Below are 144,179 nucleotides of genomic sequence, written 5' to 3' on the forward strand. Positions count from 1 at the left end.
ATTTTACCAAAACCCCCAAGTCTCTACTATGTCACCATGGCCTTCCTGTTAGACTCACTAGAGAGCATTGCTAAACCACCCAAGTGGGCTCAACTTCATATATATTGAAGCTTGGATAGATTATTGAATTTTTTTGTCAGACAATGATTTTTTATCTAAATGCTGCAGTGTCTTCATGTTTTCCATTCCCCGTGCACTCTGAACCACAACATGGAAAACTACAGGGTGGGATGTTAACTACAAGGAGCCAATACTCACTTGGGAGCCATATGGATGGGGCGCATAGTCTCCCCCACCATAGGGATCGTGTGAAATCTGCAAGAAAAACGAAAAATAACAATATAATATCTGTCATTTTAGATTCCCCAGGAATCTGTCAACTGAAATGAAATAAATAAATAAATTTAAAAACTTTCCCACAATTGATTTCAAGTACTCCAGCAATGCCAGTGAAACCCAATTGTTTACAAGTTTGCTGATGGAATATTTCTGTACATCTATCTAACATCTCACAAAAAGGGGAAAAAAAAAACTAAATTTGTTGACATTTTTGTTCTTTCTTGGTAGAGCAAGAAACCAGGGGAAAAAAATGTCCACATCACAGAATATTCATTGCCTACTATATCTGCTCCATATCAGATTATGATACGCACACAGCAGAGTAGCTATGCATCACTGTTATAAAATGATAAATTTTGGCAAATATCCCTGACATTAAAAGCAGAGAAATCGAATAAAGTCTACCGGCTTTATTCCCTGTGTACTAAATTCCCTGAAGCAAATACAATTCAGTATGCAGTTTAAAATGTTTGTAATCGAAGAGCTTAGCAAATCCGCAGCTTGCGACTACTGTACTTTCCTTTCATACACAAGGGATGTGATACAGCACCATATTCTGTTAGATCTGAGTAAAATTTAATACACCTGTATTTTTGCAACTGCCACTACATCTCAATGATACCAAAATGGGTGAATATCGGCTGAATATCAATGCCTCACATCTTCGATGATTCGAACTGAATCTTTTTCCTAATCTTATTTAAACCCCATGTAGATGACTATTAACTTATAAAAAAGCACAAATTATGAGACCTACACAACGTATTACAAATAGTTTAATGCCTTGAATAATAGATGAGATGTGTAATATCACAGTGCAATAAGGACAATGTATAATATAATTTGTTTGGTTCGTCCATCAGAATGGATATATCCCAAAGTAGCACATGTCATACAAACTGTGTACATTATAGCAGCAATGACAACAATTCGTGCACAAAAGTACAAAATTACATTACCTGTGAATTACTCCTGTTATAGGGGCTTGAGTAGGCTGAAAAATAAAAGAAAAAAACGTGTAAACACAGATACTATAAATAGCCCAGTAATTCACATACAATGACAAAAACAACAACAAACAAACAAATCAACAAACAAACAGCAAAAGATAAATTGTAAATTGCCTCATATACATTGTGTACATGATAACCTCTCCTAGACAGCTTAAATGGATATGCACATATTAGGTAAAGATTTTTTTTTTCTAGTTTTCCTTGATCCCCTTTTCTGCATCAAATACACAAACACACATTGTACAAATACTTTACCTTGTACACACAAGTATACAATATACTCTCTGATTTCCCATACATACATGCACAAGTGTGTAAAAGGGAACTTTTGTTTCAATTCATTCAAATCTGTTATGGAGTCCTCCTGCTACTTTAATACCTTGTTTCCATACCAGTTCTGAGGTCCTTCTTTGTATTAACAATGTTGTTTAATCACCTATCGATATGCATGCCCATCTTCCCTGATAAATAATGTTATACATAAAATGTACATTGTTATCTTTACTTTGTGGGAACAATATCATCAAAGTACAATGTATATCAAAATCAAATCAAATCAAATCAAATTGATAGTAGGTACTGATAGTAGGTACTCAATTGTGTTTCAAACAGGTATGGGAAAGCTGATAAACGCAGCCAGTGATACTCACGATCGGCGTACTGCAACGATTCCATGTGGGCTGTGTCCTCGAGGTTCCTACCGTTCAATTCACGCCTAGGAGAGAGATGTGGGATACAAGAGACGGAAGGGGGGGGGGGGACCAATAGCAAAGAGAGAGAGGGAGAGATGGGGGGAGGAGGGGGGAGGAGGGAGGGGGAAGAATGGATTGGTAGAAAGTCAGAAAGACAGACAGAAGGAGAGGGGGAGGAAGAACAGTAGATGGATAGAAAGTCATAACGTCAGAAAGAGCGAGATGGAAGGAACGTGGGAGGGTGATGGAAAGTGAGGGAGATAACATGACAGAGATGGTGAGAAAGGAAGAGCAAAGGGGACAGAAGGGAAAGATGGATGAAAGGACAAAGGATGATTGAGGAAAGAACATGGATTTGAGAGAAGGAGAAATGTTAAACAGGGACAAGAGCAATGGAGATGGTGACAGATGGAAATGGAGAGAAAGGCAGGACATGAAGACAGATGTAGACAAAAGCAGACAAGGGTTGGAGACAGACAGAAAGAAAAAATAAATGCAAAGACAACAGTATAAATCAAACTAGTAATTGTCAGGCCGTATCAGAGGAACGAGTGATAACAATCCATAACCACGGCAGACAGACAGAGCGTTCACATCGGTATCAAACTTTCAAATCTACTGTCTAGTGCACCAGGGAAAAGTCTTGGCTCCAAGATATCAATCAAATGCAGGTATACAAACACTCTGACATTTGTGTGCTGTTAGGTGTTAGCCATATCTCCACATGCAAACCACTACCAGACATACAGTAAACTTGTTTACAAGTGAGGGAACACTCTTGCACTAGCACACACCGTAGCTGGTAAAGGTTTTATACAGGCAAGTTCACAATACAGGTACAAGGTTAGCTCACTATTATTTCATGCCAGATAAATGTAAAGATATAGGGCCTACAAATGTACATACAAAAGGAAAAACAAAAAAGGGATTATATTCTAGTGCAATCCATAGTAGCACCAACATTTCCCTTGCGATCGCAAAATATCAGGGTCATGGTTACGTATGAGTTATAATAGATGGATTATGAATGAAAATGGCATAAACTCACACTTAATAGAGATTCCTTTTGATGTAACATAGTGTGTACAGAGGAGGACAGGTCACATGCACATAAAACAATATCCAATGCTTTCAATGACTATGACATTCCACTATATAAGCAAGACCACCAAGAACACACATTCCAAAATGACATGTTCCATGAAATCCCAACCCATAAATGCCACCACCAACAACAACAGTGCAGGAAATATGAAATGGACAATGTACATTCTACACCTGTGAATCACAATAGGGAGAAAAAATTACACTTGGCAGGGACAAAGGTCAGGGAATTTCAAAAGTCTTCCCACGCATTCCACAAATGCATACTTGTACAATGTACATAACCACAAACACACAAAAACAACAACACATGTCCTATTGTCATAAAAGCAACAAGAACAACTCACGTCCAGGAATTTTATTACAAGTTATGTCAAGTGATATTGCCACGAAGGATTTCCACTTGAAATGTTAACAAACCCATCTCGCATCTATGCCAACAATGTCTCACTACAGTTTACAAACACCTGTCTGGGAGGACTTTGGAACATATAAATCTAGTTGATCAAGGCATGGATAAAGGAGATAAAATCAGAAGAAAAAACAACGTAAGGGAAAGAGGGAGAAGCATTTATACACAGGCAGTCATTTTGAGTCAAGAAGAAAAAGACAAAAAAAGTTGGAAAAGAATGTTTAACATTGGAGTGGGTCACTTTCAACAACAACAACAAAAAGATTTGTTTTGCTGACTGAGCTGTACGATTATGTTATAAATGAATGAAGAGCAAAGTTCACCACAGGAAAGCTTCAAATGAGAATTATAGTGCCACTATGAAGAGATTTACATGAATAAACATCACTCTGGTTCACGAGTAACTTGTTCATTGAATAGTTTGCTTGAGCAAACAAGAGCTCAGATCTCACTTCTCCATGCATCCCATTTGGCTTTATATTCAGACATGATGTGATGTGATATGATGTGAACAAAAACGCATCACTCTCACAAGAACTAATAAAATTTATAGACCACACGTACAGCTGTATGACATCACATACAATAGACTGTTATCTTTCACTTCAATTCGGTCTATAGATGCGAAACCTGTCATTGGTCACGATCAATGTCAATGTTTACTCTTCTAGCGCTATTTGCTTTTGTTTGAACTCCATTCCTGCCAGTCAATGTGTTCTCAGAGAATGAAAACACATACACACATATACACCCAGGCACACACACACGCTTTTACATTCGTGGGACTAACATACACCACAAAGCGAAAGGGGAAGAAAACGAACAGTATATGATGTAATATGCTATTAGTATCATTCAAACCACTCTCTTTCAATATTGATGCATTCTGAAATTACGCTTTTGTATCGATGACTACTGCAAACCACAAAAATATTGTCTCCAACAATAAAAACCATGGTGGCTCTGTTCACACTTGTTCAAAATTCCACTGAAAGGAAACATAACAATTGATGACACATAAGGGAGGACAACCAGTTTTAGAATCTTTCTGAAAAAATCATCCGAGATAAACATCATCATTACCAACTTCTATTTTCTTCCTTTTTGTTTACCTCTCTTGTTCTCATTTTAATGGATAAACAGGCGGCTGGGGGGGGGGGGGGAGGTCTAGATTATATTCATGCAATGCAAATTTCAGAAATTGTATCAATGCACTGCAACTACAAAATATTCTGTTATTACAGTTTAAATTAATAGTGCTATAATAACAGAGGATATTAAAGTTTCAACCCGTTGAGGACGAGTCCCGAGCATACTCGGGCAAGCTTATATGCGAAATGCGTGTCGTAGCGAAATGCGTGTTGTAGCAAAATCAAACCGTCCTCAATGGATTAAAAACATAGAAACCACATTTTCTTTGCCACATTTCTTTCTTTGTTTTTTTTTTTTCTTACAAATCCTGAAGATGTACACGTAGAAGGAACAAATGGAATGAAATTTGCAGAAATAGGAATTGCCATCACTCTCCTGTACTTTGCTTTTGACACAGAGTCATAACAATGGCAACACAAGATTTTGTTCAGCCATCTTCTTCTTTATTAAAAGAGAAATTAATAAGGATATTTACTATGAAATGGAAACAAATGGCAGGTATATTTTGGTTCTCTGTTATGCTTTGTTTTGTTTTGGATGGTATCAATGTACAAAATTCACACATCATGAAAATCCAAACTTTCCCTGTAAAATAAATTCCATGCTTCTCCTTCCAGAAGATGTCGCTATTCTGCATTTAGCCATACTACAGTTGTCAACAACTGATACAGTTACTGATCTGAGTAGACCGTGAAAACAGGCTGTATTCAAAAGCCACACAGCCAGAGGGGAACCAGCCATGAGCCATGAGAAGAGATCCCTCACTATATAAAACATCTAAGTGCTTTAAAAAGAAAAAAGAAAATGCTGAAGTACATAAAAGTGTGAACTCAGCCTTGTATCTGTTGACAGAGGATCTAAAAGAGGAGGGACAATAGCGATTTGAATGCCGACAGCATCGCCGGGGACAAACACGGACTGTCAACACGTACACACAATGCAAACAGCTCAGCCAGCATTCTAACGACCATTTGATTATCAAGTGGAAAACACGAAGGGGTCCAAAATACAGGTGGTTTAGTGGGAATGCAGAGGGGAAAGCTAGCTGATGATCAGTCAATGGTGGCATCAATGTCACTCGGGGAAAAATATGAAAACTTTTGAATTCAAGTTTACAGAGTATTGTAATTCTAAAATGTGCAGTATATCATGCCTCCCCCCCCCCCCATATATATTGTACACTATACTGTGTACAATTGTATAAAAAAGTAACGTCTTGAATGTATTGTTTAATGATGTTTCCAATTTGAGATGTACAGTAAGTACTGAACAAGAACATTTCTTTCGTCTCATTTGCTGTTCATAATAATACAGGTCTACTGTAAGTATACAATCCTATTCACTGACAGTAAAACAACAACGGCAAATCATAATTTCTTTTTCAAATATCAGTTTACACAAGTACATGTAGATACATTGTATCCTGATAGTGCCAACAAAATTGCAAATATTTTATGCCTGACTGTCCCTTCATCTATAGAATATTATTAAAAAACAGCTAAATCAGCAAAGTTCAACCATATTTTTTTGTTTTAAGTTGAGACAAAACATAGCAAGGTATCCTTCCAAAAAAAATGAATATATAAAATGGTTTTGAAAATGTTTAACAGTGTCCTAAAATAAGTGTTGGCAGTTCAGCTAAAATGAGTGAACTTTAAATAATAGTGACACCAACATTCCATGATATCATTTAGTCTTTATCTCGTTCCATTTGCTCGGGGGAAATAAAAAACAAACAAAAAACAAAACAATCACTTCAATCCACTCATTTTCACATCAAAAGAATGGCATATAATACAAATATTAATGCACCTCAAAAGTAAACACAGGATTGATCAGGTTGGTCAGTGCTTTTTATGTTTTTTACTTTTGTTGAAGACCAGTGTTGAGTATATTTGGGTAGGTGTCTATGGGGAATGCGTGTTGTAGCAAAATCTGCCTGTTCCTCAACATATTAAAGGTGAACACAAACTCGCACTGTATCAATCACAACAAATCTCCCACACGGTGTAAAATAATTTTGATGTCATGCGATGTTACTCAGCAATATAAAGCAAGCACAAAACATACACTGAAGATGTAACAAATGTTAGCACACAAACAAAAGTGATTAAAATGGACAAATTGCATAGATAACAAATCAGTGTAATTTCAATTAAGGGATATATGCTATACATGCACTACACATGCCACAAATACATTTTGGCCCTACAACTGTAATTCTGAACTATGGATCATGTAGCAAAATATAAAAGCATATGAAACTGATATGGCGGCAGGCAAAACCACAAACAAACACACTGATTTTACTATTCTCAAATGCAATCTTAATGCAATCGTAACAAACATGCAATAGCCCCATGATGTCTTTTGATGGTATATAATACATGCATATATGGATATGATGCAAAACATTTCCCAAATTAATCAGAAGAGGTAACAAGCCAAAAGGGTGGTGTAAATTATATTGTCTACTAGCATCAGGACAAATTCCAAGGCTTCAGACTTTTTGAACACATTTTGTTTTTCATAGAATTTCCAAGATAAGAATTTGTTGTTATTCTTTAATATGTTATGTCAAAAAATGAATATAATTTGTCAAAGACAATATTTTTTTTTTTTGTGAGTGTGGATTGTTTTCTTGTTTTTGTTGTTGTTGTTTATTAAAAGTCTTTCAAACGCAGGCTAAAATCTCCAGCTGGAATCAGAGCCTCTTTTCGGTATAAAGCCACCCTAAAGTTTTCACCTATGTACAGTCCATCACAGGGTGGCAACTTGAGACACAGGGTCCCATGTCGAATCAAACTCTTCTAGTGCAATGCGTTATGCTTTCCCGACACTCATGCAAAAGCAATGACCAAAAAAACAACAACAACAATTTGAGCCTCTCCAACTTGATGTTGTCTTTTAGAGATAAATGTCTATTTTTCTTTGAGATGAAAAAGGGCAATGCTTGTCAAAAAAAACTATACAGAAATGTTCAGTTTGTTCCAGGTACATGTAGTACACCAGACTCTACATCCCCCCCCCCCGACACACCCCCACGTAACTATTCTACAATCAAGTTCCAGACTTCAAATATTGTCGATAAAATGAAAAAAAATTCAATCTTCCTTTAGAATACAAGTCCACTAAATCATATTTTTTCTAAGTTTTTAGTATTATCATATTTGTGGGGTGCAATTATTTGACATACTGCTGTGATGGGTTACTTTAAATTAGATCTCATGGTGAGTGAAATGTGCCAGAGGAATGAAAAAGCGTAGAGTGGAAAGTTTGAGGAGCATTGGGGAGGTTAAGGTGAAGGGGAGGGGCGTGGGACACCGATGGGGTCGGCCACGCCTAACTTACAGGCAGGAGTCGAGCAGGTCTGTGGAGGGGACATCCACCACGAAACTGCTCCCCTCTTCCATGGCGGTATCGGTGGTCGTAGGGGCGGCGGAGCGACGCCAGGAGAAGGAGTCGTTGGTCTCACTGGTGTGGCAAGAGGGTGGGGCAGGGTGGGGTAGAGAGGCAAGACAGGAGAAGGGAGGGGACGGGCGGGGTTGGGTTAAGGTAAGGGTACAGGTGGGGGTAGGGATAAAGGCAAGGATGGGAGTAAGGTAGAGGCAAGGGTGGTATGAGGGTTAAGGGTTGAAGATCAGGGTATCAGCAAGGACCAGCTCTTGACTGAAAGCAACTTATCACATCCAGGAGGAATGCATGCAAGGTTACAAAAAAAAAATGTACAATTTCTTTAAATTTCTCCCTTAAATTTGGTGAACATCATCCCTCGACCCATACTCCTAGGAATCTGAAGTGTGGCCACTTTGCTAGAACTTTTGGTTGCTGGTGGTAGTGGTTCATTTCTTTTTATACATTAATGAACTTGAAGCAGGTTGAGCTACAATTGTACAAAATCAACGTAATCCAATCTTCAAGTAAAATAGTGCTCAAAGAATATTTCAGACAGGAACTAGTATCAGTTAAGAAACATTCCACCTACTCCATTACTATAGAGTATTTAGGACCACCAGGCTGAATACCACCCAAAATAGATTGTAGGGTGACACCATCATTATTAGAAACAAGACTAGACAGGCTTCAATGTAAATACTAGGTCAAACAAGTAGGGTGAAATAAAGGTAAAACTTTTCAAACAGTATGACTGACTTTAATAGTGCTTGAATTTCCATGTGTCCATTCGTCCTTGTTATTCCTTTCTGCAACTAAAACTTTTCTTCTTTCCCCCCCCCCCCCCCCCTCTCATTTGTTCCAATCTTGGTTAAAGGAGTTTGGGCATTAAGGGATAGTATTGGAAGCTTTATTAATGTCTACAAACATGCACTCTTCTTTTCCCCTCACCATCATCATTAAAGGCATGCAGAGATTTACTCCCAATACAAATGTCACATGATGAATACAGAGTTAAGAAAAACCACCACCGAGCTTGAGGCATTACATCCCATAGCTTTGTTACATTGGTCACAGTTATGACTAATTGGCATGTGACACTTGAACACACAAACATATAATATGCAAATCATATATGAATTTTGATTAGAATTCCTTTGAACATGCCCAGCATACATGTAAGTTACCCATGCATGACATACTGAACAAATGCGAAATCAAAATAAAGATATTAGCATTCAAATATAGAAGCAGAGAATTACAATGACTATATATTACCAAAGCATTCCCAACATGTACAAGAGCGATCAAACATTCAGTAAGAAAAACTGCAAGTAAAAATCACATGCGCCTCAAATTCAGTAACATACATGGTGAAAGCCATATCAAGATTAAATACTGATGATAGCAACAGACAAAAACTATTAAGACAGGCAAGCAAAATTCTCAAAAGTTGCAGCCTTTCTCTTCCTTTTTCTCCACCTACATGTAGTCCCCCTGTCTTTACTCTGTTTCAATAGGGCTTGTGGCTTGTGAAATATGTAATGACGACTATCTTTGCTTTAATACATCCTTCTTTTACTTTTATTCTTTAAAGAAAGAGCTATTTAAAATATACATTCAAATTTGGGAAGTTAACTTGAGGACATGTAAGAACATTGCTTTGTTGGCTAGAAACAGATAATCACTAAATTCCATGTTTTTTTTTTGTTTGTTTGTTTGTTGTTGTTTTTTAGAGCAGGTTTCAATATGATGCTTGGAGGAGTGAATGAAAACTACTCTGTAATTGGCTGGAAATGGATATTCACCTCATTTAAATACAAGTTTGCTTGTTTTTGCAAAAAGTACAATTGTAAGTTTCACTTAAACATAAATTTCTAATCGACACATTGCCGGAAAGAGCAAATGAAAGCTCATCTGTTATTGGCTGGAAATGGATAATCACCTGGTTGCATTTTTGTTTCGTAAGCTTCAGAAAAACATGAATTTCTAAATCAATACGTTGCCTGAAGGAGTAAAAGTGAAAGCTCCTCTGTGATTGGCTAGAAATGGATAATAACTTGAAGGAGCAAATGAAAACTCATCAGTGATTGGCTAGAAATGGATAATCACCTGATGCTGTTGAGACTGGCAGTCTCAGAGTCCACCCTGCTACGATTAATCTGAAAGCTCCTCTGTGATTGGCTAGAAATGGATAATCCCCTGAAGGAGCAAATGAAAGCTCCTCCGTGATTGGCTAGAAATAGATAATCACCTGATGCTGTTGAGACTGGCAGTCTCAGAGTCCACCCTGCTACGATTAATCTGAAAGCTCCTCTGTGATTGGCTAGAAATAGATAATAACCTAAAGGAGCAAATGAAAGCTCCTCTGTGATTGGCTAGAAATAGATAATCACCTGATGCTGTTGAGACTGGCTGTCTCAGAGTCCACCCTGCTACGATTAATCTGATTGGCTGCGATAAGTCGGTCAGCCTCAAATTCCCGAGTAAGCTTCTCAAACTGGGCTTCCTAAAGAAACAAAGGGAGGGAAGGACGGACAATGGAGCAGCAACCTTGGGGTAAAAAGCTTGCTGAACAAGGACACAAAATGAATGCACTCTGAAAACAGAACATTTAACAAATCACTCGAGGTAACACCCGATGTTATGGTGGAGTACATGTGTGGCCTATGGGTAAACATGAGCTGCCATTCCTTAATGTTCCTACCAGACTTTTGATTTTAAAAAATAATAATAATAATATGATACTGTACATACATGTACAATGTGTATGGTAATTCTCTTTGAACAAGTATGCATTCAATATGTATGTCAACAGGGTTAAACACATCATAAACTCTATTTAGATGTAAAAACATATTGAGTTGTTTTTCAGTTGTATTTGGAAATAATTAGGCCCTACATGGTAAAGGGGGCAATTTTACAGAAAGTTTTACATATAATGTACAACTTTTAATAGTCTGAGGGCAATTTGAACAATTAAAAAATTGCCATTCAACTTTAAATGGGATCCAAATTCGATTTTTTTTTTTTGACTACTTTTAGTGATTCTCTCTTGATAATCAAATTGACTTTTTTTTCTAATTACCTTTTGGTAAAAATCTATCTTATTATATAATCATTGTTATTCTTTAGTAGTATCTTTGTTGCCTACTGAGAAAAGAAAGCATATAATTGTAGTCTACCTATCAAAACATTGCTGATTACTATTTCCAAAAAATCTTATGTGAGTAATTCCTAAGAAGCAGCCATGACTGTTTTCCTACATATATGTCTATTAAGTCTAGAAATCAGTGAGATTGTACTGTGTTGTGTTGCAAGGCATGTGAACAGCTCAATTCATGTTGATAAATTCATCATTATAATTTGATATCATGTCAAATCAGTCAGAAAATCGGTAGCAACTTCAAATGGTTGGTTATGAAGCAGGCATGGGTCATTGCAAAATAATATGGGATTGATGTGGTTGTATTAAAGTCAAAAAAAAAGGGGGAAAAAAGAGGAACCTGAGGACCATGGAACACTGCACCATCAGCAAATATTGATACATTGAACTATTCAAACATGCCACACACAATTAAGGGAATAGCAAGTTTGAGGTATAGTATGCAATTTTGTCTCGCTACAATCGTATGTTCATGCCATTTTTACGAAACAATGCAAACGTTCCAAGCCCTGCTGATAAATTCAACTCAGAAACACACGATATAACAAAAAGAAATATGCTCTCATAATGTACGTATATAGGCACAGAAGCAGTAGATGTCATGCAAGTTTTACTTCTAAAGGAACTTTCATTTTTCAATTTTTGTTCCATTCTCATGGCGGAGAGTCAATTTACAATTAGAGATTGTAATTTGTCATCACTGACAAATTAAGGTGATCCGATTTTTTTTAATCAATGATTCGAGTCCTGATAGTGCAAAGTCTCAGCTACAACATATTAAAATCTGAGAGAAATTCACCGAAGCATAAGTAAGATAGTGCTCGATAAAGAGAGTCATGTCAATTTTCACGTCTAAAAAATTCCCTCCCATAGAGATAATACGTCATAGCGAAGATAGAAAAGGAAGTACATGTGACCTTTGACCCCACTTTGCACAGACAAGATGGCATCTGAGCAAAAAGTGGTTATTTTATGAAATGATCCCTGTAACATGGTCTTTACGTGTGCAAAATATGGGAAAGATAAGACATGTATTCACCAAGATACAGGATGAAACATCTATGACCTTTGACCCTAATTACATACCCAAGATGGCGTCTGATCAAGTAGTTGTTATTTTATGAAATAATGTTTGTGACATGAACTAAACATGTGCAAAATATGGTGGTGATAGGGTATGTTTTTCTTGAGTTATTGCACCTAAAGTTGTAAAAAGAAAGAAATATTACAATGGGCAAGTCCAAGATAAGGTCCCCTCAGAAGGCAAAATTTCATCTTTGCTCAATATTGACATGTTTGGTATCATTTTGAAGCTTATGAGTTGAAGTTTTGATTTTCATGGAAGAAAAAATTATATTACGTAAATTTATGCAAATTTCAAGGGCTTCATTTGCATAAATGTGAAACACAGCGTTACGTATGGGACATTTATAAATATTCATATTAATTCAAAGGAAAGCAAATGATATTTGATTAATATGTGGACATAAGAAGTTCATCAAATAGTTTAACTTGGTATGAAAATTTAGGGATTATGCAAATGATTATGCAAATTAGCTCGTGTCCTATCATGAGATGTCCCATACGTAACAAATTGAGGTCATTTTTTTAGGTTTTGTCTGAAATTGCTAAGGCTATATTAATGCCCTTTTGGAAAGTTCTAATTTATTGTTTAGAGAAATTAAATACCACAGAAAAAAGAAAAAACAGTAAAAGGAATATTTTTTATAAGGCACTGAAATAATGTTACGTATGGGACAAATGCATTACGTATGGGACATCCTCATACATAATGCATGTGAATGCATGTAGCTAGCTGGGAAGGTCTCTCAGTACACATATGGTCAATCATCCTGAAGAAAGCATCCCAACATTGTCGCTACTTTTTGAGTTATAGACACTTTAAACAATACATTTTTGACTGAACAATTTTCAGAAAGGGGGAAGGGGAAATGGCAAAATACACAATGAAAAAACAGCATTAAAGGGATGGTATAGTTTTTTGTGGAAATGGGGATTCAGTTTTCAACATTTAATGAGATGATTGAAAACCAATTATATGAATTACTAAAGAGCATACAATCCTAAGACTAGAGGAATTCAAAGTTTAGTGATGGAGATCCAATTTGAAATGGTTGTGATATGAATATTTAAAAAGAATATAAAGTAAAATGATTTCTTCTTTATTGCAAGTGATACACAAATTGTCCTTATTCAGGTTTCAATAATAGCCACGACAAAATTCATGGGTATACATACTGAGGTGTGACTCAAATCAATGACCTGACTGCTAGACAGACATCATATATTTAATACTCGATCACTGGGGTTCCACGCAGCAGGTATTGCTTATTTATAAAAATTAATATTTCTTGTGTCAAGTTGTTTTTTATTGAAACGAAATGGCAAACTGCCCTTCATCAATGGAAGTAAACACTTTAAACTATTCAATTTTTCAGTAGTAACTATCCTGATAAAAATAGGGCATACCCCATACTCAGGTTGGTCATGAAAATATAGAATATGATTAAATATGATTATGATGGTAAATATTTGGGGAATATTGTTCCCTTGTCAATCTGGATCAGTATTTGAGTAGTTTCAACTGATTCTATTTCAATAATTATGCAAAAATTTGTTTATGGGTATTTTGCAAAATTATTTTGCAAAATACCCATAAATGTGTCTCTCCACACACTAAACGAATGGGGGACAAAGGGCATGCATACTAAAGTTGGTCATAAAAATATAAAAATATGATTGAATATGATTAGGATGGTGAATATTTGGGGAATATTGTTTCCTTGACAATCTGGATCAGTATTTGAGTAGTTTCAACTGATTTTACTTCAATAATTATGCAAAATACCCATAAACATGGTTCTTCACACACTAAATGAATGGGGGACAAACTGTCCCATACGTAACTGTCCCATACGTAACACGTCATGTCTGTCTTTAATTAGAACCTGTAATTAGAGCTTTTTACCTAATGACACGAAACTTACCTATGATAATCTTGAGTGTTGTGACTTTCATCACAGGGAGTTACAAGTTGTAGAATGAAATACTTTCAGAGAGTTGTGAGGTTGAAAAAAATGTTCAAAAAAACGAAATCTTTCTGGTCCCATACGTAACGGCACATATTTTCTCTTCTAGAATATAATTGTGAAGGTCATTTTTCTCCATTTTTTGCATGATTGTACTTCTCCTAGATATCAATCACCATGATAAAGTTTGATATGATCAAAAGCCATTAACACTATTTTTCAGGTCATAAAAGTCTCTGAATGTCCCATACGTAACGCGCGTGTTATCTTGGACTTGCCCCAATACATCGAAGATAAGCTTTAATTTCAACCAAGTTTTTTCACGTGATCCCGACAACGTATGAAAAAACTAAGGGCACATTTACGATAGCCCTACGTCTCTGCTACAACATATTAAAATCTTAGAGAAATTCACCGAAGCATAAGTGAGCTAGTGCTCGATAAAGATAGTCATGTCAATTTTCATTTCCATAAAAATTGAACTCCCATAGAGATTACACGTAAACTGGTCAAATTTGACAAGGTTACCTTCAATCCATTTTTTCGAGGTGATGTCGTCATCTAATCAAAATTGTGTAATTACATTCATGAAAGAACATTTCATAAGCTACAACATATTGAAATGTAGGTGAAAATTGGCAATGATAAGTGAGATACGCTAGAGTAAACTTGAAATTTGATGACGTCATTTTGAAAATTTACTTTTTTTACTTTATTAAGAAATTTGATATTTTTTGATCATTTTGTCAGCATAGCCAGCCCATGAAATGACATGTACAACTCATCATCTTTCAGAATATGTCAAGAAAATGGGGGGTCACCGTCCATCCTGACGAGTAAAATCCGATTTAAAATTGGCGGTTTTTTGGCATAGTTGCACTGTGTATCCCCATTGACGCACGCGCGGAATTTTGAATTTGACGGGCCCGTATGACGTCATATTGAATCGGATCGACTTGAAACTTGGTAGAAATATTCCTTGACATTTTGGACATCCGATCCGTGTGAAAAAATTGAAAATTTCTATTTCATATTAGCTGTGCGTGCGAATATGTGCGCGCGCGTACGCGTCCGTCCAATTTTTTCAATTTTTCAAAAAATGCTCCAAATGGTCTGAAACGTGTGCAAAAAATTTTTAAGCTCGATTTGAGCATACAAATATTTCAACGCACGCGTACGCGCGCGTTTTGAAATAAAAATGAATTTTGAGAATATGAGTAAAATTCGCTTGACTTGAAATATATGTGACGTAAATTTCATTGAAATATTCCATTCCATTAATGAGATATGCATGAAAATGTGTTTTCATATAATGACGTCATAGTGACGTCACGGTCGACTGATCACTATGATTTTACTTGCGCTGTCGTCTTTGTGACATGATACATATATGGTATAAGTTTGACATTGAGATGCAATGCACTTTCTGAGCTAACCTCTGCACAACTTTTGAGGAGAAATAAAGAAAGAAACAAAGAAAGACTAGAGATTGTAATTTGTCATCACTGACAAATTAAGGTGATCCGATTTTTTTTTAAATCAATGATTCGAGTCCTGATACTGCAAAGTCTCAGCTACAACATATTAAAATCTGAGAGAAATTCACCGAAGCATAAGCAAGATAGTGCTCGATAAAGAGAGTCATGTCAATTTTCACATCTAAAAAATTCCCTCCCGTAGAGATAACACGTCATAGCGAACATAGAAAAAGAAGTACATATGACCTTTGACCCCACTTTGCACAGACAAGATGGCATCTGAGCAAAAAGTGGTTATTTTATGAAATGATCCCTGTAACATGGTCTTTACGTGTGCAAAATATGGGAAAGATAGGACCTGTATTCACCAAGATACAGGATGAAACATCTATGACCTTTGACCCTAATTTACATACCCAAGATGGTGTCTGATCAAGTAGTTGTTATTTTATGAAATAATGTTCGTGACATGAACTAAAGATGTGCAAAATATGGTGGTGATAGGGTATGTTTTTCTTGATTTATTGCACATAAAGTTGCAAAAAGAAAGAAATATTTCAATACATCGAAGATAAACTTTAATTTCAACCAAGTTTTTTCACGTGATCCCGACAATGTATGAAGAAACGAAGGGCACACTTACGATAGCTCTCCGTCTCAGCTACAACATGTTAAAATCTTAGAGAAATTCACCGAAGCATAAGTGAGCTAGTGCTCGATAAAGATAGTCATGTCAATTTTCATTTCCATAAAAATTGCACTCCCGTAGAGATTACACGTAAACTGGTCAAATTTGACAAGGTTACCTTCAAGGACAAGTTCACCTTCATAAACATAAGGATTGAGAGAATGTAGCAATTTTAGTAGAACACATCATTGAAAGTTTGAGGAAAATCAGACAATCCGTTCAAAAGTTATGAATTTTTGAAGTTTCTTTGCAGTACCCGCTGGATGAGAAGACTACTGCAGTGTATGAATAACTTAGATGTCACATGCGTACAACAATATAAGGAAAATATAAAGAGAATTTCACAAAATTCCATCTTTTGAAAAAAGTACACACTCCCCTGACTCGTTACCGATAAATGTTATGGGTAATATTATTCCCCCCTGCCTTTAGAAAGAGGCAAGTCAATTGCTCTTTTATTATGCGAAAAAAGTGAAAATATGTTGAATTTTCTTTTATATTTAGGTGATCCGAGTATCCTCTCGGATCACCTTCTGTATCTGTACGGATTCTTTGTTTTTCTTCTTCTTTATTTCTCCTCAAAAGTTGTGCAGAGGTTAGCTCAGAAAGTCCGCTGCCTGTCAATTTCAAAATTATATCATGTATGCATCATGTCCCAAAGACGGCAAATCTAATGTATCATTGTGATCAGTCGACCGTGACGTCACTATGACGTCATTATATGAAAACACATTCTCAATCATATCTCATTAATGAAATAGAATTTTTCAATGAAATTTACGTCACATATATTTAAAGTTATGCGCATTCTACTCATGTTCTCAAAATTCATATTTTCTCTTAAAACGTGCGCGTACGCGCGCGTTGAAATATTTGTATGCTCCAATCGAGCTCAAAATTTTTTTGCACACGTTTCAGACCATTTGGAGCATTTTTTGAAAAATTGAAAAAATCGGACGGACGCGTACGCGCGCGCGCATATACGCACGCACAGCTCATATGCAATTGAAATTTCCAGTTTTTTCACTTTGATCGCATGTCTGAAATGTCAAGGAATATTTATACCACGTTTCAAGTCAATCCGACTCAATATGACGTCATACGGGGCCGTCAAAGTTGAAATTCCGTGCGCGCGTCAATGGCGATATACAGTGCAACTATGCCAAAAAACTGCCAATTTTAAATCCGATTTTACTCGTCAGGATGGACGGTGACCCCCCATTTTCTTTACATATATTAAAAGCTGATGAGTTGTACATGTCATTTCATGGGTAGGCAATGCTGACAAAATGATTAAAAGATATCAAATTTCTTAATAAAGTAAAAAAAGTAAATTTTCAAAATGACGTCATCAAATTACAAGTTTACTCGAGCGTATCTCACTTATCCTCTGCCAATTTTCTCCCATATTTCAGTATGTTGTAGCTTATGAAATGTTCTTTCATTAATGTAAAAACAACATTTTGATTGGATGACGTCATCGCCTCGTAAAAATGGATTGAATGTATCCTTGTAGAATTTGACCAGTTTACGTGTTATCTCTATGGGAGAGCAGTTTTTCTGGCAGTGAAAATTGACATGACTCTCTTTTTCGAGCACTAGCTCACTTTTGCTTCGGTGAATTTTTCCCAGATTTTAGTATGTTGTAGCTGAGACTTTGGGCTATCGTAAGTGTGCCCTTCATTTTTTCATACGACGTCGGCATCACGTCGAAAAACTTGGTTGAAAATGGCACGTGGCTTCGATGCAGCGTCATTTTGCTTAATACACAGGGCCTATGGAGCATGAAATAGGTCATTGCATAGCGCATCCGACTCGTAATCCTAAGGTCCCTGGTTCGAGGCTCACCCCTGCCAATATTTTTTTTTTCATTTTTTTAAACACTTTTTTTCTTCTTTTTCTTTAGTTAGTCTTAATCTCCCTTCCTAACTTTATCTTTTTCTGATTTTTTTATGCTTCTCCTTCAAATTTCTATAAAATAACATATTTTTTTCTTTATTTTTCTTTCTTTCTACTACTTTCTGTGCAATAGATGAACAACAACAATGGCTATCAATCCCATATTTTGCACATGTTTAGTTCATGTCACGTACATTATTTCATAAAATAACAACTACTTGATCAGACACCATCTTGGGTATGTAAATTAGGGTCAAAGGTCATAAATGTTTCATCCTGTATCTTGGTGAATACATGTCCTATCTTTCCCATATTTTGCACACACAAAGACCATGTAACAAGGATCATTTCACAAAATAACCACTTTTTGCTCAGACGCCATCTTGGGTATGCAAAGTGAGGTCAAAGGTCATATGTACTTCTTTCTGTATTTTCGTTATGACGTGTTATCTCTATGGGAGGGATTTTTTTTAATGTGAAAATCGACATGCTTTTCTTTATCGAGCACTAGCTCTCACTTACCCTTCGGTGAATTTCTCCCAGATTTTATGTTGTACCTAAGACTTTGCATTTTGCATCTTGGTGAATACCTGTCCTATCTTTGCCATATTTTGCACACGAATATAGACGATGTCGCAAGAATCATTTCACAAAATAACCACTTTTTCCTCAGATGCCATCTTGGGAGTGTAAAGGTGGGTCAAAGGTCATATGTATTCGTTGCTGTATCTTCGTTATTCAGTGTATACAGAATTGGTACCAAAGATGGCAGATATGACTCCCTTTTCTAAATGAGAATCCAAACCTCACACGGCCAATGTCTCTAAACACAGATGAAACTTGTATTGTCATGCCTATTACGATCAGGACTCGAATCATTGATTAAAAAAAAAATCGGATCACCTTAATTTGTCAGTGATGACAAATTACAATCTCTAGTTTCTTTATACTGTTGTACGCATATGACTCACAAGCTGTAGTAGTCTCCTCATCCAGCGGTTCCAACACAAAAATTTAAAAAATTCATAACTTTTGCATCGATTGTCCAATTTTCCTCAAACTTTCACTGATGTGTTCTACTAATATTGTTCCATTTTCTCAATCCTTATGTTTATGAAGGTGAACTTGTCCTTTCAATCCATTTTTTCGAGGTAATGTCGTCATCAAATCAAAATTGTGTAATTACATAAATGAAAGATCATTTCATAACCTACAACATATTGAAATTTGGGTGAAAATTGGGAAAGGATAAGTGAGATAGGCTCGAGTAAACTTGAAATTTTATGACGTCATTTTGAAAATTTTCTTTTTTAACTTTATTAAGAAATTTGATATCTTTTAATCATTTTGTTAGCATAGCCAGCCCATGAAATTACATGTACAACTCATCAGCTTTCAGAATATGTAAAGAAAATGGGTGGTCACCGTCCATTCTGACGAGTAAAATCCGATTTAAAATTGGCGGTTTTTTAGCATAGTTGCACTGTGTATCCCCATTGACGCACGCGCGGAATTTTGAATTTGACGGGCCCGTATGACGTCATATTGATTCGGATCGACTTGAAACTTGGTAGAAATATTCCTTGACATTTTGGACATCCGATCCGTGTGAAAAAATTGAAAATTTCTATTTTATATTAGCTGTGCGTGCGAATATGTGCGCGCGCGTACGCGTCCGTCCAATTTTTTCAATTTTTCAAAAAATGCTCCAAATGGTCTGAAACGTGTGCAAAAAAAATTTGAGCTCGATTTGAGCATACAAATATTTCAACGCGCGCGTTTTGAGATAAGAATAAATTTTGAGAATATGAGTAGAATCCACTTGACTTGAAATATATGTGACGTAAATTTCATTGAAATATTCCATTCCATTAATGCGATATTCATGAAAATGTGTTTTCATATAATGACGTCATAGTGACGTCACGGTCGACTGATCACTATGATTTTACTTGCGCTGTCGTCCTTGCGACATGATACATATATGGTATGAGTCTGACATTGAGAGGCAATGCACTTTGTGAGCTAACCTCTGCACAACTTTTGAGGAGTAATAAAGAAGAAGAAAAAAGAATCCGTACAGATACAGAAGGTGATCCGAGAGGATACTCGGATCACCTAAAAAGACTCTGTTGGGGAACTTGTATTTCAATTGAATGGCTCTGGTGAGTATCTATAGTCAATATCTGATTTCCATTCATCTAAGGCAATTTTGAAACACAACAACATGTACCATACAATGTATGATTCAGTATCATGTGTCATATAAATTGTCCCATTTCAAGCTATTTAAGATGCCACAGGTCAAGAGTTACAAGTATAATATGACATTATAGTCTTTCTCTTTTTATAGACACACAATTTATGAGTTTTGAGCGATTTCTCATGATAAATAGCTTGACATTTTTACATCCAAAAAAGAGTTTTGATACTTTTTTTTTCTTTTCCCAAAGAAGGTACAATATCAACATGAATATCTTCTGAAGGCTTTCGGTGGGAGATTTCCCGTCGTCGATAGCGGGAGAGTTGGAGTCTCGAAAGATGTCAATATGAAACATGATTACAAATGAGATGTCCTTGGCCAGTTGAAAGCGGTCAGAGAGACTTGAGCCGCTTTTTGACCCTCTCTCACCTGTTCCTTGACCGATCTCAGAATGCTGGCTGGATAGTCTGAACTGTAGTCCTGGTGTCCTGGAGAAGCGTAACTCAGATTTTGGCCGCTCCCATCGTCCCAGCCAGGCATTATAGAAGATGTATGGAGTGCACACGAGTTGGTCCGTTACCAGAGAGCAGCGAACTGCAGGTGAGGAGAGAGCAGCGAGAGAATGGGATATAATGAGTCTTCATTATGAAACCACTCACACTCTATTGAACTAAAAGAGCAATGCTGGGACAAGAATAATAATCATATACAGCATCTGAATTACACACAAGACTGAACTACCTGGAACTTTGGAAGCACACTTTCTTCCTATGTTTGCGTAATACAAAAGGGATAGGGGTGTGAGAGTGTATGGATAATGTGAGTTCAATTCTATGCCTAGTACATATCATCCCCAGAATTGCTCTTTTTGGCAGATTAAAGTGTCAAAACTATGTCACCACTGTGCACAGATTCATGAATGCAAAATGTATTGTGAAATTTAGGGTCCTACTGATTTCTTTGATGAGCGAAAAATTAACAGTGCCAGAAACCACACCACCTATACACCTTCCTCAGTAGGATCTAGAGGTATGGACGGTCATTTTATAGATCATGCAAATCACAGATTAAAAAGATGTGGCTATAACTTGTGTACTCGGATTGGTTAACATCACACAGATGCATACAACAGAATACACCCCCTTAAATCCACCTTTGGTTGACACTTGATTCAAAGAAAATGAATCAGTAGGCCTACATGATCAGCATTTATCACACAAATGTGTTTTATAAACAGTAAAAGGTATGTAGGCCTATGTTTCACACTTCAATACTGTGCTCAAATAGAGGACTATGAGTGTATGATATTAACATGTTTGTACACAGCATGACGCACACTTGTGCAGAACAACATAAAACACAGACAATGGCCACAACAGTACACTGTGCATCATGCATTTGTATGCAAATTGAAGTAACGCTTCGCTGACTCCATTCCGAAAGAAACACCAGGGAAGAGCAACGAGATGTCTCTGCTCTGTGGGAGGAGCAGCGAAGCATGAGAGAGGCACTGTGGATTGTGAAGGAGAATCCAACTGACTTGTATTCACAGTCGCAGCGGACGACTATAATTAACTCCCCCGAAACCCACGAAACGTTTTGAATTTTCAACCGTCACCGAGGCAGTGCGAATCGGGCGTTCTCATTTTCACCAAAATTTCACCTTCTCATATCTCCGCTATACATTGACCAAAATCGCTCAAACTTTCAGTATCAATGCAAAATCATGATTTCTATCTACATACGAAAAATCACCAGAAACGATCAAGGATTTTTAAAGTTATTCAATATTTCATGTTTCTCTGTCTCGGAAAACTACCGTCCGATTATTTCCAGACACATCTGGACGCACCACTTAATATTCATGAAACTTGACATACATATTCATAAGACATGTGCGGACGTAAATGTAGCCCTGTTCGCTTTGCCGAAGACCTATTTTTGAAGTTACAAGTGAAAATAAATGAGGTATCTTGTCAGAAATCTTGGAGCAGCAAACCAGAATAATGACGTCATATTCTAAGAAAAACTGATTTGCGCTTGCGCAATGAATGAACTTTCCCATGCTGCTTCGATCCAGCGAGCTGATTAGTCGATGCATTGCAGCGTACTGTTACTGTGCGATGCGAGGTGGCTGCTGCGGATGCCTAGTAAACTGCACATGCATGCTATGAGAGTGGGACGCGGTGTGTCGATAAGTACAATGTACAGCAGTGTGCTGGGGACCTCGCTATACCTCAAAGACAAGCACTTACGTTATCAGAACTGTCCTATTAAAAAGAATATAGCAAAAATTTGAATATATATTCGGCTATGATACCATTTATGCAGTTGCAAATTCTTGACATTGGATTATTCGGACTTAACGCAGATTTTACTGCACTATAGTAAGTAACATTACAACTACGAATTCCCGGTACGAGTTACGATCAGAGTACAGCAGTGCCGTATGGCACTGAAGTACAGGTGACGTTAGAGCGACAAAGATGTGGGTACGTGGGACTGTACCCTGTCTTCCCGTATGCGAATGACTATGAAATTTCGTGCTCGGAACGAAGGTATAGAAAGTGCACCACTTTTGATTATTTCCAGACATATCCGGACGCATGACTTCTCGAATGTGATATTTTAGAATTCCGGAAAGAAATACATACTTAGTAACATATTTGAAAGTTTTTTGTTGTTCACGAAGTCAAAATGTGAAATTTTAGCAACGATTTCTGACAATTATTTTCCGTTTTGAAAGTGAAGTTATGCCCCATTTTGGATTATTTTCTCGTCGTTATTTAAAAAAGTTAACATAATGGTAGGTTAAAATGAGGTTTTTACTTTTCATAACCGTTTGAATTATCAAAAAATATGAATAAATAGTAAAGTTACGGCAGTTTTGCTGCGACACTTTCCTAGCGGTTTTCGTGCGAAACGTGTTCATTCAAGAGGAAAGCGAGGTCAGGTCAAAATGAAAACAGTGAGTTAATTGCACCCGTCCGCTGTGACTGTTCAATGTGGTGTGTGTCAGCTGTGCATTGACGATGGACACCACAACCTCCCACCCCTACAGTACGTGTGGTTTGCATGCATGAAGCAAAAAGCCTCCAGTTTGATAGACGCCTTGCCAAAACAAGTTGATTTTATTCATTTTTTTTTTGATACAGAGGAACATGTACATACACAAGGTGTTCAGAAGCAAATAACTTATACTAGAACGGTATATAGCTAGGCCCTATACCAAAACAGTATAGCTATACGATGAATTTTAGTGTCTGAACGCTGACTAACGAAACGGCGTATAACGAAACGACAAATAGCGAAATGACAGTCAGAGCATCAGATTTTCTATTCTACAATAGATTCCTAGTCCAAGCTGTGTGTTTTCTTGTGTGTGTCTCTTCCATGGCAGTTCAATACATTGAAGTGTATTGTAGGCAATGCAGTTTTGACACCTTCTCATTCTTAGATCCCGATTCCTCCACATCTAAAACAGTGCTGCACCTTAAAAAAAAAAAAAATTTACAATCAGACCCCGTAACAGTGCACGAGACAAGCTACAGCTGTAGTCTTTCAACCCCATAATGAGTTCGTTACACCATGTAAAACTGGAGTCTATTGTCTATAAATTCCTGCTAGACCACATGACAGGTGTACATACCACTAGGCTGTCAGACCATTCATCACCACAATTTGGAAGGGAAATCTACAAGAGTCACTCACTTTATGCAGAAATCCCTACCACAGGAAATTAATTACAAACAGATGGAATTTTAAATGGAGCAATTAGTCACACAATCAAAACACACACACACACACACACACACAAACAAACACATTATACACAATGTCAAATTACACGATGTAAATTGACATTTTCCTGGCTCATTACAACACATTTGTCATAGATGCCATTTGCATTCATTCCGAGAAACACTTTACCTTCAGGATTATTACACATGTAAAACTATTTCTATCAAAAACCGGGCAGTGCATAACGCTGTACGTAGTTCCATAAACTTTCTATATTGAAAATTGCATCCCAATAGATTTTATTATTGCAGTCAAAAAAGGAAAACAAATATTTTTTTTTCATTATATTCTACCTAAATATTGCTTATAATAAATTAAATATTATTTCTTGGAAAAGGATTGAATGCATTGATCTGTAATATTCTATCATCACACTTCTAAATGGTGCATTTAAGCACTCAGAAGATTGACTGCGATTTACAGTATTACAATATTATCTTCGCAATATATACAGCGTGCAATAATATGACAGATTTTCACCTCATTAGTTTTTAATTCCACAATATTCACGGATGAGAAAGATGGCCTCTCGGTGGGGTGGAGCACCCCCAATATCACTTCCTGATTGGAGTGCCTGAAATTCTATTACCGTCTGCTCCCCAGACGAACAGATGTGAAATTAATATGGATGACCAGCAAGGATGGAGATGTAGGCTGGTAATCGATTGATTCATCATAATTCAATCTGTATGACAGATGCAGCTCATCACTGGACTCCGATCACCCGGCCTGACGGACCGGGCAGCTAGCCTCCAGGAGACAGCCACTTTACTGTATTTGTTTTAATATTTGTTTGTGCTTTTATCGTTTTTTTTCTTTATTTGTTGGTTCTTTTTGGCTTTGATTTTTCTACCTTATTTTTTGGGGGAGGATGGTGTCACATGTTCACAGCCAATTCTTTTAGAATCTAAATGATTTTAACAGGCACCAAGGTGATGGACATACAGGTTTTAAAGGGACTGTACAGTATTGATTGAGGTGAGGATTCAGCTTGTATTAAAGTTGTAACATTTTGTGATATATTTAGAAACCAATCTATGAAATGTTAAAGAGCATACAATTCCAAGGGGAATCAATAGTTTATTCGATGAAAATAGGTTTTGAAATGTCTGAGATATAAAAAAACAAGGTAAAACAAAGAGATCCTAATAAAAGTCCTGACCTGTCAATTTTATTAGGATCGCTTTTATGGATATCTCAGCCATTTCAAGGCCAATTTTCATCAAATAAATGTTGAATCCATCTTGAAATTACATGCTCTTGATGTTTCTCATTATCTCACCTAAAATGCTCTATTCAAACCTGAACCTCGCCTCAACCAGTAGGCCTACTGAGCAGTTGCTTTAATAAGCCTGAGAATGAGTATCATTTAATACGATGAACTTCAAACATCACTTTGAGTCTTATCAGTTTTGACAGGCTTCACTCTTCAGCTTCATACAATGTAGGTCTTCTGCACACTGTACATACTGTCAGTGGAAATGACTCGGATGGGTTAATTGTTTTTACAGGTCTATCAGTGTAAACTGCTTATCAATATTAAGTAACATCACCTTCCACTCATGGTCTTAACACCCTCAACTGGTCCCAAAAGTCAGACACATGTCTAACAATTATGGTGGCTCTTTTCAAAAGTCTATTGCATACTAGCCACAACACTGGCAGAATGGAACAGATACCATCTATGCCATTTTTCAAATCATAGTTTTTCATATTTTTCAAAGGAGTTTCAAATGCTGAGGGTACATTGTATCTCCTAGTGTTGAATGTCTCTTTATATTGACAAGCAGGGGAAAAAAATCTCTAATAGTTTTATGTAGCCATTTAAAATAAAAACAAAAAGAATATTCATGATATCAAGTGAGTTTAGCATTGTGATTCTGAAAATAAAAACAAAAAATGACCTGTAAAGAATGATGTGATTGTACAGTGTAATTTTCATAATAAAAGTATCAACCAAAAGCAATATTTTTGTACTAATTTCATGTAGGCCTAAAAGCCATTATGTAGTGCCATGCCACTCAGAATTCTGCTATTAAATTATTTGTGTCTGAATAGCCTAGACTACGGGCCTACCACACCAGGTATGCTCATCCGCTTTTACTCATCCCCTTCTTGCTGTTAAGTGGAGATGTTTATTTTGATGGCCTCCATTCACAATTCAGTGGGGTTGAGATTGAACATGACAGGGGAAAATGTCATTAGAGCAATATCGACCAAGTCAAGCACGAGTCGACCTCCTCTCTTTCCCTATTTTCTACTTCTCTCCCTCCCCCCCCCCCCTTCTATCTACCATGATACCTAAAGTCGCACTCGACATGCATCTCTCCTTCTACTTCCATCTCTCCTCAAAGTAATTCCTGCCTATGAATCTCTTTTACACCTGCATGTTCTACTATTAATCAAATTGCGCATATTTGTATGTCTATCCATTCATTCATCGATTGATCAGCCAATCAACCATCCTATTGCTTAATCTTTATAAAGTGTCAATCAATCCAGATATTCATCTCTCCACTTTTGCACCTATTATATAAATTCATCTATTTGTCATTTCTTTTCCAATCAATCTTTTGGCCAGTCTATCTATCCCAAAGGGTTCTCTTTCTACTAGTATCCTGTGTCACGTAAACTTACTGAAAAATACAAACTCCTTTAATAGGCCTACTTGTTTTGCTATTGCAATCTAATTTTTTACAAATTTATCAAAGCATTTATGTTTGCATAGATTTGTCTTAGAAGTATTCCCTATTTTTCTCTCTTGATTCTTCTTATGATTGCACTTCAGTAATACTTGTGCAACTGTTAAGGAAATAGGACCCTACATTTTGTATCTCTGTTATCAATGACTTAAAAAAAAAAAACCTTGCATATCCTTTCTATTCACCCAACCACCTTTAAAAGCCTTTTTTGAGCATATCATTCAATGCAGTCTATTCTAAATCCCTACTGTATGCACTGAACTTGCACTTTTCACAGTCTTGTACGTTATGATGCATTTTGATTGAATGCTAACCTAGGATCGTTGGCATTTCAAAGCACTCTGCATCAGCCCACGTTGCATGGACAGCTGATCTGTGATGTCAGAAATCCATCTCCTATCATCTACCATGCATTATCAACAGCCCCACAGCAGATGGCCACCAAGAGTAGTAGCAGCCTATCCAAACATATCATATCCTATCACAAGTTATGCTGTGTGTCTACCGATAGCAATTGCATTATAAAACATATAATGACATCCCCTTCCTTACCGCAATATTAAAACATCTGTACACTCACTGCATCTGTGCAAATGAGCAAATATGGTGCAGAGGCTGAAAAGATGGGTTAAGTTGCACCAGAAATCATTGGCAGACAAAAGATAAAGGAAAACTCAGCAAGCACAAAAAAAAAATACATATATATTAATAAAGCTGAGACTTATCACTTTCCATTCTCATACAACAGGTGTACGCAGCATTCCATGGAGATCAAATATGAACCTGTACATCAATATCAAATATTCAATAGATCAAATACGACCAGCGTATCAAACTGATGTGTGTCCTCTTTATAAAAGCATCTCCACAATTTGAAGGAAAGGAAAGACCATGTTGTGTTGTCACAACTCAGTCCAACAAGCAGCAAAAAATACTGATTTTTTATATTTCAAACAAACACACAGGCAAGTGCCGTAACTCCCATGTCCAACTTCCTTTAGTAGTAAGTTTCCACATACAGCTGTACAGGTAAATGTTGAAAGAAAAAAAAAATAGGTGCTCACTGCTAGAAACTAGTCTGGTCTCAAGTCATCTGTAAATATCTCCAATTTAAAGCTCATAGACTTTATGGCCCAAATTCATGAAGGTGGTACAATTGAAACCATGGATAGAAACCATACCATTTTTATGGAGCACCAAGTGTCGCATGGCCCATGTCGTTACAAAATGACTGATTTTGTAACAAAATAGGCCATGCGACACTTGGTGCTCCATACAAATTGTCCATGTTTTAAACCATGGTTTTTTGAGAATCCGAGCCCAAAAGTACACATAGTAACAATGAACAGTGTATTGTGCTTCAAATTGCTATTTTTAGAATGCTGATATGAATCAGGAATGCATAATTCACCTTTGGATATTTTACAAATATTTGTATAATTGTAGGAAGGAGCAATCAATGCAGACAAGATGAATGCAAGACAAACACTATTCTCCCCTCTGACATTAAGGGTCTTGTTTACCTTTGAAAGCAGTGATTTAAAAAATGTTCAAGATATCACTTTCGATGCATGTGTGCAGGTAAGGTGTATCACAAAACATCACACAATAGTAAATTTTAGTATTAAATAAAGGCTATTAAAAATATAAGGAGATATTACTATTTTTCTCATTGAATCATAACTGTAGAAGGTTCAGTCTGGAAATATTTTTATTATAACTATTGCTCATATTTTGTGTATTTAACAATACTTAACATCAATTTAATGCTTTTAAATTTTTATGGTGGTTGTTTCTATCCCTAACTCATGTTTTAGAACAATTTTAAAGCACTAATGCTGGGTTTTTGTTTCATCTGTAAATAGTAAAACATGCCTTTAACAATGTTTTGCTTGGGTCTAATATGAAGACCCCCCCACCTTTTTTTTTTTTAACACTACTACGTTGTACTAGTACTACCAGTGACCATCATCACCTATTCTTACACAGAAGTAGTGGGTGTGGTGAGGACAGGGGTGTGTCATAGCTTTGGGTGGAGGAAATTACAGCTAATTTGTACGGCATGTCAGCAATACAATGTAGCACACATTCTCGACTGGCATCAAAACGATGACAACTTCTGTCAATATCGAGTCAAGAGACAGCTCTCGAGTTTGCGTTTTGCTTTTGCTTTGTTTTTCTTTTAGTTTTGGTTTTGACATGTTTTGCAGGCATACAGACTGTGAGGGTGCCTCTCACATCATTCACTGAATATCACTTGCCAGTGCCGCATCATTATAATAGAGGTCTCACAGTATTTACTATTCAAGGTAATTTGCTCAGCCCACTGGCACGCATCATTAGTATTGATCATACAACAAACGTATAGGGTTCTTCCCTCATGATGTACCTTTTGAAACTACATGTATTAATGACGCTCTGCAGTGCTACCTTTGAAACTATTTAAACACTGACACTTTGCAGCGCTGCAACTGAAACTCGGGCCAAACGAGCAACAAAACAGTAGCATGGCATTGACCATTTAAAGTACACACATTTGCAGGTGGATTGTATGCCCCAGGTATAAAATAAATTAATGAATTAATGGCACCCACTACAAAGCAAATTGTTGGCAATACCTTGAAGTCATACTCATATCATAATAGCGTGTAGGTTTGAATACTAAATATTAAACCTCTGAAATAAAACAGAAGTGAACACTCCAGTCATAGGACTACAATCTTTTAAAACAAAACAACAACTACAAAAGAAAGATAACGCCATGACTTATAGATAACGGCATATGTAAGAATGCATGCACAATGTAGGTTTACAGTCTCCGGCTCTATGCCTCTATCAAGGGCTTTTTACACTTGTGTTTCTTAACCCCGGACTTTCTCTGACCCAGGACTATCGTTAGTCCCGTACCAATTTTTTCAGCTTTTTACACTCGCCAATTAGTCCCGTACTACCTGGTATCTCTTGTCCGGGGCTAAGGAGAAAACTGACCTTTTTACACTCGTATTTCTTAGCCCCGGACTTTCCAAACCACATGAATATTCATAATTACGCTGTGTACTGTACACGTACACGCACGCACCGGCAGCACTTGATTACCTCGTTTCTGATTGGTCATTGAGGGTCGGACTTCGTCTCCGTCGCTTAGCCCAGGATTATTTTTTCGTTCTGTTTACACTCACTTGCTTGGCACCGCAATTGCGGTGCTAACCCCTGCTATTTTGCAGGGCCAGATAGTACCGTACTATCGGTGGGGCTAGCCCACTTTGGCAAAAACGAGTGTAAACAGAAAGTGGGCTAAGGATAGTCCCGTACCAACGGTGGGGCTAAGGCCCCCCCTTAGCCCCACCATTGGTCCGGGGCTAAGCAAAATTTTACAAGTGTAAAAAGCCCTTTAGAGCACGTATTCTGAGAAAAACATGTAGCGCCTACACTAATTGTTTATATTGATTGAAATCATGCACACCACTGTTCGACTAGACATGCTGCTGAACGCACAACACAGTTGTTATTCATTCAGCATTTATTTACCTTTATGAGATACACGCACAGGCTTCTAGTTCTAATAATACCCGACATTACCTTTTGCTCCTTGCCAGAAAGGAATATATCACAGATCTGGGTTTTATTTGAGTTTGCTCTTTTGAAGATGAAAAGGTAACAAAAACAATGCTAACAAAACATAACCCTCCGTCACATAGGCAGGTCAATGTACAAGGATGAAGTAATACACACGTCATGCGCATTACAATACACAAATAGAGTGTACAGCAATTTTCATAAGAAAGTCTGTCAGATTTCAATAGACAAGTGTACACTGTATACACATGTGTAAACAACAGCCATCTTCTCACATAATATACTTTTTAAATACGTGCATTCTCCTCATGTTTCTAGAGTCTGCGCAACATATCCTTTCGCAAGGAAAGGGGCATGGATACTCTACAAATAATAATAAAAGGTTTTGCGGGCAAGAAACTCAGTTTCTTTCTGCCAGTAGTCGAATGGGTGGAGTATTAAAGAAAACAACCCCTTCCCCCCCCCACCATCCCCCCAAAAAAGAAGAAAATCCTGATATTTTTCAACTTCTGTCGCTGCCATTGGAAATTCAAACATGCAACTCTTGCAAGCTGTGGAGGAGGAGTATATTTGAGAAAGAGAAAGTATGGGGGGCCCCCGATCTATTTTATCAGGTGATGACTTTTGCTCCCGGCTTGTCTCAGTGTATTTATCCAAAGTGTAGGATACCTCTTTGCTGTGTATTCCATCTCTGCAAGGTACAAAGTGTAGCTCACTCAACATCACCCCTGAGATACACGGTATAGTGTACCCTCCTCCTCCTGTAGAGGGGCCCCCACGTCTTCTTTGATGACAGATGGAATAGGATGATCTTGTGGGCATCTCTGGAGCGATGGGGGCGTGGAGGGGCACCCCAATTTGAAGAATGGGGAAAGGAGGGGGGCGAGGGGGAGGGGGAGGCAAGTCTGATGTGGACTGAGTCTGGTGTGTTTTGTGTGTGTTTGTGTGTGTGTGTGTGTGTACAATTTGTATGTTTCATGGAGCTGACAACATTAACCCATCAAAATCAGACAGGCTTTCACGAGCAATCAAGTATTGTATACTTATGTGCTGTACAAGTCTCATCCGTATAAGGTACATGGAATCTGAGTATTTTGCAAATGGGGGGGGGGAGGCAGTTGTGTCCTCTTGTTCTGAGAACATAAAATAATCTATAAAACAAAAACAAAAACAAAGTACAGATTTTGGTCACCTGGCAGAAAAAAAAAAAACCAAACAAATATTGATAAGATAATTGAATAAGATTACACACAAAAAAAAGAAGAAAAGCTTCAGCTTTGAATCTAAGCTGTAAAGGACTGGATCAAACGTCAACGACAACAGAGACTTCTATCACGGATGATGATACATGATACCAAGTTCCCCTGTGGTACTGCTATGAGGACATACAGTACATCACATCTTCCTTTCTGTGGGTGACGTCAAACAGTATTAAAAAGGAAGACAGGGGAGAAAACAATTCCTGATGGCCTTGGAAGAAGACTAGCTGTTCCAATTTCCTCAGTTTAACCCATTGAAGACGTACCGATTTTGCTACAACACGCATTTCCCATAGACACCTGCCAGAGTATACTCGGGACTCGTCCTCAGTGGGTTAATTATCTCTGTCCTATTCAATTCCTACCATGAAAGTATAATATTCTTTGAAAAGGTAGGATCTATTACCATTACAGTATGTACATTAAATGCAGACATGAATATGAAATAAAATTATGTGAATTATCATATCATTTTAACCAAATTTGCCAATCACTATGTGTTTTCTCTCATTTTATAATTGATATGCAGATTCCAAGACATTATCTCAAGGTGATGGAAGCTATTCCATAAAAGCTGTTTCCATTACCCATCCATCTAGTGCTATTAAAGACACTCAGTCGTGGCGAGTGGTTTGTGCGGCACGGAGACGAACGCAACACGCTGCCTCCCCCATTCTGTATCAAATGTAGTGACCCCCGAATGAGAATAGCGCTGGCTCAATGGGTCAGCGAAAGTACGGTAGGCTACAAGAGAGCTCCCTGTGCTTATCTCCTAACCCAAAATGGCTGTCAAAGCGAGCCACGAGAGCTTCCGAATGGACGCACACTCTCAGTGCGCATGCACATGAAGAGAGGCCGAAAGAGCCACGCGTCTTCTGGCCTCTCTCCTCCAATCACCGTAGCTCGCGGTGACAATATTTGTGTATGATGCGTACACGCACACACACACACACACACGCCGCAGCGTCTTCTCTCCTCTCTCCTCCAATCACCGTAGCTCGCTGTGACAATGTTTGTGTATGATGCCTACACACACACGCACACACACACACTTGTCTCAGTGGTAGCATTGCGCAATTGCATGCACAAACTTCGGTCGTTCGGAGTTTACGTACCATTAGGGATGGCGATCGGCTGCCTTTAACTCCACTACTGAAGGAAAACCCTTTGTCCCATCTACAGTATGTAAAGTGAACTTTGACATGACTAAAATGAGCCAGTGACAAAAGTTAAACACATCTAAAAGTGTTAATCATAAACCCATTAGGGCCCACCAGTGAAAGAGAAGCATTATTATGTAAATGTAAATGATATTACAGCATGCCCATGTTATGAGGGCAAATTGAAAGTGTATAATCCATTGTATGTACAGTATGTGTGTGTAAATGTGTGTGTGTGTGTAGAGACAGTGAGGGAATGTGTTTTCTCATCCACAAACAACTTGCACCTGTCTCTCTAACAGAGTCCTTTCACACTGGTAAAGAACTTGTTTGTAAACATGTTTTGATATAACAACTGTAATACACACCTATTCTATGCAAGTCAAGTAGTCGTGATACTATGAAGCCTTCAAAAAGCAAGATTTTACCCAATTTCTCCCAAACACATTTCTTGGGGGGAAAAAATTCACCATTATTGGTCTAGAGGTATTTTTATTGAGTGTTTCTTGCTATTGAGCTTCAGATAATTGCCTTTGCCATGGTGCATGCATAGAAACAGCGTGTACATTCGTACAGTTAATATTCTGGAATTCGAATTGCTGTATAAGGCATATACTGTACTTAGCGAGTCTAAATTTTCGCAAATCAGAACTTCCCGATGATTTCGCAAGTGGTTAAATTCTGGATCGTGAAGTCCTGTACTGACTGAATGGAGAAATGTATCTATAGGCGTACATCACATTCATGGCTTGATAAGAGTCAATATTTTCATGTGTCTTTAATTTCGCGAATAGCACCTGACTCGCAAAATTTTCGAAAATAAAAACCTCCCGAAATATTTGGCGTAAACAGTACTCAGAGTTGCTTGTTTAATTGATACATTTTGTAAGTCATGGGTTTTGCAGTTCATAATGGTTTGTGAAGAAGACTCCTTCTGTGTTTTAACACTCCATTCCCCTGCCTTTCTATTGAACATAGACGCATCATGAAGTTACTTTTTTTTTTCAACCGAACAAGTTCTTTCATGAGTGTGAAACCCCCCTCACAGCTCCCCCCTCAAACATCCATGTTGAAGGCTCCCGTAGCTCACTGGGGAGTATACCAACCAATCAATTTCTTGTTAGATGAGCTGAATCAGCTATTAGGGAAATGAGCACCAAACAGACAAGATGGGGGCAAGCAAGGGAGAGATGTCCCACAAACCTACTTCCCTAGTTCAGTTTGTCTCCGCATTATCAGTTGGAGGCGAAGCAAAACGGCTCACTTGGAATGATGCAGAAGACTTTATATTAAAATTTAAAAACAGTGATTTAAAATTAAAAAACAGTGATTTAATTATATTGGGGGTTGTGCAATCACATTTCTAAATACCTTTTATTTATCAGTCATGTAAACCTGATGTTTTGTGTATGATGTTTTGTTGCTTTATTGGAGTAGAGGCAAATCAGTCGTCACAGTATTTTTTGTGTAGTTCTGTTTGTTTTGACAAATGCGGAATATGTTCTTATCTTGCATAATGCTCAACTTATTGATTTGTGTAATTATGATATTTTCCCACTCATTTCTATCACACGTATAAATGCTTTATTCTGTAATTGTCTGAATGTTTGAATTTGTATGTACATATTTTATGTTATATTATACGCCATTTAGCCCTTGGGCTACGAGATGTGATATGAACAAATAAACCTTTCAATATTAAAATAAAAATGCTTTTTAGACATGCAATGTACTATCTGAACAGACTGTATCAAAGTATCACAGTAGCACTTGGCTGTATGAACATAAACTTTATCACTTGTTGTTTGTATTCAATAACCCATTGAGGACGAGTCGCGAGTATACACATATACATGTGTACTCGGGCAGGTATCTACGGGAAATGTATATATGTTGTAGCAAAATCAAACCATCCTCAAAAGGTTAAACATGACTTTATCTGCAGGCACTTTTATGGCTGTTACAAGTAAAACTACAAAATAAAAATGTCTCTGTAAAACTGGAAGGCTATAGTACTTGACACAAAAGTTTCAACACAGACCCCATACATGTACGGTACAATTGCACACTTCAGATTTTACCAATTTTTTAATCACATTTCAACAATTCCTTTTCTAAAAGTTTGTTTTGTTTTGTTTGTTTCTAATCCATTCATTTGTTTTTTGTTTGTTTGTTTGTCTGATTGTTTTCGTCTAAGTGAACAGACAGGACTCACTATGTTGAAATTGACAGAAAATGTTCACATCAAGCGGGTAACCTAAAGCCCATAAGTGCGTAAACTTGGACACACAATAACTTTGTTTTTATCCTGCGGCCAGACTAGCCCACACCTTGACTGCAGCTGCTCGCCCATCACCGCTGGGCGGGTGCCACTCCGCCCCCAGCATGAGACCAGAGTCAATCAATACCAGCCCAGCACTGCTGCTGTGGGGGCCCTGGAAATCTTACCCCCTCCCCTTAACCCCTCCAGTATCATTTATCCCACTGCACCATTGAGGTCACATGCAGCACGTCTGTCTGTGGTAGTGAATAGACTTCATTTCAACCATCAAAAAACACACAGCAACAAGTTCCTCAGCCTTTGTAGCACACACACACACAGGCGAGACAAGCGGTGCATTATTATGCACAATGCTGGCCATTCTCCTTCCATATTACATGCCATCTGTGGTTTCTGAAAGGTTCTTGCCCCTCCATTAACATCCATCTCCATATTATTCCAGCAATACTCAAATAGACATGGCACAAAGAACAGCAATACCAAGATATACAGCATGTGGTATCCATTACACATACGTACAGCACAATTCTTATCAACAACATTTTGGTCAGGACAAAAATTGAAAACTACGAAAGTAATAGTTCCTCTACAATCTTGACTCAACTGACAGTTTCAGATTATACTCACGGCTCAAAAGCATCATTTCCATACTTGTTGCCTTGTCGGTAGGTCCTTATATGCAAATTTGTATCACTAGGGGTTTCCATGACAACTTAGATTTTAAAGACAGATCTCTGAGAATGTAGGCACAGCTTTAACCCTGTTCATATCTATGCCAGGTGCCTGCAAGATAAGTGTAACATTTGCAGTCTTTTTGAGGATACAATGTGCTACCGATAGCAGTGGGGTAGCTGTCCTGGTGGTAAATTATCCCAAATAGGGGTAGTTGCTTGAAGATACATGTAGTTGACGAGGAAAATTGTAGTTGTCCCAAAGGAACATTGTAGTTGTCCCAGAGGAACACATGTGCAGCTTTTTGGATAGAAAAAAATCTACTTGCCAAGGGCAACAAAAGTTCATTGTTGGGCAAATAAGAATGTTGAAAGGGCACTTGCCCATAGAAACTACCAGGCTCTTGGCCTGACACCTTTACAGCAAGCATGCAAGGAGTATTATAAAAATGTATTATTACCTCCGCAAAGGGAGGAGGTTATGTTTTCGTTACCGTTGTTTTGTGTGTTCGTTCGTTCAGTTAGTTAGTTTGTCCGTCCGCATGCAAAATAACTCAAAAATTAGTTAACGGATTGGGATGAAACTTGCAGGAAAGGTTGAGAATGACACAAGTACACGTAACAAACGATTAACTTTTGGTAGTGATCCAAGAAGTTTTGGGGAATTTATGAAGGATTTTTGATATTTTAGCAGGTAGGGTCAATGAACTTGGGAGTTCAGGCTGCGCGAATTTGAGGTTTGCATGCGCACACTAAAGTGCGTGCTCTAGTTTCTGCTAGGGCGAGGCGCCCCGTGCAGCTGAGGGTTTATGACGTAACAAAGACGACTTTCAGCACACTAAAAACACTTTCAGCATAGTGCCTATACGTAAATAGGTGGAAATCACTGATATCTCTATGGAAGAACAAGATCAGTGGTGGAAATGAGCTGCATGCTTGGCAGAGGTCTGCACTCTCAGAGTTCTTTTCTAGTTTATTGTAATATTAATGCCATGCACATGAACATTGATAAAAGAACACACTACAGAATAGTCTCTTGCATGAAAACATACACTGCAGATTAATTACTTTGTGTCGCACAAGCTGGTAGCAAGGCTCCTCAATGTATGAATGTACTTAATCGTAGGCCCTACATGATACCAAAAGTAAATCTACAAAGAAAACAGTCTCCCTTCAAATACCCCGGTATTTATAGACACCATGTTCATATCAAATACACACGTGTGACTTCATGTCACGAAAGCAATTTCATTCTAGCACATACCAAGCATGGATGGATGCATGCTTGCATACAGGACGCTCGCCTTGGACGGAATGTCTCAGCGGCAGCAGCAGTGGCGAGGGTGCAGTATCAGATAATCGCATCAGTGGGACCTCTTGCTCATGTGCATGCAGCAACATCAAAGGTCAAGGGTCAAGTCAAAGCCTGAATAATTGCCCTACATTCAGGTCATCTTGCAGTGTTCCATTTCTATCCCAAAAAGAATGTTTAAGGCCTAATCTCATATTTCTCTTTGACTGTTTTTTTCCATATATGGATAATAAAATGACCTATGCCTTGAAATTTATCTTCATTGACATATTGTTTAACCCATTGAGAATGAGTCCCGAGTATACTCGGGCAGGTGTCTACGGGAAATGTGTGTTGTAGCAAAATTAGTCCATTCTCGACAGGTTTATGATATAGAAAGACACTGAACTAAAAGGAAAGAGTGAACTTTACTATTGAAACCTGAACAAAAATGCTCATGCTTCGTGGCACACATTGGGTTGACACCATGACACTATTAAAGCATGAGTATTACAAAAGTACTGCTGCAGATGATACGGCACAAAGTCAGGTGACAGTCTTTAGGCATGGTGGTATGGTATAGCAAAGTGAGCACGGATGGTGTACAGTACTCCTGAGTACAGCATGATCACTACAATGTGACTTCTTTGAGCTTTTTAGGGTCTGAGAAGAGCCCTCAAGGTAAAGAGAGGAGACATTTTCCTTTCCCACAGCCTTCTCTCTGCTCGTTCCCTGGCCTGCCAACCCCCCCCCCCCCCCCCCCCCCCCCAGCCTCTCCCAAGCCTCCCGCAAAGCCCATCCCATCTCTTATCTCACTGTCCTGGAATGTCCTAGAGCAATGTTTACTCAAAACTTTGAAGGCAAACAAGACGTGCGCCACTTTGAACATACATACATGTACAATGTAGACGGTTGTCTACTTTGAATATTCTCTCTTTCTCTATCTCTATATAAAAAAAAGCTATTAAAAGAAAGACAAAAAGCAAAGCAAAACAATAACATGGCATGAGATTCTTCATTGCAATCAACAAACATGAATATAAGATAACACAAGAAAGATTCAAATTAGGTGCTCTACTCCTTTCCTTTTATGGGTGGGGGGGGGGGGGTGGTCCAAAATCCACAGCAGGGAATAATTTTCCAAATCAAATTTGATTAGCAATTTTGACCGATGAACAATATTTAAAATGGTATCCTGTACACTTCTATGGAAGAAAACTGCTACACAAGTTAGTTTGTGTAGTAGTGGTATAAAAATGCATAGCTTATTGCGATGCGATACCAGGAAAATTATTCCCTGCACAGCCACTAACAAACAGTTTGTGTTTGGAGTCAGACCGGAATGTTGCTAAACACACCTCGACTTTCACATAATCCATTCCGATATCAACGGAATGTTACAGATAATGTTTTATCTCCTAGCATGACTTCAAAGATAACACGATTCACAAACACAGAGCAGCTCTCACAAGCATTTGAAACATTTGATCCGTGTCTGTCTAAAAATAGAGCAGTCACAGCCATCCACAGGCTGACTTGAATTCTTATACTGTAAACAGAGGGACATCATTTGAAATGAACACAGAGATATACAACTGGGGCATCAATCACGAAATGAGAAATGTTGAATAGACAACTCTGTCACATCACACATGAACCTCGGATATTACAAATGTATCGGCAAAGTTTTAGGGCCTACTATTTTTATTTTAAATTCTCTGACTTCCAGTGCTCAATAAACCAAACATATTGTATTGTAAACTCAGGGAAGAAGGCAGGAATAGAGACAATATATTACCCCATTCACACTGCCGCCAAAACTGAGCCCATTTCAAATAAAAAATAAACCATGCTGTTTTTATACTATCTTACACGTTTGATCACCAGTCTCAGTTCACTGCCCTCATCAGACTCTCATATGATCAATCCACCGAACTAATTAATTTCTGCAACATGGTATGCAAAACAGAATGTGCACTGTTTGCGCCTACTGTACACATTAGGCCTAAAGGGCCTATTTGTGTACATTATTGTTGTACAATAGGGTATCAAAAAGGGGGACCTTCAGCTCACTTCAAACAGATCTGTTTACCACACACAGATATTTTGACAAAATTTGAATGATGGTTTGATACTGCACAATTACAACTTGCATGCTCACAGCTAGTTGGTTGTTACCTTGGTGTTGCTATGGTAACTGTAATTTTAATAAAACAAATAATTTTTGTTGTAACAATGAAGGTGCATTGTACTCTAGTTAGAACATCAGGGATGACAACCTTCTCAACAGAATTACAATAATGGTGTGGGCTAAAAAAAAAGAATTGTAGGAAAGCAGTCTTTTTTTTTTACCTTTTCTGCAATACAAATGAGCAGTAATACAATTTTGGGAAAAATAGTATTTTCGATGAAACCTGCAGTATTTTAGGCAAGAAACAGTACAAAATAGGGCCTACTGCAAAGAAAGTAACAATATGCCATCCATGTCAAACTGCCCCTTATCAAAGATAGAACTACTGTACAGCATGAAATATTCACAGTGCTCAAGAAATTTTCGCTAATTGCCTAGGCATTCAATGCATTAAGTGCCGATAAGCCCTTTGGCGTGCATTTTAATTTCACAAATCCTAACTCTCCAGAAATTTGCAAAATTAAAATGCATGCATACATTTGTGGCCTTGTTGTACATACATATTGTAGGACCTACATGTAGAGGTACAGAGAAAAAGTTTAGAAAAGAGACCAACGTGCATAGAGTCATTGACTGTGTGAGGAGAAGAAAATAATTTCAACGATAGGCCCATTTACACTTGCTTGGAAAAATCACGATTTTTCTAAAATCGCGACATTTGGATGTAAGTTGCTAAGCAACTACACCCAAACACCCTCGAAACATCGCCAGAAAAATCACCAGCCGGAGTGCGATTTTTTGAAACATCGCGACGTTTAATGCGAAGTTAGCGAGTGTAAACCCAAGCTGCAGAAATATCGCGATTTTTCATCACGTGACTTTCGGTCTCGGATTGCACCGGGAGTTTACGTGCGCTCCCGATCCCTCTTTGGAACGTGTAGAGAGTACGTCAGTCACTGGCCAGAGTACTAGTACACGGTATAGACAGCTGTGTACAGGTCTAAACGGCCGATCCTCGATCGGCTCGTAGTCTCTCACCTCCCTCTCCCTGATGAAACTAGTACGTGAAAACTACTACTAGTAGCAAACCTGAAGTTTTCCAACCACGTATCATCACCCCAAGACGACTTAACAAAATAATGTTCTCCCAGAAATGCGTTGATTCAGATTGTGAGAGAGCCCGTAAAGCTCTCGATATACGCCGTTTGTTGAATACTAGTACAGGAGTAGGTAACAAGTGTGAGTTCTTGCTGTCGCCTGATAAAATACCAGTCCTAACTTCCAAGTCCTACTTCTCACTTTCGTCATATCGGTGAAATTTCATGATCCTCCTGAATGCTGCTGTAGATGAAGTTTATACACACCTACTACGTATGTGATCTACAATATAGCAAGCTGTATAGTTTTACCGTAAGTATAACAGTCTCGAGAAGCACAAATTTATGTGTGCATTGTACTGATAAAAGGCCCTGGCTCAACGTTCCAACCAGCTATTGTGATCAAAATATACTGCACTGCAGTGAAAACGAACAGAATAGCGCGCGCTTCCACTCAGCTACCGTGTTGAAAAGAGGCAAATTACACATGCGCACTACCGACCAAAAAATCGTGAAGTTTCGTGAAGCTCAAACTTCGCATGCTTTTGCGCAAGTGTAAACGGTGGAACCAAAATATCGCGATTTTAAAAATCGCGATGTTAGTATTAAATGCGGCTTCTCAAGAGCTGCTGGGGATTTGTGTGCCAGAAGTTTGCTGCAGAGCCATCCGTCATGCATCGCTCCCTTTGCTTGACACTTGTCTGCCAAAACACACATCAATCACCAAGCCTCAAAATACAACAATACCACCCACACACAGATAAGGGGGACGCAGTGTCTGAAAGAAACAGGAAATAATAATAACAAAAAGAAAAAAAAAAGTGATATCTGGAGCTACACACTGCAAACTTCGAAGCACTACCAAAATATCTTTTCAAACACTGTTTAGAATAAACTGGACCATTTCCCTAAAATTCCATCACTACTGCACAAGACAATTGGGCTTTTGTTTTAATAGCACAAGGTTATAGACAGTTCATTAGTCACGCTGTGCCTACGGAAAAAGCCATATTTCCAAGATGAATTGACTACAGGTACAGTGGAGCCTGTAAAAAAATGACACAGAATGGAGGATGGTAAAGGCCCTATATGTAGGCCTACACAGCAAAATGAGGCATTTCAGAAGTAATTTAAAATCCTATTATTGTTTAGTAGTGCATTTTGAAGACAGACTTTCATGTCTTCTTTTTCATCTTCTATTACGGGTACTTGTATTTTCAGTCTTTTTGCTTTGATGTGAAAGCGCCTTGAGCATTTAATCAGAGTGGAGAATGGCGCTATAGAAGTTGTACATGTATTATTAAATGTTATTATTAGCATTAGCATTTCAGCAAAGGACCTACTACACTGCAAATAACAAAGCAAGCTCCAACTAATGTTTAGCTATATGAACAGCAAATTTTAGCTATCATATAAAAGCTGACAAGTGTGTTTGTAGTACTTTACCTTGAAAAATTAAATCATGAAAATAAAAAAAAACATACACACACACACACAACTACAACTGCTATGTGGTACCCTTATGCAAACTGACTATAAACATCTTAGTATTACGAACAAGAATGCCAAATTGTAGGCCTACAAATCTGCGTTTATGTCATCAAATGTCAAGGCAAAAACGCCTGCCTCATTTAACAACATCCTTTTTTATCAAGTGAACTCTGTTGACCTCTCTGCTTCAGCACCCAACAGACAGGAACCACACTTCATTGCTGTTGTAATGTTGTCTCACATAAAAAAACAAAAACAAAAAAAGCCCGTAAGTAATTTTTTTTTTTTTTTAAAGAAAATCAAAGACCTCACATAGTCCTATAAAATATTTTTCATATTTTTCATAAATTTTTTATGTTGGCATTACAGGGGAGCAGTTTGTTCAAAATGGACCCAAGCTATTAACAATCAGTAGTCTACTGAGCTGCCCTAGGGGAAATCACTGGCTAGCTGCCTGATACCGACATTTATTATCATGTTCATACTGGGCTAATTTTCTCAGGATGGGAAATATCGATTGCTTTGCCATATGCCACATTCAAGAATTGCAATGTTTGAGAGCTGCTTTCCGAAAAGTCACAAAGTTTGAAATACTGCAAACTTATATATTCGCCATCTTCCAACTGGCATTTATATTCACTAACGATATGTAGTGATGTGTGCTCTGCAGGCTGATACTCCCCCAAGGTTGGTTTAAAAAATAGAGATGTAGAGTTCTACAGCCTTGGAATGGAAGCTACATTGTACATGTAGCTACACAATAACATGTTTTGTCTGTAACTGTAGGAAGAGTCCAGAGGTATTACTGTAACAAACATTATCGTTTGCTTTTTTTTTTTTTTCTTCCGGTGAGCATCATCATTGCAAAATATTATGTCATGGTATTCCAAACGCAATGCAAGAGAAACTGCAATCTGGGCTACAAATTTTCTGGCAAAGTGTACAAGTGTATGCAATCATTATTACTGAATTACATTGTTATTTTTAAAGTATGCAACTTGTACACGTAGTCACTATCAGTAGTCACATCTTTCATCCATTTACGTACACTGCAAATTTTCCAGTGTCGCTATTTTTCCCCAAGCAGTATACAGAAGTCTTTCATTACATTCAATGAGAATACAAAAGTGTATGTGAGCTCAGTATCAGGGAAGTTTGCAGACACTCTGTGATGGCTGCAAGTGTTTAAAGACGTGCCCTAGGGAAATCATGGTTAGCTGACTATTGACATTGAACGATAATCTCACTAATCGTACTTCGCCTGGTTCCGTGAGCAGCTGACTGGTGGCCAATTCATTTCACTCTAGGAATATGGTAGGCCTATGTTTTAACCCGTTGAGGATGAGTCCCGAGTATACTCGGGCAGGTGTCTATGGGAAATGCTTGTTATAGCAAAATCAGTCCCTCCTCAAGGGGTTAAATGCCACTAGTTTCCTCTCTGGGCATGTTATTCTGAGTTTTATCTATCCACTCTACAAAGGAGGGAGAGAGAAAAGACATAATATAAGCATGAGTCTGAAAGTAGACTATCATTTCTTGCAATTCTTTGATAGATAATGACATGATACGCAAGACAGTAAAAATGTGTGTGTTATCATGAACATGATACAATGTATCATGCACCAGTGTATGGGAATACCGATAGGAGCCTACATGAAGGCCTACAAGTATGTAGGTTGGGGGAATGTGAGCTGGGGGGACTAGACTGGGATTGATCAAAATCTACAGGTTATGACCCATCACAGCAATTCCAATTAGGATATATTGAAGATACTACATACAAGGCAAACACTGCGTGTACAGTGTATACAGGATCTCATAATGGCATAGTGTAACTCTACGTAGATCTGCATACCATGTGTACTGCAGGCTCATTGTGAAATCATCCGCCTTGGGAAGGAATACAGTGAGTGACATAGGTTCCTACACTGTACGTACAAATGGATGTTGTACAATTTGTAGGTGAAGCATTTAACATGTATTTGAATGCTGCTTTGTAACTAGATTTGGAGTCTTTCATTTTTCCTTCTTTTGTATTCCATGGCTAATTTGACGGCAATGACAGTGTGAACGCTGGATCAAATACAGTGTAATCTCTTTTTATAATTCTGATCATTCAAAGCTCACATCACATTATTCACAACAGGGTTTATAGTACACACCACTGTGAGGCGCGTATACTGTATATAGGCCATGTATTTCGCGAGTCTAAATTTTCGCAATCAGGAATTCCCGACAATTTGGCGAGTGGTTAAATGTGCCATCATGGAGTCCTGTACTGAACGGAGAAGTGTACACGCGTACGTCACATTCACATCGGGATCAGAGTAAACATTTCTGCTTATCTTTAATATTATACTTTAAAGGCATAATTTACCATTTGCAGATGAAACTAAAACCCAACATTAGTGCTTCAAAATAGTTCTAAAATGTGAGTTAGGGATAGAAACAACCACTGTAAAAATTTGAATCCGTATAATCGATGTTAAGTATTGTTAAATACACAAAATGTGAACAATAGTTATAATAAGAATGCTTCCAGACTAAACCGTATACAGTTATGGTTTATTAAGAAAAATGCTGATATCTCCTCATATTTTAGGCTTTATTGCAAAAATTGTATATGGTAGGATGTTTTGTGATACAACAGACCTACACATATGCATCAAATGTGATATCTTGAACATTTTTGAAATCACTGCTCCCAAAGGTAAACTGGACCTTTAATAATAGCACCTGACTCACGAAATTCGCGAAAATAAAAATCTCACGAAATATTTGGCGTATACAGCAATTTATCGATGAGCAGCTAGCATGCTCTTTTGTCCCTGTGAACACTTGCAAAAAAAAACCTGAAGATTTGGAGTACGGTCATCATCCTGCTGTTTTATGTGTGAATACAGCTCTAATAATATGAGGGACCTACATGTACCTTTTAGTATTGATTACACCACAGTCCTTGTTGCTGATAATAACAATGCCTACATGTAGTACTAGACTGATAAAATTTAAGCATAAAAAAGAACAAAGTTTAAAGGGAAAGGCTAGTAACTGATCAGTGGGAATCAGTGGAAATGCTGGGAGATGATTGTTCCAATCCTTATGGGATTCATTCAAGAGTACATTATATATCTATTGTTGTGTGAAAATTATTTGCTTCAGAATGGTCTCATATTCAAGTAATGTGCAGTTTAATGTTTCCAGGTTAGCATGCCTGGGCCCCGTTGCAAGAAAGTTGCAATCATTTGCAAATAATTGCTAATTTTGAAACAACCATTCTGATTGGCTCAAGGTCTGCCCTATTAAAGAAGACATGCATGTACAAGTAACAATGATTTTGATTGGCCAGTGACAATCAGTTGCAAGTTGCGTTTAAACGCAAAGTTTCTAGCAACGGGGCCCTGGTCAGTGACGGGGCATTAAGCTGCACATTACTTGAATGTGAGACCGTTCTGAAGCAAATAATTTTCACACAACGGTAGATGGTATGTATATAATGTACTCTTAAATCAATCCCACAAGAATTGGAACAATCATCCCCCAGCATTCGCACTGATTCCCACTGATCAGTTACTAGCCTTTTAAATATATACCAACTTGTTCTTCTTTACTGGAAATAGTTGGAAGACTTGGAATTCTGAACACTACAACGTGTAGTCTTGTTACATGTTGTACATTGTGTCAGGTGGCTGGTACGTGTACATTACAAAGTCCATGGTTGTTCACTTTGGTCATCAATTAAAGAGGTAATTGATTGATTCCTGCATTCCATTCTTTCAGACATTATACAAAAGTAAACAAAGAGAACAAACAAAGTTTGAATTGAATTTGAATAGAGGGGAACCAGTCAGCATTGAGTCAACAACCTAATGTGGCAAAATGCCAAACAAAAATCCTATCTGTTATAGTCTATCATACAATGTACTACAGACTTTTATTTGTTGGGTTTTTTTTTTTTACTTTCTGTTTTCGAGAATTTTGTGAGTCAGATGCATTTAAAGAATTTAACAACGCATGGAAACACAACCTCTGCTCCCGACACGAATGTGATGTCCCCACGTACATTGTACATACATGAACTAGTATGCAGTACAGAGTGAATTTAAAACAAGGTGTGTGATGATATTATTCATTTATGGACAAATACAGGTCTAGTATTTGGTACAAGCTTGCTTACTGTGTAAATGGTGGGTCCACACTTCACAATTTCTCCATGAATTGCTGTCCAGTAGACTCCTAAAGTCCGTGGAACCGGTAGTTTTCATTCGTTATATATCGAAATGGATACTGAACAAGTAAACAGTAAAGAACATATAATGTGACCCTGCACCACAAAACAAACAAAAAGTTGCCAGACATGAAATTTTTAGTTATGAGCATATGATATTCTGAAAGAGCAGACTTTTAGCTTTAAAATGATGTATAACTCAAACCAAATGGACTCTCCTAACCTATCTAAATATTGGAAAGAAGGCACACACTCTGAAAAAGTTGAACTGAGAAAAGAGGCTCTGAAGTACAGTGTCTATTCAAGCACTTTAATTAATCTTTACCAAGCCGTGCTGGCTGTGCAATGAATGGGACAAAAAAACAGGATGTAAACCACTGGAGTAACAACAATGAAGGGATTATCAGATTAAATTGAAATTGATATTACCTTATTAACACATTCTCTCCTTAATCAATGCCAACTTTCAAAGCAGTAGCGTTATCCCTTCAAAAATTATAGGACTTGAAAGTGAAGAGTGTGTACAAGGTTTTTAAGAAATGAAAACAAGACTCTAAAGACACACTTAATCACACTATTCTGCCAAATAATGTTTCAGAAAAACGGCAAAAAAAAAAACACACTTTCCTGCCCGTTTTATGATCCCAAATTTTAGCATTTTTTAATGTAGAAGAAGACTTGCTCTTACAGAAAATATGAAAAAGTCAACATCGGCTCGGTTGACCCTTTTCACCTACATTCAGTCCTCACACAAAATCAGTGTGTGCGACTTTATGTTCATTTTGCGGTGCACGGTCACATACATGTAGAGGCAATAATCTGCGACCTGGATTTTTATTTCGTTATAACCGGAATTTCGTTACAACCGTGTTCGTCATAATGGGAGTGCAAGAAATAATGGGGGCATCCTGATTTAAAAAAAAAAAAAGAACAAACAAACAAACAAACAAAATAGACTCACAAAACATCTACAGTATTAAGTGGTGTGTATCAAACATTGCTAGGAATAAAGTCTGCATCACCTGAGAGAGGTAACTTTCACATGCGAAATGTAAACACCATGTACAAAAGTGTACAATGTACAGACTGTACCTCTTGCTGCTCAGGCAATGTACACTTTAAAGGACAAGTTCACCTTCATAAACATAAGGATTGAGAAAATGCAACAATATTAGTAGAACACATCAGTGAAAGTTTGAGGAAAATTGGACAATCGATGCAAAAGTTACGAATTTTTTAAATTTTTGTGTTGGAACCGCTGGGTGAGGAGACTACTACAGCTTGTGAGTCATATGCGTACAACAGTATAAAGAAAATGTAAAAGAAATTTCAACATATTTTCACTTTTTTTCGCATAATAAAAGAGCACTTGACTTGCCTCTTTCTAAAGGCAGGGGGAATAATACTACCCATAACATTTGTCGGTAACGAGTCAGGGGAGTGTGTCCTTTTTTCAAAAGATGGAATTTTGTGAAATTCTCTTTATATTTTCCTTATATTGTTGTACGCATGTGACATCTAAGTTATACATACACTGCAGTAGTCTTCTCATCCAGCGGGTACTGCACAAAAACTTCAAAACTTCACAACTTTTGCATCGATAGTCCAATTTTCCTCAAACTTTCACTGATGTGTTCTACTACTATTGTTGCATTTTCTCAATCCTTATGTTTATGAAGGTGAACTTGTCCTTTAATTTCACTAGAGTGCTCCATACAAATAGACACTAGCTACTCGTACATGTAGCTGGCATGTTTGGTTCCCTGATGGACTGGCTTCAACCTCAACCTGGGGTAGATTGTTCTACTTTAACCCTTCCTATGCCAAAGACTTTGGCCATGCTGTATCAATGCTTCATGGTTTCTTCGTCTATTGGTACAATGTGCTTTTACGGCACACATAGGGTTATTAAAGATGAGATAACAAATCGCATTAACAGAGTTTTGCAAATTTACTGGCAAAATACACGACAAAGGTACTGAATTAGAAATTTACACCATAGAGGTATAGAGGGCCTACATTTTGTGGGCCCACAATGACGACATTAATCCCATGCATACATTGTAGAACAACCTAGTCCCACATGATACAGTGCATAAACCTGTATGAAAACCTCAAAAATGTGCAGCTTGAACTCCCATTGCTCCTACCTGCAAAAATATAGAAAATCCTTCGTATAATCCACAAAAATTAACGGATCACTACCAAAATCTGTTTTACACTTGTGTCATTCTCAACCTTTCCAGTAACATTTAAGTTTCACCCAAATCCCTTCACAACTTTTGGGGTTCTTTTGCACACAGACGAACAAACAAACAAACAAACATGATAAGAAATGAAATTCAAAAATGTGATTAGATTAAAACTTCAAAAACTCTACATCACAAACAAACTTCAAAAAAAATGATTACAAACAACATTCTGTTGAATTGAAGTCTAAAACCTCTCTCAGAGTATTAAAGCTCCACTATTAAATGGCAATGCTGAAGTATTCATGGTCAAATACATTGTACTTCCCCCAAAAAAGAATGCGAGTACAATCTGCGATCTTGACCTGTTTCAATGGCATCATTGAGATATTGTTATGCGGATAATCCAATCTTGAGATGAAGAGCAATGGGCGTTCTCAAGTGGAAAATAATTGCCCCAACCAAATTCCTGCTGTGAAGTGTGACATGCACCCACATGCTGGGTATTGAAGTATTGAGAGATGAGTGGATTGAAGTTAAAGGACAAGTTCACCTTCATAAACATAAGGATTGAGAGAATGTAGCAATATTAGTAGAACACATCAGTGAAAGTTTGAGGAAAATCAGACAATCCGTTCAAAAGTTATGAATTTTTGAAGTTTTTGTGCAGTAACCGCTGGATGAGAAGACTACTGCAGTGTATGTATAACTTAGATGTCACATGCGTACAACAATATAAGGAAAATATAAAGTGAATTTCACAAAATTCCATCTTTTGAAAAAAGTACACATTCCCCTGACTCGTTACCGACAAATGTTATGGGTAATATTATTCCCCCCGCCTTTAGAAAGAGGCAAGTCAAGTGCTCTTTTATTATGCGAAAAAAGTGAAAATATGTTGAATTTTCTTTTACATTTTCTTTATACTGTTGTACGCATATGACTCACAAGCTGTAGTAGTCTCCTCATCCAGCGGTTCCAACACAAAAATTTTAAAAATTCATAACTTTTGCATCGATTGTCCAATTTTCCTCAAACTTTCACTGTTGTGTTCTACTATTATTGTTGCATTCTCTCAATCCTTATGTTTATGAAGGTGAACTTGTCCTTTAAGAATACAGGGAAGTGAGTTACAAGTTTTATATAGTGTGCAGTACAGTTATTATGGTATTGCTTCATTTTGTTGTATTGTAAACAAGTGCATTTTTTTTTAATTGCCCATTGCTAACCTTGACAGATATATCCTGCCTGGTACAGTGTACACGTATGCCTGCATGACTTCTATTGTTAGAGGGCAAAACTGCATGAAGCACTTTATGACTATTTTGTGCACTCAAAAGGCACAAATTGGGGGTTGGTTTATTGTACCATGAAATTCAACTGCCAATTTTGTATCAGCACTGCAGATGAGGCCAACAGCATTTGGAAAGTCAAAGGTCTTCAAAGAAAAGGGATTGACACAATATTCAGGTGCAATAAATTGGGAAATGTGACTAAAATCATGTCTTACAATGTGTATCTCATCAATCCTATTTTGTTTCAATATTACAAGAATACACGTGTATGAAGCAAATGATCTCTAAAGACATAGTCTGCATTTTGAGGTTCATGAAAAATCATATCATACAAATGTAGACATATTTTACTCTAAAACGTATCTGTACTATATCTGTAGGGTTAAAGGACAAGTTCACCTTCATAGACATGTGGGTTGAGTGAATGCAGCAATATTAATAGTAGAACACATCAGTGAAAGTTTGAGGAATATCGGACAATCCGTTCAAAAGTTATGAATTTTTGAAGTTTCTGCTCACTCAAGGCTGGATGAGAAGACTACTATAGCTTGTGATGTCACATGAGTACAACGATATAAAGAAAGAATAAAGAAAATTCAACATATTTTCACTTTTCTCGCATAACAAAAGAACACTTGACCTCTCTCTTTCAGAAGGCAGGGGGAATAATATTACCCTTAATATGTGTCAGTAACAAGTCAAGGAAATGTGCACTTTATTCAAAAAGTAAAATTTTGTGAAACTCTCTTTTTATTTTCTTTATATGGTTGTACGCATATGACATCATACACTGTAGTAGTCTTCTCATCCAGCAGTGACTACGCACATACTTTAAAAATTCATAACTTTTGAACGGATTGTCCGATTTTCCCCAAACTTTCACTGATGTGTTCTACTAATATTGCTGCATTCACTGAATCCAGATGTATATGAAGGTGGACTTGTCCTTTAATATCACAACAACATCTTCTGTCTGGTACAAACAATGTACAACACCAATCAAGGGCTGCATACTATGTAAACCCATTATTTTTTTTTTAATGGTCCAACCTGTCCCTGTCGGACAACAATGTGTAATGTACCCAGTCTTTCCATTTTTTACTTGTTCAATCCTGACAAAAGTTACTGGTCCAGGAGGGATTTTTATTGGTCTAGACCAGTGCCAGTGTGCAGTCTTGCAAGAGGGTAGGCCCTAGATACTATAATACATTTTGCTGGGGGCCGTTGCATAAAAGTTACAATTATGGTAACTTTGCCATCTTATGGTAACTACCACGGCAACAATACTCAACAGCCAATCAAAATCAAGAATTCCATGGAAGTTACCATTGGATGGCAAAGTTACCATAATTGTAACTTTTATGCAACGGGCCTCTGGACTTGATGATGAGACGAGGAATGGTAACTGTAGTGCCAACAACAACCTCCAGGATCGACTAAATCACATAATTCACTGTGGGAGACAGCCATAAAAAAATTCCATCTTTGCAAAATCCAGCTCTTTAACCTGTGTGATTGACACATAGTGATGAATCATAAAAACATTCATAAAATGTACAAACATGTAGGCCTACAATGTATGTTTTACATTTACTGCAGCATCACATAAATGTCATTGGCAGCTCTCAGAATATTTATGAGAATGTTTCTCTGTATTGTTGGATTGTTTGTGTTGATTATTGTAGATGTTATGAGTGTTGCTGGAGTTATTTGCCAAACCAGTCTGGAATTTACATCCTTTTAAATGTTTTTTTTTAAATCTTTTTAAACAGCTCAGAGAGAGAGAGAGAGAGAGAGAGAGAAGAAAGTTTTGGGGCAAAAAGTGATACATTGAAACTATTTATGCCCATGGGTGCTTTGGTTTTTTTTTTTTTCATGGCTATTCTACCACTCAAAACATTATAATCAGCATACAGTTCACTCTGATGAAGGGCGATTTGTCAATCAGTTGCAATGCAGTGATACGTCAGGAGTACTAGTTTTCTTTCCATCATTGTCTGGGTCTCAGACTCTTTCAACGCCCGTCTCCGAGATGAATTACCTCAATAGGACAGGGCAGTGAAAGCCTTTAAAAATTGATTCCGACATCATGCCTGACTCACGCAAAACTAGCTTTTTATCATGTATGACACCTACTGTTGTACACAATACACAAGCGTAGCCCTTCAATGCCACACAGCTGATGGGAAAGCCACACCCAAGAATTCATGAAACAAATTTGACAAATTACAGTCAATGCACGCTGATGACTTTCCCTGTTACCCTAAAACCCTCTACCTCTGGTTGCATGGGGGAAGGGGGTAAAAGAAATCAGCGAAGTGATGAAAAATAGCATTTAATGACAGCTACACTCACTCCCAGCAGAGGAGATCTGTGTAACCCCCTGTTCAGACGCAAGCCAGTTGAATACCAAAACTTGTTAAAGAAACAACGCACAGTATGTATTTAAGAATCATGGTACTTTAGTATAGCGGACAGACCATTCATGTTCTGGAAAACATTGTATAGATGTGCAGTTTCCCATTGCACATGCTGTAGATGAGTGACAGCTGTGAGGACACCTTTCGTGCGCGCTCCCAATAATTAAAGCCCCCCCAGTTTACCATTCTATGGTCGCCATACATGTACGTTCAGACGCACTATGGACACGATGGAATGCTGATTCGTTAGCGAGTTCTAGTTTGAAACGATGCTCTAATCATTGTTTTGTTATGTAGTTTGTCTCGTTAGTCACCGTTCAGATCTAAAAATTCATCGTATAGCTATACCATTCCAGTATAATTTTTTTTTTTTTTGCGTCTGAACACCCTGTGAGGGTTTGAGGAAAGAGGGGGTGCTTGGGGACCTACAAATGAGAAACTCACATGGCAGCCATATTGGGAATGACTTTCACGGCCTTGCCTCTGCCAATATCGGAGAGATGATTAAAAGTAAGAAGTCTGAGTGAAAGGGTAAAAAAAAAAAAATAGGCCTAATGGATAAAGGAGGAGGCAGCCAATGAATGGTAGACATGGAAAGAGAGAGAGAGGGGGGGGGGGGGGAATTCTTACACAAAGAGGAGAGGCTTTAATCAACTTCTCCCAGTAAATGGTTTTGTTTTCAATGTGCTTTAATATTCACAGTATTGTTCTCATTTTATTCAAATGTAAGTTACTCAAGTGTACGTGTAGAGCACTTGACGACTTTCATTGATTTTAATACAGATTAGGCCTAGATGTGTAATCCATTCACCAAACATTGTAAATACTGTACGAGCTGAAATTTTCGCGGTGGCTTTATTTTTCGCGAATCGCCTTTGAACTGCAAAAATAACAACGCGCGAATAGCTAAGTTCAGTTAGACCCTCGCGGTTCCCTAATTAACAATTAACAATTAACAACACGCGAAAATGTCCTCCATGTAGCAATTCGCGAAAATTTCAGCTCGTACAGTATGATACATACTAGGCTACCCATTCTAGAGACTTGCTGGAGGTTTTCCATAGCATGACAAAGCTACGTACGTGTACAATTTGTACATTCTGTACATCGAGCCATTAAATGGATTTTCAAATGCTCGCACTAAACTCTTATAAGATGTAAGTTACATTATTTACAATGTAAATGAAAGGCCCCATTCATCTGAATTTTTAAAAAAAAGCACAATTTGACATGTTACAGCTGTAGTTTCAGTTCAACGTTAGAACTCAAAAAGGAATCTTTTACTTCTTGGGGGCACAATACAATGGATGAATACAAAATTTATCAAAAGTTTGTCACAGGGATGTTTTCTTGGTCTGGAGTGCTTGTGAAAAATAGGTGAAAGGTTCAGGTCATCATGCCTTGAGAACTTGACCCCTGGACTCAGTGGGGTCAGCTGGGGTCAGTGAGATGTCCAGTTGATTGGTCACCTCTCAGGAGGTGTCCAAGTAAACATGCATGGTCGTTTGATGGATCAGCTCAGGTGACTCAAAACAAAGAGAGTCTATGCAGTACACCTGGCACTGGGCTAGAAAGTTGTTGACAAATTTAAAGTGATCCAGCTTCAAATATTGTAGCAGGCAAAAAGTTTACTACAGACAGCATGAGGTTCTAAAACTTCACTTTTAAACCTGTACACACTACACTGTACCTTGTACTTCAATACGACAACACAGACAGCAGGACACCTATGGAGGTTTTCACACACTGGCAGTCAGCAACACTGAACTTGCACTGCAATATGAAACGGGGGAAGGCACTGGGAAAATGTGTATTGTCTAGACTTCACACACTTCATTTTATACTAAATGAATACCAGGAGACCTCTTCACCGTGATTCTTTCCCCCACTTTGAAAGACAGACAAAAGGCAACCACAGCAGGGTCACCCAACCCCCTTGGTATTGTATTTGAGTTTCGGCTTGTCACGCCCTGTTGGTTCCAGAGAACAGCTTCTCACATACTGGGCCAGTCAAGGTGCTATGCCATTCAGTTGTACATGAATAGCTTTCAAGCAGATCTATCTATCTGAATGCAGTCACACAAAGTGTACAGTTTGATATTTTACCTGTACATCACCCCCCCCCCCACCCCCGCTCTCTCTCTCTCTATTTGAAATACGTTGTACTATACAGTCGTAGAGTCACCGAGTCTACATGATATAGGGCCTACCTCTTTTTAGTATCCACGATGACACCTAATCTTTAAGATTTAACTTTTGAGTTCACTCGCATGAAAACCCTTCATGTTTTAGTTTTGGTTTGTTTTGTTTTTATCAACATTTAGGGACCAATTCAAACTTGACCAAACTAGAAAAAGTTAATGGGCAGCCCACTCAGGAGTATCAATTTGTCTTGGTCTGACAGGAAGATCAATGGTATAAATGTAACTTTATAAAAAAACTTTCCATCGATCCATAATCTAATCCGAATAGCAGCAACACCATCATCGACCATGTGAACTGAAATTGTGAAACATGTTTTTCAACCTAGTATAACACACAATGTGATGGTGCTATTCTATCAAAAGGAACTTTAGGCCTATCCGCTATACTGTTCACTAGCTTGGTTTAATAATACTCTCTGCAATTGTAATGCACTAAATGTAACCTGTATTTTGTCATTGTCCTTTAACCATATCAAATGGTCAACTTTGCACTGCAAGTTTATCTTTGAAAAAAAAAAAAGGATTACAGTACCTCATGTACGTGACATGTATGAGCATTATGTATGAAGAGCATCTGCATTTAACTGTGCAATGTAACCTAGCAGTGCTCAAGTATGTAGCCTACAATGTAGATTAACCAGGAGACTAAACAAAGACTTCTATTGTCACCCTTTATTTCCCCTTGTCTGGCCACTATGACATCACCTGAGGAGATTACCACTAAACAATTCAAGGAATGCTTTTGTCCAGACCCCCAAATGAAACCAACTCAAATTCCCCCACAGCAAAGACCTTCTTCTCTGTGGCGGCATAGCCCCAGTGGGGTACTGTGGGAGTGGGGGAGAAGTCCAGTGGGGTACACACTAACTTGAAATAACCCAGGACACAAAAATTATTCAACAACATGTACACTAAAGCTTTGAATAGGCAACATTATCGTTTGTTTGTTTGGTTGATTATTTTTCTAAGACTACACTTCACTAGCAGTCAGCACTTATGTTCAAAGTTTTAGAACCCTTTTTGACTCAGTATCATTGTTTGCTGGTTTTTAATAGAAGTCTTAAATTCTAATAACTGTATCGATCTTTTAAAACATTTATGAACTTCTTCTTTTTTTTTCAATTCCTAACATGCTTCAGAGCGAGGTGTCCCCTTGTATACTGTGATATAAAAGTTTACTACATGGAACAGATATTAGTCGTTTTTTGTTTTTTTTTTTCTTTGTTTTTTTTTGGGGGGGGATTACAAACTGTGAAACACACAAACAACAACAACAAAATCAACAACAATGACAATGACAAGAGCTTTGCAGTCCAAAGGAAACTCTGACCATGATGACATTGAATCAAAGGAATTTTTGAAAGGCAATTGAGTATCAAAAAGGACAGAGCCCTGCTTGTGTTGTACATTTGTACAAGTATTAAAAGCCAAAAGGAGTCGGATTCCTTTTTAGCAGTGAAAACAGTGCACAAACAGTACATTTTGTATGTGAAAGAGTGAAGGATACCCCTTTTGACTGCCAGTGCCTTTGAATGACATACTGTGTATTGAAAAAAAAAAATACCATGTATACTTGTAAAACTTTAAAAGGAAACCTGAACACACACACACACACACACACACACACATGCACACACATGTGGTCACATTACACAGTGTTTAGTCTATTGAGTCCATACAGGGTGGAAAAAAAACACTATTGTCATACAAAGTAGTAAAATGCAAACCATATTTTACATTGCAATATAAACTTGTCAATGTCCGTCCTAATAACTCTCCAAAAATTCTAAACATGCTTACACTGTACAGAAGGTTAAAGCCTTGAGCATTTAAATATTGGTCTATCTTCATTTATTAAAATCAACCACATTATCAAATCAGTTGGTAAATTGTTTCTTATTGCAATTTGGAAGCGAAAATAGCTCAATGTCAAATCAGCCTGGCTAATATAACGATGCTACACGTACATTGTACTTATTCAACAACTTAGCTTTCTCTAAATGAAGCTAAAGAAAGCACTCATTTGTAAATTGTAGTCAGAGTAACTGCTGCAGTAGCAGACTTTGTGTCTGGCGAACCAGAGCGAACCTCTCATTCAATTTGGAAATGACGCATTTTATATTGTCCATGCATCAGCTATGGGCTCATTCTCTCTCCAGTGAATTGCTTTTGGGTTGGTGGAGATAAAAAGTAGTTTAAACTAGTTCAAAACTTTGTGTTGCATTGAAAATAAGCCCATTGTAATTATATGACCATAACATCTCCTCAAGCCATACACTGTTGCACTGCATAACAGAATCAGAGGGTCTCGGTACTTTGCTTTTCAAAGATATCAATTTGTTCACACAGTTGATATAATGCACTGACTGAGTCACAGTTCTTTGAGTGCTATTCAATGAATGGCCGTTTGTGGGCCTACAAGAGTACAAATAATCAATAGGGCTTGTCCGTTAACAGGATTGACCTGTATTCAACCGTATACAAGCTGGGCTGCACTCGATGAAGCATTTCATAATTGTACAGTACACCCTTTTGTATGTGGATGTTTTAGGCAATGCCCAGAACCACATAACATCAATAAAATGAGTCCAATGTATGTAATGACATACTGTACTGACACACACACATGTATAATTATACAAGCAAACCACTTTACATAATACATAGCTCTCTGTCAATTCAACTACATGTATTCAAAGTTTAGAATATGATCACTGTAGTATAGAATCCTACAATACACAATTGTGCAACTTTAAATTTTTCGCTATAGAGGCCTTTTTTTTAATTTAATGTCTACCAGGCGTACGTTGTGTGCATTGTGTCCGGACTGGAAAAGAACATCAACAAAAACGTCCCGCCATTTATCACTCACTCCTTTCTCAACGTTGCTGTTGGCATTCTCACCATTCAAAGGCAAAAATTTCCTTGTCATTTTTGCACCAATTTCCTCATCCCCTTCATCCATAAATACAGTATATGGAAGGAACAATGGCAAAGAGCCAGGTCAAAACAACAAATGGGAAAATTGCATGCATACAAAGCAAACATTGAACCACAAAATCAAACCAAAGAGAATCTATTGAAATAGGTAAACAAAAACAGTAGTTAGTGAACACTTTACTCTACATGCAGGCCTATAATACATTACCTTTTCCTTTAGGGCTTGTGTGTAAAGATGATTTTTTGACTCCCTGTTGGCACCACAGCAATCCTCCTCTATTTGAGGTCAAAATCACGTCGCCGAATATTCCAAGAGAGCCAACAATTGCGGGTCAACACCTGAAATTAGAGAATGGGCAAGGATTACAGATCTTAAAGTAATGAAAAGATAAAAGTTTATGGGTTCAATAAAAGGGGGAGAATTATTCTAAAAAGTGCCCGGGAATCCTAACCCATTTCAACTGAAAATCGAAAGTATGGTCTGTCCTTCTCTACTGCAACGTAAGTTCTATTCCTTATTGATGTTTTACTGTATACGCCATATATTTCGCGAGCCTAAATTTTCGGGAATGATCAGGACTTCCCCACGATTTAGCGAGTGGTTAAATTCGCGATCACAAAATCCTGTCCTGAACAGAGACGTGTCGGCCTACACGCATGTAACATCACACTCACGTGGGGATCAGAGTCAATATTTCCGCGTGTCTTTAATTTCGTGAATAGCACCTGACTCACGAAATTTGCAAAAATAAAAACTTCGCCAAATGTTTGACGTATATTCAGGTCTTTGTACAGCTGTAGTTGTTGTTTTGTTGTTGTTGTTTTTTTCTACCTTACACTATGTTGTAATCACATTTTGCCATGCGGCACGCTGGCACTGGTCCGATGGTCCATGACCAGTGAAAAAATCACCGTCAGACCAGTAACTTTTTCAAGAAAATATTTAATACTAAAAAATGGAAAAACTGGGTACCTACTGGTCCAACATACAGATGGGACTAGTAGAAAAATTGGTTAGTGTACAACCCTGCATTTTGTTTAGCTGTTTTGTTTAATAGCATTTTGATATACAATGAAAGGGTTACCCATGATGATGAAACATTATATTTTAGGAGATTGGATTTGACTAGAAATTTCTCTTCCAAATTCCATATTTTACAGGGTATTACATGACAGCATTCTTTTCTTTTCTTTTTTCTTTTTTCTTTTTTCTTTTTTTTTTTTTTTTTGGGGGGGGGGGGGGGGGGGTTAACTCTCACCACAGTCTAGTGTCATAATATCAACCTGGGTCAAAGGTCATGATACTTTGACCCTAACCTCCTGGGAGCACAGACATATTTGTACCCTGGTGAAACTAAAATCTTTGAAAAATAGAAATCTTTTTACAGTTTGTAGGGCGATGTGTTGTAAACAGTGCAGTTTCCTACGTTGTACATCAAACATATTTTGCATGGGGGAAAAATTTATACCATGTCTCAGACAAGGGGAAATAGTTCATTGCTGATATTAACAGTTTTTTATTGGGTGTTTCTTCCCAAACATTCAATGAAAGCATAGTGGTATGGAATTGCATGTCATTATGTTGCTCAAACATGGTAGCATGTCATACATGTATCTTATAGACATGTAAGGGTCTATAACAGTTTTTAAATAATAATAATAATAATTGATATGATTTATATAGCGCCAAAAGAGATGAAAAATTAAAAGGTTACAAACTGTACTTTTCAGCCATTAACATTGATGAACACAAAATAAACTCCAATCTATAGAATTTCAAGTTACTTTAAATATATCATCATTTTAAAGTAGGCCTATACCGCATTTAGCCTACACTAAGATGTGCAATGTATATTTTTTCCCAAAATGTTTCCTACAAAGTGCCAAATATTCTGACCGAACACAAAATGTACATTTGTACAGTGTTAGACTATACGTGTAGGAATAATAATGCACATTTGTAGGAGTATCAACCTTCAATGTCCAACAAACAAATCGGATCTAGAGCCGAGCCATTAACAAAACAAAACAACCATCAAACTAGCACTATCCAAGTAGATGAAAGCAGATACCTACAATAAACAGTGTCAAATACAGGAAAACCTGTCCGTCACTAATCATCTCCTAAAGTGGCAATACAGGAAGTAATTACATGGAGGCTGACTTTCCCCAGCCACCTAGAATCACTCTCATCTCCATTCCCCCCCCCCCCCCCACACACCCCCACCTTCCTAATTCTACGTCCTCATATAATAGAAGCAATCACACATGTTACAGTAGCCTATGTACATACATGTACAACTGTAGCAGGTGACCGAGAGGGACATTTCTTCTTCTTCTTCTTCTTCTTCTTCTTCTTCTTCTTCTTCTTCTTCTTCTTCCACTGATTGGCTTTAAAAGGTAAAAGTGTTTAATTGAAAGATTGAAATTACACTGTACATTGCAGTGTCATAATTTCAAAGAGTAATGGAACTTTATCATACATAGCTATAACGATGCACTTTTTACTGACAGGCTCAAAGAAGTTTTGGGTTGCCATGTTGATGAGTAGCTCAGAATTTTGGTACACCATACAAGCCGGAAATCCAACCCCTGCATGCGTTGTTTTGTCACCAATATCCCCAGTCTTCACTTCCACAAAAAATCACAATGTTGTTGTTGTTATTGTTGTGAAGTTTTGTGGCATATAATTTGTGTGCGGAATATTGTCACCACCTACGTGTGTGCAGGTTTCTATATATCTTTTTGGCTTGCTTTCGTTTTGCTTTTCAGGGGTCCCAGATCCAACGTCAGTGAAGAAATCCCAATCTGCACACAAACTACAATGTACCTTACTTCAGTCATCTTGAATACTATAATATCCAAAAATTTGAACTCTTCCATTTTGAGGATGACTATTAATTAAATTATGAGCCCTTCCACACATGTTGCGTGTGGAAACACATCACACCAATGTACATGTACAAACTGTACTACAGTGTTCCACAGGTACATCACAGCTCTCCTCAAGTCTGGACTAAAATAGCACAGGGCACAAAGAGCATCAGTATGCCCATTTCAAGCACTGCGGGAAGCCTTTCTAAAGCCTGCTGGAGACTTGAACCAAGCCTAGCGGCATACATTCCTGAGGCATGAGAGACCCTGTAACATGATACATTCCCCGTGGGAGCGCAGACAATGGGCCCACAACACCTCATATTGGCAGAGTGTGAGATTCACTCAAAGGTGTTTCAGACTGGATGGAAGTGATGGGAAGAAGCTCAGAGAGAGCTTTCAGATTTTACTCTACAGTGTGTAGATCAGAGAGGTGGTCCCAGCTCCTCCCTGCCTAGATTATAGTACACACTGTAGATATGTACAATGTACATTATTGCAGGGAGGTGGAAGCCCACCTCCCTGATTATTGAGTACTCATATTGCATAAATGGCAAAGGTAAAGACAAGCACTAAATCTCATTTCTGAATCTCCCTATAGACGTAGGCCCTACAATGTAACCCGTTGATGACCAGTCCCGAGTACAAACTGTATAGGAACCTACTCGGACAGGTGTCAATAGGAAATGCGTGTTGTAGCAAAATCAGTCCATCCTCAATGGATTAAAGCGCAATGGAGTATTCAGACACTAAAAAAAAAATAAGTCTAATCATTGCACTTTCGTAAGCATTTCGCAAACCACATTTCATGTACAGCAGTGCAAGCTACGTATGTACTTCCCCTCAATTTAGTACTAGTAAGACTACTACAGTGTACCTACAGCACAACATGGAGCTATCAATATTCAGCCATATTTCAGCAAATAAAAAATCAGAGGGATTCCGCAGAGCAGCCATCTTTTTGAGCAACGGTTCTATGACATTGCTCCCATGAAATATCTGCATGCTACACAGTTGTACACAAAAATTAAACTCTATCCCCAAACATACATGTAACCCTAACCCTAATCCCCTAATCCTCAAATCAAACTACAGATGTAAACCTAGTAAAAACCCTTGATCACAACCTGAACCCAAAGTCCTTGGAGAACACTAAAGACCAGAAGGATTGTCGCAGGAGCAAATGTTTGAGAGCAGAACGATGTCAGAATCAGGGAAAGTTTGATTCAATTTTCTTCATCATAGAATCATAGACCTGCAGAGATATTCCTGGAAGTAATAGTTATTTTGTTTGTTCATTTCATAGATTTCTGAGAAAATCCCCTGTACATTGTAGTATTCAGAAAGACTTAGAACATGTAGTTCTACCATCATTCCTCGACACAACTCTCAATGCGTATTCAGAAGTGTACCTTGCAAAATGTACGTAATGTCATGCAAAAGTACAATGTACACTTACATTGTATGCAGAGACTATGGATGCAGTGTATGTACAATGTCATGGTCACACTGGTGTGAGCTTCCCAATCACCTTCGGAGGACAGACCCTCCAAACATAGCAAACCCACCGTCAGAATCGTATAAATCTTCACAGGAAATCACATTTGGAACACAACTATACCTACTTGTACGATTTGTACACATGAATTGAGAATCATGTTTGAAGGAGAGACAAGACTACAGTAGCTTTGAAACTTCCCACTCCAACTAGGGACATTTCCCTCACCCCGGACAAACTTCTTGATCTGTTTGTGGGCGGCTCCGATGTGCGAGGCCATTGTCATTTATAAATACATTGTTACGTCACAATCACTAGCCATCGGACGGCACGCTCTTTCTTCTTTCATGCGTGTGCGTACCAATGACTCAAACTTCTTGATCCAAGCTTGGCTGCCAGTGTGACCGCACAATAAAAGATCGCGAATATTAACTTATAAATCTATCTTTTGTCAGTCTGACAGTGCCTATGAAGGGACAGTGTTTTGATGGGACAAGAGTTTGACGGAGAGGAGCAGGCCTGGGCATAAATGTCACTTTTTATGTCATCACAGTTTTACTCCCTGCAGGCCACACAGAAGTCAAGGTAGAACTGTTTGCAGCAAGGCAGTTTCATCCAGCAAGTGCAAATTGTAAAATACAATCTGTAGTTGATATGCAATCGTCATAAAAAAATATTTCCTATTATTTCTCAAAAAAGACAACAAAATTTGTTGTATATTTTATGCATCCCATCAACATTAACTACAACCTACATTTAATATGGGGAATAGGTACCTACTGAATATATTATGGAGCATAAAGAATAGCATTGTGGTAATTTGTAAAGTGTGAATTGTTTATATCAAATTGTTCACGCACTACTACTTGTAACAGTTAAAGTGTGATTGCTATGCTGAAAGTGCACTAAAACCGAACAAGAGCATGCAATATAAAAAAAGCACATCATAATACCAGCGTGCAATGTGTACACATGGTTCTACAAATGTACAATGTAATGTACCATACTATGTTTGAGGTCCACAGAAAATGGTGTCAAGTATAAAAAACTCAACGTGATCGACATGTTCGCTTTGCAGGGGCGGATCCCGGAATTCTGTAAAGGGGGCGCAAATAATATTTCCGGGGCCACTTCCGGGATTTCTTTTCCTTTTTTTTTCTTTTTATTTCTTTTGTTTTTAACAAAAAATAAAGGGGGCATGCGCTAGTTGCCCCCCCCCCCCCCCCCGTACTATAACGTTACGTTCTAACGTTAGTCACTATTTCTAAATTCTATGTAACGTTAGGCCGCCTAGACGTCTAATTTCTAGGTCCTATTATATTCCTAAAATGGCTAAATTATTAAGAGTCTAGTTCTACTAACGTTAGAACTTGTCTAGATCGTAGAAAGTGAAACCTCTGTAATTTTACATTAGGCACCTATTTTGAACGAGAGGTCGGAACGACTCGAAATGTTCTACTAGCTTCGCATTCGCCGTTCCACTTCATTGAGAGGCATTTCTACCAACAGTTTCGAAGCAGACAAGAACGAATGACACGCGAGCCCCTAAACACTCTTTCATGTAGGCATCGACCAACGGTAATTCAACGGGGAGTGTATGGCTTCGATGCCCATGACGGACAGGTATACGCTGAGCAAACAATCGTCAACTGATTGGGAAGGAGCGCTTCATGTTCACTCTTCTCCTGTGATGTAAACTGCAAATATGAGTAATATAACATCGAATACACATCATGGGATATCAAGTCTCATTTTAGATTATACCAAATTCACGGATACTCACGTAAATTACAGGAGGACGGCGTTGCAATTCCGTTATATTCCAACAAGTGACACCACACAACTGGGAAGCATCTAGCGCCCAATCTTTATACACGGTGCACGCACGGGACCCGTCATGAAATCCAACGCAACGGTTCTAATTTGAGTGAGTGACTGTGTACTGTATGAATGTACGTAAGTAGTGCGTGTGAGGTGAGCAGCTAGCTGATGTGTTGACTGTCAAGTAAGAGGGCGCTATTACTCAAAGTGTATTCCGGTAAGTTATTTTCACATCAAATACCAGTCCTGCAAGTTACAGGAGAATGAAAGCCATCATTAATTAAAGGGACTGAACTGGGGCCCGTTTCCTAAAATTTGTTATCAGTGACAAGTTGAAGAGTTTGTTCGCAAAAACCGATAAGTCCATATTTGCCAAATGGACATATTTGCGATTAAAGGTCAAGAAAAATAAAGAGAATAATAAGAACATTTTTTTGCTTCTTTTGACCATAACTTCAAAAATGTTTCTTTATAGTAGACCAATTTAAATGGTATCATTTTGTACTTTATGACAGAGACAGTACTTCAAAATCTTCAAAAATGGACTTATCGGTTTTTGCGAACAAACTCTACAGTTGTCATAGATGTGACAAGCTACTGAAATACTTGTAAACATATTCTGATAGGCTGAGAGAAAATTTGTCATAGCATGTGTGGCAGTTGTCACTGATAACAAGTTTTATGAAACGGGCCCCAGGTATCTGGTTTAGGTGAGTACTCGTATTTAGGTATATAACATTTTTTAGGTGAGATAATGAGAAATATCTTATGAAAAATGAAAGAGCACGTTATTTCAAGAAGGATTCAACGTTTATTTGATGAAAATTGGCCTTGAAATGGTTGAGATAAAAAAAAAATCATAATAAAATTGACATGCCACGACTTTTATTAGGATCTCTTTGTTTTAACTTGTATTTAGATATCTCAGCCATTTCCAAAACCGATTTTCATCAAATAAACTTTTGATTCCCTGTGTAAGCCCTTGAACATTTTCATAGAGTGGTTTCTAAATATCTTGCAAAACGTTACAAGCTAAATTCTCACCTCAACCAGTACTGTACAATATTTTTTAAAAACATGACATTCGTAAAATTAAGGAAAAACTGATAATCCAATCAAAAGTTATTAGTTTTTAAAGTTTCTGTGTCACCGTCGCTTGATAAAAAAAGACTGCAAAAAATTATGATGTCAATATTACAAGGGCGAGCGCTCTCCTAAAGCGAATCGTATCGTACCGTACCCGTGCCAGAGGAGCGCTGCGGCTGCTCCTTTATTATTATCTGCATGGCACAGTTCGGTACGGTACGCTTTGACAGTTCGCTTTTCTGCGCTCGAACGCACCCAAGAAGAACGATACAAAGAGAATACATAATCGTTATTATTATTTTACCCACTCTTATAGCGTATAATAACAGAGCTGCACTTGAATTACCTCTTTCATGAAGAAAGTAAACAATGTTACCCTTTGTTATGATGTTATGTCAGTGAAAATCGAGAGAATGTGTATTTCTAAATTATGACATTTTATGGAATCATTTTTGTATCAGCTCCGGTTTCAGGTTGTCTTATTTCTCCCTTAGCTGTATAAAAGGACTCGCTTAAAAGAAGTATGAACAATTTTCACTGCAAAATAATCATAAACAAGAGTTCAGTTAAAAAAAAAAAAAAAAAAAAAAAAACTTGATATAACTGACTATGTACACGATTTCATATCATGAGGAATACAGGTCTGGATTGCCAATGACAATACAATATTTTGCTCCTGATGCGATTGTTCCAGTCGTATTTTCTCCAAGGACTTAGGGTTAGAGGTTTGATTGTCATAGCTTAGTTTGATGTGAGGATTAGGTTTATACGGTTATCTAGGGTTATGTTTGTGAATAGAATTTTTGTTTGGTTTAGCATGCAGATTATTTAATGGGAGCAATATTGTCGCAGGAGCAAACACCATGCACTTGAACCGGAGTAAAGTGTTCTTATAATGATAATTGTGCTTGACTTGGATAACTTTTAAGGTCTCTAATGTAGGCAATATGATGATGTGTTGGTTTTTTTTTTCATAACTCTCCCTTCTTTGTACCTGAAAGAGCAAGACATTAATGATACTTAAAAACAAACATCTTAAAGCTCGATTTTTTTTCAGCATTATTTTTATTGCAAGGGATGGCAGCACGTAACCAGGCGAAGCATCAAACTTTAGCATTTCTTTTCTTTGATATCTTTATAGGGTCTAGGTATTTTTTTTTCTTTTTTGTTAGTCAGAAAGGTATGACTGCATGATACTATTATTGCATGCTGAGCCATGACTTCTCTAAGTCTCATAATACATGTCGTAACATTTGTCTGTTTGGGTTTGTTTTGTCTAGTGATTCTCCTCTCAGTCATAGCATTATCATTGACTCTGTGTATAAGTTGTATTTTATCTTACAGGTGTGAGCCCTAAGGCTCATACCTGTAAATAAAATGGAATGTCCCAGACCCCTTCACAAATTCGTACCAAAGATACCGAAATAAATGAAGAAAAAAATTGATTAAAAATCATTAATGCAGTTTGGCATAAAACTGAATAGCTGCAGATATTGAGTATGAATTCCTCTACAAACTCCATTTTGGTTTGAAGATGAAAGCTTTTCTCATGGAATTTGAAGGGACTATAAATTATTTCATTGGGTGCGTGTACGGAAATTACGTGATTTTTGAGTGAAAAGAACTCGTAGCCTGGCTTTGCGGACCCTTGGACAGAGTTTGAGCCGAAGAACCTGCCTTGTAAATTTGATGGATGACAGGGTATAGCTCACTAAATCCAGGTCAGTGAAGATGAAACACCTTATTTCTCCCAGCTATTTTACATTTTTTTTTTTAATTTGAATTTTAACACACGTCTCTATGGGGAATTATTTACCCGTGTGAATCCTATAGAGAATGCACGCAATGCACACCATGTCAATGGGAAGTATTTATCCCATACATAATAGCCCTGCTGGTTTAAGTTGATCTTTTCTGTCAAATCCATCCCTCCCCTCCCCTACCCCTCCCTCTCCCCTTACCCCCCCCCCCCAAACTTTGCTTAACTACAATTTGTTTTCTTATTATGTTCTTGTGGTGCTAGATCTTGGTAGAAACTAGTCATCAGTATCACACAACTTTGAATGATTGTTTCATTTTAATGTATTTCTTTGTTTGGGCTACCACTGAAACAGCTCAAAATACATCAAGTTAATCTGTTTGATAAATAAAAGTGTTTTACAGGACTTTGTAGGCAATAAGGTGATGATGGCATCCCCTTAATCAAGGATAACTACCTGCATCTATGTATTCATCTTATGAATGAAAAACTAATCAAAACTGCAAAATTTAGTTTAAAAAAAAAAAAACTCCAAAGGGCATAATTTACCGAAGTGTCTCTTTGAAAAGCTTTATAACCCTTGAATGTGCAATTTCCCATTATTGTGATGTAACCCAGGGACCAATATCATCAAAACACATTTATGATGTTAAAAAGTCAAATGAAATTACCTCTGCTGTATAAGACACTGGTCTTTATCAGTTAAAGCGCCCTCTATTGGGGAAAATGTATTCATGCCGTTAGGCCTAAGATACGTTTTTGTTTTTTGTTTTTTTTTTTTTCAAATTCTTTTCAATTACATTCAGTTGAGGGAAAAAAAAAGAATTCCGAAGAGGGAGTTACTGACATAGAGTTAAGTATAGTGCTCTTTCATTATGCTAGAAAAGTGATAATGAATAGTATTATGATAATATTTTCATATTTTCTTCATATCGTATAGTGTATAATAGTGATGTCATGCTTGATCTGTAGAAGTGTTTTGATCCAACGTTCTCGTCACCAAAACTTCAAAAAAATCATAACTTTTGAACGAAATGTCCGAATTTCCTCAAACTTTCAATGAAGTATTTTTACTAATTTTGCTGCATTCAGTCAATATATACGATGTATGATAATTTGACTCCTCTTTAACCGTCGCATTATATTACACATTTGTATTTTGAAAAACAATTATCCCTCAATTTGAATACATTCAAAGACAATATGAATATCCTCACTGAGATAGTTTCCAGTGTACCATCAAAGATCAGAATTGATTTTGTGGTAAATCTGTATCTGTATGTGACGTATAATGAGAGACCTATGAGTAGGCCTGTACATGAAGAGTTTGTTCGCAAAAACCGATAAGTCCATATTTGCCAAATGGAGATATTTGCGATTAAAGGTCAGGAAAAATAAAGAGAATAACAAGAAATTTTTTTGCTACTTTTGACCATAACTTCAAAAATGTACCTTTATAATGTAGTGACCAATATATCATTTAAAAGGTATTATTTTGTACTTTATGACAGAGACCGTACTTCAAAATCTTCAAAAATGGACTTATCAGTTTTTGCGAACAAACTCTTCATATATATATATATATTTCAGTATATGAATATAAGAACGACCCAAGTCCATGGATGACCATTTCAAGTAAACTTAAAAAAAACTTCATATTTTTTTAATTTGTCCAATAATATTCTATTTAACTGTGATGGGAAAGCAACATTGTATATACAATTTAGAACATATATTATTATGACAATTAACATTTACATTAATTGTGGCGAGGCCATTTTGTGTGATGGACTTGGGTCGTTCTTTGATTCATATACATGATATTCTGCTATAGAGATGAGATAAGGACGAGAGAGGGTGCTATAATATGAATGTAAGAACGACCCAAGTCCTTCATGTTTACATTCATATAAGATTTAACTCATTTATTTCAGGCACTTCCGGGGGTAATTAGGATTTATCATTTATACACAAGATGAGTCCATGTATAAGCTACAATTTCCCATAAACTAAATTTGGCCAAAAATTGGACTTGGGTCGTTCTTATATTCAAGTCCTCAATTTATATATATATATATATATATATATATATATATATATATATATATATACAATTATTGTATGGGTTAATGTTTGAAACACAATATAAAAGGAGAGTGTATGGTTCCATCGTTCTGTTGCTTCTATCTTATTTATTTAGTGAAAAATGTTCTTTCACGGTCAATGGATAATAGTGTTCACACGTCATAGCAAAACTATAAAAAAAGAGAGAAGACGATAATAACAAAAGACAACTAACATATAAACACCCAACAAGCTGAAGTGCCGTCCAACTAGTGAAGCATCAAAAACGTATTATAGACAAAAAATATATGTCTATCTTTTCCTCTTGAAGAAATCGTTTCAAGCTAATACGAAAAGGCGGCCTGTAAAATGTCCCAATAGGACATGACTGGTGCCCCCTATAGCCGCATTGTCCTGAACACGGTGACTTGCCCTAATACTGCTATGAATACAGGCAAATCTTAAGAGGTTGTCATGATAATGATATGATAATGATAAGGTCTTATTTACCCAGGATGACCTCTTCAGTGTTGCCACTGCTCTACCAGAGGGCCCTGCCATTATTGTCACCCTAGCATTACCAGGTAGGCCCTACCCATTTATACACCTGGGTCGAGAGGGACATGGTGGGTAACAGCATCTTGTCCTAGGACGTACTGGGCGGGATTCGAACTCGGGTCCTCCGATCGGGAGTCAAGAGTCTTATCCACTATGCCACAGCGCCCCCACATGTCTGGTTATCTGGTCATAGAAAGAAAGGCCCAAAGCGAGCAGTACTGTATATAGGACCATGAATTCTCATATTCCGTCTTGTCCTAAACGTTCTCCACGTCACGCAATTTGAAAAAGACGCCTTCGATACACATTCATAATATTAACATTGCAAATACTATTACACTATTATCAGCATGTAAAAAAATGACATGAAACCCATAGGTCCTTTTCAACAGCCACCCATCGTATAGCGAGATTTAAAGGCATATTTACCATTTGCAGATGAAACAAAAACCCAGCATTAGTGCTTTAGAATAGAATAGTTCTGAAATGCGAGTTATGGATAGAAACAACCACTGTAAAAAACTGAATTCGTATAATCGATGTCAAGTACAATTATATACACAGAATGTGAACAATAGTTATAATAGAAATGTTTCCAGACTAAATCGTCTGCAGTTATGGTTTATTGAGAAAACAGTGATATCTCCTTCTATTTTAGGCTTTATTGCGAACATTTCATACGGTAGGATGTTTTTTGATAGAACGTACCTACATGCAACAAATGTGGGATCTTGACACTTTTTTTTTTTAAACACTGCTCCCAAAGGTAAACAAGACCTTCAACGAGTAGTTTCCTAGCCCGCTATAATACTTTGATAGAGTTTAGCTATCATGATAGCAATTAGATGCCTTTTTGCCTTCTAGACTTGCACACTTTAATGGACACGGGGTTTTAGAAACTTCTAACAATAAGTCGCTTCTTGCAGAAATTTCAATGTTTTCGAAATTTCAACATTGCACTGAGGAATGAGATGGGAAGAACACTGTTCGCAACTCACGACCCAACCGATTATACTCGTGAGGTAGCTGCAATAATAATTCTGAGAGATGAAATAGTATCATAATCGTCGAAAATTCTCCGCATCCCTCTCCTGCAAATTTAAAAGAACACATTACGAAAGAGGTACTATCAGTGTTTTTATGTTCGTCACTTGATTTCATGATGTTAGCATCATAACATAATAAACGTTTACACAGTGCTCTAAAAGTTGGCCATGTCTATACCACCGTTTAAAAGGTAACGCTGCAATTTAGAATAGTACACATTTTCATGCATACGCACACGATTGTGTGTATTGGGATATCATAATTCATTGATTCTGAATGTAATTTGTCATCTAAGTTCATTCTACTGCACCATGAATGTTCAAGTCATTTGATGTCTCGTTTGGCAAACTCGGCGTCCATAATGTCGTAGACTGCCTGTAGCGCCTCCGTTGTCGGACCAATCATTTTTAGAGCTTCGGCCGTGTCCTGCTTGATGTAGCTATCGACGAACACCTTTCTCGTGGGCAGCCAGCGAATGGCCAGCCGGGCCGCCTGGCGCACGGCGAAGTTGACGTGCTCCCCAAGCGTCTTGTCGAAGGCCTCGCGAGCGAGCTCCGAACACTTGCTGTCGTCCTCGCCCTCGGCGAGCTTCTGGAACATGACGATGAAGAACTCGATGTCGAAGTGCATCTCGAGCATGGCGCGATTTCCGGCCATCGTGCCCGACTTCGTCTTCTTCTTGATGCCGTTCTCGGTCTCGAAGGTGAGCGCTGACTGGACGGTCTGGTATTTGTCGCCGTTGACGTCGGATCGGTGGGTGGTGAGGACTTTGAGCCGATATCGCATGTCTTTGGCTACGAAGGCGAACATGGATCCCATGATGTCATAGAGCCTTATGAGAAACAAGAGAACCAAGCAGGAAACATATCAAATAGCTAATTGTTTATTGATTGATTGATTGATTGATTGATTGATTGATTGATTGATTTGTTTGTTTATTTATTTAGCCCCACCGTTGGTACCGGACTTTCCTTAGCCCACTTTCTGTTTACACTTGTTTTTGCCAAAAGGGCTTTTTACACTTGTGTTTCTTAACCCCGGACTTTCTCTGACCCAGGACTATCGTTAGTCCCGTACCAATTTTTTCAGCTTTCTACACTAGCCAATTAGTCCCGTACTATCTCTTGTCCGGGGCTAAGGAGAAAACTGACCTTTTTACACTCGTATTTCTTAGCCCCGGACTTTCCAAACGACATGAATATTCATAATTACGCTGTGTACTGTACACGTACACGCACGCACCGGCAGCACTTGATTACCTCGTTTCTGATTGGTCAGTGAGGGTCGGACTTCGTCTCCGTCGCTTAGCCCAGGATTATTTTTTCGTTCTGTTTACACTCACTTGCTTGGCACCGCAATTGCGGTGCTAACCCCTGCTATTTTGCAGGGCCAGATAATACCGTACTATCGGTGGGGCTAGCCCACTTTGGCAAAAACGAGTGTAAACAGAAAGTGGGCTAAGGATAGTCCCGTACCAACGGTGGGGCTAAGCCCCCCCCCCCCCCTTAGCCCCACCGTTGGTCCGGGGCTAAGCAAAATTTTACAAGTGTAAAAAGCCCTAAAGTGGGCTAGCCCCACCGATAATCCCGTACTTTAGGGCTTTTTACACTTGTGTTTCTTAACCCCGGACTTTCTCTGACCCAGGACTATCGTTAGTCCCGTACCAATTTTTTCAGCTTTTTACACTCGCCAATTAGTCCCGTACTAGGCCTATCTCTTGTCCGGGGCTAAGGAGAAAACTAACCTTTTTACACTCGTATTTCTTAGCCCCGGACTTTCTAAACCACATGAATATTCATAATTACGCTGTGTACTGTACACGTACACGCACGCACCGGCAGCACTTGATTACCTCGTTTCTGATTGGCCAGTGAGGGTCGGACTTCGTCTCCGTCGCTTAGCCCAGGATTATTTTTTCGTTCTGTTTACACTCACGTGCTTGGCACCGCAATTGCGGTGCTAACCCCTGCTATTTTGCAGGGCCAGATAGTACGGTACTATCGGTGGGGCTAGCCCACTTTGGCAAAAACGAGTGTAAACAGAAAGTGGGCTAAGGATAGTCCCGTACCAACGGTGGGGCTAAGGCCCCCCCTTAGCCCCACCGTTGGTCCGGGGCTAAGCAAAAATTTACAAGTGTAAAAAGCCCTTATCTGGCCCTGCAAAATAGTAGGGTTAGCACCGCAATTGCGGTGCCAAGCAAGCGAGTGTAAACAGAACGAAGAAATAATCCGAGGCGAAGCGACGGAGACGAAGTCCGAACCCCACTGACCAATCAGAAACGAGGTAATCAAGTGCTGCCGGGGCGTGCGTGTACTTGCACAGTGTACAGCGTAATCATAAATATTCATGTGGTTTGGAAAGTCCGGGGCTAAGAAATACAAGTGTAAAAAGGTCAGTTTTCTCTTTAGCCCCGGACAAGAGCTCGTACGGGATTTATTGGCGAGAGTAAAAAGCTGAAAAATATTGGTACGGGATTAACGATAGTCCTGGGTCAGAGAAAGTACGGGGTTAAGAAACACAAGTGTAAAAAGGGCTTAAGCATAGGATCAGGATTCGAGCCACGGGCATATTGCGTTTAAATGAAAAACTGGAAACTTCAACATTGTATGCACAAACAATATGATAAGTTGTAAGGGAATGACCTGCTTACTTTGGCATTTGCATATTCACATTCACTGTTCAAGAACTGTTTGCCCCCAAAATAACGAAACTTCAAAATGTCATAACTTCCTTATTTTTCGTCTGATTTCGATAACAATTTTACCGCTGAACTCGTAATATCTTACTCTTTCTTATCAGACTAACTAAAATTTGGACTGGACTTTCCTCTTATGATTGTAGGCAGCAGCAACAAGATTTTGGTCACGAGTGCAATGATGGCCAGTTAGATCGGATACTAAAGCGCCCTCGCACTCTTGTCATCGGTGAACATAATCAGGAATGATCAAGGGTAACGGTCATTGGTTCGAAAATGGAGGCTTAAAGGGACGTATCTTCATTCAGTTAAGTAAACATAGGCCTATTAAAGTTGCACACGCACTTTGCACGTTTTATCTTGGTGCACCGAAAACATCGCTGCCTCATTACAAGAACAAGAGAACTGAATGTTATTATACTCTTGAAGCTAAATTCATAATTTCGCAGTATAGGGATCAATGAAAGAAGTAGATGTAGACCTGATATCCGCCAATCCCAAGGAGTCCTCAGGAGTGATAATGCTTGCTCACTTCTGAGGACGGACAGTCAACTGTCCGAAACGTCGAGTCCTTCCCCTATTCAAGTTCTTCTATTCCTCTCCGGTTCATCTCGCAGTCCTTTTCAGGACTACACACACTCCAGAAAGAATACTCTCACTCAATTTTCTTGCCTCTAATGCTACCTTTTCTTTCCTCCTGTCATTCTAACAGTCCCTTTAAGGACTCACACATGGTGAACCGAAAACCGAGCATAATGTTGTACAAGTTCATATTGGAAAAGATTTTACAAAAGCGTTTTGTTTTACAGAAATAAAACACATGCAGAAACGAGCAGCAAAGAGAGAGAAAAACTGGCTTTTGAGAAATAAAGGAAATCTAAAGAAGTTAGATTTGCTTTGCAGTGCAAGATTACCGGTTTTCCTTCTTGCCTTTAAAATAATGCTTGCCAAAGAAGTGAATGCATTCCAGGTTTAGTTCTTAGGTCTATTTGATTATTCGTGTTTTGATTCATGGATTCAAACAGAAAGAGATTCATCAAATGACATGTAGTTGCGGTTATTTGATTAAATCATTAATATCTTAAATGACTGATGGTTAAGGTTAAGCCAGATTGCTTTATTAAAGGAGAAACTTACAGTTAATTATGTTTACCGCAAAGGAATATTAAGATTGATTGTTATGAGTAAGTGTTATACTTAACCTTTGGTACTATAGACTCTTTGAGGTATAAACTAAGCATTATATTGAGTAAGGTGAATTATCCATTACACTGATGAAGAATTAGGTATTCATATCAGCAACTTGCATGTGTCATTCACATTGTGTTGATGAGAAGAAGTGTTTGATGATTATTTTGATTATGATTAATATGATCATTGAAAGTAGGTATGATTTATACCAGAATAAAGATAAACACGTTCATCCTTGTGTCCGTCTTGACTGGACGTGTGTTATCTTTCTCTGCTTACAGATCGAAAGTGATATTGGATTGTGAAATCATCCCACCTACCACAGACCCGGGTGACATATTTATAAACTGAAACCAAGTTCATGCTGTATATTCACCAATTTATTTCTGCACACAAATTTTCGAGCAGTGCGCTCTTTCTCAAAAATTGCTCGAACATTTTGTGTGCCGAGATAAACTGTTGGCAAATACAGCATGAACTTGGTTTCTGTTTTATTTTTGATGATATTATGACACCAACACGCAGAAAACTTACTCAACATATATATATATGACTTTGGCAATTAAGGACATTCTGAAGAGAAGAATCGGACGGAAAATTGCAGGAGAGAATATAAATGTGGTATAAAGAGAATGGAAGTGGGAAGGAAGAAACATAATAAATCGAAGGGTATAGTATAGAATTAGAATGATGCACAATATTTATCGCCGATCTTATCTCCAGACCCGCCTTCATCGCGCAGGATAAGGATAATGACTATAGCAAGCATTAACGACATCCGCCGAGGGATTTGGGTCAAATCCATTCACGCAGGCTTCTACAAACATATTTATCATGTACTGACAGACATGTACAAGTATAGCCTACCTAAACATAATGTACACTGCAATATACCGTGAACACGTTTTGTGGATTGATAGTATAGATATATAGGCACAATAACAACATGCTCCCCTTCCATGTTGTACTTAAACAAACAAACAAACAAACAAGCAAACAAAAAAACAAACAAACTAAGGGTTAATTAGAATTGATTCGACATCATCATGCAAAGTTAATCCTTTCTGACGAAAAAAAGAACAAAATCCATAAACAAAAGGAGGTGATTTGTTGAGTGCGCGTCACGGGTTCGACACCCACGAAGCATACAGCCCACGAGTCATACAGCCCATAAGTCATACAGTCCATCGAGTTATACAGCCCAAGAGTCACACAGACCATGAGTTGGACAAGAACCAAAAAAAGGCAGACGACACCGACACATTAACGTTGTAATGTCGAAGGTTGTAATCAACTTGTAGGCTGTTTTACAGGTAGTGTTGAACTCATGGGCCTCATTTACCAAGTGTCGAACTCATGAGCTGTACGAATCATGGGGTGCCATGACTCGTGGGCTGTATGACTCGTGGACTTTTTTTTTTCAATGCCGAACTCGTGGGCTGTATGACTCGTGGGTGTCAGTCTTGGGGAATGACCCCATTGATTTTGTTAATCGTTTTGATATTATAATGCCTTACCTGGCGATCTCTCCATAGCCTTTCATCAGGTCTTCAATGACGACAGTTCCGTCATCTTTCTTGGCCGCTTTGAAATGGTCCTGTACCGCCTGGATATCTAGTTTTTCCGCCATCTTCCACAAGGTATCCAACGTCTTTGCAGGAACAATCCGAGCTTGGGACAGTCTGGCGCTAAACGTATTACGCTATTATGACTGATGTCCAACACGTGAAACATACAACTGTACTGCGACTTCATTCATCGGGGAACCTGTGTTGCGCACTCCAAGGTTTGCGTGCGGCGTCTCGTGTCAGAGTTCACAAAATACGATTGATATGATTCGTACTTTTTAATCTTCTGTTTTTCTTTTGGGTGGGAATGTTGATACCTTTTAGACGGAGGTGTAGCATTGATGAGTTGTTTAAATGCTTATTCACCTGATTTCTCTACCCGTGTGTACACCTGAAACTGCTCTTTCAGCGCTCGATGTTTCCATCACCGCCATTAGCAGTTCTTCGTTGCTAGATAGAAAATTGTGGACTTTACTCCCCTGTTTTCAATTGGGTTGTATTTTGTTAATGTTTTTCGGTCGCACAGTTGTCAGCAGATATCGTGTAGCTCTATATATTGACCACTACCATTCTAACCCGCTTATCTGTCAAGACATCGAGGTCAGATGGCCAATGTTCTGCTTGCAAGTTATCGTTGTCAAGTTTATCTCCGGTGCTCAGACGATAAAGTCCGCTTCATTATAGACAGTCGAGTGATTGGACCTGTTGAGTTGCTGTTATTCATCAACCTCCAAGGAGATAACTTGGCGTGTGGAGCCTGAGGCCGACAAAGTACAGTGTGTGTGACCTTTGAACCTCTTATCGGATGCGATTGGAAACCAAAGATGTACCTTGTCACCCTTGACCAGATCGATATCGATATGGAGATAAACGATGGAAGGCGGTCGGGAGTGATCGACTTTTCGGATCATCATGTTTTGTCTTGTTGTTGTTGTTGTTGTTGTTTTTTGTCTTTCAATGTTCTTTCTTCAACTGCTTTCCGTGCACACAAAATGAATGTCTTATGATTGATTGTTAATTTTGTGAGGAAATATTATGTTATATTTTTACCGTAATTTCTGTGATGATTAATACATTTTTGACGATATGTTATGTTCTGTGGATTCTGTTTCTTTAAGGAAAGTTGATTCGGTTAATTTTCTTGGTGTTCATATTCAGAGTAATATATATTGGGATGTAAAATATAACAAAATTAAGATTGTAGCAATGATGTATCTAAATGTGTAGGCATGTTAAATAGATTGAAAAACAAATATTCTTCCGGAGTTTGCACTGTTTGTGCTTTATAATACATTGATTATGCTTCCGTATTTTAATTATTGTGTAACTGTAAGAGGTGAATAATTACGATAATAAAGTTAGAAGTTTTACGTTAATTGTAGAAAAAAAATAGATATATGTCCTGGTAGTCATTGCCTACTCATTCTGCTCCTCTTTTCCGTAAATTTAATACTTTGAATATTTTTTATTTGAATACTTAAAATACCGCTGTCCTGGGATTTTATCATTTCAAAGATATGTCGCCTCATAATATTTCATCTTCGTGTTTTGCACCAATAATGAAATTCATAAACACAGCACACGAAATTGCAACAGATTCCATATGTTGGTGTAGTAAAAACAAATCTGGTTTCAAATTCCGCGTACGTCACCAATTTCCATTTATCACTTAATCTGGTATTCGATTCCTATATTTGTTCACTCAATAGCCTGTCTTCATCTAAAAAAAAAAAATTGAAAATACCAATCACACATAGTCAATCTGTCACATGATTAAAAGTTGGGTTTTTTAAAGTTGTGTTGTGCTTGTTGGTTTTCTGTCCATGTTTACACTTTGTGTGCTTTAACATTAAATTATTTTGTGCATACTCATACAATGTACATAAGGGAACTTACTCTACAATGTATTTTGGCTTTATTCAAGCTTTCTCTTTTCGTTTTCACAGATTATAATGTAAATGATTGATTATCGCTTTTGTTCTGTATTGTAACATTCAATACTGTTGTATTGTTTCATCAGAAATTGTGAGGAATAAACTAATTGTTATTGAATTGATTTGAATTGAAAAATTCTGATCGATGTTACCCAGGAATGTGTAAATGCTTCAAATCCCGTATCCTCTTCGGAGTCTCTTCAGTTGTTTTGAAATCGATGCCAATCTACGTTCGCGTTTATTCCATTATGCATAATCGGGTTCTCGTTTGAATATCTCCTACAAGGAACGGGTTACAGAGCTCGTTATTCCAAAGGTTCTTTAGTGCGAAGGTTCGTTAATCCGAAGGTTCATTATTCCGAAGATTCGTTATTTCGAAGGTTCGTTCATCCAAAAATGTGATAAGGTTTGTGATTCCGAAGGTTCATTAATCCGAAAATGAAATAAGGTTCGTCATTCCGAAAATTCGTTGATCCGAAAATGACACAAAGCTCGTTATTCCGAAGGTTCGTTACGGACCCTATTTCATTTCGGATCAACAAACCTTCGGAATAACAAACCCTATTTCATTTTCGGATTAACGAACCTTCGGAATAACGAACCTTCGGAATAACGCCACAGACATTAATGTTCGGATTAGCGAACCCTTCTTCATTTTCGGATTGACGAACCTCTAGGTATAGGGAATTTGTGTGTTTCGGATTAACGAACCTTCAAAATAACGAACCTTGGGAATAACGAACCTTCGGAATAACGAACAGCACCCCATGGAACGTTTTTCTAATCCACAGTCGAAATGCTCTGTGTTTCCCTCTATATGTGATTTCGTGGACTCAAGTGTCAGGCAATATACATCACGTTCACTCTTTAATATAAAATTCAATAGACACAACATTCAATTCATTTAATGATGTTGATCTCTTTTGATTTGGTAGGACCTTCTTTGGTAGAAGTCCAGTACCAATCAAAACGATATTTTCATTGATAATTATGTTTCAGACAGTTTTGATTTATCGTCGAAAGAATTAGAGTATACACGACTTGGACGCGTCTGTTGAGAATGAGAAGGGCTTTAAGTCTTCTCAAACACTATGGGTTTTGTGGTCACTTAACGCCCTTATCATTCTCAACCGACGACCTTAGAAAGCCAATTGCAAAGTCCATCTTCTGGATACGTTTCTCACCATCAGCCGCACAGCTTGAGGAGACGGAACCTACTACATCTATGGAACCAAGCTTTAGAATGCCCTTCCTCGGTGGATGAGGAATACAGATTCGTTATCACGCATCATGACTAACCTGAAGATATACCTCCTCCCAGGTAAAAGTCTATTTGATGAAAATCGGTTTTGAAGTGGCGGAGGTATCTAAGTGAAACAAACTGGTCCTATTCAAAGGTAGGACCCATTGCAACTTTTACAACTTTTACTGGGACCGCTTTGTTGTTGAATACCTCAGCCAATTCAAAACCAGCTTTCGTCAAATAAACTTTGAATTCCTCTCTGAATTGTGTGCTCTTTCATACTTTATATAAGCAGTTTCTCATTATCTATAAGAAGTTAAAACCTGGATCCCAAACTCAACCAAAACTATACCATCACTTTATAGTTAAAGCGTAGCGCAATACGAGGGTGTCAAGAGTATCGACCATCTATTAAAAGCGTTACAACACTGCTACATTGATCACTACATCGGTTGAATAGGTCATGTGGAATGATCCTCTATCCAAACCGAGTGAAAGTTCTGCTTATTAAAGTCCCCAAGTTAACGGGGTTAATGCACCAGAAATCTTCTCAGGGCTGGCGCATCCCATGGCCGAGAGAGGGCGGTATCTTTACCAGGGAAGTCTAGAGTACCATTAACCATCGACATTATGACCACTTTTAATGTACGCCGTTGATACGTTATCTGCCGATGGGGCTGCGTGATCGGTGCCATCTCTTCGGTATTCCGTTCAAGTGATGGTTTCTGCTTTGACCAGGGATGTGAGAGAACCTCACCTCCCTGGTTTGACGGAGATGGTGTGAGCTCCAGGCCTCGACAACATCCCGGCAACACCAGCTCGCTCCTAAGGGCGGACGTCCACTTGGGCGCGGACAAGCTCCGGAAGGGTTGCGGAAGCAAATTTTGTTATTTCGGCATCCTGTCCGCGACAGACGCAGAATAACTTCGTGAATCGGCTTGTCCTGGGACATTCCGCGGACTGTCCGCGGACTGTCCGCGGACTGTCCGCGGACTGACTGCGGACATTCCTAGGAATCACTCCGGAAGAGCGCGAAATACCTCGGAATATGCTAATCGTAGCCGGGTAGCGCGGAAACATCTAGGATTACACCAGGAATGAACGCGGACAATCAGGATGCCTTCCGGACAACACAAGTTAGGCATGCGGACAAACTGCGGACAATACCAGGAATAAATTTGGCGCTGACTTTGACTTTTCCTCATTTGACTGCTAGCCGTCATTGATGATATTATATTAATATGATTGGTCAATATTATTTGATAAATGTGACCACCAAAAGTCCAAGAATAGGATTGTCTGCATGTCGGCTGACGACTCATTTTTTTTTTTTTGATTTGTCTCATCTGGGAGAACAATTTTTCCTCTGCCTACAGTCACATGGATGATATTCGCAAACCGTTTGAACCATATATATATATATATATATATATATATATATATACATATATATATATATATATATATATATATATATATTATATACATAAAATGTAAATGTATATACATATATATATATATATATATATATATATGTGTATATATAATCATGTTGATAAGGTAGTCCACGTGTGGGCAAGATAAAAAGATAAGTAACAAAACTGCAACAAAGTTCATGCTTTATTTCTTCACAAGAAATAAACCGTTGGTGTTAATACAGCATGAACTTTGCTGCAGTTTTGTTACTTATATATATATATATATATATATATATATATTCTTTATTCCCTTTTTTTAACCTGTGCTTTATCCATCGTGAAGTATATACATGTTTTGTCTGATACTTCTGTAGAGCATGCCAAAATGATCCTACTCATTAAATTTGTTTTTCTTTCTCTGATTTTTACCCTTGTGCATCTCTAACCCTCTCTTATTTTGATCACTTTTGAACATTTTCAAGTCCGAGAATTTTTTTTTTTCATGCTTAGAGCTTACTAGCCTATTGTCAATGAAGTGTAAAAATGGGGAAATATTTTTAACCTACTTTGATTTACTTTTTTTTTGGGGGGGGGGTTCAGCTGGGCTGTCAAATTGGACAATCGAGTTTATTTGCAACTAAAACAAAAAGAGAAGAAAAATTATTAGGTAATAACAACTACGAAAATCATTCAGGTAAAGAATATTTCTGAAATGATTTGTGATGCTTAATGTGTACTTAAATTTATACACTCAGCAAAAAACAAAACAAAAGAAAGACAGAAATTTAACACTTTTTCGAGTTCATGATTTATTGCTTTTTCTCTCATTTCGCTTGAATTTTGAAGTGACAGAAAATTCTTTATTGTCCTCCATCATCTTTAGCTTTCATTGTTATTCTGGGCTTCAAAGATATTACATTGTTATGAGACCACAGGTATATCTTTGCAATTGAATTCATGCTTTTTAGTGTGATGAATTTGTCTTTTGTTCTAATATGTTGTATCATCAGAAAGCATTTACGTATGAATAACAACTTGTTCATGTTTATATAATACATTAACATTTAGCCAAAAATTCTATGCTTTTTTTTTTCTGAGTGTACTTCCACCTACTTTTGTGATTTTTCAGCTGGGCTGTCACATGGGACAACCTAGTTTGTTTGCAAATAAAATACGAAAACAACATAAAGGAAAATGTACTATAGTAAATAAAAGGAACCAGGAAAGTCACTCAGATGAAAAATAATTTCTGAAAAGATCAAATCAAAACAAACTTACGAGGAAGTTAGGGGGCTGATTTCACTTCTTTATGATTGCTTTTGGCACAGTCTCTACTACCTTATTCTTTGCCTTCTAAATTCCTTAGATTTACCTGTTCTTCATCACTAGACGAAAGGTGCGCCTGTGATGGGGATATTTGCATGGGGGCCTCGCCTCCCTTCTTGCTCATTTTGCGTTTCATTGGCATGACGCTCGCGGAAAGTGTCGACATTTTCGTGTCTGGATCACAAAATTTCCGCATCGGTTCCGGACACTTGCATATTTAGATCCGCATCGGCTCCGCGCTGTCCTAAAACATTCCTGGTGTCTTCCGCTTTCATTCGGGAAGCTTCCCCACACCGCGGGATTCTTTCCGGAGCGTGTGCGGAAGGAGCGGAAGGGTTCCGGACAAGCGGGACATCCTCAGGACATCGTCAGGACAAGTCGCCGAAGGTGTCAGGAAGTTCATTTCCGCGTCCAAATTTTGGTCTCGATCAAAATTTGGACGCGGAAATTTTTCTCTATCCCGAAAGTGCGGAAACGCCCGGACATGTTTAGGACAGTGAGCGGACACGTTCAGGAACGTGCGGACAGGTTCCCGAAGGAGTGCGGAATACCAAATTTGCATTCCGGGGCTTGTCCGCGTCTTGTCCGCGCCCTAGTGGACGCCTGGTCTAAGGGAAGTTCCCTGAGACTTTCCTTACCAGATATGATGACGTCCCGACATAAAAATTCCATGATTTAATATTTCAATATCACTTGATTCGACATAACTGTTTTGGCCGTCTCTATACACGACACTCTGGTCCCGATATCATTCTAATATTTATTCTATTTTCCTCTTCTTCTTCTCCGTCTTCTTCTCTTGATATTGGATTCTGGCGATACGTCATAATTGACTGTTGTTACAAGTTCCCGTATGTCATTTTGTTTTCTTTCTTTCTTATACATGAAATCTTTCTGGAAAATATAAATGCTTCCTTTTCTGTTACCTCTTACAGTTTAGCCTGAAGATAATATTGAGGCATGAATTCGAAACAGTGCATTTGAAACGAGCTTCTTCTTCTTTTTTTTTTTCAAGTCACTCTTGCACAGACAAGGAGGGAATATGCAGCTCCGTGAACCCCTGTTTGATTAGAGTGTATGGTAAGAATGTATAATGTATATTATACGTTGAATTTAATATACATAATACCTTATAGGCCTCTCAAATTAATCTATATCCAAATGTTTAAGTTTCATATTTTGGTGGCCCGAGATAGAAAGGAGAAATACCATAAGACTCTATATCAAATCTAAATTACCCAGTCGAGCTACCGGACGACCATTTAATGTCGAGCTCTGAATAATATTCAGTATAAATATGAAGAGTTTGTTCGCAAAAACCGATGAGTCCATTTTTAAAGATTTTGAAGTACGGTCTCTGTCATATAATACAAAATAATACCTTTTAAATGATGTATTGGTCACTACATATAAAGGTACATTTTTGAAGTTATGGTCAAAAGAAGCAAAAATTTTCTTATCATTGTCTTTATTTTTCTTGACCGTTAATCGCAAATATCTCCATTTGGCAAATATGGACTTATCGGTTTTTGCGAACAAACTCTTCATATATGTATCATCCCTCTTTATTGGTGGTTCATTCTCAAGATTCATCGGTTAGGATCAAAGGTCACACGACATTCAATCTTATTGCATCCTCAATATACTACAGACAACTTACAGCTGACGATCTCATTTTTACAATTGTATCGCCATAAACCAGTTACATTGTTCCCGGTAGTGTAATTAGTCATTCTAAAGAAGAGAACGCGATATCCACCCTCTTTCGTATATGTATAATATGACTTACGAGTCAATCAATTCCAGTGGGGAAGCACATCATCCCTTATTCCGCTTTTATTTATGTATTTATTGATTGATCTATTCCTCTATTTATTCATTCATTCATTTACTTATTTATTCAATTATTCGTTTTGCTGTTTTATACTCATTGTATTTTATGCTGGTTTTGTCGAACGTTTTTACCGACCATTAAGTCCTAATTTCTCTACTCACTAAATTCAGTTTAATCAATTCGATAATTTACTTATTGTCATCACTATTCATTTCAGTCGCATTATCAAATGCATAGACCTACATGTTCAGATAACATTGTGATGTTTTTGTGTGTTTCCAACTTTGTGCTGCGTCGGAAAGTGTTCGTTCAACCAATGATAGTCTCTGGTTCTGTCTAGATTGTGTCTACAGCTGTTTGTATTATATTGTTTTTGACTATACGTGAAAAATAATGTACTCTCCGCACTATAAAACAAACATTCATGAGGCACCCAAATTCTCTTTCTTCTGAAGAGGAAGTGCTTTCATTCTTTTTTATTTACTCCTAATCATAATGTTTATAGGTACAGTATTATTGAGTTAACTGCTCATTTTATATCACTACTTTTTTTTAAATGATTTCTTTTGAGCATGTCCTCGTCTAAGCTCAATCACGCAAGAACATCCTGCTACACAAAGTAACATTGAAATATCATGCGCTGTTACTTTCATTTAGAGGGGAGGTAGTATTTAAGCTGTGGGAAAACCCACTACTATGAATACGTCAGAGGGTCGCAGGGAAAAGGTCACAGTGAGTAGAGACTTCCTCTGATAAATCATCCCGCCATTTTGTGAGTGCTTCGTAATGCAGCTCTCTTTCGTTTGACTAACTACGAATTCTCGATTTGAGTATGAAAAGTAAGACCACGTTCAATAATATGCGTCCGCACCTTCCTACAATCTGACCATGCAGTAGTTTGGGATCGAATGCATCAATGTACTTCGGAGGCAGACATAAATCAACAAAATTCAACCCGGAAGTAAGGCATACTTGGTAAGCACATGAAATATTATTCACACACGCATGATGTAATTGTGTCTGTCACGTAAGTTTACGGTGATCACTTAAGGATGATAAGAATTTGCTTCTACTCGATTTGTTTGGCTAACATTTACGAGTGCTTCATGATGCTTCTCTTGTTATATCGTTGTCAAATTCACTTTTCGGTCTCAGCAACACGATATTCAAGCAACTAGTTTGTTCATTAGCCTGTAGGCTCAACAGACATTTTGCGATCTCGTTCACATACGAAGTTGGCGATGTTGTACATGGAAATAAAACAGTACTAGTAAACATCATAAACGGTATTCACTTACATACATTGTATGAGTATTACCTTGTGCCTCAATATGTGATTAATTTTCATTTTCTTGTGTCATAAACCTGGTAAAATTTGTTGATACATTTACCTCTTATTATGTATTTCTTGTTTGATGAAATTCTGCCAATACAGATTTACCACTAAGAATGTCGCCTTTTTCTTCCCTTTCTTTGTTCGACAGACAGACATCATGGCAACGTTTCATGAAATCAGCAGCCAGAATCTGGAGTGTCCTATTTGTCTGTCACTTTTCAACCAACCTACATCACTGACATGTTCACACACCTTCTGTAAAGACTGTTTGGAACGTATCTTTGAAACTCAGCTCGACCAACGAAACCTGACATGCCCTGTATGCAGGAAAGAAACGCTCTTACCCAGTGGAGGTGCGAGTAAGTTACAAACAAACATACCGCTGAGTTCTCTTGTGGATAAAGTGAAATCCAAGAATCCAACATGCACAGTGTGTGATATAGACGATTATAGAATGGGTAGCGAGAATCCTGCGATCTGATTGGTCGAGAGCTATGTGTTCATTTTTACTGGCCGCACGCTGAGTCACAGTGGTAAACATGTTATCGCACTTAGCAAGAGTACGCGTACTTGTAACAAAGGTTCGCGCACTAAAGCAAGCGCACTCGGCTTGGCCATGCATCCAGTAAAAACTTATGCATGGCTGGCCATGCATCCAGTAAAAACCGTAAGTACGGGTATGCATGCCCTTTACGGAAAGCCAAAAGGAAATGCATCCAGTAATTTTGTCATCGGGTAACACGATAGAAAACTGGGTTTTTGACAAGAAAATTACCCATTCTATAAATCAAATGACGCACATGTCTTTTCGTGCGTCAGTCGGAATATAGTGTGCATGCGGTAACTATGGAATTTAGCCTAAACCCACTCGGCTTCGCCTCGTGGGTTAAGCATTCCATAGTTACCTTATGCACACAATTCCGACTGACGCACTCAGACCTGTGCGTCATTAAATTTTGTATAAAAACCGCCAGCTGTGTCCTACTGTCAGGACTGCGGGAAATACATGTGTGAATCGTGTGAGAAAAACCACTCTACCTGGGGAACGGTCTCCACCCACGAAGTGGTGCCCATGAGCGAAGTACTCTCGGGAAAAGTTCCGCTGAAGAGACGACGAAAGTGTAAGAAACACCCTAAATATGATGAAGACTGTTTCTGTACCGGATGTGGGGAGTACATTTGTTGTACGTGCGGAGTGTTGGACCATTTGCAAGCTGGTCATCAGCTCGAAGAAGCAGCCATCCACGAGGAGAATATTTTGACAAATATCAAGGCGTTGAGAGAAAGAGTAAAATCAAAGAGAACAGTCGTTGAAACCCATATTGAGTTTATAGAGACACAACGCAATGAAATAACAAACACGTTTAGAAAGATCAGTGATGACATCGACAAGACATACAATGAATACATGCAACTATTGTCTAAAAGAAGAGAAGCGCTAAAATGTCAAGTGAAACGATGGTCTGAAAAATTCGAGAAGGAATTAAATGATATGGAAAAAAGGAATCGGCGAATGATTCGTCGGATGAACGATTTGGAAGAGCTAGTAACTAAAGGTGTGAAGGTATCGCTAGAAAAAGACGCTTTGTTTGCACACGACACGCTGTGCGAGAACTTGGAGAGTATTCTGAGAAGAAAGGATCCTAGCGACCAATCACCGAGAGGTGTGACTGAGCGAGCTAAGAAAATTTCATTTCGTAAAGAAGTGAAGGTCAATGAACTTTGACTTGGAGAGCTGGAAGGTTACACATGGAATGTTAGAGCAGACGTAGAGCTTCCATACAAATACAAAACTCCCCTAAGTGAATGGGTGCGGTTTATGACGCGTGCACCAGACGGTAAGATGGCGATTGGATCACCTGAAGGAATCCATCTCTACTCCCTTGATGGCGAGTTCGAGCAGACGGTGTTGAAAGATGTCAATATCTTTAATATTGCATTCCTATCTGATAGTCGAAGTGTTGTACATGGTGAAAGCCGAAAGTTGTCATTATTCACACCACAGTGGGAGAAGCTCGACGTCACGTTCGAGCAGATGATATTTGGACACTGGCATATTGGGGTAGATTTATATACTGGGCTTGAAAGTCTCCTAGTGGATAAAGACGATAATATCTACGTGGGTTACAGCAATCCCCATACAATCGAGGTATTTACTCCACACGGTGGCAAGGCGGTCATGGAAATAATGTTGGATAGGCCTTCACCAGACTATTACCTATTGTCATTTCAAACTACGGACAACCTCATAGTGTATGATGGATTTGACAATGTTGTATGTGTTGATAAAAGGGGGAAGGAGAAGAACATCTTGATGAGAGAGAAGGAAGTATTTATATTTCCCTCCGGGGCCACCGTAAGTCCAGATGATTCAGTCCTTGTAGCCTGGGTGGATTTCAGTAAGTCTCTTGTCCGTATCGATAGATACACGTCCGATTTGGAGTACGTACACAATGTCATCACTGATTTTAAACTATTAGAAAGGAGCTATTCATACGGCAGAGGGTTCTATCTACCTATAGAGGTTGAGAGTGGTGAGATATATTTCTGGACTCCAGACAGACTGTACATAATTCACACAGCATAAAGTAAATATGACCACAGTTTTTGTTCGTTTGTTTGTTTGTTTGACAAATCGAGAAAAAAAAAGAAGTCATATAAATACGTTTGTCCAAACAACTCATTTCATTTCATCGTGTAAAATGGCCGCAGAAAGCTATTTATTTCGAGCATGTTTCTTCATTAAAAACGTATTCCTGCAGTTTACTGTTCTCGCCACCAATGATACAATATTCCTATCAAGAAGACATTTTGAGGCAAACTAAAATTCTCTGCCTATTGGTCATTCCTTTGGTGTACATGGCATGGAGTAACAACTTGCTTATAGCAAGAAGAATAGATGATATCTTGTACTTTATGATCAAAATTTGACGGTTAACTGATGGAGAAAATACTTGACTGTTCTTGTTGTAGTTGAATTATCAATCTGTTCGTAATCACGCCCTATTGTCTGCGTAATATTGCATGAAGTGTGATTACAAAGGAGGTTTGCTTTCTATGACTTGTAGCATAGCAGCGTAAAATAATGTGAGTCCAAAAACCGAAAATCCATATAATTTAATTTTGATAGCGAAATATTTGTCTGTCTGATTTAGCATTTTAAGAGTAGTTCACAATTATTATTACTATGATGTTGTCCACTGTGTCAAGAGGACAAGACGCTGCGTATAGCACTCAGGTAGTTATTTTGATAATTCTTTACATCCAGAGACACCATTTTCTTTCGCTCTTAAACCTTCTTAATGAACGAGAGGTGTAGTCTTATTCTCCTAGTGGGCAAAATCCCAGTGACAATGTCTTACTATTTAAGGAGGTTTAAAAGATAAAGTGTTCCGAGTGGCTGTAATTATTCAAACAACTGCGAGTTTTCTATTCATGCAAAAAAAAAAAAAAAAAAATCCACAGGTGCATGAGTGCCTTCCATAATCGGGTTCGCTTTCGCCATCGTTTTGAGCAATCTCAAAATTTATTTTGACGTCTACCATAATGTTGGCTATTATTCTGCGTGTTCATTTATCAAATGAAATGAAATATCATTTTACGATAAATAATATGAAGCAAAAATCTATTCTTTCAAAAAGTATGTTATCGAGTGTAAATCTGAGCTTCATGTTATGAAAGTGTTTGAAATTTTACCCTCACCAGTTTCAACACTTTTCCAATATTTCCGTCAAATGAAACCACATCATTTTCAAATATAGTTCTTTATGAACTTACATGTCTGATTAGTGTACAGACGTGTAGAGTCGAGTAATTTTTATTTTTATTTCATAATTGTTTGTACGATTTTGAAATTTTCATTCGCACATCCCCGTGCCTGTACCTGCCTGTATAGCACTCCTGCTTTGTAAGAAGGGACGGCGAAATGTAAAATTACCATCATAAAGACATAATTAATCTTCCCTGGGAGAAGAGAGTGACAAGCCATAATGTTATGACATATGAATCAATTGTCTTCCTAGAACATTGGGGCAGCTCCACTCTGTAGAGCACTTGTATACTGATAAGAAAAAAATGCTTTTAAGTGGCAGTACTAAACATGGGATCAAAGGGAATAAGACTGTCGTTACTCCATCTCATTGAACCTCCTTGGCGTTGTTGATCTTTGGTAAATGTCTACAAATACGAGATGGTACACACGAAATGAAATGAATTACTAGCTACTCTCCACTGTAACTGTATATGTTTCCCTTTTCACCCCCCCCCCCCCACACACACACAACCGTCTCTATCCCTCCTCTCTTTCACCATCTTTCTTTCTCTCGCCTATTTTTTATCTTTTTTATTTCATTGATGTTTCTGTCTGATAATGTTTCTCTGTAGCCAGAGTGTGACCTCGGTTTGCAAGGAATTAGTCTAGGTTTCTGATATTCATGTTTTACTGCCTACCCTCTGGAAAAATATAATATGCCTGACATCCGTTCGGCTGGAACCTATCAACAAAACGTGTAACAGCTACACTACATTATAATAGTATACTGTTGTCTCAAGCATCTTTCCAATTTTTTTTCTTTTTTATGAACATAAAATGCTGGATATGTATCTTATAATCTAGATAACCTGTTTTTCATGCATGTATGATTAAGGTTACAATTCTTTATGAACATTCAAAGATATATTTGATATTCGATGTATGAAATGGCTATGTATATTAACGGTGCAATAGGATTTAGTTAATGTGTCACGTTCATAGCAGGAAGAGGGTATGATATGAGCTTATTCTTTTCTCATACTTATTACAATTGTCCCATTTCGAAACGGAATACTGAACCACCGAAATTTGTCAGTTTATTTCTGGAAGTATGTGCTATCGCTGAACTTGCCGAAAACAAGTCTTATTCATTTTAAGAGTTGTATATAACCCAGTATATATATATATATATATATATATATATATACATATACATATATATATATATATATATATATATATATATATATATATATATTTACCGCAGGTGAAAATGTAACTAAACAAAAATCGTGTATCAAATTTTTGGCGTCGTTACCAATGAATATTTAAATTCGTCTGATCATATCGGACGTATATCTATCCCCGGTGCACGCAACATTGGTGTTCAACGTAAATTACGATACTATATCTTCCGTTGAAAACTCATTTTATGTTGTCTAGTTCACTAATTTTGCCATAATCTTATTGGAACATTGTCTCGGCAACTCCATACAGTATAAAGCACAAAATCATATTTGTTCCAAATGAAAGCTATGCGTTTTTGTGTTAGAACTAATTAGGGTTCACACAGACCCAACATTTCACAAATAAAAAACAGAACTTACTTCAGCCTTATATTGCATGTCGAAACAAGGTAGCTTTGGATTATTATATGATAGGTGAATATCGATAGTTCTGTAACTGTTCTGCATGTCAGTGTTTATACAAACTGTAATCATATTATAAAAATCGTTACTATTCATATTATTTTGATACAGTGTAACCATTTTATCTAAGTAGGCTACATCAATCATATCTTGCGATAGAACGCTGCAGTAGTCTCAGGCTACAATACAGATTTATGTTAGTGTGTGTAGAGCGGTGTAGTTAATACATAAGGTTATAAGATTATCTGTTGAAGAAGTAAATGCAAGTATTTCATAAAAGCGCTTAGTAGCACTTAACAGAGCTTAGAAACATTTAATGTGATAATTGGCTATAATACATATTGTGAATTATTATGATTATTTTCATTGTACTTCTTTTCCTTTAATCACTTTGGCTGTTGTGTGCATGTGTTTGTGTGTGTTTGTGTGTGTGTGTGTGTGAAATGTATATAAATTATGCCATATTAAAGCTGTTCTTTCTATAGGTTGACTTTCATATCATATGATTTACTGCATTTTACCATTTCCATGAAGAACTGTTTAAATGAATATTGTTCATACCTTTTTGACATGTTTGTATCGGTCTATCGTATGATTACTGCGAAAAATAAATCAAATCAAACGGATTACCAGTACGCCAATAACAAAGTATTGGGAAAAATGGCAGTCCTTTTCTCCTTGATGTATTTGACTTTCACCTTAGTCTTTGTCAAAGGCTTTCTTGCTGCTTTTTTATTGCAAGCAAAGTGAGAAGAGTGCTTCAAAACAAGGTACTGTAAAACGAGGAATGCTAGCGTGCATTTTGATTTTGCGAATTTCGCGAATGCCAAGATTCGCGAAATTAAAATGCACGCAAAATTTCTTGTCTAAACTGTATGCATTGAACGTCAGTGGCAATTCGCGAAAATTTCGTGCCGCGAACATATTATGTTTTACAGTATGTCAGCCTATCCAGCTGTGTGTCGAGATGATTCGGTCATTGTAGCTTGGGTGAATCACAAGGAGACACTCGTCAGTATCGATCGATACTAGAAAAAATTGAGGCACGTGAACAATCTTATTATTCTCTTTACGGCGCAGTCATTTGAAGTGTTACATTTGTGATACCATTATTGTGATGTACCGAGTCTGTTCATTGAGTTCTCGTTTATTTTGAACATTGCTAAAGGAATTGAGTTTAATTCAGTGTATCACTCACATGTACTATTCTGTTCTTCCACGTATTTATATCGAATTGTTATGCAAAAAAGTATATAAAATATGTTTACTATTTGTCACATTGAAAATGCATTTCCAGGTTGTTTCATGTACAACACCTATCGGTCATTCAATTAGACAAACATGTTTACGTGTAGGGATAACGAGACAAAGAGTGCGAGTGAGGGAGCGAGAGAGAAAGCGAGAGCGAGAGAGAGAAAGTGATAGGACAGGTGTAAATGTTTTACAAGTCGCGCCATCGATGACCGAGAGGAGTTCATTTATTTTTGCATGTCAATTAATGTAGAAAGAAAAGACAGGAAATAGCTCCAGTTCCGGGAGAGTGTTGTAGAGGTGTTTTCGTTCAAGTCCTTTTAGTTGTATCAAATATTCCAAATGCCTCGAAAAGGAGTGTCGTAGTCGAGTAGCAATTTAACAGTAGAGTTGGATCTTTTCGTGGCAGACACCATTTTGATTTCACCGAGAGAACATTGAGTTAGCTCCGTGATGGCAGAAAACCAACCTGCCACACCCAGGCGCCAGTTGGCAAGATAATTTTGTGTCTAAGCCCAATTTCGTTTGCGGCCAGGAGCCGTCCGTCCACCTTACCGTCAGCCTGTATACTGGCTGATTTGAGTTCAGATTTTGTTTGCTGCCAGAAGGCGTATTCCAACAGCCTTTGCAGCCTTCCAGTAGCCAAGAAGAAGAGGCATTTTGGTTATATTACACCGGTCATTGGTAAGTTAAATTGCGATTTGATTTCTGCTTTGTCGTGTAAAAGGATGTGAATGTGTTTCAGGGCACCACATATAGCCCCGGAGAACCCCGTGAATAAGTGATAAAGTATATTATAATGGTGTACAGTTTTTGAAAACGATGCGGTGATGTTTGATAAGCTATGCACTGTTATATTTCCAATGTTTGAAACATTTCATTATGTGAATTTTGTATGTTAATTGGATAATAATGCAGTTCTCAAATTTTCACTGTGATGTCAGGATTTTAAGCTGATAATCTTTTTGTGTGTGTGGTTAGAACACACCCCATTGGTATGTGTTGCATTTAAATAATTTTGTAGATGGCGCCGAGGCCGAGGTCGAATCTACTCCCAGGCCGACGCATTCGCAGCAGAGCGACTGTGCCCGCCCCTCGCTAGGGAGAACTTTTGACGCCAATGAATACGGAACGCGGGTCCCTCGCGAGACTTTGGAGCTGGAACAGCAACCTCGCATACAAGGACGCTCCACCCACGAATCAGTTATGTTCTGGAAGCGAATAGTTTGACAATTAAGGTGACTCTGTGGACAACGCAGGTGAGCGATGAACCTGGCGGGTGCATGACACCCTGTTGATATGATTGGTTATGACGAGGAAGTGTCGCCGAAGTAGAGAGGTGAAGGTCATGTTAAATTGGTAAAAGGATGAATATGATGTGCACATAATTCGAATGTTGGTATTTATACACTCCATGATAGTTGCGGGTTAACACAGAACCCGGATGTAAACGGAAGCAGTGTAATTGAAGGCAAGTGTTATAACCGCGGTAAACCGTCGTGCGTGCAGGCTGGTCATCTCAGGATCAGCACTACGGTGGTGTGAACCATATAGTGTTGCGCTTGATAGCAGATAGTGTATTGTCAGGGATAACGAATTAATAGTGAAGCTGTTATAATTATTCTGAAGAAGTGTCAAGCCAAAAGTACAGGTGGAACCGGACCAAGACAGGGTCCCGTTCACATGGTTGTCGAATATAAGAGTATTGTAATTTAATTTATCTCACTCAGAATTTTGATTTTGCATTTTATGTTGGTCACAACTCCTTGATTTCAGTCTTGTAAATATTCTACAAATGGTTTATTAAATTGTACATTAAAGTGAATGGCACGAGTGTGATTGAGTATTATTTAAGTCCGCCCATGTGACACTATTATATGCCTGAAACCACTTTCTGCATAAACGGAAATCGCAGACCATTATTACAACATTTTTCATTGATGACGTAGATGACTGTATTGAAAATATAAAATAAATTGGATTTTTGTCTTCTATGCAAAGTTTCTCTATGATGGTTTAAGCTAGTACATTCCTTCGTGAGGCTGTTCTATTATACACGTATATTCCGAGGTAAAATCATATATCATCTATGTAACTTGCTTGAAATATATTGGCAGTGACATACAATGCAAAGGGCTTTTAGCGTGGTGATTACATCAGATGAAAACCAGAGAATAAGTGATGTCTGATACACGTGTAGTTAATGAAAGAATGCTGTTTTCGATCTTTTAGTTAAGTTGCACAGAATATTGTATTTTGTGTTATTTTTGCATGAAATTTCTGTACGGTAACCATGATACAATCGACTGCAAAGTCTGCCATGAAAGATAAGAACATAAATTCCACTTGTCCAAAGGTGTCAAGTATTGTTCAAATGAATTAAAAAGAAATGAGAAGACTGATTCAAATCCTCCACGACACGTAAACTCATCTGAAGCACTTTCTGCTATAGTTATGGCAGATGACACCTTCGTATTTTTGTTTTAATTTTAGCTCATGATTATATTGACATCACTGTTCTTAAAGGACAAGTTCACCTTCATAGACGTGTAGGTTGAGTGAATGCAGCAATATTAGTGGAACACATCAGTGAGATTTATAGGAAAATCGGACGATCTGTTCAAAAGTTACGAATTTTTGAAGTTTCTGCTCACTCAAGGCTGGATGAGAAGACTACTATAGCTTGTGATGTCACATGTGTACAACGATATAAAGAAAGAATAAAGAAGATTCAACATATTTTCACTTTTCTCGCATAACAAAAGAACACTTGACTTCTCTCTCTCAGAAGGCAGGTGGAATAATATTACCCTTAACATATGTCAGCAACAAGTCGAAGAAATGTGCACTTTATTCAAAAAGTGAGGTTTTGTGAAATTCCCTTTTTATTTTCTTTATATTGTTGTACGCATATGACATCATACACTGTAGTAGTCTTCTCATCCAGCAGTGACTGCGCAGATACTTTAAAAATTCATAACTTTCGAACGGATTGTCCAATTTTCCCCAAACTTTCACTGATGTGTTTTACTAGTATTGTTGCATTCACACAATCCACATGTATATGAAGGTGAACTTGTCCTTTAAAGTTTATACAGAGTCGGAAAAGGTGACTCAGTGGGTTGGAGCAGACAAGTATACCATCAAATATTCCAGTAATTCATCTTATTTTGTTTTCGAATACATTCATACTTATTAGTGGGGTGGCTTAGTGAAATTATCGTGACACGGCGGACAAAAGCATGATTTTTTCACCAAAGGTACTTCATGATGTACCTTCTCAAAAAATAGGGTGCTCCAAGAAAATTGATGCTGGGAAGGAGGTTAGAGGTCAAAGGTCAATGACCTTTATTTGTGAAATAGGTTTTTTGGCTATTTCTCAGGTCAGGAATATCCAATCTGGATAAAACTTGGCAGGAAGAATATTGAGAACAAGTAAAATATTTTGATTGAATTTGGGGTGAAATTTCCAAAGGTCAAAGGTCAAAGGTCAATGAACTTTTTCTAAAAATCATGTTTTTGTTTATTTCTCCAGGTAGGAAGATTCAATTTTCACAAAATTTGATATGAACGTTGTATAGAAGGTACCAAGAGTATAAACCAGGGGTCAAATATAATTGTTGATTTGTGCGTTGCCATGGCAACCCAAAACTAGGGTTTTTAATTGAAGTTAGTTACAGGAGGCTATTTTCCAGTTTGGAAGAGATTCCATTTGAATAGGTACAACTGATCAACGGGATGTATAGAGGTTTGAAATACTTTTCATTAGTGTTAAGTGGTATGTTGCCATGGCAACTACATATATAGATTTTGGTTAAACTTAAAGGAGACTTCAGAACTTATGAATTTGAAGAGATTTCCATCAGGGTTGGTATTATTGATCAACAAAAAAGTCGCCAGACAAAGATTTGTCACCTTTATAGCATGTGGGTTGAGTGAATGCAGCAACAATAGTAGAACACATCAGTGAGAGTTTGAGGAAAATTGGACAATCCGTTCTAAAGTTATGAATTTTTGAAGTTTCTGCTCATGCAGTCGAGGCTGGATGAGAAGACTACTATACCTTGTGATATCACATGTGTACAACGATATAAAGAATGAATAAAGAAAATTCAACATAAATTATTTTCGCTTACAAAAGGATACTCGACTTCTCTTTCAGAAGGCAGGGGGAATAATATTACCCTTGACATACGTCACTAGCAAGTCAAAGAAACTATGTGAACTTTATTCAAAAAGTATGGTTTTGTGAAATTCTCATTTCATTTTCCTTAGAATGTGCGCATGTGACATCATACACTGTGGTAGTCTTTTCATCCAGCCGCGACTGTGCAGATACCTTAAAAAATCATAACTTTTGAACGGATTGTACGATTTTTTCCAAGCTTTCTGTGATGTGTCCTACTAATATTGTTGTATTCACTGAATCCACGTGCGCATGAAGGTGGACTTGTCCTTTAAGGACATATTCTGAAAGAGCAGACTGTAAGCTTTAAAATGATGTATCACACAATTCAAAGGGATTCCCCTAACCTATCTAAATAATAATACCGGTACTGGAAAGAAAGCACACACTCTGGATAAGTATGAACTGAGAAAAGAGGCTGCATTGTCTATTTTAGCGTTTAATCTTTACCAAGCTGTCTCATGTCATTATGTTCATCTTTTCTTCCCCCCTCCAATTTTCATTTGAGTTTGTCATTATTAATTTTTGATGATAAGAACGATGCCACAAGGCATTGTTTCTTAAAAATGCTTCAACTGCTCCTTCAGGTCCAAAATCTACATCAATATATATTATTTTCCTGATCTCCTCAACATTTTCCAAAAATAAAGCATACACCTTTTATGCATTGAGTCCTCCTTTTTGTGGATAATTAAAGGCAAAAACCCAAAATTAGTGCTTGAAAATTATTCTTAAGTGTGAGTTACGGATAGAAAGAACCTCTGTAAAAAAAAAAAAAATGAATCTGTATAATCAATGTTAAGTATTGTTAATAACACAAAATGTGAACAATATTTCTATGATAACATGTTTCCAGACTAAACCGTCCGCATTTATGCTTTAATGAGAAAAATACTGATATCTCTTTATATGTTTGCTTTGATTGCAAAAACTGTATATGGTAGGATGTCTTGTGATACAACAGGGGGCATTTCATGAAGCAGTTTGGTCAGATATTTTTCTGACAAACTGTTACAAACTACAGAAATCCTTGCATCTGATTGGCAGAGAGCAAATTTGTCCGACAACTTGTCGGACAAAATGCTTCATGAAATGCCCCCAGACCTACACATATTATGCATAAAATGTGATATCCTGAACATTTTTTTCAAGTCACTCTCCCAAAAGTGTATATATAGGACCTTTAAGTTTTTCTTGTGTTTGTTCCTGGCAGATTACTAGTACACAAATGCTCCAATCCATGATGACCTAACGGAAATTAAGGAAATTAAAATGAATATACTGAAAACCAAAACTACAGATACTAATAACTTACTTCATTCTTCTCTCCCCACCCCACCCCTTCTTTTTGGTTTCTTGATATACTAGTAGATCTACCTGACTTTGATAATTGTCATTATGTAACATCATCTTCAATTGACAAGGCGATAAAACTTAACAATCATTTCATTATGCTGCTGGACTAATGGGGTTAGTTGAACTATATTGTTTTTAATGTGCTATACTTTTTCCTCCTATCAATCACATGTATTTTTGGGTGGAATGTATTTTGACATAAAGCATCATAGAATCAACCGCCTTTGGGGTCGGGAATTTTGTCATATCATATTGTGATTTAGATTCTGCTCTATGCCGATTTTGTTTTATTTCTATCAACTTTTTAAACTTCCCCATAGACTTTGTTCACCAGCCAACTACATCCCACCCTCTTTGGATAATGTGAACCAATCAAACATTGCTTTTACTTTTTAATAACATGTCTATACATAGCTATCAGACCAAAAATATTCAAACCGCTTTAAGTCTTTATGAGTGAAATTACAAATATCAATATATCTTTAAAAATATTCAAATTGTCTAAATTCAACTTTATCTATGAAAGCAGACTTTTAACTTTTTTAAACATTTGAATAACCCCCATAAGAAATAAGAAACATATAAAGAGGGGAGGTGCGGACTATAAAAATTGCTTACGGGAACCAGGTAATCCCTGCGCTAAACCTATGGAATTCACACAATCTTGGAGGAAACGGATTAAATTTGTTAGGAAATATGTAGGGCAATACCCAAAACCTTAAGTTCTCAATGGAATATGCAGCTCTTCTACTGGTAAACTAGTAGTTCTGGGAGAAAAAATGAACTGTGACATAGTCCTACACCTGGCTCAGTCATTGCCCAAGATTTAAAGTATCTGAGCCAGAGTCACATGTCACTCTTTGCCATTTCTCTACAGGAGGTAGACAGTACTAAAAAAATCCTTTACCAGAAATTATATGAAATTATTCAATGAAAAGGTGCTTAAGAAAACTGGACTATTCCAACACACCTCCCTCAGGTCTGCAACACAGACTAACCACCTGTTACCATAGGAAAACCAGTAAAAATGGTGTATTACTGTAAACATGCACATAATATGTCGTATTATGGGTCTGAATTTTAAGACTAGCAACCATGTACATTGCATTGCATTGTACAGAAACCTGGCGAATGCCCTGTGTATAGTCTTTGAATTCAGACATTATTGTTATGTACAAATTAAGGGCATTTTCTCATTTTTTCTGTTAGCGGATTTCTTGGAGCACCCCCTAATTTTGATCCTCATATATATACCAATGTCTGAGGAAAAAATGACACTTTTGTCCGGCGTGTCACGATTATCAGTATATTTGTCACTAAGCCACCCCACTATATGATACAGTTGATGCAGAGACATTTTATATGATTCGACTTTACAGTCTTGTCTCATATCTCGTCCTGTTTTCATTTCAGTCTTGTGTCTTGTATGAGTCCCATAAAACTATGTTGTAGTGTTGTTGTTTTTAGAGGGGACTCAGTATCACAAGCATTGTCTTCTCTGTGGGTAAATCAATTTTTTGTAAAACAGGTTGGTCCACACATTGAAATTTGAGCATGTTGCAAAATCCAAATGTGACAATATTGCGGAAATTGTATGTGCACAAAGTGCACATCAGGAGTGCGTAGCGCGCAGTATTTCCCGACGTATTTCCCGCTGAGCCGTTTCCGTTCAATGTTGTTGTTTTGTTTTAGGCACAATTTTTTGAAGTAACTTGATGTTTTCACAAGCTGGTTACATTTTATGTTGAGCATGTTGCCAATATTTGAGGATGTTGCACAAGAATTTGAGCATATTGCATGCAGCGACATACTGAAATCCTTCGTGGACCATCCTGTAATACAATGTATACATATTCCTCTCCTTTATAGTTTAGTACCATGTCTTGTTATAACTTTACAATGACGAATATACAATCAAAATGCGTCGCCTTTTGCTTGATACTGGATACTTTGTTCCCCTCACAATGTATTATGAACATCATTCCTGTGGTAAAATAAGAGTGAAATGTAAGATACTTTGTTCTGCCAACAATGAAATCAAATTAAATTTCAATTGAATTGAATTGAAATAAATCAAACACAGTGTTTTATTTTGAATCAACGGTGTTAAGACGAGACAAAAGGTGAACGGAAATGAAGACTAATTTCTGACACACGGATCGTGGGATTAAGAATTTGGATAATTCTTGAGATTTTGAACAGAGCATTTTGTTTGAATATTACTCAAGGGCTTTGGAATACCTTCCCTCGATGGATCGAGATTGTGGATTTTTCATCGCGCGTCATGACTAACTTGAAGATATCGCCCTCTTCCCGGGTAAAAGTTATTTGATGAAAATCGTTTTTTTGTATGGCTGAGGCATCAAAAACAGAGTGAATCAAACTGGTGTTATTTAAAGGTAGGACCCATTGCACCTTTTACTGGGACCGCTTTGTTGTTGAATATCCCAGCCAATTCAAAACCAGTTTTCATCAAATAAGCTTTGAATTCCTCTCAGAATTGTGTGCTCTTTCATACTGGAAGTAGTTTCTCCATATCTCATAAGCAGTTAAAACCTGAATCCCAAACTCAACAAAAACTATACCATCACTTTATAGTTAAAGCGCAGCGCAATACGAGGGTGTCAAGAGTATCAACCATCTATTAAAAGCGTTACAACACTGCTACATTGATCACTACATGGGGTTGAATATGTCATGTAGAATTCAATTTCAATTTAATTGATTCAATTTCAATTTCAATTTATTCGGCACAAAATAAGTCAAAAGTACATTATGTACACAATACAAACAAAAGCAATGTGTATAAACATACATGCACCTGTTATGAAAATTAATGCCGGGACCCCTTTGAAGCATCTGGTGCTTGTTGTTGGGGCCCAACACAGAATGATCCTCTATCCAAACCGAGTGAAAGTTCTGTAAGTCCTCATATCAAGTTAACGTGGTTAATGCACCAGAAATCTTCTCAGGGCTGGCGCTTCCCATGGACGAGAGAGCGTCTTTACCATGGAAGTCTTACTATCAACCACCATGACCATTTATTATACGCCGTTGATACGTTGTCTGCTGATGCGGCTGCGTGATCGGTGCCATCTCTTCGGTATTCCGTTCGAGTAATGGGTTCTGGTTTGACGGAGATGGTGCGAGTTCCAGGCCTCAGCCCGGTCCGGCTACACCAGCCCGGCTACACCAGCTCGCGCCTAAGGGAAGTTCCCTAAGATGCCCAGTATGGTGACGTCCCGACATAAAAATTCCATGATTTAATTGCAATATCACTTGATTCAACATAACTGTTTTGGCCGTCTCTGTACATGACACTCTGGTCCCGATATCATTCTAATATTTCTTCTATTTTCCCCCTTCTTCTTTCCTTCTTCTTCTCTTGATACTGGTTCATGGCGATACGTCATAATTGACTGTTGTTACCAGTTCCCGCATGTCATTACTTTCTTTCTTTCTCATACTTGAACATCTTATTCATTTTTTCTATTTAATATAGATGCTCCCTTTTCTGTTACCTCTTATAGTTTAGCCTGAAGATAATCTTGGAGCATGAATTCAAAACAATGTATTTTAAATGACTTTTTATTTTTTTGGCAAGTCACTCTTTCATATAGACAAGGAACTCAATGTAATCCTGTTTAATTAGAGCATAATTATAGTCAAAATCTATACATTATGTAAATTATACGTTTGGTACAATACACTCAATATCTCATAGGCCTCTCAGAATTAATGTTTATCCAAATGTTTGGATTTCATGTTTCGGTGGCCCACAAGAATTGATTTCAAATTTTAGCAACCCAGTCGGGCCACCACTCTGATGTCGAGCTCTGCACATTATATGATATTATAGTATAATATCATGATATTGTACTTCAAAACAAGTAATATCTGCGATATGCTCTATATCACTATCGTCATATACAATATACATCATCAAATGATTATCAACGGTATGCCCGTATAGTTCTGTTTAGATTAATTTTGCATATATATGTTCTTATTGATATACACCCGTGTAAACATACAATGTACATACACATATGCAAAAAAAAATGTATGCATGTAATGGCCCGACCATCGAGTGCTTAGTAATGTATCCTTCTGTATTAGTGGCTCATTCTCAAGATTCATCGGTTAGGATCGCAGGTAACACGACATTCAGCCTTATTGCAACCTCACCATACTACGAACTCAACAGACAACAGCTGACAATCTCCTCTACATAATCGAATCGCCATAAACCAGTTCCATGTATCCCGGAAAAAAAAATTCTTACTATGGAAGAGAAAACGATATCCAGCCACCTTCGTATGTATAATGTGTCTTACGAGTCAATTAATTCCAGTGGGGAATCACATATCACGCCTTAGCTTGATTCCACTTTATTCATGTATTGATTTATCTATTCATTCATCCATTCATTTATTTACTTATTTATCCATTTATTCATTTTGACTTTTTATACTCATGTTATGCTATGGTGGCTTTGTTGAACTTTTTTTTAACCCATCATTTACTCCTAGTTTCTCTACTCACTATTCAATTTAATCAATTCTATAGTTTATTCATTTCCATCACTATTCATTTCAGTCGCATTATCAAATTAATGCATAGACCTACATGTTCAGACAACATTGTGATGGTTTTGTGTGTTTCCAACTTTGTGCTGCGCCAGAAAGTGTTCGTTCAACCAAAGATAGTCTTTGGTTCTGTATTAGATTGCGTCTACAGCTGTTTGTATTATATTGTTTTTGACTATACGTGAAAAATAATGTAATCTCCGCACTATAAAACAAACATTCATGAGGCACCCAAATTCTCTTTCTTCTGAAAAGGAAGCGCTTTCATTCTTTTTTATTTACTCCTAATCATAATGTTTATAGGTACAGTATTATTGAGTTAACTGCTCATTTTACATCACTACTTTTTTTTAAATGTTTTTCTTTTGAGCATGTCCTCGTCTAAGCTCAATCACGCAAGAACATCCTGCTACACAAAGTAACATTGAAATATCACGCGCTGTTACTTTCATTTAGAGAGGAGGTAGTATTTGAGCTGTGGGAAAACCCACTACTATGAATACATCAAAGGGTCGCAGGAAAAAGGTCACGGTGAGTAGAGACTTCCTCTGATAAATCGTCCCGCCATTTTGTGAGTGCTTCGTAATGCAGCTCTCTTTCGTTTGACTAACTACCAATTCTCGGTTTGAATCTAAAAAGTAAGACCACATTCAATAATCTGCGTCCACACCTTCCTACAATCTGAACATGCAGTAGTTTTGGGATCGAATGCATCAATGTACTTCGGAGGCAGACATAAATCAACAAAATTCAACCCGGAAGTACGGCGTACTTGGTAAGCACATGAAATGTTATTTATACACGCATGATATGATTCACCTGTCACATAGACTTACAATTGAGTATATGAATATAAGAACGACCCAAGTCCATGGAAGACCATTTCAAGTAAACTTTAAAAAAAACCTTCATATCTTTTTTATTTGTCCAATAATATTCTATTTAACTGTGATGGGAAGGCAACATTGTATATACAAATTAGAACATTGTTTGTATTATGACAATTAACATTAACATTAATTGTGGAGAGGCCATTTTGTGTGATGGACTTGGGTCGTTCTTTGAATCATATGGACTTGGGTCGTTCTTTCATTCATATACTCTGCCATAGAGATGAGAGAAGGATGATAGAGGGCGCTATAATATGAATGTAAGAATGACCCAAGTCCTTCATTCTTACATTAATATAAGATTTAAATCATTCATTTCAGGCACTTCCGGGGGTAATTAGGATTTAACATTTATATTCAAGATGAGTCCATGCATAAGCTACAATTTCCCATGTCAAACTGAATTTGGCCAAAAATTGGACTTGGGTCGTTTTTATATTCAGGTCTTCAATTCAATAAATGATCACTAAGCATGATTAGAAATTGTTGGGCTAACATTCTGTTTTTATAGAAATCGAACCCCACCACATATCTTGAAGCTATAGTCGTCGCTCGTACTAAACCAGATGGTTCAATAATGCAAGTAATAATTGTTTTATTCCTGAAGTAGTTGATAGTAAAGATCTCATGAGCTGAAATGACAGGTTCTTCAAGCCATGTGAAAAGGCAGTACCCGGAGGCAGATGACCAAAATGCGTAAACAAATTGGGAAACAAAAGTTAAGAAAGGAAATGTCGATTCTGTATAGAGCAAAGCTGTCCATTAAAGGGAATAGCAGATACGAAACTGTCGATATTGCATAAGTAAATATGTGTATACGATTCTAGAACTATTGGTGTTAACGTGTATTAGAGACTATAGTCCAAAAAAGGATCAGACGCCTGGTAGTTTTACTATCATTGAATGCTATCAAACTTTTGTTTTGTGATTTCAAAAATGTATTTGTCATATACCCTGTGAAAAAGCACGATGTTCTTCGATCTGATCAATAAAATCCAGAAATACAAAAAAAAAAAAAGTAAATATGACGATAAGCAAGAGAAGGAGAAAGTAATATAGGAGACAACCATTAAACAGTGGAGCCCAGGATGGTGGTCCGAACAATTATCTAATTAACATTACTTTCATATCTTTTATTTCATCTTTCCTTTTCATTTTCTCACAGAACTCAAAACACTTATGTCACGATGTCAGATACAAACAATTTTCCAGATGAAATTTTGAACAAAAGTGAAATGATGCACACTTTAATCCACTCTGTAAGCAACAATTTGTTCAAACAATATTAGTTACACCAAACTTACTGTATAATGTGTACTTGCTGTGCAAACTTATTGTCTAGCAAATGCGCTTGAAAAGTTAAGAACGAGTCGTAGTAAATGCTCGGTCACAAATACCATTAAGAACTGCTACAAACGCCGTTCGAACGAATTTTAGACAAGATTATTTCGTAAGATCTTTTTAAGAAGACCAGACGAAATCAGCGTTTGTGGCCTGGTCGATGGTCTTGTCCAAGTTTTTTTTTTTTTTTTTTTTTACTTCGTATAGTGAGCCGTCTCTTCGGAAGGCGGCCGTACGAACTCCAGAATTCGTACGAACAGTGGCGATGCGTTCGTACGAACCTTTGTGACCGTAGCTCAAAGGGATTGTGCGGTATTGGTGGAGATGAGAACTGCGCTTTTAACATTTTGCTAGATACCAAGAAACCACGTATGAAAAAGTACAGAGCGTACTAGTTTAAGAGGAATTCAAAGTTTATTAGATAAAAAAATCTGCCTTGGAATCGCTGAGACATCCAAAAACAAAACTGAACAAAGCAATGGTAATAAAAGGTGGGTCCCACCTTTTATTAGGAATGCTCTGTTTTGGATATCTCTGCCATTGTAAAACTGATTTTCATAAAATAAACATTGAATCGCTCTCGGAATTACAAGCTCTTTCATATTTCATTAGAGGTTTCTCACTATCTCACCAAAAATATTAGAAACCTGAAGTTAGGTCTCAAACAAAACTATACGCTTCTTTTAACACACATGTCACGTCACTGACTGTATTTGTAACACAAGGCGTACCTTAATACCGATAGCATGCGTCCTATAAGAATGTGTGTTACGAAGGTTGACTCGACTCGAATTTATTCGGAAATCTCCCTAGCGAATTGTGCATAGCTTTACAAAGCACACACGCAGCCGACTATCAGAGTCGATGGTTACCGATGATTAGAAAACGTTTGGTGCACAGCACGCCTGCGCTTGATGTCTTAGTTTTCGAACGTATCCACTGCTGATGGGCAGCGAATGAAAATCGATTCAATCACATCAACATGTTCTCGACACGCTACCAGGACTTGAATATTTCGTTGCACAGAGAGAAGAGTTTACGCAAAATGGGATTTGATTTTCAAATTGTGTTCAATTTAACGACAGTGTCTAGAAGAGGAAAAAATCATAATGATGAAATTAGATATTTCTTTCAACAATAGGATCATTCAAGAGTCTCACTAGACACAAGTGTTTAACGAGATTTTCATTTATACAGGCAATTTATTATTTCTTTGCATTCATCACACCATTATCAATATTAGCACATTTTATGCACTACCTTCCCTTTTAATACCTCTTCGTTTGGTAACAGAGTCGGCCTATACTCACCATTCACCTCCCCTCCCCCGAAGAAATATGAATACCTTAATGTCTAGTAATTTTCATTATTTTTAACAACACTGGTTTGATGAGCTCCTTGTGAGTATTGAATTATGTCAGTGTCCCAAGGATTCCTTATTAAAGTCATGTCCTGTATGAAAACCAGTCTATAGGGCCTACTAAAAAAGGGCCTATAGATGAAAATGTCACGGTGAAAGGGGGCACAACTGCAGGAGCTTTTTTAGTCGTCCGACCATTTACAAGTTTACTTCATGATGCCTCCGTTTATCGTTGTCAAATTCACTTCTCGGTCTCAGCAACACGATATTCAAGCAACTATAGTTTGTTCATCAGCCTGTAGGCTCCACAGACATTTTGCGATCTCGTTCACATAGGAAGTTGGCGATGTTGTACATGGAAATAAAACAGTACTAGTAAACATCATAAACGGTATTCACTTACATACATTGTATGAGTATTACCTTGTGCCTCAATATGTGATTAATTTTCATTTTCTTGTGTCATAAACCTGGTAATATTTGTTGATACATTTACCTCTTATTATGTATTTCTTGTTTGATGAAATTCTGCCAATACAGATTTACCACTAAGAATGTCGCCTTTTTCTTCCCTTTCTTTGTTCGACAGACAGACATCATGGCAACGTTTCATGAAATCAGCAGCCAGAATCTGGAGTGTCCTATTTGTCTGTCACTTTTCAACCAACCTACATCACTTACATGTTCACACACCTTCTGTAAAGACTGTTTGGAACGTATCTTTGAAACTCAGCTCGACCAACGAAACCTGACATGCCCTGTATGCAGGAAAGAAACGCTCTTACCCAGTGGAGGTGCGAGTAAGTTACAAACAAACATACCGCTGAGTTCTCTTGTGGATAAAGTGAAAACCAAGAATCCAATATGCACAGTCTGTGAGATGGACGAAAAACCGCCAGCTGTGTCCTACTGTCAGGACTGCGGCAAATACATGTGTGAATCGTGTGAGAAAGGCCACTTGCTCTGGAAACCGGTCTCAAACCACAAAGTGGTGCCCATGAGGGATGTGCTCTCGGGAAAAGTTCCGCTGATGAGACGAGGAAAGTGTAAGAAACACCCTAAATATGATGAAGACTGTTTCTGTACCGGATGTCGGGAGTACATTTGTTGTACGTGTGGAGTGTTGGACCATTTGCAAGCTGGTCATCAGCTCGAAGAAGCAGCCATCCACGAGGAAAAATTTATGATAAATATCAAGAAGTTGAGAGAAGGAGTAAAATCAAAGAAAACAATTGTTGAAACCCATATTGAATTCATAAAGACACAACGCAACGAAATAACAAACACGTTTAGAAAGATTAATGATGACATCGACAAGACGTACGACGAATACATGCAACTATTGTCTGAAAGAAGAGAAGCGCTGAAATGTCAAGTGAAACGATGGTCTGAAAAATTCGAGAAGGAATTAAATGATATGGAAAAAAGGAGTCGGCGAACAATTCGTCAGATGAACGATTTGGAAGAGCTAGTAACTAAAGGTATGAAGGTATCGCTAGAAAAAGACGCCTTGTTTGCACACGACACGCTGTGCGAGAACTTGGAGAGCATTCTGGCAGGAAGGGATCCTGACGACCAATTGCCGAGAGGTGTTGCAGAACGAGCTGAGAAGATTTCATTCCGTAAAGAAGAGAAGGTCAATGAACTTCGTCTTGGAGAGCTGGAAGGTTACACATGGAATGTTAGAGCAGGGAGGTGGAAGAAGATGGAGATGGCACTCTGAAGAGCTTCCCTCAGAGAAAAAAATCAAGTGGTCTTACACCGATTAACGTCTTGAAATCCAACCCTCATTCTGTGATAAATATGTCAAAATCTGGCCTTATCGGTCCACCCATCACCCTCCGGCGCACTAGAGTGACGCAACATGATCTCCTTTCCAGGCCTTCCATAAACACACGCTCGTAAAAATCGGGCTTTGAAGCGATGCGTGGCACCGACAATATGACGTCATATTCAAAATTTTGGCAGTCTATTACATTCAGTGAAAGACGTCCCCCTTCGAAAGCTACAACTTATGGCTCAAGAATTGGGTAGCGTGGTATGTCTATACCTTTCGCTGGTTCAGCAGACTGTGCTGAGGAGATTGCCGTTTGAACCAGCGAAATCGGTACACAAACAACGGAGTTACTGAGCAGTAAGTTTTGTGCGCTAGAGATGTCATCATATTGTTTCTGTATCGATTATGAGAAATCCCGCACATTTCCGCAATTTTTTTATAGTTAGAGAGGTAGGCCTGACCTTGATCTTAATGATATAAGTTACATGAGCGTGTTCGGGCATGTTTTCAAACAGTTCGAGTGTAAAAGTAGTGCTTCATAGAGACCGAAGCGGTTTTTTTTTTCGTCTGCACCCGAGCGAGCTGGGGCTTTTTAGCGTACTCGTCGGGTTGTTGTAGGGCCGCCGCGTAGGCGTCGGGACAGCGTTCGTTGCCGTTGTTTCGGTGAATTTGAGTTACTAGTTGAGTGTTAAAAAGTTTAATTAGACATATCAGCCTTGATTATAATAATTTTCCGTAGAGAATTAAAGATGATATCTATAAAAGCCTAGATGTATGATGCTGTAAGTATATTTTAGGGGGGAAAACAGAGCTTAGTATACAGTGTTTCGCCTCACTCTCCCTCGATCATTCATCGGTAAATCGGCTTGACTCTACCCCATGCTAACGTTACAAAAAATTGAATTAAAAAGTATTAGAGTACACCTCTGGAGCTAGTAGAATCTAACGTTTAACAGTGGTTAGATTCTAGTTTGTGAAATACTAGAGTCTACTAGCTAGGACAAACGTTAGGTATGCTTTTGCTAGGCAGCATACCTGGGGTGACGCTGCGCTATTAAGCAGTGTCCTGAGCCAGGCGCGCCGGAAGCAGTTTTGGATTGGGGGGGCAAACATTGGAGAGGGCTCAAGATTAGACCATGCATATGTTACACAATATACACACACACACACACACACACACGCACACACATCTATTATATATATATATATATATATATATATATATATATATATATATACATATATATATATGTGTGTGTGTGTGTGTGTAAAGTGGCGAACGGTGGGTCGAAACATGGGGGGAACCATAAAGTAATTTTGACGGTCCGTATGCTTGTGCGTGTGTGCGTGAGCAATAATGGGACTACAATACATTACGGAATGTGATACATTCAACAACGCAGTCATTGAGGAACATTGTAAGTTTTCCTTACATGGATTATGGAATGACGGTGTGAAACGATCGACAAATTATATACTGTCAGCAACATAAGGTGAATGGCATAACAATAAAATGCGAACGAGCGAAGCGAGCGAGCTTGAAAATTTTGATATTCTACAGTTCCAAAACTGGAGTTTTAATTGTAGCTACGTATTTCGCTTTGGAATAAATGGGGGCGCATCGGGCGCAACTGCTGGCAATTATTGGCAGCAACATTAGGAGAATGGCATAACGATTCAATGCGAGCGAGCGAAGCGAGCAAGCTTGAAAATTTTGACATTCTACAGTCCCAAAACTGGGGTTTGTAGCTTTATCTTTCACTTTGGAAATTAATGGGGCGGCATCGGACGCAACTGCTGGCAATTACTGGCAGCAACATTAGGAGAGTGGCATAACGATTCAATGCGAGCGAGCGAAGCGAGCGAGCTTGAAAATTTGACATTTTACAGCCCCCAAACTCCCGTTTGTAGCTATATTTATCTTTCGCTTTGAAAATTAAGGGGTGGGGGCATCGGGCGCAACTACTGGCAATTACTGTCAGCAACATTAGGAGAATGGCATAACGATTCAATGCGAGCGAGCGAAGCGAGCGAGCTTGAAAATTTTGACATTCTATAGTCCAACAACTGCCGTCGTAGCTATGTTTTTCGCTTTAGAAATTAAGGGGGAGGAGCACCGGGCTCAGCTGCTGGATGCGAGCGAGCGAAGCGAACGAGCTTGAAAATTTTGACATTTTACAGTCCAAAAGCTGCCGTTTGTAGCCATATTTTTTCCCTTTTATTCATATATATACATGTTTATTTTCTTTTCTTTGTTTATTCATTTATTTTTATTATCATTATTATTATTTCTCTCTTTTTTTTCTTCTTTTTTTTTTTTTGGGGGGGGGGGGCTTTTTGGGGGGGCAAAAATGCGTTTTGCCCTCCCACTTTTTGGATTGGGGGGGCGGCCGCCCCCCCCTGCCCCCCCCCCCCCCCCCCACTTCCGGCGCCTATGTCCTGAGCCTTGCCCTTGCATTGGCCTCCAATTTCCAAGCCAAGGCCCAACTAACTTTCTGAGTTTCAGTTTCAATTGTAAATCAAATTTCGTTAAGTTGCTGTGTCAATGTGATTTTGAATTTGCTAAAAGCAATTCCTCCTCGACAAACTCGTCTCCGTCAAAATCACGATCGCCAGAACCACCACCACTGCTTACACCACTGCTTTACAGAATACACTCTAGGGCTCACACCCGTAAATACAATGGAATGTCCGAAACCCCTTCACAAATTCGTACCAAAGATACCAAAATAAATGAAGAAAAAAATTAATTAAAAATCAATGATGCAGTTTGGCAAAAAACTGAATAGCTGTAGATATTGAGTATGAATTCCTCTACAAATTGCATTTTGGTTAGAAGATGAAAGCTTTTCTGGTGGAATTTGAGGGGACTATATTTCATTGGGTACGTGCACGGAAAATGGGTGACTTTTTGAGTGACAAGAACTCGTAGTCTGGCTTTTCGTACCCCTGAACAGAATTTGAACTGAATTATCCACCCAGAGAATTTGATGGATGAAAGGGTACATCTAACTTATCCAGGTTAGTGAAGCTGAAACACCTCATTTCTCCCAGCTATTTTACAGAATTTTTTGAAATTTGATTTTTAACACACGTCCCTATGGGGAAATATTTATGGGTGTGAGCCCTATAGAGGATGCATGCAATGCACACAAGTCTATGGGAAGTATTCATCCCATACAAATTCTGCTGGTTTATGTTGTTGTATTGTGTCAGATCTCTTCCTCCCTCCCCCCTTCCCCTTCCTACCCCCCCCCCCTTCTCCTCTACCCCCCCCCCCCAACTCTGTTTGGCTATAATTTGTTTTCTTATTATGTTGTTGTGTTGTTGTGGTATAGATAGACCTTTGTACATAGCAGTCATCAGTATCACACAACTTTGAATGACTGTGTTATTTTAATGTATTTCTTTGTTTGGCTACCACTGGAAGAGGTCAAAATTCATAAAGTTAGTCTGTTTGACAGAACAAAGTCTTTTCAAGTATTTTGTAGGCAATAATGTGATGATGACACCCCCATAATCAAAGATTACTGCCTGCTTCTAGGTATTCATCTTATGAAGAACTGATCAACACTACATTTTTATTTCTTTAAAAAACCTCAAAGGGTGTGAGTTTCAAAAGTGTCCCTTTGAGAAGCTTTATAACCCTAGAATGTGTAATTTCCCATATGATGTAGGTGCAAATATCATCAAAAACGCATTTATGATGTTTAAAAGTCAAATGAGAAATATGACCTTCACTATAGGGCTCACACCCGTAAATACAATGGAATGTCCGAAACCCCTTCACAAATTCGTACCAAAGATACCAAAATAAATGAAGAAAAAAATTAATTAAAAATCAATGATGCAGTTTGGCAAAAAACTGAATAGCTGTAGATATTGAGTATGAATTCCTCTACAAATTGCATTTTGGTTAGAAGATGAAAGCTTTTCTGGTGGAATTTGAGGGGACTATATTTCATTGGGTACGTGCACGGAAAATGGGTGACTTTTTGAGTGACAAGAACTCGTAGTCTGGCTTTTCGTACCCCTGAACAGAATTTGAACTGAATTATCCACCCAGAGAATTTGATGGATGAAAGGGTACATCTAACTTATCCAGGTTAGTGAAGCTGAAACACCTCATTTCTCCCAGCTATTTTACAGAATTTTTTGAAATTTGATTTTTAACACACGTCCCTATGGGGAAATATTTATGGGTGTGAGCCCTATAGAGGATGCATGCAATGCACACAAGTCTATGGGAAGTATTCATCCCATACAAATTCTGCTGGTTTATGTTGTTGTATTGTGTCAGATCTCTTCCTCCCTCCCCCCTTCCCCTTCCTACCCCCCCCCCCTTCTCCTCTACCCCCCCCCCCCCCCCCCCAACTCTGTTTGGCTATAATTTGTTTTCTTATTATGTTGTTGTGTTGTTGTGGTATAGATAGACCTTTGTACATAGCAGTCATCAGTATCACACAACTTTGAATGACTGTGTTATTTTAATGTATTTCTTTGTTTGGCTACCACTGGAAGAGGTCAAAATTCATAAAGTTAGTCTGTTTGACAGAACAAAGTCTTTTCAAGTATTTTGTAGGCAATAATGTGATGATGACACCCCCATAATCAAAGATTACTGCCTGCTTCTAGGTATTCATCTTATGAAGAACTGATCAACACTACATTTTTATTTCTTTAAAAAACCTCAAAGGGTGTGAGTTTCAAAAGTGTCCCTTTGAGAAGCTTTATAACCCTAGAATGTGTAATTTCCCATATGATGTAGGTGCAAATATCATCAAAAACGCATTTATGATGTTTAAAAGTCAAATGAGAAATATGACCTTCACTATAGGGCTCACACCCGTAAATACAATGGAATGTCCGAAACCCCTTCACAAATTCGTACCAAAGATACCAAAATAAATGAAGAAAAAAATTAATTAAAAATCAATGATGCAGTTTGGCAAAAAACTGAATAGCTGTAGATATTGAGTATGAATTCCTCTACAAATTGCATTTTGGTTAGAAGATGAAAGCTTTTCTGGTGGAATTTGAGGGGACTATATTTCATTGGGTACGTGCACGGAAAATGGGTGACTTTTTGAGTGACAAGAACTCGTAGTCTGGCTTTTCGTACCCCTGAACAGAATTTGAACTGAATTATCCACCCAGAGAATTTGATGGATGAAAGGGTACATCTAACTTATCCAGGTTAGTGAAGCTGAAACACCTCATTTCTCCCAGCTATTTTACAGAATTTTTTGAAATTTGATTTTTAACACACGTCCCTATGGGGAAATATTTATGGGTGTGAGCCCTATAGAGGATGCATGCAATGCACACAAGTCTATGGGAAGTATTCATCCCATACAAATTCTGCTGGTTTATGTTGTTGTATTGTGTCAGATCTCTTCCTCCCTCCCCCCTTCCCCTTCCTACCCCCCCCCCCTTCTCCTCTACCCCCCCCCCAACTCTGTTTGGCTATAATTTGTTTTCTTATTATGTTGTTGTGTTGTTGTGGTATAGATAGACCTTTGTACATAGCAGTCATCAGTATCACACAACTTTGAATGACTGTGTTATTTTAATGTATTTCTTTGTTTGGCTACCACTGGAAGAGGTCAAAATTCATAAAGTTAGTCTGTTTGACAGAACAAAGTCTTTTCAAGTATTTTGTAGGCAATAATGTGATGATGACACCCCCATAATCAAAGATTACTGCCTGCTTCTAGGTATTCATCTTATGAAGAACTGATCAACACTACATTTTTATTTCTTTAAAAAACCTCAAAGGGTGTGAGTTTCAAAAGTGTCCCTTTGAGAAGCTTTATAACCCTAGAATGTGTAATTTCCCATATGATGTAGGTGCAAATATCATCAAAAACGCATTTATGATGTTTAAAAGTCAAATGAGAAATATGACCTTCACTATAGGGCTCACACCCGTAAATACAATGGAATGTCCGAAACCCCTTCACAAATTCGTACCAAAGATACCAAAATAAATGAAGAAAAAAATTAATTAAAAATCAATGATGCAGTTTGGCAAAAAACTGAATAGCTGTAGATATTGAGTATGAATTCCTCTACAAATTGCATTTTGGTTAGAAGATGAAAGCTTTTCTGGTGGAATTTGAGGGGACTATATTTCATTGGGTACGTGCACGGAAAATGGGTGACTTTTTGAGTGACAAGAACTCGTAGTCTGGCTTTTCGTACCCCTGAACAGAATTTGAACTGAATTATCCACCCAGAGAATTTGATGGATGAAAGGGTACATCTAACTTATCCAGGTTAGTGAAGCTGAAACACCTCATTTCTCCCAGCTATTTTACAGAATTTTTTGAAATTTGATTTTTAACACACGTCCCTATGGGGAAATATTTATGGGTGTGAGCCCTCTAGAGATCTGTGCTTACACCGTAGGACGCCATTTTATTCCCCGACCACAATGCATTTCGCGTCGTGATTTCCGCCACAAGATTTACGACTTGTAGTGCGCCGAGCGTGAGTAATGGGATTACGGGAGGGGGAAAAAAACGCTGTCGGGGCCACGCATGACTTCAAAGGAAACTCAGAAGAGCACACTCCATAGAGCTCCCATACAAAGGCAAAGAAATCCGAGATGATCGCACACGTTGGCTGCGGTTTATGACTCGCGCACCAGACGGTAAGATGGCGATTGGATCACCTGAAGGAATCCATCTCTACTCCCTTGATGGCGAGTTCGAGCAGACGGTGGCCGAAGATGTCGATATCCATAGAATTGCATTCCTGTCTGATGGTCGGAGTGTTACATATGATAGACACGGCAAGGTGTCACTAGTTACACCACAGTGGGAGAAGCTCGACGTCACGTTCAAGCAGATGATATATGAACACAGCATTGAAGAATATTTTTATGCTGGGCTTGAAGGTCTCCTAGTGGATAAACACGATAAAATCTACGTGGGTTACAGCTATCACCATACAATCGAGGTATTTACGCCACACGGTGGGAAGGCGGTCAGGGAAATATCGTTGGATAAAAGACATTCACCAGACTATTTATTGTCCTTTCAAACTACGGACAACCTCATAATGTCTGATGGATATGACTATGTTGGGTGTGTTGATAAATGGTGGAAGGAAAAGAACATCTTGATGAGGGAGAATAGAGTACCTATATTTCCCTACGGGGTCACCGTAAGTCCAGATGATTCAGTCCTCGTAGCCTGGGTCAATATCATTGAGTCCCTTGTCCGTATCGATAGATACACGTCCGATTTGGAGTACGTACACAATGTCATCACTGATTTTAAACTATTAGAAAGGAGCTATTCATACGGCAGAGGGCGCTATCTACCAATAAAGGTAGAGAGTGGTGAGATATATTTCTGGACTCCAGACAGACTGTACATAATTGACACAGCATAAAGTAAATATGACCACAGTTTTTGTTTGTTTGTTTGTTTGTTTGACAAATCGAGAAAAAAAAATGAAGTCATATAAATACGTTTGTCCAAACAACTCATTTCATTTCATCGTGTAAAATGGCCGCAGAAAGCTATTTATTTCGAGCATGTTTCTTCATTAAAAACGTATTCCTGTAGTTTACTGTTCTCGCCACCAATGATACAATATTCCTATCAAGAAGACATTTTGAGGCAAACTAAAATTCTCTGCCTATTGGTCATTCCTTTGGTGTACATGGCATGGAGTAACAACTTGCTTATAGCAAGAAGAATAGATGATATCTTGTACTTTATGATCAAAATTTGACGGTTAACTGATGGAGAAAATACTTGACTGTTCTTGTTGTAGTTGAATTATCAATCTGTTCGTAATCACGCCCTATTGTCTGCGTAATATTGCATGAAGTGTGATTACATAGGAGGTTTGCTTTCTATGACTTGTAGCATAGCAGCGTAAAATAATGTGAGTCCAAAAACCGAAAATCCATATAATTTAATTTTGATAGCGAAATATTTGTCTGTCTGATTTAGCATTTTAAGAGTAGTTCACAATTATTATTACTATGATGTTGTCCACTGTGTCAAGAGGAAAAGACGCTCCGTATAGCACTCAGGTAGTTATTTTGATAATTCTTTTCATTCAGAGACACCATTTTCTTTCGCTCTTAAACCTTCTTAATGAGCGAGAGGTGTAGTCTTATTCTCCTAGTGGGCAAAATCCCAGTGACAATGTCTTACTATTTAAGGAGGTTTAAAAGATAAAGTGTTCCGAGTGGCTGTAATTATTCAAACAACTGCGAGTTTTCTATTCATGCAAAAAAAAAAAAAAATCCACAGGTGCATGAGTGCCTTCCATAATTGGGTTCGCTTTCGCCATCTTTTTGAGCAATCTCAAAATTTATTTTGACCTCTACCATAATGTTGGCTATTATTCTGCTTGTTCATTTAGGCCCTATCAATGAAATGAAATATCATTTTACGATTAATAATATGAAACAAAAATCTATTCTTTCAAAAAGTATGCTATCGAATGTAAATCTGAGCTTCATGTTATGAAAGTGTTTGAAATTTTACCCTCACCAGTTTCAACACTTTTCCAATATTTCCGTCAAATGAAACCACATCATTTTCAAATATAGTTCTTTATGAACTCATATGTCTGATTAGCGTACAGACGTGTACAGTCGAGTAATTTTTATTTTTATTTCATAATTGTTTGTACGATTTTGAAATTTTCATTCGCACATCCCCGTGCCTGTACCTGCCTGTATAGCACTCCCGCTTTGTAAGAAAGGACGGCGAAATGTAAAATTACCATCATATAAGGACATAATTAATCTTCCCTGGGAGAGGAGAGTGACAAGTCATGATGTTATGACATATGAATCAATTGTCTTCCTAGAACATTGGGGCAGCTCCACTCTGTGTAGCACTTGTATACTGATAAGAAAAAAATGCTTTTTTAGTGCCAGTATTAAACATGGGATCAAAGTGAATAAGACTGTCGTTACTCCATCTATTGAACCTCCTTGGCGTTATTGACCTTTGGTAAATGTCTACAAATACGAGATGGTACACACGAAATGAAATGAATTACTAGCTACTCTCCACTGTAACTGTATATGTTTCCCTTTTCACCCCCCCCCCCCACACACACAACCGTCTTTATCCCCTTCTCTTTCACCCTCTTTCTTTCTCTCGCCTATTTTTTATCTTATTTATTTCATTGATGTTTCTGTCTGATAATGTTTCTCTGTAGCTAGAGTGTGATCTCGGCTTGCAAGAAATTAGTCAAGGTTTCTGATATCAATGTTTTACTGCCTACCCTCTGGAAAAATATATGCTTGACCTCCGTTCGGCCGGAACCTATCAACAAAACATGTAACAGCTACACTACATTATCATAGTACACTGTTGTCTCACACATCTTTCCATTTTTTTTTCTTTTTATAAAATGCTGGATATGTATCTTATAATCTAGTTAACCTGGTTTTCATGCATTTATGATTAAGGTTACAATTCTTGATGATAATTCAAAATATATTTGACATTCGATATATATCAAATGGCTATGTATATTAACGGTGCAATAGAATTTAGTTAATGTGTCACGTTCATAGCAGGAAGAGGGTATGATATGAGCTTATTCTTTTCTCATACTTATTACAACTGTCTCATTTCGAAACGGAATACTGAACCACCGAAATGTGTCAGTTTATTTCCGGAACTATGTGCTATCGCTGAACTTGCCGAAAACAAGTCTTATTCATTTTTAGAGTTGCATATAACCTAGGAAAAATTTGTTTCTTTTTTCTTTCTTTTTTACCACAGGTGAAAATGCAACTAAACAAAAATCGTGTATCAAATTTTTGGCGTCGTTACCAATGAATGTTTAAATTCGTCTGATCATATCGGACGTATATCTATCCCCGGTGCACGCAAGATTGGTGTTCAACGTAAATTACGATACTATATCTTCCGTTGAAAACTCATTTTATGTTGTCTAATTCACTAGTTTTGCCATAATCATATGGGAACATTGTCTGGGCAACTCCATACAGTATAAAACCCAAAATCATACTTGTTCCAAATGAAAGCTATGCGTTTTTGTGTTAGAAGTAATTAGGGTTCACACAGACCCAACATTTCACAAATAAAAAACCAGAACTTACTTCAGCCTTATATTGCATGTCGAAACAAGGTAGCTTTGGATTATTGTATGATAGGTGAATATCGATAGTTATGTAACTATTCTGCATGTCAGTGTTTATAATCATATTATAAAAATCGTTACTATTCATATTATTTTGATACAGTGTAACCATTTTATCTAAGTAGGCTACATCAATCATATCTTGCGATAGAACGCTGCAGTAGTCTTAGGCTACAATACAGATTTATGTTAGTGTGTGTAGAGCGGTGTAGTTAATACTTAAGGTTATAAGATTATCTTTTGAAGAAGTAAATCCAAGTATTTCATAAAAGCGCTTAGTAGCGCTTTACAGAGCTTAGAAACATTTAATGTGATAATTGGCTATAATACATATTGTGAATTATTTTGATTATTTTCATTGTACTTATTTTCCTTTAATCACTCTGGCTGTTGTGTGCATGTGTTTGTGTGTGTTTGTGTGTGTGTGTGTGTGAAATGTATATAAATTATGCCATATTAAAGCTGTTCTTTCTATAGGTTGACTTTCATATCATATGATTTACTGCATTTTACCATTTCCATGAAGAACTGTTTAAATGAATATTGTTCATACCTTTTTGACATGTTTGTATCGGTCTATCGTATGATTACTGCGAAAAATAAATCAAATCAAACGGATTACCAGTACGCCAATAACAAAGTATTGGGAAAAATGGCAGTCCTTTTCTCCTTGATGTATTTGACTTTCACCTTAGTCTTTGTCAAAGGCTTTCTTGCTGCTTTTTTATTGCAAGCAAAGTGAGAAGAGTGTTTCAAAACAAGGTACTGTAAAACGAGGAATGCTAGCGTGCATTTTGATTTTGCGAATTTCGCGAGCGCCAAGATTCGCGAAATTAAAATGCACGCAAAATTTCTTGTCTAAACTGTATGCATTGAACGTCAGTGGCAATTCGCGAAAATTTCGTGCCGCGAACATATTATGTTTTACAGTATGTCAGCCTATCCAGCTGTGTGTCGAGATGATTCGGTCATTGTAGCTTGGGTGAATCACAAGGAGACACTCGTCAGTATCGATCGATACTAGAAAAAATTGAGGCACGTGAACAATCTTATTATTCTCTTTACGGCGCAGTCATTTGAAGTGTTACATTTGTGATACCATTATTGTGATGTACCGAGTCTGTTCATTGAGTTCTCGTTTATTTTGAACATTGCTAAAGGAATTGAGTTTAATTCAGTGTATTACTCACATGTACTATTCTGTTCTTCCACGTATTTATATCGAATTGTTATGCAAAAAAGTATATAAAATATGTTTACTATTATATGCCTGAAACCACTTTCTGCATAAACGGAAATCGCAGACCATTATTACAACATTTTTCATTGATGACGTAGATGACTGTATTGAAAATATAAGATAAATTGGATTTTTGTCTTCTATGCAAAGTTTCTCTATGATGGTTTAAGCTAGTACATTCCTTCGTGAGGCTGTTCTATTATACACGTATATTCCGAGGTAAAATCATATATCATCTATGTAACTTGCTTGAAATATATTGGCAGTGACATACAATGCAAAGGGCTTTTATCGTGGTGATTACATCAGATGAAAACCAGAGAATAAATGATGTCTGATACACGTGTAGTTAATGAAAGAATGCTGTTTTCGATCTTTTAGTTAAGTTGCACAGAATATTGTATTTTGTGTTATTTTTGCATGAAATTTCTGTACGGTAACCATAATACAATCGACTGCAAAGTCTGCCATGAAAGATAAGAACATAAATTCCACTTGTCCAAAGGTGTCAAGTATTGTTCAAATGAATTAAAAAGAAATGAGAAGACTGATTCAAATCCTCCACGACACGTAAACTCATCTGAAGCACTTTCTGCTATAGTTATGGCAGATGACACCTTCGTATTTTTGTTTTAATTTTAGCTCATGATTATATTGACATCACTGTTCTTAAAGGACAAGTTCACCTTCATAGACGTGTAGGTTGAGTGAATGCAGCAATATTAGTGGAACACATCAGTGAGATTTATAGGAAAATCGGACGATCTGTTCAAAAGTTACGAATTTTTGAAGTTTCTGCTCACTCAAGGCTGGATGAGAAGACTACTATAGCTTGTGATGTCACATGTGTACAACGATATAAAGAAAGAATAAAGAAGATTCAACATATTTTCACTTTTCTCGCATAACAAAAGAAAACTTGACTTCTCTCTCTCAGAAGGCAGGTGGAATAATATTACCCTTAACATATGTCAGCAACAAGTCGAAGAAATGTGCACTTTATTCAAAAAGTGAGGTTTTGTGAAATTCCCTTTTTATTTTCTTTATATTGTTGTACGCATATGACATCATACACTGTAGTAGTCTTCCATCCAGCAGTGACTGCGCAGATACTTTAAAAATTCATAACTTTCGAACGGATTGTCCAATTTTCCCCAAACTTTCACTGATGTGTTTTACTAGTATTGTTGCATTCACACAATCCACATGTATATGAAGGTGAACTTGTCCTTTAAAGTTTATACAGAGTCGGAAAAGGTGACTCAGTGGGTTGGAGCAGACAAGTATACCATCAAATATTCCAGTAATTCATCTTATTTTGTTTTCGAATACATTCATACTTATGATACAGTTGATGCAGAGACATTTTATATGATTCGCCTTAACAGTCTTGTCTCATATCTCGTCCTGTTTTCATATCAGTCTTGTGTCTTGTATGAGTCTCCCATAAAACTATGTTGTAGTGTTGTTGTTTTTAGAGGGGACTCAGTATCACAAGCATTGTCTTTTCTGTGGGTAAATCAATTTTTTGTAAAACAGATTGGTCCACACATTGAAATTTGAGCATGTTGCAAAATCCAAATGTGACAATATTGCGGAAGTTGTATGTGCACAAAGTGCACATCAGGAGTGCGTAGCGCGCAGTATTTCCCGACGTATTTCCCGCTGAGCCGTTTCCGTTCAATGTTGTTGTTTTGTTTTAAGCACAATTTTTTTTAAAGTAACTTGATGTTTTCATAAGTTGGTTACATTTTATGTTGAGCATGTTGCCAATATTTGAGGATGTTGCACAAGAATTTGAGCATATTGCATGCAGCGACATACTGAAACCCCTCGTGGACCATCCGGTATACAGTGGATACATATTCCTTTCCTTTATAGTTTAGTACATTGTCTTGTTATAACAGTGACGAATATACAATCAAAATGCGTCGCCTTTAATACTGGATACTTTGTTCCCCTCACAATGTATTATGAACATTATTTCAGTGGTAAAATAAGAGTAAAATGTAAGATATTTTGTTCTGCCAACAATAAAATCAAATTAAATTTCATTTCAATTAAATTGAATCAAACACAGTGTTTTATTTTGAATCAACGGTGTTCAGACGAAACAAGAGGTGAACGGAAATGAAGACTAATTTCTGACACACGCATCGTGGGATTAAGAATTTGGATAATTCTTGAGATATTGAAGAGAGCATTTTGTATGAAAATTACTCAAGACCTTTGGAATACCCTCCCTCGATGGATCGAGATTGTGGATTTTTTATCGCGCGTCATGACTAACCTAAAGATATGCCTCTTCCCGGGTAAAAATTTATTTGATAAAAATCGTTTTTTGTTTGGCTGAGGTATCAAAAACAGAGTGATTCAAACTGGTGTTATTTAAAGGTAGGACCCATTGCACCTTTTACTGGGACCGCTTTGTTGTTGAATATCTCAGCCAATTCAAAACCAGTTTTCGTCAAATAAACTTTGAATTCCTCTCAGAATTGTGTGCTCTTTCATACTTCATATAAGTAGTTTCTCATCATCTTATAAGAGGTTAAACCCTGGATTCCAAACTCAACCAAAACTATACCATCACTTTATAGTTAAAGCGTAGCGCAATACGAAGGCGTCAAGGGTATCAACCATCTGTTATGAGTAAGCGTTACAACACTGCTACATTGATCACTACATCGGTTGAATATGTCATGTAGAATGATCCTCTATCCAAAGCGAGTGAAAGTTCTGTTTACTAAAGTCCCCAAGTTAACGTGGTTAACGCACCACAAATTTTCTCAGGGATGGCGCATCCCACGGCCGAAAGAGGGCGACGTCTTTACCATGGAAGTCTTACCATCAACCATCGCATGACCATTTATTATACGCCGTTGTGCACGTTTTCTGCCGATTCGGCCGCATGACCAGTGCCATCTCTTCGGTATTCCATTCAAGTGATGGGTCCTGCTTTGACCAGGGAGGTGAGAGAACCTCACCTCCGTGCTTTGACGGAGAGGGTGCGACCTCCAGGCCTCGACAACAGCCCGGCTACACCAGCTCGCTCCCGAGGAGTTCCCTAAGACTTCCCTTACCCGGTATGATGACGTCCCGACATAAAATATCCATGATTTAATTTCAACATCACTTGATTCGACATGACTGTTTTGGCCGTCTCTATACACGACACTCTGGTCCTGATATCATTCTAATATTTCTTCTCTTAATACTGGTTTATGGCGTTACGTCACAATTGACTGTTGTTACCAGTTCCCTCATGTCATTATTTCTTTCTTTCTTATACACGAACATAAAATAGAAATGTTCCTTTTTCTGTTACCTCTTATAAAATGTAGTTTAGCCTAACCTTGAAGCATGAATTCAAAACAGCACGTTAAAAACGACTTTTCCGCAAGTCACTCTTGCACAGACAAGGAGCTCCGTATACCACCGTTTAGTTAGAGTGTATAGTCAAAATGTATAACTTTTGTTATTATGCGTTCAGCACAATACACGCAATATGACAATATCTTATAGTCCTCTCATAATCAATACATATCCAAATGTTTGAATTTCATGTTTCGGTGGCCCGAAGTTAAAAGGAATAATACCATAGGAATTGATTTCAAATTTTAGCTACCCAGTCGGGCCACCACTCTAATGTCGAACTCTGCACATTACATAATATTCCGTATAATGATTATTATGATATTGCACTTCTGTTCAAAACAATTAGTAATGCGGAATATGCTTTATATCATATCATTTACAATGTACATCATCAAATGATTTAACGGTATACCCATAATTATAGTTCTGTTCAGATCGATTTTGCATATACATGTTCTTATTGATATACACACGTGTACACATACGTACACAAATACAAAAAAAAAAAAATAAATGTATGTAAGTAATGGCCCGACCGTTGAGTGCTTAGTAATGTATCCCTCTTTATTGGTGGCTTATTCTCAAGATTCATCGGCTAGGGTCAAAGGTCACACGACATTCAATCTTATTGTAATCTCACCATACTACAGACTCAACAGACAACAGCTGACAATCTCCTTTATACATAATCAAATCTCCATAAACCAGTTACACGTATCCCGGAAGTATGATTATTCATGCTAAGGAAGAGAAAACGATATCCAACCTCTTTCGTTTATATAATGTGACATTCGATTCAATTAATTCCGGTTGGGGAATTACTTTTATGTATGTATGTATGTATGTATGTATGTATGTATGTATGTATGTATGTATTTGTGTATGTGTGTATGTATATATTTATTTATCTATTTGTTTACTATCTATTCATCTATTAATTTATTCATTTACTAATCTATTCATTTATTCATTTTACCGTTTTATACTAATGTTATCTTATGCTGGCTTCGTTGAACGTTTTTACCCACCATTAACTCCTAACTTCTCTACTCACTAAATTCAATTTAATGAATTCGATAATTTACTTATTGCCATCACTATTCATTTCAGTCCCATTATCAAATGCATAGACCTACACGTTCAGACAACATTGTGATGTTTTTGTTTGTTTTCAACTTTGTGCTGCGCCGGAACATGTTCGTCCAACCAATGATTGTCTTTGGTCCTGTATTAGATTGTGTCTACAGCTGTTTGTATTATGCTTTTTTTTTTTTTTTACTACACGTGAAAAATATTTAATCTCGGCACTATAAATCAGAAATTCATGAGACACCCAAATTCTCTTTCTTCTGAAGAGGAAGCACTTTCTTTTTTTTGATTAACTACTAATCATAATGTTCATTTCACACTATTATTGAATTAACTGCTTATTTTGTATTACGACTTTTGTTTCTATTTCTCTCTTTTGAACAAATTCTCCTCTAAGCTAAATCATGCAAGAACATCCTGCTACACAAAGTAACATTCACATATCATGCGCTGTTACTTTTATTTAGAGGGGAGGTAGCATTTGAGTTGTGGGAAAACCCACTACTATGAATACATCAGAGGGTCGCAGGAAAAAGGTCACGGTAATTACAGACTTCCTCTGATAAATCATCCCGCCATTTTGTGAGTGCTTCGTAATGCAGCTCTCTTTCGTTTGACTAACTACGAATTCTCGATTTGAGTATGAAAAGTAAGACCACGTTCAATAATATGCGTCCGCACCTTCCTTCAATCTGACCATGCAGTAGTTTGGGATCGAATGCATCAATGTACTTCGGAGGCAGACATAAATCAACAAAATTCAACCCGGAAGTACGGCGTACTTGGTAAGCACATGAAATTTTATTTATACACGCATGATATGATTCACCTGTCACATAGATTTACAATTCAATAAAAAACGATCCCTAAGCATGATTAGAAATTGTTGGGCTAACATTCTGTTTTTATAGAAATCAAACTCCACCACATATCTTGAAGCTAGTCGTCGCTCGTACTAAACCAGATGGTTCAATAATGCAAGTAATTGTTTTATTCCTGAAGTAGTTGATTGTAAAGATCATATGAGCTGAAATGACAGGTTCTTCAAGCCATGTGAAAAGGCAGTACCCGGAGGCAGATAACCAAAATACGTAAACAAAATGCGAAATAAAAGTCAAGAAAGGAAATGTCGATTCTGTAAAGCCCAAAGTTGTCTCTTAATTGGAATAGCAGATACGAAACTGTCGATATTGGATAAGTATATAATTAATGATGATAAGCAAGAGAAATAGAAAGCAATATAGGAGACCACCATTATCGGCGGAGCCCAGGATGGTGACCCCAACAAATTAAGCAAAAGACTACTTACTTAACATTATTTTTTTATATCCTTTATTTCATCTTTCCTTTTCATTTTCTCACAGAACTCAACACACTTATGTCACAATGTCAAATACAAACAATTTTCCAGATGAAATTTTGAGCAAAGTGAAATGATGCACACTTTAATCCACTCTGTAAGCAGCAGTTTGCTTCAAACAATATTAGTTACACCAAACTTACTGTATAAAGTGAGTTGTTTGCTCTGCAAACATTGTCTAGCAAATGTGCGTGAAAACTTAAGAACGAGTCGTAGTAAATGCTCGGTCACAAATACTATTAAGAACTGCTACAAACGCCGTACAAACGATTTTAGACAATTTCGTAAGATCTTCTTAAGAAGGCCGTACGAAACCAGCGTTCGTAGCCTGGTCGATGGTCTTGTCCAAGACTGTTTTTTTTTTAACTTTGTATGAAACCCTCTCTTCGTAAGGCGGCCGTACGAACTCCAGAATTCGTACGAACAGTGGCATTCGTATGAACGGTATTGGTGGAGATGAGAATTGGGCTTTTAATTTTTTGCTAGATACCAAGAAACCACCTATGAAATAGTACAAAGCATACAATTTTAAGAAGAATTCAAAGTTTATTAGATGAAAATCGGCTTGGAAGCGTTGAGACATCCAAAAATCAAGCAAAACAAAGCAATGGTAATAAAAGGTGGGTCCCACCTTTTAATAGGAATGCTCTGTTTTGGATATCTCTGCCAATGTAAAACTGATTTTCATATAATAAACATTGAATCGCTCTCGGAATTACAAGCTCTTTCATATTTCATGAGAGGTTTCTTATCATCTCACCAAAAAATATTAGAAACCTGAAGTTCGGTCTCAACCAAAACTATACGCTTCTTTTAACACACATGCGTGACTGACTGTATTTGTAATATAAGGCGTGCCTTAATCATGTTAATACCGATAGCTTGCGTCCTATAAGAGTGTGTGTTACGAAGGTTGACCGACTCGAATAATATCATTTGGGAATCTCCGAATATAGCGAATTGTGCATAGCTTTACAAAGCACACACGCAGCCGACTATCAGAGTCGATGGTTACCGATGATTAGAAAACGTTTGGTGCACAGCAGGCCTGCGCTTGATGTCTTAGTTTTCGAACGTACCCACTGCTGATGGGCAGCGAATGAAAATCGATTCAATCGCATCAACATGTTCTCGACACGCTACCAGGACTTGAATATATCGTTGCACAGAGAGAAGAGTTTACGCAAAATGGGATTTGATTTTCAAATTGTGTTCAATTTAACGACAGTGTCTAGAGGAGGAAAAGATCATAATGATGAGAGTTAGTGTTTCCCTCAAACAATAGGATCATTGAAGAGTCTCACTAGACACAAGTGTTTAAAGAGATTTTCATTTATAGCAGGCAATTTATTTTTTCTTTGGCTTCATCACAACACTATCAATATTAGCACATTTTCTGCACTACCTTCCCTTTTGATATCTCTTCGTTTGGTAACAAAGTATAATCACGTCCCCTCCCCCTCCCCCGAAAAAAAAATGAATATCTAAATGTCTAATTATTATCATTATTAACAAACTGGTTTGATGTGCTCCTTGTAAGTATCTATTTGTCTCAATGTCACAAGGATTCCTTATTAAAGTCATGCCCTGTATGAAAATCAGTCTATAGGGCCTACTAAGGACCTATAGATGAAAATGTCACGGTGAAAAGGGGCACAACTGCAGGAGTTTTTTTTTTTTTAGTCGTCCGACCATTTACAAGTTTACTTCATGATGCCTCCGTTTATCGTTGTCAAATTCACTTCTCGGTCTCAGCAACACGATATTCAAGCAACTAGTTTGTTCATTAGCCTGTAGGCTCAACAGACATTTTGCGATCTCGTTCACATACGAAGTTGGCGATGTTGTACATGGAAATAAAACAGTACTATAGTAAACATCATAAATAGTATTCACTGACATATGATTATTACCTTGTGCCTCAATATGTCGTCAATTTTCCTTTTCTTGTGTCGTAAACCTGCTAATATTTGTTGATACATTTACCTCTTATAATGGATTTCTTGTTTGATTAAATTCTGCCAATACAAATTTATCTCAATGTCGCATCGTGCTTCTCTTTCTTTGTTCGACAGACAGACACCATGGCAACGTTTCGTGAAGTCATCAGCCAGAATCTGGAGTGTCCTATCTGTCTGTCACTTTTCAACCAGCCTCAGTCACTGGCATGTTCACACACTTTCTGCAAAGACTGCTTGGAACGTATCTTTCAAATTCAGCTCGACCAACAAAACCTGACGTGCCCTGTATGCAGGAAAGGAACGCCCTTACCCAGTGGAGGTGTGGGTAAGTTACAAACAAACATACCACTGAGTTCTCTTGTGGATAAAGTGAAAAGCAAGAATCCTACATGCACAGTCTGTGAGGTAGACGAAAAACCGCCAGCTGTGTCCTACTGTCAGGACTGCGGCAAATACATGTGTGAATCGTGTGAGAAAGTCCACTCGCTCTGGAAGCCGGTCTCAAACCACGAAGTGGTGCCCATGAGCGAAGTGCTCTCGGGAAAAGTTCCGCTGATGAGACGAGGAAAGTGTAAGAAACACCCTAAATATGATGAAGACTGTTTCTGTACCGGATGTCGGGAGTACATTTGTTGTACGTGTGGAGTGTTGGACCATTTGCAAGCTGGTCATCAGCTCGAAGAAGCAGCCATCCACGAGGAAAAATTTATGATAAATATCAAGAAGTTGAGAGAAGGAGTAAAATCAAAGAAAACAATTGTTGAAACCCATATTGAATTCATAAAGACACAACGCAACGAAATAACAAACACGTTTAGAAAGATCAGTGATGACATCGACAAGACATACAATGAATACATGCAACTATTGTCTAAAAGAAGAGAAGCGCTAAAATGTCAAGTGAAACGATGGTCTGAAAAATTCGAGAAGGAATTAAATGATATGGAAAAAAGGAATCGGCGAATGATTCGTCGGATGAACGATTTGGAAGAGCTAGTAACTAAAGGTGTGAAGGTATCGCTAGAAAAAGACGCTTTGTTTGCACACTACACGCTGTGCGAGAACTTGGAGAGTATTCTGAGAAGAAAGGATCCTAGCGACCAATCACCGAGAGGTGTGACTGAGCGAGCTAAGAAAATTTCATTTCGTAAAGAAGTGAAGGTCAATGAACTTTGTCTTGGAGAGCTGGAAGGTTACACATGGAATGTTAGAGCAGACGTAGATCTTCCATACAAATACAAAACTCCCCTAAGTAAATGGGTGCGGTTTATGACTCGCGCACCAGACGGTAAGATGGCGATTGGATCACCTGAAGGAATCCATCTCTACTCCCTTGATGGCGAGTTAGAGCAGACGGTGTTGAAAGATGTCAATATCTTTAATATTGCATTCCTATCTGATAGTCGAAGTGTTGTACATGGTGAAAGCCGAAAGTTGTCATTATTCACACCACAGTGGGAGAAGCTCGACGTCACGTTCGAGCAGATGATATTTGGACACTGGCATATTGGAGTAGATTTATATACTGGGCTTGAAAGTCTCCTAGTGGATAAAGACGATAATATCTACGTGGGTTACAGCAATCCCCATACAATCGAGGTATTTACTCCACACGGTGGCAAGGCGGTCATGGAAATAATGTTGGATAGGCCTTCACCACACTATTACCTATTGTCATTTCAAACTACGGACAACCTCATAGTGTATGATGGATTTGACAATGTTGTATGTGTTGATAAAAGGGGGAAGGAGAAGAACATCTTGATGAGGGAGAATAGAGTACCTATATTTTCCTACGGGGTCACCGTAAGTCCAGATGATTCAGTCCTCGTAGCCTGGGTCAATATCATTGAGTCCCTTGTCCGTATCGATAGATACACGTCCGATTTGGAGTACGTACACAATGTCATCACTGATTTTAAACTATTAGAAAGGAGCAATTTATGCTACAGAGGGTTCTCTCTACCTATAGAGGTAGAGAGTGGTGATATATATTTCTGGACTCCAGACAGAGTGTACATAATTGACACAGCATAAAGTAAATATGACCACAGTTTTTTGTTTGTTTGTTTGTTTGTTTGACAAATCGAGAAAAAAAAATGAAGTCATATAAATACGTTTGTCCAAACAACTCATTTCATTTCATCGTGTAAAATGGCCGCAGAAAGCTATTTATTTCGAGTATGTTTCTTCATTAAAAACGTATTCCTGTAGTTTACAGTTCTCGCCACCAATGATACAATATTCCTATCAAGAAGACATTTTGAGGGAAACTAAAATTCTCTGCCTATTGGTCATTCCTTTGGTGTACATGGCATGGAGTAACAACTTGCTTAAAGCAAGAAGAATAGATGATATCTTGTACTTTATGATCAATTTGACGGTTAACTGATGGAGAAAATACTTGACTGTTCTTGTTGTAGTTGAATTATCAATCTGTTCGTAATCACGCCGTATTGTCTGCGTAATATTGCATGAAGTGTGATTACAAAGGAGGTTTGCTTTCTATGACTTGTAGCATAGCAGCGTAAAATAATGTGAGTCCAAAAACCGAAAATCCATATAATTTAATTTTGATAGCGAAATATTTGTCTGTCTGATTTAGCATTTTAAGAGTAGTTCACAATTATTATTACTATGATGTTGTCCACTGTGTCAAGAGGAAAAGACGCTCCGTATAGCACTCAGGTAGTTAATTTGATGATTCTTTTCATTCAGAGACACCATTTTCTTTCGCTCTTAAACCTTCTTAATGAGCGAGAGGTGTAGTCTTATTCTCCTAGTGGGCAAAATCCCAGTGACAATGTCTTACTATTTAAGGAGGTTTAAAAGATAAAGTGTTCCAAGTGGCTGTAATTATTCAAACAACTGCGAGTTTTCTATTCATGCAAAAAAAAAAATCCACAGGTGCATGAGTGCCTTCCATAATTGGGTTCGCTTTCGCCATCTTTTTGAGCAATCTCAAAATTTATTTTGACCTCTACCATAATGTTGGCTATTATTCTGCTTGTTCATTTAGGCCCTATCAATGAAATGAAATATCATTTTACGATTAATAATATGAAACAAAAATCTATTCTTTCAAAAAGTATGCTATCGAATGTAAATCTGAGCTTCATGTTGTGAAAGTGTTTGAAATTTTGCCCTCACCAGTTTCAACACTTTTCCAATATTTCCGTCAAATGAAACCACATCATTTTCAAATATAGTTCTTTATGAATTCATATGTCTGATTAGTGTACAGACGTGTACAGTCGAGTAATTTTTATTTTTATTTCATAATTGTTTGTACGATTTTGAAATTTTCATTCGCACATCCCCGTGCCTGTACCTGCCTGTATAGCACTCCCGCTTTGTAAGAAGGGACGGCGAAATGTAAAATTACCATCATAAGGACATAATTAATCTTCCCTGGGAGAGGAGAGTGACAAGTCATGATGTTATGACATATGAATCAATTGTCTTCCTAGAACATTGGGGCAGCTCCACTCTGTGTAGCACTTGTATACTGATAAGAAAAAAATGCTTTTTTAGTGCCAGTATTAAACATGGGATCAAAGTGAATAAGACTGTCGTTACTCCATCTATTGAACCTCCTTGGCGTTATTGACCTTTGGTAAATGTCTACAAATACGAGATGGTACACACGAAATGAAATGAATTACTAGCTACTCTCCACTGTAACTGTATATGTTTCCCTTTTCACCCCCCCCCCCACACACACACAACCGTCTTTATCCCCTTCTCTTTCACCCTCTTTCTTTCTCTCGCCTATTTTTTATCTTATTTATTTCATTGATGTTTCTGTCTGATAATGTTTCTCTGTAGCTAGAGTGTGATCTCGGCTTGCAAGAAATTAGTCAAGGTTTCTGATATCAATGTTTTACTGCCTACCCTCTGGAAAAATATATGCTTGACCTCCGTTCGGCCGGAACCTATCAACAAAACATGTAACAGCTACACTACATTATCATAGTACACTGTTGTCTCACACATCTTTCCATTTTTTTTTCTTTTTATAAAATGCTGGATATGTATCTTATAATCTAGTTAACCTGGTTTTCATGCATTTATTATTAAGGTTACAATTCTTGATGATAATTCAAAATATATTTGACATTCGATATATATCAAATGGCTATGTATATTAACGGTGCAATAGAATTTAGTTAATGTGTCACGTTCATAGCAGGAAGAGGGTATGATATGAGCTTATTCTTTTCTCATACTTATTACAACTGTCTCATTTCGAAACGGAATACTGAACCACCGAAATGTGTCAGTTTATTTCCGGAACTATGTGCTATCGCTGAACTTGCCGAAAACAAGTCTTATTCATTTTTAGAGTTGCATATAACCTAGGAAAAATTTGTTTCTTTTTTCTTTCTTTTTTACCACAGGTGAAAATGCAACTAAACAAAAATCGTGTATCAAATTTTTGGCGTCGTTACCAATGAATGTTTAAATTCGTCTGATCATATCGGACGTATATCTATCCCCGGTGCACGCAAGATTGGTGTTCAACGTAAATTACGATACTATATCTTCCGTTGAAAACTCATTTTATGTTGTCTAATTCACTAGTTTTGCCATAATCATGATAATCATATGGGAACATTGTCTGGGCAACTCCATACAGTATAAAACACAAAATCATACTTGTTCCAAATGAAAGCTATGCGTTTTTGTGTTAGAAGTAATTAGGGTTCACACAGACCCAACATTTCACAAATAAAAAACCAGAACTTACTTCAGCCTTATATTGCATGTCGAAACAAGGTAGCTTTGGATTATTATATGATAGGTGAATATCGATAGTTCTGTAACCATTCTGCATGTCAGTGTTTATAATCATATTATAAAAATCGTTACTATTCATATTATTTTGATACAGTGTAACCATTTTATCTAAGTAGGCTACATCAATCATATCTTGCGATAGAACGCTGCAGTAGTCTTAGGCTACAATACAGATTTATGTTAGTGTGTGTAGAGCGGTGTAGTTAATACATAAGGTTATAAGATTATCTTTTGAAGAAGTAAATCCAAGTATTTCATAAAAGCGCTTAGTAGCGCTTTACAGAGCTTAGAAACATTTGATGTGATAATTGGCTATAATACATATTGTGAATTATTTTGATTATTTTCATTGTACTTATTTTCCTTTAATCACTCTGGCTGTTGTGTGCATGTGTTTGTGTGTGTTTGTGTGTGTGTGTGTGTGAAATGTATATACATTATGCCATATTAAAGCTGTTCTTTCTATAGGTTGACTTTCATATCATATGATTTACTGCATTTTACCATTTCCATGAAGAACTGTTTAAATGAATATTGTTCATACCTTTTTGACATGTTTGTATCGGTCTATCGTATGATTACTGCGAAAAATAAATCAAATCAAACGGATTACCAGTACGCCAATAACAAAGTATTGGGAAAAATGGCAGTCCTTTTCTCCTTGATGTATTTGACTTTCACCTTAGTCTTTGTCAAAGGCTTTCTTGCTGCTTTTTTATTGCAAGCAAAGTGAGAAGAGTGTTTCAAAACAAGGTACTGTAAAACGAGGAATGCTAGCGTGCATTTTGATTTTGCGAATTTCGCGAGCGCCAAGATTCGCGAAATTAAAATGCATGCAAAATTTCTTGTCTAAACTGTATGCATTGAACGTCAGTGGCAATTCGCGAAAATTTCGTGCCGCGAACATATTATGTTTTACAGTATGTCAGCCTATCCAGCTGTGTGTCGAGATGATTCGGTCATTGTAGCTTGGGTGAATCACAAGGAGACACTCGTCAGTATCGATCGATACTAGAAAAAATTGAGGCACGTGAACAATCTTATTATTCTCTTTACGGCGCAGTCATTTGAAGTGTTACATTTGTGATACCATTATTGTGATGTACCGAGTCTGTTCATTGAGTTCTCGTTTATTTTGAACATTGCTAAAGGAATTGAGTTTAATTCAGTGTATTACTCACATGTACTATTCTGTTCTTCCACGTATTTATATCGAATTGTTATGCAAAAAAGTATATAAAATATGTTTACTATTATATGCCTGAAACCACTTTCTGCATAAACGGAAATCGCAGACCATTATTACAACATTTTTCATTGATGACGTAGATGACTGTATTGAAAATATAAGATAAATTGGATTTTTGTCTTCTATGCAAAGTTTCTCTATGATGGTTTAAGCTAGTACATTCCTTCGTGAGGCTGTTCTATTATACACGTATATTCCGAGGTAAAATCATATATCATCTATGTAACTTGCTTGAAATATATTGGCAGTGACATACAATGCAAAGGGCTTTTATCGTGGTGATTACATCAGATGAAAACCAGAGAATAAGTGATGTCTGATACACGTGTAGTTAATGAAAGAATGCTGTTTTCGATCTTTTAGTTAAGTTGCACAGAATATTGTATTTTGTGTTATTTTTGCATGAAATTTCTGTACGGTAACCATGATACAATCGACTGCAAAGTCTGCCATGAAAGATAAGAACATAAATTCCACTTGTCCAAAGGTGTCAAGTATTGTTCAAATGAATTAAAAAGAAATGAGAAGACTGATTCAAATCCTCCACGACACGTAAACTCATCTGAAGCACTTTCTGCTATAGTTATGGCAGATGACACCTTCGTATTTTTGTTTTAATTTTAGCTCATGATTATATTGACATCACTGTTCTTAAAGGACAAGTTCACCTTCATAGACGTGTAGGTTGAGTGAATGCAGCAATATTAGTGGAACACATCAGTGAGATTTATAGGAAAATCGGACGATCTGTTCAAAAGTTACGAATTTTTGAAGTTTCTGCTCACTCAAGGCTGAATGAGAAGACTACTATAGCTTGTGATGTCACATGTGTACAACGATATAAAGAAAGAATAAAGAAGATTCAACATATTTTCACTTTTCTCGCATAACAAAAGAACACTTGACTTCTCTCTCTCAGAAGGCAGGTGGAATAATATTACCCTTAACATATGTCAGCAACAAGTCGAAGAAATGTGCACTTTATTCAAAAAGTGAGGTTTTGTGAAATTCCCTTTTTATTTTCTTTATATTGTTGTACGCATATGACATCATACACTGTAGTAGTCTTCTCATCCAGCAGTGACTGCGCAGATACTTTAAAAATTCATAACTTTCGAACGGATTGTCCAATTTTCCCCAAACTTTCACTGATGTGTTTTACTAGTATTGTTGCATTCACACAATCCACATGTATATGAAGGTGAACTTGTCCTTTAAAGTTTATACAGAGTCGGAAAAGGTGACTCAGTGGGTTGGAGCAGACAAGTATACCATCAAATATTCCAGTAATTCATCTTATTTTGTTTTCGAATACATTCATACTTATGATACAGTTGATGCAGAGACATTTTATATGATTCGCCTTAACAGTCTTGTCTCATATCTCGTCCTGTTTTCATATCAGTCTTGTGTCTTGTATGAGTCTCCCATAAAACTATGTTGTAGTGTTGTTGTTTTTAGAGGGGACTCAGTATCACAAGCATTGTCTTTTCTGTGGGTAAATCAATTTTTTGTAAAACAGGTTGGTCCACACATTGAAATTTGAGCATGTTGCAAGAATCTAAATGAGACAATATTGCGGAAATTGTATGTGCACAAAGTGCATATCAGGAGTGCGTAGCGCGCAGTATTTCCCAACGTATTTCCCGCTGTGCCGTTTCCGTTCAATGTTGTTTTGTTTTAAACACAATTTTTTTGAAGTAACTTGATGTTTTCACAAGCTGGTTACATTTTATGTTGAGCATGTTGCCAATATTTGAGGATGTTGCACAAGAATTTGAGCATATTGCATGCAGCGACATACTGAAACCCCTCGTGGACCATCCGGTATACAGTGGATACACATTCCTTTCCTTTATAATTTAGTACATTGTCTTGTTATAACAGTGACGAATATACAATCAAAATGCGTCGCCTTTAATACTGGATACTTTGTTCCCCTCACAATGTATTATGAACATTATTTCAGTGGTAAAATAAGAGTAAAATGTAAGATATTTTGTTCTGCCAACAATAAAATCAAATTAAATTTCATTTCAATTAAATTGAATCAAACACAGTGTTTTATTTTGAATCAACGGTGTTCAGACGAAACAAGAGGTGAACGGAAATGAAGACTAATTTCTGACACACGCATCGTGGGATTAAGAATTTGGATAATTCTTGAGATATTGAAGAGAGCATTTTGTATGAAAATTACTCAAGACCTTTGGAATACCCTCCCTCGATGGATCGAGATTGTGGATTTTTTATCGCGCTTCATGACTAACCTAAAGATATGCCTCTTCCCGGGTAAAAATTTATTTGATAAAAATCGTTTTTTGTTTGGCTGAGGTATCAAAAACAGAGTGATTCAAACTGGTGTTATTTAAAGGTAGGACCCATTGCACCTTTTACTGGGACCGCTTTGTTGTTGAATATCTCAGCCAATTCAAAACCAGTTTTCGTCAAATAAACTTTGAATTCCTCTCAGAATTGTGTGCTCTTTCATACTTCATATAAGTAGTTTCTCATCATCTTATAAGAAGTTAAACCCTGGATTCCAAACTCAACCAAAACTATACCATCACTTTATAGTTAAAGCGCAGCGCAATACGAAGGCGTCAAGGGTATCAACCATCTGTTATGAGTAAGCGTTACAACACTGCTACATTGATCACTACATCGGTTGAATATGTCATGTAGAATGATCCTCTATCCAAAGCGAGTGAAAGTTCTGTTTATTAAAGTCCTCAAGTTAACGTGGTTAATGCACCAGAAATCTTCTCAGGGCTGGCGCATCCCGTGGCCGAGAGAGGGCGGTATCTTTACCAGGGAAGTCTAGAGTACCATTAACCATCATGACCACTTAATGTACGCCGTTGATACGTTGTCTGCCGATGGGGCTGCGTGATCGGTGCCATCTCTTCGGTATTCCGTTCAAGTGATGGTTTCTGCTTTGACCAGGGATGTGAGAGGACCTCACCTCCCTGGTTTGACGGAGATGGTGTGAGCTCCAGGCCTCGACAACATCCCGGCTACACCAGCTCGCTCCTAAGGGAAGTTCCCTGAGACTTTCCTTACCAGATATGATGACGTCCCGACATAAAAATTCCATGATTTAATATTTCAACATCACTTGATTCGACATAAATGTTTTGGCCGTCTCTATACACGACACTCTGGTCCCGATATCATTCTAATATTTCTTCTATTTCCCCCTTCTTCTTCTTCTCCGTCTTCTTCTCTTGATATTGGATTGTGGCGATACGTCATAATTGACTGTTGTTACCAGTTCCCGTATGTCATTTTGTTTTCTTTCTTTCTTATACATGAACATTTTCTGGAAAATATAAATGCTTCCTTTTCTGTTACCTCTTATAGTTTAGCCTGAAGATAATATTGAGGCATGAATTCGAAACAGTGCATTTGAAACGAGCTTCTTCTTCTTTTTTGTTCAAGTCACTCTTGCACAGACAAGGAGCTGCAGCTCCGTGAACCCCTGTTTGATTAGAGTGTATGGTAAGAATGTATAATGTATATTATACGTTGAATTTAATATACATTATACCTTATAGGCCTCTCAAATTAATCTATATCCAAATGTTTAAGTTTCATATTTTGGTGGCCCGAGATAGAAAGGAGAAATACCATAAGACTCTATATCAAATCTAAATTACCCAGTCGGGCTACCGGACGACCATTTAATGTCGAACTCTGAATAATATTCAATATATTTTATGAAGAGTTTGTTCGCAAAAACCGATGAGTCCATTTTTGAAGATTTTGAAGTACGGTCTCTGTCATATAATACAAACTAATACCTTTTAAATGATATATTGGTCACTACATATAAAGGTACATTTTTGAAGTTATGGTCAAAAGAAGCAAAAATTTTCTTATCATTGTCTTTATTTTTCTTGACCGTTAATCGCAAATATCTCCATTTGGCAAATATGGACTTATCGGTTTTTGCGAACAAACTCTTCATATATGTATCATCCCTCTTTATTGGTGGTTCATTCTCAAGATTCATCGGTTAGGATCAAAGGTCACACGACATTCAATCTTATTGCATCCTCAATATACTACAGACAACTTACAGCTGACGATCTCATTTTTACAATCTTGTATCGCCATAAACCAGTTACATTGTTCCCGGTAGTGTAATTAGTCATTCTAAAGAAGAGAACGCGATATCCACCCTCTTTCGTATATGTATAATATGACTTACGAGTCAATCAATTCCAGTGGGGAAGCACATCATCCCTTATTCCGCTTTTATTTATGTATTTATTGATTGATCTATTCCTCTATTTATTCATTCATTCATTTACTTATTTATTCAATTATTCGTTTTGCTGTTTTATACTCATTTTATTTTATGCTGGCTTTGTCGAACGTTTTTACCGACCATTAAGTCCTAATTTCTCTACTCGCTAAATTCAGTTTAATCAATTCGATAATTTAATTATTCTCATCACTATTCATTTCAGTCGCATTATCAAATTAGTGCATAGACCTTCATTATTCAGATAACATTGTGATGTTTTTGTGTGTTTCCAACTTTGTGCTGCGTCGGAAAGTGTTCGTTCAACCAAAGATAGTCTCTGGTTCTGTCTAGATTGTGTCTACAGCTGTTTGTATTATATTGTTTTTGACTATACGTGAAAAATAATGTAATCTCCGCACATAAATCAGACATTCATGAGGCACCCAAATTCTCTTTCTTCTGAAAAGGAAGCGCTTTCATTCTTTTTTATTTACTCCTAATCATAATGTTTATAGGTACAGTATTATTGAGTTAACTGCTCATTCTATATCACTACTTTTTTTAAAATGTTTTTCTTTTAAGCATGTCCTCGTCTAAACTCAATCACGCAAGAACATCCTGCTACACAAAGTAACATTCAAATATCATGCGCTGTTACTTTCATTTAGAGGGGAGGTGGTATCTAAGCTGTGGGAAAACCCACTACTATGAATACATCAGAGGGTCGCAGGGAAAAGGTCACGGTGAGTAGAGACTTCCTCTGATAAATCATCCCGCCATTTTGTGAGTGCTTCGTAATACAGCTCTCTTTCGTTTGACTAACTATCAATTATCGGTTTGAATCTAAAAAGTAAGGCCACATTCAAAAATCTGCGTCGGAATCTTCTACAATCTGAACATGCAATAGTTTGGGATCGAATACATCAATGTACTTCGGAGCCAAACACAAATCAACAAAATTCAACCCGGAAGTAAAGCATACTTGGTAAGCACATGAAATATTATTCACACACGCATGATGTAATTATGTCTGTCATGTAATTTTACAGTGATCACTTAAGGATGATAAAAATTTGCTTCTACTCGATTTTTTGGCTAACATTTACGAGTACTTCATGATGCTTCTCTTGTTATATCGTTGTCAAATTCACTTCTCGATCTCAGCAACACGATATTCAAGCAACTTTGTTCATCAACCTGTAGGCTCAACGGACATGTTGCGATCCCGTTCCCATAAGAAATTGGCGATGTTGTACATGGAAATAAAACAGTACTACAGTAAACATCATAAACGGTATTCACTGACATACATTGTATGAGTATTACCTTGTGCCTCAATATGTCATTAATTTTCATTTTCTTGTTTTATAAATCTGGTAATATTTATTGATACATTTACCTATTATTTTGTATTTCTTGTTTGATAAAATTCTGCCAATACAGATGTATCTCAATGTTGCCTTGTTCTTCCAATTCTTTGTTCGACAGACAGACAAACACCATGGCAACGTTTCATGGAGTCATCAGCCAGAATCTGGAGTGTCCTATTTGTCTGTCACTTTTCAACCAACCTACATCACTGACATGTTCACACACCTTCTGCAAAGACTGTTTGGAACGTATTCGGCCCAACCACCAAACACTTACATGCCCTGTATGCAGGAAAGGAACGCCCTTACGAAGTGGAGGTGCGAGTAAGTTACAAACAAACATACCGCTGAGTTCTCTTGTGGATAAAGTGAAATCCAAGAATCCAACATGCACAGTGTGTGATATAGACGAAAAACCGCCAGCTGTGTCCTACTGTCAGGACTGCGGGAAATCCATGTGTAAATCGTGTGAGAAAAACCACTCTACCTGGGAAACGCTCTCCACCCACGAAGTGGTGCCCATGAGCGAAGTACTCTCGGGAAAAGTTCCGCTGAAGAGACGAGGAAAGTGTAAGAAACACCCTAAATATGATGAAGACTGTTTCTGTACCGGATGTCGGGAGTACATTTGTTGTACGTGTGGAGTGTTGGACCATTTGCAAGCTGGTCATCAGCTCGAAGAAGCAGCCATCCACGAGGAAAAATTTATGATAAATATCAAGAAGTTGAGAGAAGGAGTAAAATCAAAGAAAACAATTGTTGAAACCCATATTGAATTCATAAAGACACAACGCAACGAAATAACAAACACGTTTAGAAAGATTAATGATGACATCGACAAGACGTACGACGAATACATGCAACTATTGTCTGAAAGAAGAGAAGCGCTGAAATGTCAAGTGAAACGATGGTCTGAAAAATTCGAGAAGGAATTAAATGATATGGAAAAAAGGAATCGGCGAATAATTCGTCGGATGAACGATTTGGAAGAGCTAGTAACTAAAGGTGTGAAGGTATCGCTAGAAAAAGACGCTTTGTTTGCACACGACACGCTGTGCGAGAACTTGGAGAGTATTCTGAGAACAAAGGATCCTGGCAACCAATTACCGAGAGGTGTGACTGAGCGAGCTAAGAAAATTTCATTTCGTAAAGAAGTGAAGGTCAATGAACTTTGTCTTGGAGAGCTGAAAGGTTACACATGGAATGTTAGAGCAGACGTAGAGCTTCCATACAAATACAAAACTCCCCTAAGTGAATGGGTGCGGTTTATGACCCGTGCACCAGACGGTAAGATGGCGATTGGATCACCTGAAGGAATCCATCTCTACTCCCTTGATGGCGAGTTCGAGCAGACGGTGTTGAAAGATGTCAATATCTTTAATATTGCATTCCTATCTGATAGTCGAAGTGTTGTACATGGTGAAAGCCGAAAGTTGTCATTATTCACACCACAGTGGGAGAAGCTCGACGTCACGTTCGAGCAGATGATATTTGGACACTGGCATATTGGGGTAGATTTATATACTGGGCTTGAAAGTCTCCTAGTGGATAAAGACGATAATATCTACGTGGGTTACAGCAATCCCCATACAATCGAGGTATTTACTCCACACGGTGGCAAGGCGGTCATGGAAATAATGTTGGATAGGCCTTCACCAGACTATTACCTGTTGTCATTTCAAACTACGGACAACCTCATAGTGTATGATGGATTTGACAATGTTGTATGTGTTGATAAAAGGGGGAAGGAGAAGAACATCTTGATAAGAGAGAAGGAAGTATTTATATTTCCCTCCGGGGCCACCGTAAGTCCAGATGATTCAGTCCTCGTAGCCTGGGTGGATTTCAGTAAGTCCCTTGTCCGTATCGATAGATACTCGGCAGATTTGGAGTACGTACACAATGTCATCACTGATTTAAAACTATTAGAAAAGAGAATTGTATATGGACGCAACAGGGGGTGCTATCTACCAATAGAGGTCGAGAGTGGTGAGATATATTTCTGGACTCCAAGCAGACTCTACATAATTGACACAGCATGATGTGAACATGACCCACAAACTTTGTTTGTTTGTTTTCTGAAATGGCAGGGAGGTTAGAGGAAAGCGTAAACCATGAGGCAAACAGTAAAGACGACCAGGAAGATAGATGGATGATATTGACATAGAGACCACTGATCTCATGTTAAATGTATGTGGCGCTTCACATTTTGGGGGAGGCGCTCAGCGCGAAAGAAGGCACTCATTCCTGGCTGACCCAGTCTGGGGGGGGGGGGGGGGGGACTTTCCCTAAAAAATTTAGTGCTGAGGGCCCGGCGAGGCGCGTATTCCCAAAATTTTAGGAATGCTAGCCCGGGGAGGGCTCGCCGCTCGCATTCCCCTGAACTCCATGGAAGGCCAGCTAGTGCAGGTGCATAATTATCTTGACTATTCAGCCATCTTCTCGGAGGAAAAACTAAACAAGCAAAAACAGTTTTAGGCCTCGTTTATGATAGGTCTATACCTTCATTACCTTACGTCAGTGCATGGCAATTACAGTACAGTCTCTTCAGACCGGCATAAACTTTTAAAATGTTACATGTGATAATGCAAGGAAATGAATATCTTTAACAGTCACTGTTACACGAAATAGCGAAAAGGTGAAGAGTCATATAAATAATTATGTCCAAACAACACATTTCATTTTATCGTGTAAATAAGCCACAGAAAGCTATTTAGTTCGAGTATGTTTCATCATTAATCACCGGTTCCTGCAGCTTACTGTTCTCGCCACCAATGATACAATATTCCTATCAAGAAGACATTTTGAGGCAAACTAAATTCTCCACCTGTCGTGTCTGTTGATCATTCTTTTGATGTACATCGCCATGGTGTAACAACTTGCTTAAAACAAGAAGAATAGATGATATTTTGTACTTTATGATCAATTTGACGATTAACTGATGGAGAAAATACTTGACTGTTCTTGTTGTAGTTGAATCATTAATCTATTCGTAATCACGTCCTATTGTATGCGTAATATTGCATTAAGTGTGATTACAAAGGAGCTTTGCTTTCTTATATATGACTTGTAGCTTAGCAGCGTAAATATGAACCTATATGAAACCGAAAATCCATATAATTTAATTTTGATAGCGAAATATTTTAGTCTGTCTGATTTAGCATTTTAAGAGTAGTTCACACTCATTATAATGATATTGTCCACCGTGTCCGGAGGAAAAGACGCTGCGTACAACAATCAGGTAGTTATTTTGATAATTCTTTACATCCAGAGACGCCATTTTCTTTCTCTCTTCTTCTTAATGAGCGAGAGGTGTAGTCTTAACCTCGTGGTGGGCAAAAACCCAATGACAATGTCTTACCATTTAAGAAGGTTCAAAAGATAAAGTGTTCCGAGTGGCTGTAATTACTAAAACAACTGCCAGTTTTCTATTCATGCTCACATACACACACACACACACACACACACACACACACACATACACACACACACAAATAAATCCACAGGTGCATTTGTGCCTCCGATGATCGTGGCTCGTTTCCGCCCCCTTTCTTTGAGTTAGCAATTTGAACAATTATTTTGAGCTCTTACATAATGTTGGATATATTTTGCTTATTATTTATCAAATGAAATGGAATGTCATTTTGTGATAAATGATATAAAGAAAAAGTCAATTCCTTCCAAAAGTATGATCAAAAGTGTAAATCGGAGCTGCATGTTGTAAAAGTGTATACCCTCCGGGAATGCTGGTTTTATCACTATAACGTCAGGTGAAACGAACTATCATCTTCAAATATAGTGCTGTTCCAAATAAACTGATATGTGTCATTAGTGTACAGACATGTACAGTCGAGTAATTCATTTCATATATTTTTGTTTTTATTTACACCTTCCCGTGTCTGTATTAATATGTACCACTCACGCTTTATGAGAAGGGACGGCGAAAAGTATAGTTACCATCATAAAGACGACCTTCCTGAGAGAGTGACTAGTCATGATGCAATGACACATGAATCATTGTCTTCCTAGAACACTGGGTCAACTCCATTTTGTGTGGCACATACTTCAAATACTTCTGAGTGGTAATATTAAACATGGGATCAAAGGGAACCAAACAGTTGTTACTCCATCTCTTAAACCTTCTTGTTCTAAGTGAGCTTCGGTTGCAAATGCGAAATGGTACACACGAAATAAATTACTTGCTACTCTACGCTTAAACTGTAGGTTTCCCTTTTCACCCCCCCCCCCCACACGTCCGTCTCTATAACCCCCCCCCCCCCTCTCTTTTACCCCCTTTCTCTCTATCGCCTATTCTTTATCTTTTTTATTCCATTGATGCTTCTGGCTGATAATATTTCTCTATAACCTGAGTGTGACCTCGGCTTGCAAGGAATTAGTCTAGGTTTCTGAGATGCATGTTTTACTGCCTATTATAAAATTGATACCCTCTGGAAAAATATGCTTGATCTCCGTTCGACTGGAACCTAGCAACAAAACGTGTAACAGCTACACTACATTATACTTGTTATAATAGTATACTTTTGTCTCAAGCATCTTTCCAGTTGTTTTTTTTTAATGCTGGATATGTATCTTATAATCTAATTTACCTGTTTTTCATGCATTTATAATTAAAGTCTACAATTCTTGATAAAAATTGAAAGATATATTTGATATTCGATGTATGAAATGGCTATGTATATTAACGGTGCAGTACGATTTAGTTAATGTGTCACGTTCATAGCAGAAGATTTTATTTGCCTATGATGCAAACTTATTCCGTTCTCATACTTATTACAACTGTCTCATTTCGAAACTAAATACTGAACCACCGAAATTTGCCAGTTTGTTTCCGGAGTATGTGCTATCGCTCAACTTGCCGAAAGCTAGTCTTATTCATTTTAAGAGTTGTACATGACCCAGGAAATAATTTCTGATGCAACTAAACAAAAATCGTGTATCAAATTTTGGGCATCGTTACCAATGAATATCGTAATTCGTCTGATCATATCGGATGTTTATCTACCCCCGGTGCACGCAACATGGCGTTCAACGTAAATTACGATACTATATCTTCCGTTGAAAACTCATTTTATGTTGTATAATTCACTAGTTTTGCCATATACAACTTATTGGAACATTGTCTGGGCAACTTTATACAGTATACAGTACAAAATCATATTTGTTCCAAATGAAAGCTATGCGCTTTTGTGTTAGAACTAATTAGGATTCACACAGACCCAACATTTCACAAACGAATTTTATTGCTTGAAATATTAAGACCAGAACTGACTTCAGCCTTATATCGCATGTTCAACAAGGTAGCTTTGGATTATTATCTGACAGGTGAATATCGATAGTTCTGTAACTGCACTGCATGTCAGTATTTAATTATAATCATATTATAAACATCGTTATTATTCGTATTATCTGGTACAGTGTAACCATTTTATCTAAGTACATGAATTATTTCGTGAAATAGAAGGCTGTTATAGTCTCAGGCTACAATACAGTTCCATGTTAGTGTGTGTAGAGTGGTGTTGGTAATTAAACACAATAAGAAGAAATAAGTGCAGTTATTTTTATGGTGCTTATTTTTCTTACCTCTGCAATGGCTATTGTGTGCATGTCCTTGTGTGTAATCTATGTGAATTGTGCCAAATTGTGCCATGTTCTTTCTATAGGTAAACTTTTTAAAATGATTTACTGTATTTTGCCATTTACTGTTCAAATGAATATTGTTCATACCTTTTGGACATGTTTGTATCGTTCTATGGTATGATCACTGCGGAAAATAAATCAAATCAAACGGATTACCAGTATGCCAAAGACAAAGTACGTGTATTAGGAAACATAGAGGTCCTTTTCTCCATGATGTATTTGACTTTCACCTTAGTCTTTGTCAAAGGCTTTCTTGCTGCTTTTTATTGTAAACAAAGTGAGCAGAAGGTTTCCAAACAAGTTATGTCAGCCTACCTAGCTGTTTGTCGAGATGATTCGGTCATTGTAACCTTGGCGAATCAAAAGGAGAGACTAGTCAGTGTTGATTGATACAAGAAAAAATTGAATCACGTGAACAATTTTATTATTTTCTTTACGGCGTAGTCTTTTGAAGTGTTACACTTCTGATACCATTATTGTGATGTACCGAGTTCGTTGATTGAGTTATGTTTATCTAGAACATTGCTAAAGGAAATGAATTTAATTCAGTGTGTGCCTCACATGCACTACTTTTTTTCTGTTCTTCTACGTGTTATATAGAATTATTATGATAAAAAATGTAAGATATGTTTAGTATCATAAAAATATGCTTCCAAAAACTTTCTGCATTAACGGAAATCGCAGACCATTATTATAACATTATGCATTGATGAATTTAAGAAAATATAGAATAAAATGGATTTGTGTTTTCTAAGCAACTTCTCTATGACGGTTTTATGCCAGTGTAAAGCTAGTAATGCAATGTCTGCAGTCAATGAAACGTACATTCCTTCGTGATTCTACTATACACGTATATTCCAAGGTAAAATCATTATATCAGTTATCCTATGTATCTTGCTGAAATATATTTCCAGTGATATACAATATAGAGGGCTTTCATCGTGGT

General features: G+C 37.7%; 3 protein-coding genes across 3 annotated transcripts; 1 reads left to right on the top strand and 2 right to left on the bottom strand.

The window, feature by feature from the left end:
• Positions 1-258: 258 nt before the first annotated feature.
• Positions 259-63,574, bottom strand: LOC139744419 (catenin delta-2-like; the record flags this gene model as incomplete). The annotated part of the gene is made up of 8 exons (XM_071654859.1): positions 63,481-63,574; positions 57,534-57,664; positions 21,019-21,183; positions 10,502-10,614; positions 8,064-8,186; positions 2,003-2,067; positions 1,299-1,333; positions 259-315 (listed from the first exon to the last, which is right to left on the bottom strand). Coding segments are annotated over exons 3-8 (504 nt in total), but the record flags the coding sequence as incomplete, so codon positions are not given.
• A 6,782-nt stretch (positions 63,575-70,356) lies between these two features.
• LOC139744420 (ceramide-1-phosphate transfer protein-like) lies at positions 70,357-75,609 on the bottom strand. Its single transcript, XM_071654860.1, has 2 exons — positions 75,436-75,609; positions 70,357-70,864 (listed from the first exon to the last, which is right to left on the bottom strand). Exons 1-2 carry the CDS (start codon positions 75,546-75,548, stop codon positions 70,357-70,359), a joined length of 621 nt encoding a protein of 206 aa, XP_071510961.1. The 5' UTR covers positions 75,549-75,609.
• An 8,328-nt stretch (positions 75,610-83,937) lies between these two features.
• On the top strand, positions 83,938-135,004 carry LOC139744427 (E3 ubiquitin-protein ligase TRIM56-like). The gene is made up of 4 exons (XM_071654865.1): positions 83,938-83,973; positions 84,726-85,007; positions 85,569-85,865; positions 134,900-135,004. Exons 1-4 carry the CDS (start codon positions 83,938-83,940, stop codon positions 135,002-135,004), a joined length of 720 nt encoding a protein of 239 aa, XP_071510966.1.
• Positions 135,005-144,179: the final 9,175 nt, after the last annotated feature.

This window comes from Diadema antillarum, unplaced genomic scaffold (genome assembly GCF_040938485.1).
Source record: "Diadema antillarum isolate AM-2024a unplaced genomic scaffold, OU_Dant_1.0 seq00001174_RagTag, whole genome shotgun sequence".
NCBI lineage: Eukaryota > Metazoa > Echinodermata > Echinoidea > Diadematoida > Diadematidae > Diadema > Diadema antillarum.

Coding starts and splice junctions, on each gene's coding strand:
- LOC139744420 (XM_071654860.1), bottom strand. CDS start 75,548: ATGGCGGAAAAACTAGATATCCAGGCGGTACAGGACCATTTCAAAGCG. Junction 70,865..75,435: donor GGCTATGGAGAGATCGCCAG/GTAAGGCATTAT, acceptor GTTTCTCATAAG/GCTCTATGACATCATGGGAT.
- LOC139744427 (XM_071654865.1), top strand. CDS start 83,938: ATGAATACGTCAGAGGGTCGCAGGGAAAAGGTCACA. Junction 83,974..84,725: donor GTCGCAGGGAAAAGGTCACA/GTGAGTAGAGAC, acceptor TTTGTTCGACAG/ACAGACATCATGGCAACGTT. Junction 85,008..85,568: donor CCAAGAATCCAACATGCACA/GTGTGTGATATA, acceptor TCCTACTGTCAG/GACTGCGGGAAATACATGTG.